Raw genomic sequence first — 128,505 nt, forward strand, 5'->3', positions numbered from 1 at the left:
TTCTGATTTGGTGGCTGCTGTGTTGAAAACAGTGACCAGCTGGAATAACACAGGAGCGGAGGGAAAACACGCAACTGTTAACAATGAACCCCTAAGAGATATATTATGAAAGGCAACTATCTGCAAAACAAAAGCTGAAAGGCCTGGGGAAGGCACCCTCCTGAGCCCCGCCTAGGGAAGGAGTTTTCCCTGCGGCCGCCGGCCAGTAGTCTTTAAAGACTTAAGAAAAATAAGAAAGCCAGGGCTCCGAAGGCCAGTTAGGTTCGCGTACTTCTTCAAGGATCACTTGGTTTCCTTCTTGACCTAAAAATTCTATGGAAATGCACATCAAAATGAAGGCAAAGCTGAGCCTGATCTTGGTCCTTCAGGCCTGGAATCCCAGCACTTGAGAACTGAGATGATCCTCCTGCCTCCATGCAGGGCTATATGAATGTGTTCCAAGTTAAGCAGAACTACAATGTGGGACACCTTCTCAATGAAAAGCAACAACAACAAAAAGCACAAAACAAAAATAAAGTGGGAAGCCAAAACCTTGGTTTATCCTTCCAACCCAAGTCTACCGTGTGGTGTGGTCTAAAAAGAGGTTCACAGTCTACAGCCTGAAACCATTTGCAAAGGGTGGAAGGGAGAGACTAAATAAATCAATCCACAGAAGAGCTCAGGATTTCAGGATAGAGACTTGCTTCTTCTCCTGTGACTCTGTGTCTGTACCACTATTTTCTGTGCTTGAAGATAAGAGGCTATTGTCTGCTCAGTTCTCTTCCTATTCTTCTCAAGTGGGAGCAAACGCTTCCCCAGAGAAGAGAACCGTGCTTTACTTATTGGCACCAACAAGACTCTCTGCAGAGCCTTGGAATGAGTCACGCTGTCCCACTAGTTTGCCCATTGCTACCTCCAACGCAGAATAAAAAAAATAAATAAATAAATAAAAAAAAAAAAAAAAACCTCCTAAGGAGCTCTGAGGGCTCTCCAGCCCAGTCTGTGTCTGAAAGGACGAGCTGTCCTCTTCCTGTGGCTTCGGTTCCAAGCAGTCATGTGGCACTGAGAAGCCCTCCAGAGGGGCTGAACAACACTTGTAGAGGACAAGGATGGTAGTGGGGACAAATCAATCTAGAAGACAGAGGAGACAATAGCACAGGTGCTAGATGGTGCTTTTGTTGTTCTTTCTGGGTGGCTCTGATGACCACTATTTTTTTAAGCGTGTGCTTTTGTGTCCGCACTAAGCACTTCACAGTAGAATTGAACACTCAAACGACGGATTTGGCTTTTATGAATAACCAGATGTAGAAGGACAATGGTTGGTCTAATTGAACATTCAACAAGGGGCTCTGGAAATAGAGCTTTTTGTCATTCAAGGTGTCCTTTGTCTGAAGATGCAATTTCCTCTGTTAGACTGACCGATCCAGTATCACCGTTCCTCTGCCATTTACGTTATGTCGGCATATCCTAATAGACATATTTCCAAAGCTGTCTTACCAAACAAAGTGAAGAATTTTTTGGCATTGCTGAGAGATTATGAAAAGTGCACCTTGCCCTTTGTAATCAAGAAAAAGAGGTTAAAGCTTCAAGCTAACAGACTACAGACTACTTTTTTGTTTTGTTTTGTTTTGTTTTTTTGAGACAGGCTTTCTCTGTAACTTTGGAGCCTGTCCTGGAACTAGGTCTTGTAGACCAGGCTGGCCTCGAACTCACAGACATCCGCCTGCCTAGCAGGCATTAAAGGCGTGCACCACCACCGCCCAGCAAGTTAACAGTCTTTCAGTGCTATAGAAATCTTTTGCTAGCTGGGCGGTGGTGGTACACATCTTTAACTCCAGCACTTGGGAGGCAGAGGCAGGCAGATCTGAGTCCAACCTGGTTTACAGAGGTCCAGGATAGCCAGGTCTACACAGAGAACTTCTATCTTTAAAAACCAAAAAAAGAGGGCTGGAGAGATGGCTCAGAGGTTAAGAGCACTGGCTGCTCTTCCAGAGGTCCTGAGTTCAATTCCTAGCAGCCACATGGTGGCTCATAATCATCATATAATGAGATATGGTCCCCTCTTCTGGCCTGCATGGATAAATGCAGGCAGAACACTGTCTATGTAATGAATAAATCTTTTTTTTTTTTAAAGAGCAAGGTGGCGGTGGCGCATGCCTTTAATCCCAGCAGAGGCAGGTGGATCTCTGTGAGTTCCACAAGACTGCACAGAGAAACCCTGTCTCAGAAAACCAATCCTGGAACTTGCCTTGAACTCACAGAGATCTTCCACAGTACTGAAATTAAAGGTATCTGCCACCACACCCAGCACACCCAGGCCATAGCCTGTTTTGTTTTGTCTTTTTCCTTGTTTGTTTTTTTTTTTTTTTTGAGATGGGATTTCTCTGTGTAACAGTCCTGGTTGTCCTGGAACTCGCTCTGTAGACTAGGCTGGCCTCAAACTCACAGAGATTTGACTCTCTCTACCTCCTGAGTGCTGGAAATAAAGGCGTATGCCACCACTGCCCAACTGAGCCTTCTTCTTATACTGGCAAGATTTTAAAATGTAAAGCTACTTTTAAAAATACACAAAACAGCTGGGCAGTGGTGGCACACAACTTTATTCCCAGCACTCAGGAGGCAGAGGTAGACAGATCTCTGTGAGTTCGAGGCCAGCCTGGTTTACAAGAGCAAGTTCCAGGACTCTGTTACAAAAAGAAGCCCGGGGGGGTGGGGCTCTGTGATTCCAGCATTAAAGGACAGAGAGTCAGGAAGTTAGCTGCAAATCAAGGCCAGCCTAGTCTTCTTGTGAGTTCCAGGCCAGCCAGGGGTATAGTGTAGACACTGTCTCAAAAATATCTTAAACGTATGCCAACAAGCTAGGAAATGTTGCCTCTTCTGCTGTTAAACTGAAATAAATGAGCCCAACACAGAAAGAACAGGAACTACCTACCATCCAGGAAACTTTAGCTAGCTGAGTTCAGAGGGTTGAACCTGCAGCCCAGCCACTCTACAGGTCGAGATAAAGATGGAGATAATTCCGGGCTAGCCTGGGCTATACTGTGAGCTCTTGCCTTGAAAATAATGAGGTCCGTGTGTTCTCATACTCATTTAAGCTTTGCACCCAAGAGGCAAGGACAGGCTCTGTGAGTTCAAGAATAACCTGGTCTACTTCGCAAGTTCCAGGCGGGCCTGGGTTACACAATGAGACCCTGTTTCCAAAAAAGAAGGGGAGGGGTGGGGAGGGAGTGGACTGAAGAGATGGCTCAGAGATTAAGAGCATGTACTGCTTTTCCAGAGGCCCAGAATTCAATTCAATTCAATTCAATTCAATGCCAGCACCCATACCAAGTGGCTCTGTGTAGCGCCTGCTCCAGGGCAGTCAACTCCTCTCTCTCTCTCTCTCTCTCTCTCTCTCTCTCTCTCACACACACACACACACACACACACACACACACACACAGTTTACATAGATTAAAAAGTGAAAAACTAGTTCTCGGTTCTTTTTAAACTAGTAATTTGGGATCTTTTCTTCCTGTGACTCAATCATCAGGAGGACAGTCTCCCCCACCCCCACCCCCAGCAGTTATTTTCAAAAGTGCAGCCTTGCAATTTAGCGCCTTGGGAGGTCTCTCCCAGAAATTGTTCTAGTTCCCCAGCTTTAAAGGCAAATGCTTCCTTTTCAGATGAATAAGTAACTCTGACATCCTCTCCCTCCTTCTCCCTGTCCAATCGCTCCCACCCCCTCACTCCCAAATCCCAACAAAAAAGACTGTGAAGAGGCTGGCTTCCATGAAATGGGATAAAAAAAATAATTACAAAAAAAAGAAAAAGCAGCCCAGCACTCTGAGTTCTGCCTTATTCTCCAACAAGCCTCAGGACGGGAACAGGCAGCTGCTGCAGCTGCACAGCCATTGCTGATTTTCCCAAAAGCTGTTTAGTATTCCTAGCAATTAATTTGGATAGCCCTTAAGTGAAGAGTCTGAACCACACTCAGGTGGTCCTATTTATTGGCAACAAAAGGAATTTTCTACCAGAAGCCTACTTCTCCTTTTATTGTTGTCTGTCTGTTATAATACTTTAATTGTATATCTGACAATACGGCCTCTTTTATGTTATGCTTGGAAATTAGCCCACTTACAAAATTAAGATTGAATAGCCAAATGTGAATTCTAGCTTTAAAAGCGACTGTGGGTTTTAGTTTTCAGATATTTATGATTTCCGCACTTTAGCTAGGAGAAAGAGGTTTGGATTGTATGTCGCTCACAGTCAGTCTCTGGTTATTTAAACAGAAAGGTCCAGTCAATCTTTGGTGTATTTGTAACTTCTAATTTTTAGAACATCTCAGGAATTCTGACGCTTGTTCTTTTGGTTTGTTTGCACAAAAAACAGCCCTCAAGCTTAGGGTCTCTTGGGAAACGACCTTGCCATCTTTCCAAAAAAAAAAAAAAAAGTAAATAATAAAAAAACAGAAAAAATATTATCCTAACCATTTTTGTAAGGTCTAGTTTTATTTTATTTTTGGTTTTTCAAGACAGGGTTTCTCTGTGTAACAAACAGATCTGGCTGTCCTGGAACTAACTCTGTAGACCAGGCTGGCCTCGAACTCACAGAGATGCGAGTGCTGGGATTAAAGGTGTGTGCCGCCACCACCAGATTTAGTTTTATTTTTAATTGTGTGTATCTGTGTGCATGTGACTGTGTCAGCTCCCCTTAGAGCTGGGGTTAGAGGTGCTTATGTGGGGGCTAAGAATCAAACCCAGGTGTAACTACTGATCTCCCAGCGGGGCCTCCAACTGCAACTCCTGATAACTCAGTCCTGTCTCCAACTATAACGCCTGTGCCTGCATTAGCCTCAGTGTGCCACTGTATCATACAGGAGCCGGGCAAGGGACTGGAGATTGAAAGAACACACAAGAGACCTGGGTCATTTGAAAGGAGATAGCCGAATGCTGTTAATTTTAGGTATTTAAAATCTTAAATACCTAGCTACTGCACAATGGAATACCCCCCAGGTAGGTAGGAAATTACCAAGCCCAAAGTGGAGTCAACAATGCCCTATAGCTAATCACCAGGTTGGGCAGAGGGAGCACAGGAACAAACAGGAAACACTGGTTGGCCAGAAACTGTCCTCAAAATGAACCCCGGAAGCAGGGGTAGACCCATGGGCCCTACACCCAGGTCCTCCAAACTCCAGTCATCTCAAGAGCAGTTTGTACTCTTTCGACTGCTGAGGCATCTTTCTGCACCCAAAACAAAACTTTTTTTTTTTTGAGACAGATTCCTGGAACTCACTCTGTAGACTAGGCTGTCCTTGAACTCAGAAACATCCAGCCTGCTTCTGCCTCGTGAGTGCTGGGATTAAAGAGGTGTACCACCAGTCCTGGTTTAACCATTTTTAATACATTGACTCACAAATTACCCCTGCCATTTGCAAGCACCTTGGTACAGATTCCTGTCCCGTCTCTCCATCCCTACCCCCAAACACACACACACACACACACACACACACACACACACACACACACACACACACTGGAGGTCTGGTGGTCTGGGTCCCTTTCCAGGTTGCTGGCCTCTTTATCCAAAGAACTAAAAATAAGGGTTCGCCCAGACTTAGAGAAGAAACAAGATAGCCTCATTCCGAGCAAACCTATAGCGCAGATTATAGAGGGCCACCAGGTTCCGGCCCCCTCTTCTCTATTGCTTAGGGTCTTACCTGGGGTCATCCTTGTGGATTCCTGGGAACTTCTCTATGCCAGGTTTCTTGCCAGCCTCAGAATGGCTCCGTCAATCAAGATATCTCTTTCCTTGCTCTCCGTCTCTGTCCTTCCCCATCTCAGTTAAACTGCATTGCCGCATTTCCCAAATACTCTCAGTCCAGCTATGTGTAACATTTTTGGGAAGTAACTTATCTGATAAACCAAAGGTGGTATGAACACACAGAGTTTAAGCATTATTAAGTTCCTACGTTTTATTAATAAATGGTAACTGGCATTTTAAAAGACAGCAGCAAATCCTCTCCAAGACAGGTGTGGCGCCAACCAATAATCTCAGTAGTCAAGAGGTGGAAACAAGAAGATCTTCAAAATGTTGAGGCCAGCCTATATGGTGACACTCTGTCAAATAATAACTGCATCCCCCTTCATAGACCTTTGTAATGACCCTTCTACTTTCTGGGTTCTTATTATTATTTTGATTTATTAGATACCATGTATGTGGACACGTGCTTGTATGTGTATGTGTGAGAGAGAGAGAGACAGAGAGAGAGAGACAGAGACAAAGAGAGAGCTTCTAGTCCTTCTGCCTCCTGAGTTAATAGGCACATCACTACGTTAGACTTTATGGTTTTATGTGGTGCTGGGATTGAAGAGGACTCCATGCATGTTGAACATACACTCTTTTTATTTTTCAAGACAGGGTTTCTCTGTAGCTTTGGAGCCTGTCCTGGAACTAGCTTTTGTAGACCAGGCTGGCCTCGAACTCACAGACATCTGCCTGCCTCTGCCTCCCAAGTGCTGGGATTAAAGGCATGCACCACCACTGCCCAGCGTAGACATACACTCTTAACAACTGAGCTACCCTCAGCCCCAGTATTTATATCTTTACAGCCTCATCCTATGAATTACCCAAGCTGGGGCTGGGGAGATGGCTGAACAGTTAAGAGTTCTGACTGCTCTTCCAGAGGACCTGGGGTTTGATCCCCAGCACTCACAAATGCAGCACACAACCATCTGTAATTCCACTTCCAGGGAATCAAATACCTTCTTCTGACCTCAGCAGGTACCAGGCGTGAAAGCAGTACACAAGCATACATGCAGGCAAGATACCCCATATCAGATCCCTTGAAACTGAAGTTACAGGTGGTTGTGAGCCTGTAACTCACAGGTGGAATTGAACTTGGGCCTTCTGAAAAATCAGCATGTGTTTTTAAACATTTTGACCATCTCCAGCCCCCACATATGGAACTTTAGGTGATATAGCACTGAAAACGATAAAAAGACAATATTCAGGGCATTGAGTTCTTAACTCAAGAATTTAAAAGAGAAAAACAGAAAGCAAGTTCAGAAAACGCAATTACCTGACACTTGAAGGCCTTTGATTATTTGTAGACTGGCGATATTAGTAATAGAGACCCCATTCCCAAAGATCCTAACAACTACTTCGGGGTGAAGAGCTGGACCATAAAATAGCATCTATGGAAAACAAAAAACAAAAAACAGGCCAGGCCTCATATTGCATGCTGAAAATAGGTGAAAGGGTGTGGAGCCAGAAGAACACATGCAGGGTATCAAAATAGCTCTGGAATCCAGCCTGCGCCTCCACCAGCCTTGCTCCCTGTAGTCTTAACAACTACAGCTGCTCTCTCTCTCTGGGCACTACCTGACTGCTCTTCCACACTTGACCTTAGGCTACCCAAAAGGCAAGCCAGGATGAAGTCAATACCCTGCATAAAAGCCGTCGGTGGTCATATATCATCCAGTTTCCCCGCACAGGGCCCTCCATATGTCAGCGCCGCCTACTAATCCAGCCGCATCTGCTGTCACATCTCCTTGTGTTCACACTTGGCATCGCTCATGCAGATTGCACTTCCCCAAAAAGATCTTGCTACTTCACATATCCAGCCGTGCCTTTTCCCTAGCCTCTCCTCAAGCCAGAATGCCCAGCCCCTCCATCCTAGACTGCTTAACATTTTTTTGGGGGGGGGTGTCTTTCAAGATAGGGGTTTTCTGTAGCTTTGAAGCCTGCCCCCCTCTCTGTTTTCTTTTAAGTTTTATTATTTTGTGTGTATGGGTAATTATTTATCTATTTATTTATTTAGGTTTTTCAAGACAGGGTTTCTCTGTGTAGCCCTGGTTGTCCTGGAACTCACTCTGTAGACCAGGATGGCCTCAAACTCACAGAGATCCGCCTGCCTCTGCCTCCCAAGTGCTGGGATTAAAGGCGTGCACCATCACTGCCCGGCAATTTATTTTTATTTTATGTGTATTGGTGTTTTGTCTGCATGTATGTCGGTGTGAGGGTGCCAAATCTGGGAATTATAGAGAGTTGTGAGCTGCCATGTGGGTGCTAGGAATTAAACCCTGGGTCCAAATAGCAGTCGGTGCTCTTAACCACTGAGCCATCTCTCCAGCCCCGTATATGGGTGCTTTGCTTGCATGTATCCACGTGCATGTATCCCAGAATGCAAGAAAAAGGGCATCAGATCCCGTGAAGCCGGAGTTGCAGACAGTTGTGAGCTACCATGTGGGTGCTGGGAACTGAACCTGGGTTCTCTGCAAGAGAAATACGTGTTCTTTTTTGTTTGGTTGGGTTTTGTATTTTGTTTGTTTGTTTTTTTTTCAAAAGCCCTGGCCATTCTGGAACTCACTCTGTAGATCAAACTAGGCTTGAACTCAGAGATTCACCTGTTTCTGCCTCCTGAGTGCTGGAATTAAAGGTGTGAGCCACCACCGCCTGGCTAACATGCAAACTTTCTGAGTGACAAAGCCCATATGAGAGAGGGCAATCATCTCCATTCTATCAAAAAGACAGTCAGCCTGCTCCCTTAGGAAAAGAGAGAAAATCTTTTCCTACCTGGAGATGGGACTGAAAGGATCCTTGTTCTTTATTGATTTTAAAAAAATACAAACACACCTTTCCAAAGACTTGAGTTTCACGCACACTTTTAGAGCCTGGTGATGTCCCCATGGTGTGGCTGCAGTCCTTCTAGAGTGAACACCCAAGGAAACAGTGCTGAGCCTGTCTGGCATCTAAGAATCTAGTACTCACTACAGTCAGAGAGTTTTACTCTTTTTTTTAATTACCTGTTTTATTTATTTATTTATTTATTTGGGTTTTGTTTTGCTTTGTTTTTTTTTTCGAGACAGGGTTTCTCTGTGGCTCTAAAACTACAGCGAAACCCTGTCTTGAAACACCCCCCCCCAAAAAAAAAGAAATGTTTTTGTGGCCCAATAAACCTATCTGCCGACGCAATAATCCAAATCGAACCAAATAAAACCAAATTAGAGAAAAAAAAAACAGATTTAATGGATGCCAGTGCTGCCGGGTGCCTTCCAGGCTCGCGGAGAAGAGATGGGGAGGAAAGACTGGAAAATCACGTGTTCGGTCTCTGGGGATCCATTTAAATAGCCTGTGGGAGTGGTCTTCAGCATCTCTGGGGAGGGGGTCATCATTTGGCGGGTTTTCTCAGAGGTGGAGTCTGACTGAGGCAACTCCCAGGGGAGGGGCCTGGGATGGAACTTTCTACCCAAACATTCCAGACTCTGGATATAGGGATACCAGGGGCTTGGGTGGAGCTTTAACCCAAACATTTGTGTGGGGCGTGCATGTGGAGGGGGTGAATGTGGCGGGCTGGAGGCCCATGTCAGATGCCTTTTCAATTGCTCTCCCCTTATTTATTTATCCATTCATTTATTTTGCGACAGGGACTCTTACTGAACCTGGGGCCTACTAATTCAGATAGACTGAATGGACAGCAAGCCCTGGTTGCTCACCCCAGGTTGAGATTATAGGAGCTCAAGATGGAGCTGAGTCATGCCCTCGTGCCTAGTAAGCATTTTGTTGACAGCTTCCCAGCACTCTTTTATATTTATGGATTGTTCTAGTTTGCTTTCTATTGCTGTGCTAAGACCCGGAGCTGGTGAAGAAACAGTTTATTTTAGCCTATGATTACAGTCCATCATCAAGGAAAAACAGGGCAAGAACTCAAAGCAGGAAGCTGGGGACAAGAACCAAAGCAGACACCATGGAGGAGTGATGCCAACTGGCTTGTTCTCCATGTTCAGCCTGCTTTCTTACACAACTGAGGACCGCAGTAGGGGACAATTCCTCAATTGAGTGTATCTCTTCCCAGGTATCTCGACTTTGTGTCAAATTGACAAGGGAATGAACCAGATATGTAAGTATGTATTTAGCATATTCCTCTTCATATACGTATGCATATATGTGCATGTGTGTGCGTGGGTGCATGTGCTGATATGTGCATATGTGTATGGAGGCCTGAGATGGACGGCAGGTATCTTCCTCCACTACTCTCCACCTCACGCTTTGAGGCAGGATCTCTCACTTGAATCCAGGGTGCCCCAATTTAGCTCGTCAAGCTAGGCACCTTGCATCCCACACACTGGGATGACAGGTGGCCACCAAGCTCAGCTGGCTTTTACATGGGTTCTGGAGATCTGCACCCAGTGTTCACACTTGCAGAGCAAGCACTTTACCCACCAGGCCATCTCCCCATGCCTCTCACCCTGTTTTTGAGATAAGGTCTCACGTACAGTAGACTGGCCTTGAATTCCTATCCCCCCCCCACCTCCATTTCCCCAGTGCTGGGATTACAGGTGTGCATCCCACACTCCATTTATGTGCTATTGGGGATCAAGCCTAGGCCTTTGTGTATGTTAGGTCATCTAAGTTTTATCACCAGCTCTTTTCTTTTGGGTTTTTTTCGAGACAGGGTTTCTCTGTGTAACAGTCCTAGCTGTCCTGGAACTAGCTCACTACTAGCTCTTGTAGACCAGGCTGGCCTCGAACTCACAGAGATCTGCCTGCCTCCGAGTGCTGGGATTAAAGGCGTGCACCACCACCATCCGGCCACCAGCTCTTTTTATCCTTTCTTTCTTCTTTTTTTAAAAAATATTTATTTATTATGTATACAATATTCTGTGTGTATGCCTGCAGGGCAGAAGAGGGCACCAGACCCCATTACAGATGGTTGTGAGCCACCATGTGGTTGCTGGGAATTGAACTCAGGACCTTTGGAAGAGCAGGCAATGCTCTTAACCTCTGAGCTATCTCTCCAGCCCATTTTCTTTCTCTCTCTCTCTCTCTCTCTCTCTCTCTCTTTCTTTCTTTCTTTCCTCTTTTCTGTTTTGGTTGTTCAAGATAGGGTTTCTCTGTGTAGCCCTGGCTGTCCTGGAACTGGTTCTGTAAGACCAAGCTGGCCTTGAACTCAGAACTAGAGATCCACCTGACTGCCACCCTAGTGCTGGTATTAAAGGTGTGCACCACCACCACCTGGCTCCTTTTGTCCTTTCCACTATTCGGTCTGGGACCTGAGCCCATCGGATGAGTGCTGCCCACATTCACAAAGGCGTCCTTTTTCTCAGTTAAATATCTCTGGAGACAAATTCAAGGCAGGTCAAGAAATGTAGCTCCTAGGTGATTTTATTTTGAAAAGATTTTTTTTCTATATAATTGCACATGTGTGCACGCACATGTGTGTGCGTGTGTCTTTGGGTATGTGCATGTGTGAATGCAGCTGCCCAGGAGTCCAGCAGAGGATGTTGGCTCTCCTGGAGCTGCAGTAACAGGAGGTTGTAAGCTGCCTGATATGGGTACTGGGAACCCAAATCTGCTCTTAGCTGCTAAACTACCTTTCCACCCACTCCTTGAGGGATCTAAATCCAGTCATTGACAATAAAGGTCCTTTACAGCTGTCCCTTTAGATCTGGACAAATCATTCGAAACAGGACTAGAGATGCTGTTCCTATGGTCTATGAAAATAAAACAGTGAGCCAGGCGGTGGTGGTGCACACCTTTAATCCCAGCACTTGAGAGGGAGAGGCAGGCAGATCTCTGTGAGTTCGAGGCCAGTCTGGTCTACAGGAGCTAGTTCCAGGATAGGCTCCAAAGCTACAGAGAAACCCTGTCTCGAAAAAAAAAAGAAAAAGAAAAAGAAAAAAAAGAAAGAAAGAAACAGTCATTGAAAAAATAAAATGTACCTATAGAAAGTGAAAGGAAACATTCTCTAGCTTATGCATGTAGGCAACTAGGTCTTCTTCCAGGGGCACAGAGAATTCCAGGCAAGTTTTCTTCCCAAATGCAGGACTCTCTTTTCTGTCTTCCCATCTCACAAGTTGTGCTAGCCCTGCCCCACCCTACATTCTTGTCTTAACTGCTCTCTGAAATACCTACTAGACATCTGCATTCCTTCTCCAGACACTGGAAAGGGGACACGCTTCAAATGGAACTCTACACACACACACACACACACACACACACACCTATTCTGCGTGGAACTTTTTTCCATCCTCCTCCCCTCCTCCTCTTCCTTCCTCTCTCTCTCTCTCTCTCTCTCTCTCTCTCTCTCTCTCTCTCTCTCTTTTTTTATTTGAGACAGGGTTTCTCTGTAGCTTTGGAGCCTGTCCTGGAACTAGCTCTTGCAGACCAGGCTGGCCTCGAACTCACAGAGTTCACCTGTCTCTGTCTCCCGAGTGCTGGGATTAAAGGCATGCGCCACTACCGCCCGGCTTCCCCTCTCTCATCTTCTTTTCAGACAGGGAATTTCCAATGTTTTCAAGGCTGCCTTCTTGAAGCAACAGAAGCAGTTTCTTTCCTGCTATCCTCTGTGTGGGTGAATGTGTACCATTCATTCTGCCAGTTCTGTGATGCTGGGGGGCAGTCTTCCTGGAAGCTGAGCCTTCAATATGGTTCTCCACATCTCCCTGCATTCTGGGAGCCCACTGAACACTTTTTTTAAAATGTCTTTTCTGCTTAGTCAGCCTTTATTTTTTGCTGCTGTCCGCGAGCAGCTGTGGCGAATGTAGATCTCATCACGAACCAGGAATGTGGACTCATTGTCGCCTGTCCAGAGACAAAAGGAACCAGTCAGTCCTGGTTCCCTGTTACTTTTGTCTTCCAGGCATTTGATTCTTATCCTTCCTTTTTATGCCAGTTAACCATTTCCCTGACATTTTTTTTTCAGTACTAGGGATTCAATGTAGGTCTTTGGACATGCTAAGAAAGATCTCTACCACTAAGCTACATATAGAGATCTTTTGTTATTTTATTTGTACTGTGTGTATGCGTGTGCTTGAATGTGCATATGTGTGAGAGTGCACCTGCTATGGTGTACATGTATAAGCAAAAGGACAACTTGCAAGAGTTGGTTCTCATCAGGCAGTGGTGGCACACCCCCTTGAATCCCAGTACTTGAGAGGCAGAGGCAGATGGATCTCAGTTCAAGGCCAGCTTGGTCTACAGAGCAAGTTCCAGGACAGCCAGAGCTTCTTTTTTGTTATTGTTGTTTTGGTTTGGTTTTTTTCGAGACAGGGTTTCTCTGTAGCTTTGGTGTCTGTCCTGGACTAGCTCTTGTAGACCAGGCTGGCCTCGAACCCAAAGAGATCCACCCACCTCTGCCTCCTGAGTGCTAGGATTAAAGACATGCCACCACCAACTCCAGGCTGAGAAACCCTTTATTGAAAAACAAAACAAAAAAGTCAGAGGCAGAGGCAGGCAGATCTCTGTGAGTTCGAGGCCAGCCTGGTCTACAGAGCGAGTTCCAGCAGAGGCTCCAAAGCCACAGAGAAGCCTTGTCTCGAAAAATGAAAACAAAACAAAAGAGTTGGTTCTCTCCATCTTCCATGTGAGTCATCCCAGGGGATGAACTCATCAGGTAGATCGGTAACACTTCTATTGCTGTGACAAAGCAGCACGACCAAGGCAAATTCCAGAAGGAAGGCTTTATTTAGGATTTCAGAAGGCTAGGAGCCCGTGACTGTCATGGCAGGGAGCACACTGCAGGGAGGCAGGCATGGCCCTGAAGCGGCAGCTGAGAGCTCACCTCCTCATTCACAAACAGGAAGCAGAGAGCACACTGGAAATAACTCATTTCTTTCAAACTTCAAAGCCCCTACTCCCAGAACTGGAATTACAGATGGTTGTGAGCCGGCATGTGGGTGCTAGGAATCAAAACCAGTTCCTCTGGAAAAACAGCCTGCGCTCTTAATCTCTGAGCCATCTCACCTGGCCCCTAGGATAACAGATTCCTTTGCTATGGTCTGTTTCTGGCTTTTACCTGCATTCTTTGGATCCTAGCTCAGGTCATCAGACTCATGTGCCATTTACTCGCTGACTCATCTCCCCAGCCCAGAGACTTACAGTCTTTCTTACAGTCCCCACTCCCCCAGGGACTTCTATACTGCTTTCTCCAGAGGCCACGTCTTCTTACTGATCTCCGTAGTGAAGTATGAGGGCACCCGTTGCTCCACACCCACACCCACACTCTTTATTTTTCTCTCCTCCTGTTTGATTTTTGCGTTGTTTGCTATGTAACCCTGGCCTGATTTGAACTCTTGGCAATTCTACTGTCTCAACCTCCTCTTTCTCCCTTCCTTCTTTCCTTTTCTAAGATTTACTTGTTTATTATGTATACAGGGTTCTGTCTGCATGTGTCCCTGCAGGCTAGAGAGGACATTAAATCTCTTTATAGATTGTTGTGAGCACCCTGTGGGTGCTGGGAAATGAACACAGGACCTCTGGAGGAAAAAATAGCCAGTGCTCTTAACCTCTGAGCCATCTCTCCAGCCCCTGAATGTTTCTTTTTTTAAAATTACATTTAAAATTTACTTTGTGGTTGAACAGTGATGGTGCACGTCTTTAATCCTGGCACTGGGGAGGCAGAGGCAGACGGATCTCTGTGAGCTTGAGGCCAGCCTGGTCTACAAGAATGAGTTCCAGGACAGACAAGGCTACACAGAGAAACCCCGTCTCCAAAACAAAAAACAAATTCTCTCTCTCTCTCTCTCTCTCTGTGTGTGTGTGTGTGCGCGTGCGCGCGCGTGTGCACACACATATGCATATGTAGGTCAGAGGACAGGGTCTGTTCTCTCCTTCATTCTGTGGGTCCTCTGCAAGAATAACAAGGGGTCTTAACTCCTAAACCATATCTCCAGCCCCTCTGGATTTTTGTGAGGTTTTGTTTGTTTTATAGTTTTGGGACCTAAATCTTGATCCTTGTGCTTGCTAGGCATCTGCTCTACTACTGAGCTACACTGCAATCCTTGTTTCTGATTTTTGTTGTTGCTTGTTTATTTTGAGATCAGCATCTGAACTGTGGTACTCAATTTGGCCTCAAACTCCTAGGCTCAAGTGATGATCCTGACGTAGTTGCACTCTCTCTCTCTCTCTCTCTCTCTCTCTTTTGTTTTTGAGATAGGGTTTTTCTGTGTAACAGCCCTAGCTGTCCTGGAACCAGCTATTGTAGATCAGACTGGCCTTGAACTCACAGATTAAAGGCGTGGCCACCACTGCCCGGCTCTGCCTTAGACTCTTGAACAGCTGGACTTCATGCGTGTGCCACACGTCCAGCTCAGTGATGTTAAGCATCTTTTCATGTGCTTATTGATTGTCTGTCTTCTTTGGAGAAATGTCTAATTAGTCCTTTATATATTTTAATACATATATATTTTTAGTACAGCTTTAGATTTACAAAAATAACAAAAGCAGATGTTATATAGACTTCAGTATACTCAAAAATACAGTATGGGGCAAAGGAAGACTTTATAGAAGAGAAACTTTTCTCCATTAAAAAAATAAACATTTATTTATTGAAGCTGGAGCTATGACTTGGAACCCACATGTTGGCTCACAACCATCTGTAACTCCAGTTCCAGGGAATCTGACACCCTCTTCTGGTATCTGTGAGCACTGCATGCACATAGTACATAGACATGTGGACAGAACAACCATACACATAAAAATGAATACATCTTTTTTTAAGTTTTACACACACACACACACACACACACACACACACACACCAGAAGCATGTCATCTATGGTGGCTCACACTCATAACCCCAGCACTTGAGAGGCTTAGACAGGAGAATTGTTTCAAATTCAAGATCTATCTGGGCTAAATAGTGAGTTCCAGGCCAACCTTGGCTATGGAATAAGACCCTAGATCAAAAACAAAACAAAAGAAACAAGACCACTGCTCCTGGGGACAGACATATTGTTGCACTCTTTTAATCCTAACACTCAGAAAGCATAGACAGGTGAATCTCTGTGAGTTTGAGGCCAGTGTAGAGTATATACAGGGTTCCAGGCCAGACAGGCCTACAAAGTGAGAACCTGGCTCAAAACAAAGAAAAAGAGCCTATTGTGGTGCTCTTAAATGCTGAGTCATCTCTCCAGCCCCAATAAATGTGGTATGTTTTTTGGTTTGGTTTGGTTTTGGTTTTGGTTTTTTGAGGCAGGGTTTCTCTGTGTAGCTTCGGAGCCTGTCCTGGAACTCACTCTGTAGACCAGACTGGCCTGAAACTCACAGAGATCCACCTGCCTCTGCCTTCCGAGTCCTGGGATTAAAGGTGTGTGCCACTATTGCCTGACTACAAATGTCTTATTTTGAATGGAGGAAAGTTTCTCCCCCATAAATGTCCCCTTGCAGAGCACTGTTCTAAGGGGAGTCACGGTGCGCAGCCAACACCCAAGGATTAGAGAGTAATGTCCAGCTCTCTGAGGTCAGCGTCCAGTCTCCAGTTACTTGGAATGCCTCAGAGCCAGAGACTGTTTCTCTCATTTGTTTATCTATTTCTTCAATCGCCATTTCTATTAGTTAGGACTCAGGTATATATTTTTTATTCATTGTTTACTCTCATCAAGCAACCAGCAATCCCTGACCCTGGGAAATCCTTCACAGGACCTCCATTGAGTTTCCTCCTTGTCGAGGCTCTGACAGCTCAAGTATCCCTAAGTACTCACTGGAACTGAGAGCAGATAAACTAAGCAGGTGACGCAAAGTGCCTCCGGTGCTTAACAGGAGAATGAAGTCCTGGCTTGGATGGAGCAAAGACTTTGAAAGATGTGTCAGGGGTCATTCAGAGAAACAGAACTAGCAGAAGACACATAACACACACGATCCATCCCAAGAAATAAGTTCACATAGCTGTCGGGGCTACTAGGGCAAGATCACACAGGGCAGGGTGTGAGAAGAGCAAGCTAGAGTTCACAGGAGCAGGGGAATGAGGCCATTTACAGGGAAATCTCTCTCTCTCTCTCTCTCTCGTTAGTAGGAGGAAAGGGTTTATTTAGCTTACATTTCCAGATCATAGTCTGGAAAAATATCTCTTATAAGGGAAACCTCAGCTAGGGATTGTGGCTCAAATTTGTAATCCTAGTATTTAGGAGGCTAAGGCAGGAGGCTTGCTATTAGTTTGAGGCTAACCTGAGCTACAATGTTGATACCCTGTCTCAAGAAAGGAAGGGAAAGAGGGAGGAAGCCTCTACTTTTCAGATTGAATCAGACACACCCATGGTCCCAGATAATCTTCTTTACTTAAAATGAACTAGATTAGGGACTTCAAAAAAAACACCTGAAAGCTACCTTCATGTTTGGAGGTGTAGCTCAGTGACAGAGGGCAGTACTGCAATGTTAGCAACCAGCAACTTCAGTGATGGATAGTGAGACCTTGTATTAAAAACCCCAAACAAGCAAAGGAACTTCATAGCAATGCCTAGATTCAATTGAGTGACCAGCCTCAACAAGCTGAAACCAAAAGTATAATGAAAGGAGAAGGGAGTGGGGGATGTAAAGAAAGTGTGTAGGCAGAAGAGAAAAAGAAAAAAGAAAGGAGGAAGAAAGGGAAGAGAAAGGTACCTAGTAGGAGGTTGGCGAGCAGCAGGGTGAGGAGTAGTAAGTACAAGAACAGCTGAGCCTGAACATTGCACAGCACACAAAAAGCATTCTGTTCAAGGATTTGGATAGCCCACTAGACAAGACGCTGATCACACTGCAGAGAGAGACACGGCGTGTTCTCCAAGTGGAGACACTTGCCTTCTGCTGCCGGGAAGCGCAAGTTAAAAGTGGATGGCTTGTGACAATGTCTAAGAGGTTACTGGAGGGGCTGAAGAGATGGCTCATCCGTTGAGAGCACTTGCTGCTTTTGTAGAGGAAACAGGGCTCGGTTTCTAGCACCCACGTATTCACTCACATCTATCCATAGCTGCAGTTCCAGAAGATCTGATGCCTTCTTTTGACCCCTGCCAGCACCCAGCTCCAACATGCATGATACATAGACATACATACAAGCAGACAAAACTACTCATTCATACAAAATTAAACTTTAAAACTTTTAAGGACCCTGGGCAGTGGTGGCGTATGCCTTTAATCCCAGCAATTGGGAGGGAGAGGCAGGCTGATCTCTGAGTTCGAGGACAGCCTGGGTTACAAAGCGAGTTCCAGGACAGGCTCCAAAGCCACACAGAAAAACCCTGTCTTGGAAAACCAAAGGAAAATAAAATTGAGAGGAGTCCAATGGGCAATGAAAAGTGAATTCATGTCAGTGCTGGGGAAATGGATCCGCAGTTAGGAACTTTTATTTATTTATCTATCTATCTATCTATCTATCTATCTATCTATCTATCTATCTATCTATCTATCTATCTATTTTGCTCTTGCAAAGGACCCAAGTTTAGAGCCCAGCATTCACATTAGGCAATTTTTCACTAGCTGTAACTCTGGCTCCAGGGAATCCAACACCCTCTTCTGGATTCCGCAGGCATACGCATACCACTCCCCAAACGGACACAGTTAAAAGTAATGGTGCTATATTCTTGAATCTAGAAATTCTACATTAAATGGATTTTAGCCGGGAGTGGTGGTGCATGTCTTTAATCCCAGTACTCAGGAGGCAGAGGCAGGCGGTTCTCTGTGGATTTGAGGCTGGCCAGCCTGGTCTACAGAGCAATTTTCAGGACAGTCAAGGCTACACAGACACACCCTGTCTCAAAATAAACAAATAAAAAAGTGAAAAATAAAAATAAAAAAGAAAGAAGGCAGTTTGTTAGCATGACCGCTATTGTAACAACAGTAGGTTCCCCCTAGGGCATATGACCTCCTTAGTCATGGTAAGTCTGGAATTTTAAAAAATGATTTACATGTTTGTGTGTGTCCTCCTGAGTTTATGTACACCATATGCATGTAAGTGCTCTTGGATGACAGGGTATCAGATCTCCTGAGATGGAGTCAGAAGCAATTGTAAGGTACCTGATGTGGGTGTTGAGGATGTGTAAGCCACATCCTCTGTGGGGCGGTATACAAGTGCTCTTAACTGCTGATGAAGGCCCGGGTCTACCCCTGTTCCTGGGGTTCATCTTGAAGACAGTTTCTGGTCAGCCAGCTAAAACATTCTGTTTGTTTTTGTGTTCCCTCTAACCCGCCTGGTGATTAGCTGTAGGGCATTGTTTACTCCATTTTGGGTATGGCAATTTCCCCCTTGTCTGGGGGAATTCCTTGTGCAGCAGCTAGGTATATAAGGATTTCCCCAAGGTTGCATAAACGGTATTCAGCTGATCTCCAAAGACCCAGGTCTCCTGTGTTCTTTCAATCTCCAGGCCCTTGCCCTGCTCACATACAGTACAGTGGCACGCAAACTGTACCGAGAGGGTAACACAGAATTGGGTGTTACATGCTGAGACATCATTCTAGCCCCTAAGCCCCAGATTTGCAACATTTTTCTTCTTTCTTTATTGGAGAGTTTGGAGAGAGGACAGGGAAGGGAAATATACTGTAATTGTATTATAATCTCAAAAATAAAATTTGAAAAATTTTAATATGTTTATTGTGTGTGTACTGGTTTTGAACTTGGTTTATAAGAGTAAAATCTTAGCCAGGAGATGGTGGCACACACCTTTAATCCCAGCACTCAGGAGGCAGAGGCAGGTAGATCTCTGAGTTTGAGGACAGCCTGGTCTACAGATTGAGTTTCAGGACAGTTCAGATTACATTAAAAAAAAAAAAAGCCTCTCTTGAAAAAAACTAAAAAAAATAAGAGTTGTTTATTTAAAATTTTTCGATTTGCTTCATTTTCACGTTGCATGACTGTTTTTCATGTACATATGTGTATGCACCGTGTGGATGGTTGGTGTCCTCGGTGGTCAGAAGAGGGTACTGGATCCTCTGGAACTGAAGTTATGTTTGTGAAACACCATGTGGGTGCTGGGAATGGAACATGGATCATTTGCAAAAGCAACAAGCATTCTTAACCACTGAGCAATCTCTCTAGCACCACCTCAATAACATTAGTCATTAAATGTGTGCAAATCTCCCTCCTGAAATCTCCCAAATCCATCCCATCCTCTTGAACTCCACTGCTGTCACTTCAGTGATGTCCTTGTCAGTTTTCATCTGGACTAACCCTAGGGGCACATTTTCTTTCCTCAAGCCTGATTTCTTTGCTGCATCACCGATTCAATATATACTCTAAAGCCAAAGTTAATCTCTCTAAGCCTAATGGCAGCCGACATCTGTTTACAATTCTGGATAATCCAGCAAGATCAAGACAAATTCCAGTCTTCTCACCATGGCCTCTGGGGACTTGTGTGCCGTGCTTGCTCTGCATTCCTTCCCACCCCTCTTTGCCCTTGCTCATTCAAACATTCAACACTTTAGCTACAGTGGGCCCTTGCACTGTGCACACATTCCATGCTGGGTCCTGGCTCTGAGTTTTGTACATGTATTATCTGTCTGGCTTTATGTGTGCTGAAGTTAAACCAATTGCTTCTGACTTGCTAAACAAGCTTAACCAGTAAAACTACGTGCCCAGCCCTGTATAGTCAACTTGACAGAAGCAAAAACTATGGGGGGGGGGAAGCTATATTCTTGGAAGTCATTACTGTATTATCTAAAATTGGAAGCTCAGCATGATGGCTCATACCTGTAATGCTAAGCACTTTCAAAGGAGGACGAGGTAGGACTCCCATGATTTTGTGGCTAGCTGGAGTTACAGTGAGTTTCATATATATTGGTTTTATTTTTTTTTTTTCGAGACAAGGTTTCTCTGTAGCTTTGGTGCCTGTCCTGGAACTAACTCTTGTAGACCAGGTTGGCTTCGAACTCACAGAGATCTGCTTGCCTCTGCCTCCCAAGTGCTGGGAAGTTTCTTATATTTATTATCATGTATGCATGACGTGAACACGTGGAGGTTAGCGGACAGGTTTACGGCGTTAGTTACAGGGATTGAATTCAGGTCATCAGACTTTCAAGGCAAGTGCCCTTACCCACTGAGCCATCTCACCAGCCTTTAAGTAACTAGTAAAAGTGACCAGGAGAGATGGCTCAGCAGTTAAGAGCACTGGCTTCTTGTGCAGAGGACCAGTGTTCACCTTCCAACACCACCATGGCGGCTCACAAGCATCAGTAACTCCAGTTCCAGAGATCAGAAGCCCTCTTCTGACCTCCATGGGCACTGCACTTATGCAGTACATTCAGTAACAACAGTCATATGTAACTTTTGGGGGGTGATGACTGTATGGCCTTGGTTAGCCTGGAGCTTGCAAAAAAGATCAGGCTGGACTTGAACTCACAGATCACAGAGATCTACCTGCCTCTGCCCCACAAGTGAGTGCTTTGTGTGGAGGTTTTTTTTTTTTTTTTTTTTTTTTTTTTTTTTTTTTTTTTAGAACAGGTATGTGGCACAGGCTATCTTTAAACTCAAAGTAGTCCTCCTGCCTTAGCCTTAAGAGTGTTAGGATTAGCCAGGTGATGGCGGCAGTGCTCATCTTTAATCCCAGCATTCCAGAGACAGAGGTAGACAGATCTCTGTGAGTTCAAGGCCAGCCTGGTCTACAAAGTAAATTCCAGGACAGGCTCCAAAGCTAGAGACCCTTGTCTCGGAAAAAAAAGTGTGTTGAGATTACACATGTGCACTATAACAACACCTGGGTCACTTGGGAAGCTTTTAGTACTAGTTTCTGGGCAGATGAGATATTTCACCAGGTAAAGGTGCATGCTGCCAAAGCCTGATGACCTGAGTCTAATCCCCAGGACTTACTTTGTGGAGGGAGGGAACCGACTCTCCAATTCCTTCCTTTGACCTCCACAAGTGTGCCACTGAATGCACGTATACCCACACACAAGATCAGTAACTGTAAAGTTTCCAAGATCACAAGCCAGACACACTAAATAACCATGGTGGGTTTTTTTTAAGATTTACTTTTATGTGTACTGGTGTTTTACCTGCATGTATGTCTGTGTACCATATGCATACAGTGCCAGCAAAGAGCAGAAGCGGACATTAGATCTCCTGGAACTTGAGTTACAGATGGTTTTGAGCTGCCATGCGGGTGCTAGGAACCAAACCTGCACCTTCTCAGCCACTGGTCTTAACTATTGAGCCATTTCTCCAGTCCTACCATGTTTAACATATGTCTAACACCTTCTTTTAGGAGGTTGACCTTAATTTTGCTTCCTAAATGTGACCTGTACATGCTTCTAAAGAACTGAGTATTCTAGGCTGGAGTTGTAGCTTAGTCAGTGACAGAGCATTAAGCTAGCACATGCAAGGTTCAATCCTCAGTACTGTGTGTGTGTGTGTGTGTGTGTGAAGCAATGAGAAACATACTTCAGCTCTGAGAGTTGCTAAAATGTATAACTCCAGTGTCATAATATGGATAGCATCAGACAAATCTACAAAATACTTGATATGTACTCTTCCAAAATAAACTAGTCATGAAAGACACAATATAAGGCTTGGCAGTGGTGGAGCACACCTTTAATCCCAGCACTCGGTGTAATGGGGTGTAATGGTTTGCTCTGTCCCTTTAAGAGACAAGCCATGCCCACTCCCTCCCCTATCAGCCAAGGCAAGCTGATCTTCAGCTTCCAGACTGAGTCCTTCGTTTTCAGTCTCCCTCTCAAAGAAGCAGTTTCTGTCTTTTCCCTTCTCCCCACTTCTCCTCTTCCTTCCTTCAGTCTCTCTCTCTCTCTGCTCTTCTCCCATTCTTCCCTTTCCCCTTCATAATCCAATAACCCACTAAATAAATATTCAACCTCACTCTGCATGGCATGCCTATCCATGTCTCTGTCTCTTGTCAGCCATGTGGCTCCCTGCCTGGGACCAGCTGCCTTTGGAGACCTATGGTGTGGTCTCATGGCATGCCCAACTGTGTGTCTCTCCTCATGGGACTGGCTGCCCCACTGAAGTCTCTCACCCACCATGTGGCTCCCTGCCTGGGACTTATGACCCGCTGGAGCCACTTGGGAAACTGGGGAAGCTGCGCCATCCCTGTCTGAAACTGGCTACTCTTGGAACCTGCTGCCCACAGCCACTTCAGGGATCTGCAGCATTTTTACATAATCCATTACACTCAGAAGGCAGAAGCAGGTGGATCTTTGTGAATTCAAGGCCAGCCTGGTCTACAAGAGTTAGTTCCAAGATAGGCACTGTAAGACTTTAGACAATTCTGAAGCCATTTCTGACAATTCCAAACCCTCTCAGCCTCTGTGCCTTAGTGCTTCCCCTCCTCCCCTGGGAACCAAGGACCTAACAGCTACACATGCACGTACTCAGTTCCTGAACAATTACCCATACACGTATGTTTTGACTCAGTCCCCTGGGAAACGAGGTCAAAATGACCTCTTACCTCATCTGATCTGACAATAGTTCTCCAGTCAATTATTAGTATTAGCCCTTTTCGAATAAGCCAATCATAATGGTCAAGGAACAACTCCTCTTGTTTCTATGGGGCCTTCTCCTTTAAAAGTAGACTGGACCAGCTAGTCAGGGTCTCTCGGCTTCCCGAATGCTGAAGGACCCTGTCATAACAGAATTAATAAAATCCTCATGCTTTTGTATCGGCTGTGGTATATGAGGTGGTCTCTGGGGGCGACTCCTTCTCAGTTTGGACACTAGAGTCCAACAGCACCAAGGCAACACAGAAAAACCCTGTCTCAAAAAAATGTTTCCCCCACCCAACCCCAGACAAGGATTCACCAAAATGTTGTAGCCCAGGCTGTCCTCCTGCCCCTGTAAGACTTTAAGACAATTCTGAAGCCATTTCTGACAGTTCTGAACCCTCTCAGCCTCCATGCCTTAGTGCTTACCCTCCTCCCCTGGGAACCAAGGACCAAACAGCTACACACGCACATATGTTCTCCAGAAATTGGGGCAAGATAACCTTTAAGATGTTGACTCAGTTCCTGAACAATTACCCATACACGTATGTTTTGATTAAGTCCCTGGGAAACGGGGTCAAAATGACCTCTTACCTCATCTGATCTGGCAACAGCTCTCCAGCCAATTATTGGTAATAGCCCTTTTGAATAAACCAATCATAATAGTCAAAGAACAACCCCCCTTGCTTCTGTGATCTTCTTTAAAAATAGCCTGTACTAGCTATTCAAGGTCTCTCAGCTTCCTGAATACTGAGGGACCCTGTCATGACAGAATTAATAAAATCCTCATGCTTTTACATGAGCTGTGGTGTGAAGGGTGGTCTCTGGGGACTCCTCCTCAGTGTCTGGACTCTAGGGTCCAACACCTCCACCTCCTTCCACAAATTCTGCTGGTGTGCACCACCATAGCCATAAATCTTTACTGTGAACCAAACATTATCCTAAGCACTGCAACAATGCATTTTTTATTTTTTTCTTCCTTTTCTTTCCTTCTTTCTTTCTCTCTCTTTCTTCTTTTTCTTTCCTTCCTCACTCTCTCTCTCTCTCAACCCTTTCCCTCCTTTCTTTTCTTTTGAGACTGGGTCTCCCTTGCTGCCTGAGCTGACCTCAATGCCTAGACTCAATCACTTATGACTCAGCCTTCCAAGAAGCTAGAACTACAGACACTAGTCAAAGTGCCTTGGGTGTTCATGTTTACAATGATCTTATCATCTTACACTTACAGATGATAAACTAAAGCCCAGGGGATTTGCCAGAAGGGCGGAGTGTGAACAGAGGAGCTTCCCTCCAGGGATGTGGCCTCCAGCACAGAAAGCTCCAGGGCTTTTAAAACTTGTTCACTTTTTTTTAAAGACAGGCTCACTACATTTTAGATTAGGCTGTCCTGTAACTCACAGAGATCTGCTAGCCTCTGCCTCCCCCAAAACTCCTACTAAAATAAAGGATGCAAGAGTACTAAGAGAAAAGGTACGCACCATTACACTAGGATGTATTCTCTATGTTTCAGTGTTTTGCTTGCACTGTATTTGTGTGCATTGTATTTGAAAGACTTACAGCAATGCGACTCTGGCAGGAACCCTGGTGGGTGGGGGGCCTGGGCGGGGTGAGGGGGGAGACAAATAGTATGCCATGCAGAGAGAGCTTGGGTATAATGTATTTAGTGGGTATTGGGAAGGATATAAGGGTAAGGGGTTATTGGGGGAGAAAGAGGGGGAAGGGAAAGAAAGAAAGGAAAGAGTAAGGGGAAAGGGAGAGGCAGAGACTGACTCTTCAGAAGAAAGACAGAGGAAAGGAAAGAAGGCCAGAGATCAGCTTCCCTCCGCTGGAATGGGGAGGGATTGGGGATGGGCGAAGCTTGTCTCTTAAAGAGACAGGGTACCCAGGTGACAGGGAAGGTCAGCAGAATTACAACACTATTCATATATGGTGTCTGTGGAGGCAATAGGGTGTCAGATCCCCTGGAACTAGAATTAGACAACTGGGAGCTGCCCTATGAGTGCTGGGAACCAAACTTAAGTCCTCTAACAGGAAACAGGAACAGCAAGTGCTTCCTTCCCTTCATTTTTCTTTCTTTCTTTCTTTCTTTCTTTCTTTCTTTCTTTCTTTCTTTCTTTCTTTCTTTTTGAGACAGGGTTTCTTTGTGTAACAGTCCTAGCTGTCCTAGAACTAGCTCTCTCTCTCTCTCTCTCTCTCTCTCTCTCTCTCTCTCTCTCTCTCTCTTTTGGTTTTTCGAGACAGGGTTTCTCTGAAGCTTTGGAGCCTGTCCTGGAACTAGCTCTGTAGACCATGCTGGCCTTGAACTCACAGAGATCCACCTGCCTGGATTAAAGGTGTGTGCTATGCCTAACCAGTAATTTTTTTTCTGAGACAGGGTATCTCTGTAGCTCTGGAACACGTACTGGAACTAGACCAGGCTGGCCTTGAACTCACAGAGATCTGCCTGCCTCTGCCTCTCAAGTGCTGGGATTAAAGGCGTGTGCCACCACCATGTAATGGTAAAAATAAAATGCCACAGGTCCCTGAGTGGTGGCAATGGGTGGGCACAAGACCACAGTGGGCCATGAAGGCAACCGTCCCAGGCAGGTAGCCCCCAAGTGGTGTGTGGGCCATGAGGGCCAGTGGGTCCTAGGCAGGGAGCCGTGTGGCAGGTGAGAGACCAAGACAGAGGAGCCAGTCCCATGAGGAGCTGGAGTCGCAGCTATGGCGGGTGAGAGACAGATAGTTATGCCAAGCAGAGTGAGGTTAGATATTTATTTAGTGGGTTATGGAAGGGAAAGGGGAGAAGGGGAAAGAGCAGAGAGGCAGAGAGCGAGAGAGCGAGAGCGAGAGCGAGAGCGAGAGAGAGAGAGAGAGAATGGGAGGGAGCCATAGCAGCAGCTACCACTTTGGGAGAGATAACAGAAAGAGACTCACAGGCTGGAAGCACAAGGAAGTCTGCTTGCCTCAAAGGATGGGGGGAGTGGGCGGGGCTTGTCTCTTAAAGGGACAGGACAGACCATTACATTCCCATCTCTCTCTTTTTTTTTTATAATAAAAGGCAGGAGATTAGGCACAACAGGTTAAAGGAATTGGGACAGCATATTCTCAAGACTGCTTCCTGCTTATTTGTGGGTGTCATCTTGGGGGGGGGAAACCTGAGAAAGCTGGGTGCTGGTTACAACCTGGGGTAGCTGGTCTCTTTGCTCCTGTTCAGTGTTTGTGGTATGGAATTGTCTGGTGTCTTTTACACCTGTTTATGGCATTGGCAGAACAGAGTACAAAGTTAAGTTTAGGAAAAAAATTCAGGGAATTGAGAGGGGTGTATCTGACCTGTTTAAGGTGGATCCTTCAATTCGGCTCCCTGGAACTTAAAAGAATTTTTTGGGTTTGTAAAAATGTAAGTTTTAAACAGCAGCAGAGTGATTGTGACAGATATTTTTGCACAATGAAGAGTATTTTTAAGACTATGGAAGGCAGTGTGAGAGAGACTTGATAACTTGTACTTGTTGAAATTTGTTTGGTGAGGTTGTCCTTTTAAACTGATAAAACCTCTCAGCTGTGAAACTGCAACAGAAATTTTTGAGAAGGATAAAATTTTACTTGAGTTATTGATTAAAAAAAGGACAGAGCACTTACTTGGTTGGCACGCAGAGCTACTCCTCAGGGTCCTCCATGGTTGCTGAAGGTTGTATTTGCCTTTTGCTGTTTAGTGCAGGGCCTGCCAGGCTCCAGAAGATCCTGCGGGCTAAGAAATCTGTAGGAAGACAAGCCTACCTTGACCTGAGCATCTAGGCTGTCGATTCCAATGATTCTGTCCACTGTCTGGAGATCTTCAGTTTAGATGGAAGGCAGTTTTTTTCCCCAGTGGTCAGTGTTCAGCAGTTGAAGCAAATTGTGGATGGACACTGTTTTGTGCCCATCTGTCTTCTGTCTTCTTTGGAGAAAATAGAGTGCTGCTGCTAGGAGCCAATCTGTCTCTTTTTGTGATGAAAATTTTTTAATAATTAAGCATTTAAATGCCATATTCTCCAGATCTCTGAGCAGTTGAAGGCTGTTTACCGGTATAGATGAGTTATAACTACATACAGAATCTGCCTAGAGAGCTGGGGACCAGGCAGGGAATACCTCAGCAAAGATGGTGGGACTTGGTCACCTGACCTGGCTCTCAGTTAAGATGGCAGTGAAGTCATCTGACCTCAGTGAAGATGTAGTAAGGTCACCTGACCTCAGTCAAAATAGCAGCAATCATATGTTGTATGGAGAAGCCACTTTTTTATTTTTTTTTGAGCCGTGGGAGATTTAAACACAATAACAAGAGATACCTAGAGGCGTGATAAGCCCTGTTGCTGAGCTGCCATGCCACAAGCTGCCGTGGGGAGCAAAGAATGGAATTAAAAATAGCTGCCTCATGGATCCAACCAATCTGGTTGGCAGCGGTGGCAGGGTCAGTTTGAGGAAAAGTGGAGCTGGCGGGACACCAGTGGAGCATAGTTTGAGGGTTTATAGCATAGCTGAAAATGTGAAAACCCACGAAAAACACCACAGGGCCTATAGAAGAGTTTCTATAGGCGGGGTGTGAAACTATGGTGAACACCACAGAGCCTGTAGAAGAGCATCCTCTCTCTATAGGCAGGGTGTTAAAGCCTGACTGGCTCCGGTTGGGGCAACTCGGAAGCCAGAGAGGCTAGAGGCCATTCCAAGTGGTTTCTCATGGCAGGGACCACTTACGAGTGGTCCAAAAGAAAATAAAAGAAAAAAAGAAAAATCCTAGGGACCCTGGGCCCCCAAATCAAATGCACAGCACAATGTGTGCAGTGCTAGTGTGATAGGACCAACCCTGGGTTGTCTGCTTTTAGCTATAGAAAGCAACCAGAGACAAATGTCAGCGAAGGGCTCAACTATAGCCATGAAGGCTGTGGTTGGGAACTGGAAAGGAAAAACTCACCACTGAAGCTGCTGGTGTGCGTAGAGGTTGGCATCGAGGCAGATAGGATGCAGATAGGATGTTGTAAAGAAACCTAGTTCCAAAGTCCAGGGTTTCACTCCTCAGTCAGCCTGCCCATGGGCAGGAGGGAACATGGAGAGCCTGGATAAGTCACAAGTACCAATGTAATGGTAAAAATAAAATGCTGCAGGTCCCTGAGTGGTGGCAATGAGCAGTGGGCATGAGACCATGGCAGGCCATGAAGGCAACTGTCCCAGGCAGGAAGCCCCCAAGTGGTACGCAGGCCATAAGGGCCAGCAGGTCCTAGGGAGGGAGCCACAAGGCAGGTGAGAGACTGAGACAGAGCAGTCAGTCTCACGAGGAGCTGGAGCCGCAACTGCGGCGGATGAGAGACAGACAGGTATGCCATGCAGAGTGAGCCTGGCATAACTAGTAATTTTTAAAATACTTATTTATGTATTTTATGTATATGAGTGCTATATTTGCATGTACTCATTTGCATGCCAGAAGAAGCATCATATCCCATTTTAGATGGTTGTGAGCCACCATATGGGTGCTGGGAATTGAACTGAGGACTTCTGGAAGAACAGTCATTGCTCTTAATCACTGAGCCACCTCTCTAGCTCTTCCTTTCTTTTTTGCATTTTGCTTTTTGACATAAGGTCTCTACATAGTCCTGGGTGACCTGAAATTCACTATGCAGACCAGGCTGGCCTTAAACTCAGAGTCCTCTGGCCTCGGCCTCCCAAGTGTTGGGTATGCCACAACCCTTGACTTAAAAAGATTTCATGTTAGCTGGGCAGTGGTGGCACACGTCTTTAATTCCAGCACTCGAGAGGCAGAGGTAGGCAGATCTCTCTGAGTTAGAGGCCAACCTGGTCTACAAGAGCTAGTTCCAAGATGGGCTCTAAAGCTACAGAGAAATCCTCTCTCGGAAAAAAAAAAAAAGATTTCATGTTGAGAATAGAATAACTCCAAGTCAGACATTATGGTGTATACACCTGTCATCACAACACTTGGAAAGTAAAAGTAGGAGGAAGGAATTCAAGGCTTCAGCTACATGACCTCCTGTCTCAAAGAAAATAAAATATGGAAAAACAAGAGCAGAGTAACTCCAAGCATAAAAGTGCATGAACTTCTGCTTATTTTGAAGAGCTGTAATAGTTGACATTTACTTGCTATCATGCTAACAAAATATACAAAGCTACATAGTTTTCAAAGAAAACAAGTTTATTTAGTTCATAATTTTGGAAGAAAGCTCAAGCTTGGGTAACTATATCAACTCAGCCTCTGGTAAGGATCTCCTTGGCTGTGTCACATTAGAGAGAATGGCATCATGGTGACAGCTCATGTAAGGGGCAGAGATCACGTCGTAAGGTAGGAAATCTAAGAGTGGGGAGGGGTTAGTCTCACTCTTTTATAATAATTCACCTTCTCAAGAACTGCCTGGGGGCTGGAGAGATGGCTTAGAGGTTAAGAGCACTGACTCTTGGCATAAGAACCGACAGGAGGACCAATGGAACAGAATAGAAGACCCGGATATCAATCCACACATCTTCAAATACCTGATCTTTGATAAAGAAGCAAAAAATATCAAATGGAAAAAGGAAAGCATATTTAACAAGTGGTGCTGGCATAACTGGATATCAACATGTAGAAAAATGAAAATAGACCCATATCTATCACCATGCACAAAACTCAAGTCCAAATGGATCAAAGACCACAACATAAAGCTAGCCACACTGAACCTTACAGAAGAGAAAGTGGGACGTACACTTGAACGCATTGGCACAAGGAACCACTTCCTAAATTTAACCCCAGTAGCACAGACACTGAGAGAAACAATTAATAAATGGGACCTCCTCAAACTGAAAAGCTCCTGTAAAGCAAAGGACACGGTCAACAAGACAAAACGACAGCCTACAGAATGGGAAAAGATCTTCATTAACCCCACATCAGACAGAGGTCTGATCTCCAAAATATACAAAGAGCTCAAGAAATTGGACACCAAATGATCATATAATCCAATAAAAAACAGAGAACTCTCAAGAGAGGAATCTACAATGGCTGAAAGACACTTAAGGAAATGTTCAACATCTTTAGCCAGCAGAAAAATGCAAATCAAAACAACTCTGAGATTCTACCTTACACCTGTAAGAATGGCCAAGATCAAAAACACTAATGACAACTTATGCTGAAGAGGTTGTGGGGAAAAGGGAACACTTCTGCATTGCTGGTGGGAATGAAAGATGGTAGAGCCTCTTTGGATGTCAGTGTGGCAATTTCTCAGAAAATTAGGAAACAAGACCCTCAAGACCCAGTAATACCACTCTTGGGTATATATCCAAAGGATGCTCAATCATGCCACAAGGACATGTGCTCAACTATGTTCATAGCAGCTTTGTTTGTCATAGCCATAACCTGGAAACAACCTAAGTGCCCTTCGATAAAAGAATGGATAAGGAAAATGTGGTCCATTTACAGAATGGAGTACTAAACAGCAGAAAAACATAATGGCAACTTGAATTTTGCAGGAAAATGGATGGAGCTAGAAAACATTATTTTGAGGTAATTCAGGCACAGAAAGACAATTATCACATGTACTCAGTCATAGGTGGTTTTTAAACATAAAGCAAAAAAAAGCCAGCCTACAAACCATAATCCCAGAGAACTTAGACAACACTGTGGACACTAAGAGAGACTTACATAGATCTAATCTACATGGGAAGTAAAAAGTAGAAAAAGGCAAGATCTCCTGAGTAAATTGGGAGCATGGGGACTTTGGTGAAGGGGGGAGGCGAGCGGAGAAAAATGTAGAGCTTAATAAATATCAATAAAAAAAAGAAAAGAGGACTGACTCTTCTTCTAGAGGTCCTGAGTTCAATTCCCAGCAACCAAATGGTGGCTCATAGCCATCTATAATGAAATCTGGTGCCCTCTTCTGGAGTACAGGTACACATGCATGCAGAATATTGTATACGTAATAAATAAATAATCTTAAGAAAAAAGGGCACTGGCTGCTCTTCCAGAGGTTTTGAGTTTAATTCCCATCAACCACATGGTGGCTTACAACCATCTGTAATAAGATAAGATCTGGTTCCCTCTTCTGGTGTGCAGGCAGACATGTAGTCAGAACACTATATATAATAACTAAATCATTAAAAATAAAAAGAGCCGGGTGGTGGTGGTGCGCACGCCTTTAATCCCAGCACTTGGGAGGCAGAGGCAGGCAGATCTCTGTGAGTTTGAGGCCAGCCTAGTCTACAGTGCTAGTTCCAGGGTAGGAGTGCTACACAGAAGAAACCCTGTCTTTAAAAAAAACAAAGAACTGCCTGGAGTTTCAGGGCAGGGCCCCTAATGAACTAGTAAGTCTCGTCACGATACCCATGCCACACTGAGAATCAAGCTTACAAGTGAGCTCTTTGGGAGCACATTCAACCAACATCCAATCCCAGCAGCTGTATACTTTTTTTTTTTTTTTTGGTTTTTCGAGACCGGGTTTCTCTATAGCTTTGGAGCCTGTCCAATCAATCCTGTCCTGGAACTAGTTCTTGAAGACCAGGCTAGCCTTGAATTCAGAGATCCATCTGCTTCTGCCTCCAGAGTGCTGGGGTTAAAGGAGTGCACCACCATTGCCCGGCAACAGCCATATACTTTACTGACAAAGCCACTGATGAAACTCTAACTTGGCCAGAAAACTGAAGAAAGGGAACCTGAGGGAACTTCTCAAGGTCCCCAACAGTGAAAGCTATTCAGTACGACAAGACTGCAACATCCCAAACCCCACATTACAATTCTAAGGCCCTTGAATCTGCAATGTGGATTTTTGCTAAAATGTTTTCTTCCTTCTGGTCCAGAAAGCACTTCAGCCTGAATCTGGAGTCCCAGCTGGCATTTCACTTAGAAGGCTGGAGTAGGTGAAAGAATAGAAAGTTTACTTCAAGCAAGGAAAATGTGTTGGCCTAAATAATTTGTTATAAATTGGCAAGCTCAGCCTGAAAATGGCTTATGATTCTTAATCTCAAACTATAGGCCTATTTAACTGCAGATGTGTGTGTTTCTGTTACCATGACCACCTAATACTCGTTTTATGGTCACGTAGAACATTTATTCTTTTGGCTTGTTTTTGTTTTCTGAGACAGACCGGGTTTCTTTGTGTAGTCCTTGCTGTCCTGTAGTTTTACTCTGTAGACCAGAGTGGCCTAGAACTCAGAGATCCACCTGCCTCTGCTTCCCAAGTGCTGGTGTTAAAGGTGTGCAACACCACTGCTGGGCAGAATGTTTTTTTCTTCTTTACACTTAAACAATATTAAGACTTCTGAAGAAAAAATTAATTTTTTTTTACCTTTTTATTTTATGTGAATATTTCTTCTGCTACATGTGTGTCTGTACACAGTGGGTTGGATTTCCAGGGACTAGAGTTACAGAAAATTGTGAGCTGTTAATTGGGTGCTGGGAGTTGAACCCAGGTCCTCTGAAAAAGCAACCAGTATTTTAATTCTGGAGCTATTTCTTCCTGAAGAAAAAATTTTAATAATACTTTGTTTTTGAGACAAGGTCTCACTGTGTAGCTCTGGCTATCCTGGAACTCATTCTGTAGGCCAGACTGGTCTTGAACTCACAGAGATTCACCTGCCTCTGCCTCCTGAGTGCTGGGATTAAACATGTGCAACACTACTATGTCCAGCAATTTCTCTACTTTTGACCGTATATTTGCTTCTGCTTTTCCAACATAGTCATTTACTTCTCTTAGGTAACCCTTATTTCATAACAAAATAATGTAAACAAGCAATTTTGCCATCATCCATGTAACATCCCTCTATCTACTAAAATGTAAATGAATTCTACTTACTCTGCTATTTGACTACTTCCGGCACATGTTACAGGATTTCTGTAAGTAATTCCATGTGAGTCAAGTTGGGCTATGTTTCATACAGACACACACATAAAAATAACAATCTATGGGGGCTGGAGAGATGGCTCAGAGGTTAAGAGCACTGACTGCTCTTCCAGAGGTCCTGAGTTCAATTCCCAGCAACCACATGGTGGCTCACAACCATCTGTACTGAGATCTGGTGCCTTCTTCTGGTCTGCAACATATATGCAGGGAAAACGCTGTATACATAATTAATAAATAACCTTAAAAAATAACAATCTATTGAAAAAATTTTGACTATTGTTGGGCAGCAATATGGTGGCACACACCTTTACAGGAGGCAGAGGCAGACAGATCTCTTTGAGTTCAAGGCCAGCCTAGTCTAATTTCAGGTCAGCTAGGACTACACAAAGAGACCTTGTCTCAGAAAAAAAACAAACAATAACAAAACTTTGACTATTATGAACAAGAAACAAAGGCTCAATCTGCAATAAAATGTATCTTACAATTTCAAATTAAGATTTTTAATGATCTATTTAATTTTTTAAAAAATATTTATCTATTTATTTATTTATTTATTTATTTATTATGTGTACAATATTCTGTCTGTGTGTATGCCTGCAGGCGAGAAGAGGGCACCAGACCCCATTACAGATGGTTGTGAACCACCATGTGGTTGCTGGGAATTGAACTCAGGACCTTTGGAAGAGCAAGCAATGCTCTTAACCTCTGAGCCATCTCTCCAGCCCCCTGATCTATTTAATTTTATTGTATGTACATCGGCATGAGGATTTCAAATCCCCTGGAACTGGAGTTACAAACAATTGTGAGCTGCCATGTGGGTATTGGGAGTTGAACTCAGGTCCTCTGGAACAGCAGCCAGTGTTTTCAACTGCTGAGCCATCTCTCCAAGCCCTCAAATTATGATTCTACAGTACTAGAGAGATGATTCAGTGGTTAAGTGTACACATTGTTCTTCTGAAGATCTCAGTTCAATTTCTTCCTCCCACATCAGGCAGCTTACAGTTTATACCTGCTAACTTCAGTTCCAGGTACATCTAACACCACACTGTCCACACACAGACACATACATATAATTTAAAAAATAAACTAAAAAGTGGGGCTAGAGAGATGGCTCAGCAGTTAAGAGCACTGGCTGCTCTTCCAGAGGTCGTAAGTTCAATTCCCAGCAACTACACATGGTGGCTCACAATCATCCATAATGAGATCTGGGGCCCTCTTCTGGCATGGAGGTATACAGGCAGGAGGAACATTGTATGCATAAAAATAAGTAAATAAATCCTTAAAAAAATATTAATTTTAAAAGTTTTTACTTGTTTTTGGTTTTTCAAGACAGGGTTTCTCTGTCTAACAGCCCTGGCTGTCCTGGAACTCAATCCAGGCTGAACTCAGAGTCATAGAGATCATTTGCCTCTGCTTCCTGAGTGCTGGGATTAAGGGAGTGCACCACCACTGCCCGGCTTTCACAATACTTTTGGAAACATATTTTGGGGGGTGGGGTCAGCAGGTAAAGGTGCTTGAAGTCAAGTCTGACAACTTGAATTGGACCCCTGGGATCCATGTGATAGAAGGAGGGACTCCTACAAGTTGTCCTTTCAGAACACACACATACACATGTGCGCACACACACACACAAATTGTTCTCTCTCATATACACCAAAGTGTGTGCATACACACACATAAAAATACAAAATTATTTAAACATTTTTTTGAGACAGGGTATTGCTAATATACCCCAGAGTGGCCTCAAAACTGGTATCACAGGGCTGGAGAGATGGTCCAATAAATTAAGAGAATTTATTGCTCTTGCAGAGAACCTTGGTTTGCTTTCCGTCACTCACATGGTGGCTCACAACCTTATCCATATCTTCAGTTATAGGTGATCTGATGCCCTCTTCTGGGCTCTGCAGGCATCAGATACACTTACATGCATGGAGATAAAATACTTACATAAAATAAAAGTGGTGCACTCCTTTAATCTCAGCACTCCTGAGAGGCTGTGAGTTCAAGGCCAGCCTGGATTATATAGTGAGTTCAGGTCTGACAAAGCTACACAGTGAGACCTCATCTCAAAAACAGCAGAACCAAGGATCATACTGTAATCCTTCTGCCTCAAGACAGATTTCTAAGTGCCGGATTAAGGTAAGCACCACCATGGAGGTTTTTCACCAAACTATCTCTTATAACCAGGTCCTCACATTATAGGCTTCTTTTGTGTGTGTGTGTGTTTCTTTTAAAGATTTATTTATGTGTTCTGCCTGCATGTATGTCTGCACACCAGAAGAGGACACCAGATCTCATTATGGATGGTTGTGAGCCATTATGTGGTGGGAATTGAACTTAGAACCTCTTGAACTGCAACTTCCTTTAACCTCTGAGCCACCTCTCCAGCCCTGTTTTATTTATTTATTTTTGACAAAGTCTCACTCTGTAGCCCTGGCTGGCCTTGAACTCAGAACCACCTGCCTCTAACTACTGGGTGCTAGGATCAAAGATGTGCACCATTTAGCCTAACATACAATGTATTTTCCACTTCTACACCTTAACAACTGTGTTGTTAAGAACCTCTGGAGAAAAAAGTGCACAAATAAATTGGTACCATTTAAAATGAACATTGAGTTGACGCTGGTGGCAAACATCTGAAATCCCAGAACTCAAGAAGTTGGGGCAGGGGAGCCAATCAAAGTTTAAGACCAGTTTTGGCTACTTAGTGAGTTTAGAACAGCCTAGGAGTAGCAACAAAGTTCCCATCTCTTCCCAAACCAAAAGACATTAAAATAAAAAGAAATAGGTGGTGCACGCCTCTAACCCCAGCACTCAGGAGGCAGAGGCAGGCAGATCTCTGTGAGTTCGAGGCCAGCCTGGTCTACAAGAGCTAGTTCCAAGACAGGCTCCATAGCTATAGAGAAACCCTTCCTTGAAAAAAAATAGTATTTCTCTTTTATATTAAATGCATATTAACTTTGGGGCCTGTCCTGGAACTCTAGGCAGTTCTGGCTCCCCTTATCATTGATGATCATTAAAAAATAGCAACAACAGTCAGGCAGTGGTGGTGCATGCTTTTAATCCCAGCACTCCGGAGGTAGAGGCAGGAGAATCTCTGTGAGTTCAAGGCCAGCCTGGTCCAGGGCTGTTACACAGAGAAACTCTATCTCGAAAAACAAAAATCAAACAAACAAAAAAGAACTGGGCTGGAGAGATGGCTCTAGCAGTAAAGTATCTACCTCCCAATCATGAGGACCTGAGTTTGGATCCCCATAACCCATGCTTATCTCACTGGTGTTCTCTTTCTTGATCATGTGTGAGCATGCACATGGAGGTCAGAGAACAACTGCGTGGACTAGTTTTTTCCAACCTTGTGGGTATCAGGGATTGGATTTAGTCTTCAGGCTTGGCAGCAATCACTTTTACCCTCTGACCATCTGGCAGACCCCAGAACCCATGTAAAAAGCCAGGCATAGGGGTGCACACCTTTAACTGTGGTAAAGGTAGGGAATAGGGTAAGCACAGGAAGATCACTGAAGTCTTCTGGACAGCTAGTCTAAAGAAATCAATGAGCTTCTAATTCACTGAGACACCTTGTCTCAAAGAAGAATAATGGTTGAATGTGACTAGATAAAGACATCTGACATCAACCTCTGGCCTTCATATGAATTTGTACCTATAAGTACGTATAACATACCATACACTAAATCAAAAAAAAAAAACTTGAACAGAAAGGTTTAGAGTCAAGAGTAAACCTTGCCCATTCCATCTCAGTTCAAGTTATCAGCAGTTCAAAGGGCATATTGCTCAGTAATTTTCATACTTCTCAAATGAAATCAAACCCAGCATACTATTGTTATGAATTATTTTCTCAAGGGTATCCTTCCATACTAGCACATAATAGATTTTCCTTATTAGCAGAAGTGCATTCTTTTCATTGTATAGACATATTATCATTCAATTCCCTTTGCTACTGATGGAAATTCTATTTTTTAAAAAAATTGTTAGACTATTGATAGGTAACCAAATCAGTGCCTTTTTTGAGCCATCATCAAAGAAACTTCCTCCTACAGTGGATGGGAAAAATAAAGATACCCACAGCCAGACAACACACACACACAGCCCTAAATGGGATGCCTCCATCAAATTGGAGCTCAGAGAACCCCAAGGAAGAGTCTAAGAGCCAGACAGGATGGAGGACCCCAGGAGAACAAGGGGTCCTCTAGAACTGAGCAAAGTTCATATTAACTCATGGAGACTAAAGTAGAAATTACAGGGTCTACAATGGGTCAGCACCAGGTCCTCTGTGTACATATGATAGCTTTCAGGGTTTTTTTTTTTGGTTTTTTTGAGACAGGGTTTTTCTGTGGCTTTGGAGCCTGTCCTGGAACTAGTTCTTTTTTAAAAAAAATATTATATTTATTATTTATACAGTGTTCTGTCTCCTTAGACGAGGGAACCAAATCAATTTGCAGATGGTTGTAAGCCACCATATGGTTGCTGGGAATTGAACTCAGGACCTCTGGAAGAACAGCCAGTGCTCTTAACCTCTGAGTCATCTCTCCAGCCCCTGGAACTAGCTCTTGTAGACCAGGCTGGCCTCAAACTCACAGAGATCCACCTGCCTCTGCCTCCCGAGTGCTGGGATTAAAGGCGTGAGCCACCACTGTCTGGCCAGTTTAGTATTTCTTAAAATTATTTTTCAAGACAGTGTTTCACTGTGTAGCTTTGGGGCCTGTCCTGAAACTCACTCACCAGATTAGTCTTGAACTCACAGGAATCCGCCTGCCTCCACCACTGCCTGGCTAGTAACTAAAAAATGAAGTCAGAAACACAAGTTCAATTCTCTTTACTTCCTATTATCCAATCATTAAGTCTCATTTCATCCCTGCTACCAGTGACTCAGTTATGGCTTATGTCGCAATCATCTACCATCTGGCACTCTTCCTGTCTATTCAAATTCATACTGTTACCAAAATAATTGTTCTAAAATAACCATCTGATCCTGAAATTGAAAATCTTATCTACAGCTATGTTCTTTCTCTGTATCCCAACTCAACTGGAACTACCTATAGTTGGAATATGTTGTTTAACGTCCAAGCATTCCCTCTGCCTATAGTGTTTTCCCACTCATGGCCCCTACAGCTAATGGTTAAATTCCTGCCTACTTATCAACTGTTGTTTTCTCCTAAGTTAGAGTCTTGTAGCCCAGGCTGACCCAACTCAGCCTCCAAAGCACTGGGATTATAGGTATAATCACAATGCCTGCCTTCATGATCTAGCTTTTCAGTTTTCTCTGGGGAGCATTCCTATACTTTCTTGGCAAGCAGAGTTCAGTTTTCTCATTCTAAATATACTCTCTTTTTTGGTTTTTCAAGACAGGGTTTCTTTGTGTAACATTTCTGGCTGTCTCGGAACTTGCTTTGTAGACCAGGCTGGCCCTGAACTCACAAAGATCCACCTGCCTGAAGGATCCCTTTTTTAAAAAAATTAACTTTATATTATGTGCACTGGTGTCAAATCCCTTGAAACTGGAGTTACAGAAAATTGTGAGTTGCCATGTGGGTGCTGAGAATTGAACCCAGGTCCTCTGGAAGTGCAGGTACTGCTCTCAAACACTGAACCATCTCACTAGCCCCTGGATCATTTCTTTTTTAAAAGAAAAAGATTTGTTTATTTATTTATTATGTATACCGTGTTCTGTCTGCATGTATGCCTTCACAACAGAAGAGGGCACCAGATCTCCTCTGAGTCATCTCTCTAGCCTGAATATCACTTTTTAATACACTGGTATTTAGAAGTTTCTTACTCTGGATCTTAAGATTCTTGCAATTGGAAACTACATGTTCTCTATTAGTTTTTAATTTTATTTTTCTTTTTCAGGTCAGGGGTTCTCTGTGTAGCCCTGGAATTTGTTCTATAGACCAGGTTGGTCTTGAATTCAGAATTTGCCTGGGATCAAAGGCATGCACCACCATACCTAGCTATATCTCACACTGCTTAAAAGAAATAAACGGGTAGTGGTGGTGCACGCCTTTAATCCCAGCACTCAGGAGGCAGAGGCAAACGGATTGTGAGTTTGAGACTAGTCTGGTCTACAGAGTGAGTTCCAGGACAGGCTCCAAAGCTACACAGAAAAACTGTCTTGAAAAAAAAAAACTAAAAAGATATGGGGCTGGAGAGACGGCTCAGTGGGTTAAGAGCCCTGGCTGCTCTTCCAGAGGACTTGGGTTCAATTCCCAGCATCCACATGGTAGTTCATAGCTGACTATAGCTCCAGTTCCAGGGGATCTAACACCCTTACATAGACAGACATGCAGGCAGACAAAACACCAATGCACACAAAATAAAAATAAATAAATCATTAAAAAAAACCAAAAAGAGAAGAAAAAAAAAGAAAAAAGAAGAAAGAAACGGTATACTAAATATAAAGAGGCCATGAATTTGAAAGAGTGAGTGTAGAGAAGAAATTACGTAACTATAGTTTAATAAAGATAAAAATAAATTTAAGCCTGCTGGTGGTGGCACACTCCTTTAATCCCAGTACTAGAAAAGCAGAAACTGTTGAGTTTGAGGCCAACCTGGTACAAAAAGTGAGTTCTAGGACAGCCAGGGTTGTTCATGGGGAAGTTCTGTCTGGAACGTCCTTCCAATAAACATACAAACAAATTTAAAAATGGGTGATATAAAATGAATACCATGCACCTATCTAATCTCCCAAATCAAAACTCTAGAAACCCTTTCCAGTCTTCCTTTTCTATCCCAAGTGCCAATATGTTATGAAGACCTGTTGATCACACTTTTCTAAAGATATCTCAATGCCACCCCTCTTTTCTCCATTCCAATGCCGCCACCACCCTACTATGGGTCACTCCCCTTAGCCTGAGCTACATTTTCTCTTCCCTCCAAACCATTCTTCACACTACTGCCAGCAAATTTAAAAATTTTTATTACAAAAAATTAAACACACTAAAAAATTCAAATGCTACAAAAATAAAAGTAGAATACTCACTCAGTATACATAAACCAAACAAACCACCTCTTCTCCATTCCCATCTGAAGAGGTTCATTGTTAACAATTTAACATATACTCTTTCACATCTCCTTTGCACATATAAGTATATACAAACATATCATATACATTTAGTTTTTGACTCTTACACAAATGGGATAATAAAAGTCTGTAGTTTGACTCAATTTCTGTCTTCGTTCAATATTCAGAAATTTTCTGAAACAAATCTAATGTACTTCTCTAGACTTCATTTCCTTAAGTAAAAAAATTCACTCACTGGTATCAAATGAAAATCTCTCTCTCTCTCTCCCTCTTTTGGTTTTTCAAGACAGGGTTTCTCTGTGTAGACCAGGCTGGCCTTGAACTCAGAGATCCACCTGCCTCTGCCTCCCAAGTGCTAGGATTAAAGGCAAGCACCACCACTGCCCGGCTCAAATGCAAAGCTCTTGAAGATATGATTCCTGTCCGTCTTTCAGTGTCATGTCTAGTCATTTCAGCTTCCTATCTGAAACAAGGCAGGTACAAACAAATCATATCTAGACTTTGAACTTTTCCTTTCATGTTAACACCCTGCCTGGACTTTCTGAGCTGGTACACTCCTACCAAAGACTTCTTCAACAACCAGCTTTCAGGTAGTCTCTGGAAGACTTCTCTGCTTTTCCACACACGATCTTCTCCATTTTCTTTATATTTTACAGCTAAGCATCTAACTGTATTTGTCTTACAGTTTTAATGATTTATAAATATGGTTTGAATTCCACTCTCCCTTCCCCTACTTGATGACGAGTTCTTATTTTACCTTTGCACTCCAAGGATTTAGTAAAGTACTTATAGCATGGAACAGATATACAGTAACATATCTGTTGGGATTCCATGGTTTTAAGAACATTTACTGATTAGCTACTTTGCATAGAACCATATCGTAAGCATAAAAGAAACAAAAGATAGTCTTTGCCCTAAGAAACTTACCATTTTTCTATATTTTTTCCTGGGGCAGGGGAGAGCACACTCACACAATCACCTACCATTTTGAATACACAGGCTGTTTCAAAGATTTATAGCTATGTCTCTGTAATCTATTTACGAACAAGGCTTTGTATATCCAAGTAATACATGAACAAACAGCTTGTCCATATATTTGTATTTTAAATGTGGCACAGAGCCAGACCATCAGTAACTAATTCTCTATTTCAGCAGAGGGTTTTATTTTAAAACCTATTCCAGTCTGCCAATTAGAAAGTGAAATGGTGCCATATTTATACACCAAGAACAATAAATGGCATAAAAGAGTGTAATGGGGAAGAGTGAGTCTGCTCTCTCTTCTTGGTAGTGGTACGGGGAAAGAACCTGTTACTCCAGAATCTGGAAAGATGATTACTATTTACCTATTACTAAAGCTAAGATAGTAATTTGATCACATCATTGGTCAATATACACATATAAATAAGCTAGGGGAAAGGTAATCGACCTAGGCTGATTTAAAGGCTTAAGGGAAGCCTCATTCATCCGAGTCCAAGTCACTGTCTCCAGCAATGGAGTGGAAATCCTCACTGTCCTCCTCGTCCTCAGACAGGTGGACCTGGCTTAGCACGCTGGGCCCAGAGCGCTGCTCTTCCTCATCTTCTTCCTCCTCTGATACCTCATACCCACCGATGCTGCTGAAGCTTGTATCCTGGGTGTTTGACTTGGGATCAGGTTCTTCATAGCTCCCATAACTGAGAAGAGAAACGACAACTCTCAAGTTTGGGTACCACCCACTAGCTGACCATTCCCATGCTTTGTACTGCCTAGGGATTAGCTCATCTCACCCTCCTCAAGACACTAAAATAATGGGTTCTTGACTGTTCCACATGCCCCTACGAAAAAATGATCCGGTTGAAAAACATGAACTTCTTGACTTTATACACAAGAATCTGAAATAAACTTCCTGACACTGACCAACTAACACACACTACCAGTTACAAGACCACAAATGCTGTCAAGTCCTACTGTTTCACCTGGTACTTAGTTTCACTCATCTATGCATCCAAATTTGGGTAGCAGTCTTGAATAATCTAACATATCTTGCCTCTATTACCTCCTTTCTACTCCTGCTGTCTGCTGTCACTTAGTCCTGCATTAACTTCCCTGGCCTGCACTACTAAAATAAGTCTTCAGGGTCCTAGTATTGAACTCCTTCAAATAATTCTTCACACTTCTGTTAGAATGTTCTATTTTCTGTTTGTTTAATTTTATTTCTGAAAAAAATTACAAAAGCACATCCACTGTTAAAGAAATCAGAATATACAATAGGGAAAAAAGGGAGGGGAATCAGCAATATCTCACCATGCAGAGAATTTTTTGGCAGAGATATTTTTATATACATCCTATTTCGTCCTATTTTTCTATGTATTTAGGATACTTAAGTATTTAAAAATAAAATGTTGGAGGCTGGGTGGTGGCAGCACAAGCCTTTAAACCCAGTACTTGGGAGGATGTCTGAGTTCAAGGCCAGCCTGGTCTACAGAGAAAGTTCCAGGTCAGGCTTGAAAGCTACAGAGAAGCCCTGTCTCAGAGAGACGGAGACAGAGAGGAGGGAAGTATTCTCATAGTAAAATTTCCTAGATGTGGAATTTTAGAACCAAATGGGGTGCAAATTTCTTTTCACTTATAGTGATAAAATTGTGATAGTTCTCTCCTGCCCACCCTAGCTATTTATGTTACCAGCTATTTGAGAGTATCTTTTTCTTCAGACCCTTTCCAAAAAAATCCTCACCAATCTAACAAGTAAGAAGCTACATCACATTGTTTATTATACTTATTTGATTAGTAGAGATGCTTTAAAATATAGCTACTGGCCATTTGAATTTGTGAATTTCTTAGCTCACTTCTTTTATCCTTTGTTCTTTAGGGCATAGAGCAATTGCTCTAAAACACAAAGCAGATCATACTCTGTTTTCACTCAATGCCTGCCCACATTTGAGTCCTTCACAATTTGGTTCTTATCTACCTCTTGAAGAAAAAAAGAATAATTTTTATTTATTTTTAACAACCTCTTTGAATCATTTCTATTACATGAATCAATTAAAGCTCTGGCCTACTAGTATTCTTTAAAAAGCGCCTCACGACTGGGTTTTCACAATGCCATTCCAAGTCTCTGGGAGATCTTATGCTTCTTACCCTATAAAACTACTACTCCTATTTGGCTTAGTTTCCTTCTCTAATCAGCTGCCCTCCCCATTCCTCTACATGTCCCAGAAAAAACCTGTAGTTGCCTTTTATGTTACACTGCTACTGCCTATTATCCTGTTTCAAAATTCTTGATGGGCAGAAATCACAAAGCTTATTTGTGTTTTTACTTATGGTAGATAAAATTTTATCTATTTGCTAGCAAGATGGATCACATGTGCAATAAATCCAACATGTTTAAAGCCAAAATCATTTTCCTATCATTTCTGTTTCTTTCCTCAATGAAATTTTCATTATTCATCAAACAACTCCCAAATTCAACTGAATACTGCTATTTTCTGTCCCATACTGCCCTTAAGTCAATTAACATATAAATTTCATGTTACTTTCTCTTCTTTTTTTGAAACAGTGTCTCATGTAACCCTGGCCTAGCTTTGAACTCACCCTGTAGTAGCAGATTATCTTTAATCCCTGACCTTCCTACCTCCACCTTGAAAATGTGCACAGGTTAGCATCACTACACCCAGTAGTTTTTTGTTTTTGTCACAGGGTTTTACTGGTCTGGACCTCCCTTTGCATACCAGCCTGGCCTTGAATTCAAAGATCCACCTGCCTCTTTTTAGGCCTGCACCATCACAGCTGGCTAACCTTGAATTTAGGATCTTCCTGTCTCTTGCTCTCACTACTGAGATAACAGAAGTGTGCCAACATAGTCTACAACTTCCTTTTACTGAAAGTATGGACCCCTAACAGAACAAAATCCAAATGCCTTGGCATGCCACTTATGGTTCTCTACAATAGAGGCTCTTGTTATTTCAAAAGTCTTAATTTCCCAACCAACACCATTTACTCTTGAACACACTTCATGTTGTATTTCTATGCTTCTGATATATTATTTCGTCTGTCAGAGTTCTAGCCCCCTTGCTGTCACTATATATACTTAGCAGACTCTTATCCATCCTTTAATGCATAGTTCAAATTCTTCTATGTGAAATTGACCCTGATTACTTAAAAGCTTTTAAGGGATACCTCAGCATTCTGTTCTTATGAACTTTTTTCCCCCTGAGACAGGGTTTCTCCATGTAGCTTTAGAGCCTGTCCTAGAACTAGCTCTTGTAGAGCAGGCCGGTCTCAAACTCACAAAGATCTGCCTGCGTCTGCCTCCCGAATGCTGGGATTAAAAGCGTGTGCCACTACCACCCAGTCTGTTCTTAGGAATTTATGACACTGTATCTGTAATGATTTGTTAAATCATTACAGATGATTCCATTAGAAGAGCTCTTCAAGGGCAGACTATATCTTATTCATATATGTATTCCCAGGGTCTAAGTAGAGGTGTTCAGGGAATGTTTGACAGATGACAGCTATCTGATGTTAGGCCCTTTGTCACCATAGCTGGGAAATGATGCCAAAGCCCCGTAGCATATTGCTGTCCATTACCTGATGTTGCTATCCTCCAAACCACGGGACGCTTCTCCACCATCTCCCTCATAGGACATCATGCTTTCTTCATTTTCCATGCCCATCCTTGTAGTCTCTTGAAGCACATGGGGCTGTTTGGGTCTTATACTGCCAGATTCCACATCAGAGTCACTTCCACTTTCACTTAGCTGAATAGCTGTAAAAAGACAGATTGTGGTTCATTGACAAGCTTGATGAACTAGAGATATGGCTCAGTACCAATGTTTACCTCAAATGTATTAGATAGTATGCATTGAGCCACAGCACCAGAATAACAAAACAAAACAAGAGCAAGATCAAGAGAAAGAAAAATTCTTGTCAGAATTAGCATCTTTAGACTAGTATTCCAAAACTAGTCTATACAGACTTTGTGCCTATAGTCCTCACCTCTCAGGCCTTTTCTTTTTTTTTTGGGACAGGGTTTCTCTGTAGCTTTGGAACCTGTCCTGGAACTCGCTCTGTAGACCAGGCTGGCCTTGAACTCTGCCTCCTGAGTGCTGGGATTAAAGGCTAGCTTCTCGCGCCTTTCTTTAACTACCAAATGTCAATAGTAGCAAGATATATAGTTTAGAAACTGAGTCCAAGTGATTAATGTCTTCTATCTCAGTCTAATCTACCTGTTTTCTATACCCTTCAATACCTTTACCTTACCATTGCAATTCCAAGTATTACTATTTTTGGTGGTGGTTTTCAAGACATGATTTCTTTGTGTAGCTTTGGAGCCTGTCTTTGAATTTGCTCTGCAGAGCAGGCTGGCCTCAAACTCACATAGATCTGCTTGCCTCTGCCTCCTGAGTGCTGGGATTAAAGCCATGTGCCATTACTGCCTGGCAAAAATTATTTTTCTTAATTTTCCTTTCCAGCTCCCAAACACAACCCTTCAAAGCTGCTACTTGGGCACTGTCTTTTCTACTGTTACTTTATGCCCCTGTGTCTATTCATCTTCATTTCCCCTTAAGCTAATGGACATGATCATCCTGAGTGTATGTTCAGTACTTTCTTGTCTACTAATGTAACTCCAATAAAAGAGACAGATTTTTTTAAACTAGCACACAATAAGTAGCAAGTAGGTTCCTGTTCAGTCCTGAGGGCAAAACAGCGAGCTATATAGAAACAGAAGCAAAGGAGCAAAAACTCACCAGAAAAAGGGTTATCTCCTTCTTCATCACTCCCAGCATCTTCCTCATCATCTTCTCCTTCAGACATAAGCAAATCCTCATACAGAACACTGGCCTGAGGCTGTTGTACAGTTCCTTCCTCTTCATCTGCAAGATCACCATCTCCTTCTTCACCTTCCTAAACAAGTCCAAGTGGCAGCCATTATTGACTAAGAGACCAGAATACCTTCTTTCCCCTGCATATCATTTGCTGCCTCACAAGAAGTTAAATAATTATAGTAGATGGATTTGTCTAGCTCATTCTACAGTTTAAAGTCAGATTGAGATTCACTATGGAGAAACTCTATGATATCACCTTAGGATTTGGCCTGCCCTGTACTACTGGGGCTCCTGTCATATAAATGTATAAGGTAACCATAGGCTTTCTGCAAGCATACTCACTCGGGCTGGAGTCTTAAGTTTCCTAACCTCCTCCTCCTCATACCCTTCAATATCTACACCAGATTCTTCCTTGCCGAGCCTACCTCAGCCCTGGCGAATCTGAGTAAATAACACAAATAATACATCATTGAGGGATGTGCTTATAGGAGTTAACCAAGGGTTCTTTACCTAGGACAGATGCTCTGTCCTGATATCACAGCCAACTCTACTGCTAGTGGAGGCTGTTTATATAGCTCAAGGCATGTGCATTTTCCCCAATCATTTTTTGGAAATAAGGGACAGGGCAGGAAAACCAAAGAATAGCAAAGTTTTTGGTTCACTCTTAACTGTCAATAGAGGTAATGTTTCCTTTCTAACTCAAGCTTTTGAGATAGAAAATTCTAGGTTTTGCACTCTTTCATGGAACCTTGAGAACCAGCTTCAGACTGAAAGTATGTTTTCATACTTAAAGAAAAAGTCAATTAAAAATTATACATAATTTTAATTTGATTTATAACTTATAAGATGCACAAAATAGGAAGCCAATTGTGAACGCTGTCTCTGAATGCAGCTGGTCTTTTTAGTCAGTTACCTATTAGGCTGCTCTGATGCCTCACCTACTTTCCCTAAAGTTCTATTGTGCATAATTCTGCCAACCATGCCCCAGAAATCAAATTTCAAAGCCTTGTTTTCAGGGCCAAAGGGTCTAGTCATCCTTCATGTGTGCATGGTATCAGTTCATCCCTCCACATCCACCCACCAGGCAGACCACCAATTTCACAAAGAGAAATAATATCCTACCTGTGTTAGCTGCTTTTCTGAAGTAGCACTGGGAATATCCAAGACAGACATATTGCTCTCATCTTGATATACAGAGGTATCTCGAGAAACACTGAGTGATGTGCTGTTATCATACAAATCAGGAGGCTGTGGCATAAAACATACAACTTAGCTTCTACCAAGGGAACAACTAGAAGAAACACAAAGAATTCTCCTTTATAACATTCACTGAAGAAAAAGGACATGCAAGACAGCCCAGTTAAAGAGGAAACACAGCCTGGTACAGCTTTGTAGACAAAGTTTTAGAATCCTAGGAATAACATCAACTCTAGCAGACTAGTATCTAGTGTATGTGTTCAGAAACTAAAGCAGAAATGCATAAAGCCTAGGGACAAGTGTATATATTAACAGCTTCTCTGGTCAGTAACCTACTTTCTTCTTCTAAGTCTTGCCTTGCTGTTTTTAAGCTCAGGGATTCATATTAGTGACAGTTTTACTGACACAGAGGCATATAAGAATAAACTGGATGAAGGAATTTAAATTTCAACAAGAGCATGGATGGTTTGACAGTTCATGAGCTTTTAGACATTGCTTCAAAACTAAATAGTATGTTAAAAACAAAACAAAACATGGGCTTTGAAGTAAACAGCCTTGGGATTGAGTCTTGGTTCTACCACTGTTAATCATCCTATAAAATATGGATAATAATATCTACCTTACAGGGATGTCATGAGAATTAAGAGCTATGTACCAATACCTGGTATTCAATAATATCCCTCCCTTTTAACGTCCCCAAAAAGAACAGGGATTTAGCAAATAGATTCTAGTCAACGATAGGAGGGACTAGATAAAATACTCATGAAGTGAATAGAATAAGAAAAATAATAATCATCAATTTCACTTGTAAAGTATATTTATAGACATAAACACACATACACAGATATGAAGAAACTCAAAATATTCAGTGGTTGAAGTTGTAACAGATGGAATTGATAAATGACACCTCTTTGCATATTCCAGTTTTCTTTAAAAGACTTTATTCATTTTTAAAAATTATGTGTATGTGTATATGTTTGAGTGTGGATTTTTGCATGTGAATGCAGTGTTTATGGAGGCCAGAAGGAGGTGTCAGAACTTCTGGAGGTGGAATTAAAACAGCAAGCCACACAACGTGGGTGCTAGGAACCAAACTCAGGTCCTCTGAAAGAGCAGTAAGCACTCTTAACTGCCAAGCCATCTTTCCAGCCTTATCTTCTAATTTCCCCAATCATCATGTTACTTTGGTCAATACAAAACCTGCTTATGAGCAAGGAATAGGGGTACAAGCCTATAGAGCACTAGGAAAGTTAGGTCAGGAAGATCACAAACTTGATGCCAGTCTGGATCATACAGCTAGACCCTGTCTCAAAGAAACAAATTTACGCCCACATGTGCTGTTCTGGAAACAAGTAAGCAAACAACATTTGACTGAGAAGATTTGAATTTCCAAAATAGAGGCAAAATAAATTTCAAAACATTAGTGCACAGATAAACCGAAGGGAAAATCAGGAAATTTTTTGCAAAATTTTAAAGTGTAGTATGTAAATAAAGAGGACTGCCTGGCAGTGGTGGCACGCGCCTTTAATCCCTTGGGAGGCAGAGGCAGGGGAATCTCTGTAAATTCAAGGACAGCCTGGTCTGTAGTTCTCGGACAGGCTCCAAAGCTACACTGCCTCAAGATACCAATAAACAAATAAGCAAACAAATAAAAATTAAAAAAGAGGATTTTGAGAAACTGCAAAATGAATAATTCTAAAGTATTGAGCTCAATGCAAGCTCGGTAGAAATATCCAGATTCAAATACATTATTGACTGCCACCATCTAGAAATTAAAAATACCATGATTACTTCCATGCTTCCATACTATCACAACTGTATTATAACAGATTACTCTTACACAGACACTTTTTTTCCCTTTGGTTTTTCGAGACAAGGTTTGTCTACGTAGCTTTGAAACCTGTCTTGGAACTCGCTCTGTAGACTAGGCTGGCTTCGAACTCACAGAGATCCGCCTGCCTCTTCCTCCCAAGTGCTGGGATTAAAGGCGTATGTTATCACAGCCTGGCCATAGACACTTTCTAATAATCTTTTGATTTTATATAGTAATGAGTAAGGGTGGTCACACGTGAGGCTTTTCTTTAAGTTAATAGGCAATGACTGGGCTACCTTAAAACATATACACATAAATGAAGGGAATGATGAGAGCATGAACTGAAAAAAAAAAAAACGGAGCAGTACTATCCATATCATACTCTCCCTCCATAGCAAACTCACTAAGTATACCAAAACAGCTATTGCTCTGGAAGGACAAGGCTTTGATTCACCAATGGTCTAAGTTTATATGACTCTCCGGGACCTGAGAAAAGCACATGCTACTTAGTGGTTATTCTTCTGGAAAATGATGGCTAATACCCAAGCTTTAACTTACCAGAAAGTACCTTGTGGAAACTGTGAGTCTATTAGCAAACAAGGCCTTCCTGGGCAACATCACTCACCCAAGCCCCCTTGACCCAATCTGCCCATACAACTCCAAGAGCCTTTCCTTGTTCTGGACCTTGAAGAAGTATCTGAGGGTTCTTTATACCTGGCCCCTCAGTAACCTAGGTTTTGGAATGAAAGAGAGAGTAAAAGATAGATAGAGAAAGTGTACGAATGAGACACAGAGACAGCAAAAGTCCAACAGAGATCATGTAAGCTGCATTTAAATTTAGAGTGAAAGCTGGTAGAATGAAAAATAATCCTATGGGAATTGGAAGAAATTCTGCATTAGAGTATTCAGTTAAATTTGAAAGAGCCTCTGGGAACTTTACAAAACAACAACAACAACAACAACAAATAAAAACCCTTTCATACAAAGAAGAAAACAAATATTTACTGAATGCCTATCATGTGCCACGCAAACTAATCATTTAACGTTGGAAAGCACATCTTAGAGAAATGGGAATAGAAATGTTAATTTCCCAATACCACAAAACTAGACAGTAGCAGAGCTAAGACTCATACCCAGGCCTGTTTTACATCAAACCTCATGTCCTTTTCCACTCTAACAGTGTCTCCAATAAAGAAACCAAGAATCTGTTAATATTCCATTTAAAGTCTGTTCTTCAAATACGCCAACTTTCTCAGACCGTAATATAGAGGAAATACTCAAAAGGTTTATTCAGACCAAAAAAAAAAAAACCTGAAACATTTATTTATCCTGCTTTCTAGTCTTCTAATATATAAACTTAAAATATAAATATAAAAGTCTTCATTCAGTAGGAAAAGGAATTAACCCCAGAAATTGAGAGACGGGAGTTACACTGATATACCTCTAAGGTAACAGGTAATCAGATATCTAGAAGGTATAAGAATGTGACTCTCATCTGTAACTAAGCAATCTATAAGGGATGTCCTAGAACTCCAAAATTTATTCACAAGAGAACTGGAGACCTAGAGTAGTCAGGAATCTGGCATTCTCATACACTGTCTATAAACAACCACCCCACTCATTCATCCCATAGTTGCCTCTTCTGGATTTAACAAGGCCATGAAGATACATGGCCCTCACTCACCTTAGCCTTTGAGAAGACAAGAAAGCACACGAAAGGCATATGAAGAGGAAGGACAGAGAAGAACGGTATCTCAGTAAACACATCTGTTAACACGCTCCCAATTTCCCAAACCATAAGAAAACTCTAACAAATTTCTAATCCTTTGGCTCACCTGAGGTGTGTAAGGTCCTGGAGTCATTGGGTCCAGGCTTTCTAATTCTGCTTCCTCCAGGGCTGCTTCTTTAGCTGTACAAATATCTTTCTCAAGTTGAGTCAAATGTTCATCATACTGAGAAACAAATAAAATTAATGAATTTATCCAACATTTAGGTACTGGGCAGGCAAAAATAAACAAAACACATACACAATCCCTGTCTTCACAGTGTTTCTATTCTAACAGCAGAACACAGCTGATAACCTAAACAAAGCAGAGAAAGAAATGATGGAATGAGACTAGAAGACAGAATATTATATTTGAAAGAAAACAGGGTAGTTAGGAAAGCTTCAAACTCAAGGATACAATAGAAAGGTTTCAGGGAGTAGGTCTTCTTAACCACCTACCTCCGTTAATGTCTGGTAACAAACATTCACAATCTCCTGGGCAGTCTTAGTATACTGACTCTCAGACCCTATGAAAGAAGTAAAATGTAACTTAAAAAATTTTATATTTCTTCAACACATTGATTTAATACATATTGCTGTTTATTCATTCATTTAAATAACCACTAAAATTGGTTTATGTTTTTCAAGGCAGGGTTTCTTTGTGTAACCTTGGCTGTCCAGGAAGGAGCTCTGTATACCAAGCTGGCCTTTAACTCACTGAAATCTGCCTGCCTCTGCTTTCTGAGTGCTGGGATTAAAGGTGTGCACTACCACCACCCAGCTAAAATTTATGTTGTTATTTTACGTATGTGGGAGCTTTGCTTATGTGTATTTCTGTACATTATATGCATGCCTGGTACCCAAAGAGACTGTCAGACTGGAGTCACATATAACCATATGTGACTGCTATGTATGTGCTGGGAAGTTAAACTAGGGCGCCTGGAAGAGCAGCCAGTGCTGTTAATCACTGAACAATCTCTCCAGCCTCATACATTGAAATTTAAAAACAAGAATTTTACACTTTGCTATCCAATAGTATATAATTATTTAAGATCCAGAAAAACCTATGTTTAATCTTTAATTTGGACCTTTCTTCTACTTTCTTTTTTCTTTTTCTTTTTTTCTTTCGGCTTTTAGAGGTATGGTTTCTCTTTGTAACAGTTTAGGCTGTCCTGGAACTCACTTTGTAGACCAGGCTGGCCTCGAACTCACAGAGATCTGTCTGCCTCTTCCTCCCAAGTGCTGGGATTAAAGGCATACACCACCACTGCCCGGTGAACATTTGGTCTTATAGAGGATCCCTGTATATTTTCCAACACTCACATGGATTCACAACCATCTATAACTCCAATTCCAGAAGATTCAACACTCTCTTCTAACTTCCTTGGGTACCAGGCATGCATATGGTACAGAGAAATAAATTTGATCAAAACATTCATATACGCTGGGCAATGGTGACACACACCTTTAATCCCAGCACTCAGGAGGCAGAGGTAGGAGGATCTCTGTGAGTTTGAAGCCAGCCTGGTCTACATAGTGAGTTGCAGGACAGCCATACTGTAATATAGAGAAACCCTGTCTCGAAAAAACCAAAACAAACAAAACAAGCAAACAAATAAAAAACCAAACAAAAACAAAAAACACTTAATCCCAGCACTTGTCAGGGCAGAGGTAGGTGGATCTCTGTGAGTTTGAGGCCAGCCTGGTCTACAAAAGCTAGTTCCAAGACAGGCTCCAAAGCAACACAGAGAATCCCCGTCTCGAAAAACCAAACCAACCAATCAAAAGACCACAACAAAAGATTTAGACACATAAAATAAACCTAAAAAATAAGCCCTTTTCAAATAAAACATATCCCAAGTATATACTATCTACTCTTTCAATATGTGAAATGGAGCCAGGCATTATAGTGCATGCATGCCTGTATCCCAGTGCTAGAGAGGTTAAGGCAGCAGATCATGAACTCAAGGCTCAATCAGTGATGAAACACTAACTGCCAAACCCAACTCCCAGTCTTTATCTTAGAAGCCCTCTTACACTTGAAATTGATAGTTCTGTCACTCTACACTCCACCCCACTTTCTAGGCAGTGTGCCTCCATCTTTGGCCCTTTGGTCTTCCTAATATTTATTTTATGATGCCAGAGATGGCTCAGCAGTCAAGAACACTGGCTGTTCTTGCAGAGGACCAGCAACCACATGGCAGCTCATAACTTTCTTTCCAGTTCCAAAGAATCTGATGTCCTCTTCTGGCCTTTGTACATACTACATGCATGGTGAATAGACAAGCAGGCATAAATTTTTTATTTTAAAAAGAACATTTTGCGGGGTGGTGGCAACGCACGCCTTTAATCCTAGAACTCGGGAGGCAGAGGCAGGTGAATGTGAGTTTGAGGCCAGGGTGATCTACAAGAGCTAGATCCAGGACAGGCTCCAAAGCTACAGAGAGACCCTGTCTTGAAAAACCAAAAAAAAAATTTTTTTTAGCATGTGAATGAAGACACAGATCTTGCTCTAGAACAGAGAGTCATCAAGAAAGAGATGGTAGGGGCTGGAGAGATGGCTCAGCAGTTAAGAGCACTGACTGCTCTTCCAGAGGTCCTGAGTTCAATTCCCAGCAACCACATGATGGCTCACAATCACCTGTAATAAGATCTGGTGCCCTCTTCTGACCTGTAAGCATACAGGCAGACAGGATACTGTATATACATAATAAATAAATCTTAAGAAAAGATTTTTCTTAAAAAAAAAAGAGATGGTAGTTAAAGTTTATGAGTAAGAATATTCAGCAAAGAAGAATGAAAAGGAGGACAGTTGTCATCACAATACAGTTTCAAGAAGTGACTAACTCTTAGATAGCTCAGTGGTTAAGAGCACTGACTGCTCTTCCAGAGGTCCTGAGTTCAATTCCCAGTAACCACATGGTGGCTCACAACCATCTGTAATAAGATCTGGTGGTCTCTTCTGGCCTGCAGGCATGCATATAGGCAGAATACTGTATACACAATAAACAAACAAACAAACAAAAAAGAAGCACTGGCTGCTTTCCCAGAGGTCCCAAGTTCAATTTCCAGTATCTACATGGTGGCTTACAACCATCTATAACGAGATCTGATGCCCTCTTCTGGCATAAATGCATACATGCACATAAAGAGTTCTCAGACACATAATAAACCTTTTAAATAAATTATTTATTTAAAGATTAATAAATAAATCTTTAAAAAAAGCCATATTGGTGAGCTGGAGAGATGGCTCAGAGGTTAAGAGCACTGACTGCTGGCTGCTCTTCCAGAGGTCCTGAGTTCAATCCCTAGGAACTCACAACCACCTATAATGAGATCTGCCCTCTTCTGGTGAATAGGCACACATACAGACATAAAACTGTATACATAATAAATAAATCTAAAAAAAAGAGGTCATAATGGGAGTAAAAAGGTGGGTGCAGTAGCATACAGCTGTATAATCCCAGCACTGGGAAAGTTGAGGAAGAGAGCCAAGTTTGAGGCTAACCTGAGCAAAACCATCTCAAAAACAAAACAAAACAAAAAGCTCTAAGTGAAATATTAATGGAAAAGATGGAGACATATTATATATTTAAATAAATCTGGTTATCATTAAAAAGAATGAAAAATTAAAATTCTATGGAAATAGTCTTATACATATAATGTGTATAATGTGGTATTGTATATGAAGGACTTTCTTCTCCTTCCTTTCTTCCTTCCTTCCTTCCTTCCTTCCTTCCTTCCTTCCTTCCTTCCTTCTTCCTTCCTTCCTCTTTGAGACAGGGCTTCTCTGTAGCTTTGGAGCCTGTCCTGGAACTAGCTCTTGTAGATCAGGCTGGCCTTGAACTCACAGAGATCCACCTGCCTCTGTCTCCTGAGTACTGGGATTAAAGGAGTACACTACCACCGCCTGGCTGACTTTTTCTTAAATTTTATTTATTTATATTTTATATATGAGTGCTCTGCAAGTCAGAAGGGGGCATCAGATCCCACTATCAATGGTTGTAAACCACCATGTGAGTGCTGAGAATTGAACTCAGGACCTCTGGAAAGCAGTCAGTGCTCTTAACCACTGAGTCACCTCTCCAGCCCCATGAAGAACTTAAAATTAAATGAAAAATTAAAATAAGAGTGAACCTGTGGACTCAGTTGCTGGGAAACACAAGCAGAAGGACCACTCAAGAGTTGCAGGCTAGTCTAGACAACACAGTAGTAAGAGCCTCCTCTCATCTAAAAAAAATAGTTTTAAAATGTAAGTCCTAAAATAAAAATCACTGCAAACTTCATGTCAGATAGCCAAACATACCCCAGTTTATAATCCATAATATTGTCTTTTTGCTTTTGAGAGAGAGTCACTATAAATCTTGGCTGGCCTGGAACTCTCTATGTAGAACTCAAAGAGACCTGTGATCTGACTGCCTCTGCTCCGAGTGCTAGAAATAAAGGTGTGAGTCACAATTGGTCCACAAGTTTCCTTAATGAGGCAGTTCAACTCTAATGTCTCATTTAAAACACACACACACGCACACCCCTCTACCTATCTGGTTCATAAGTATGAATTATGAAAAATTCTACTTTCTTACTTTGTGTATAATCTGCCTAACTTTTTCACTCTTATTGCTTCTTTTTGTTCTGTTTTGCTTTTTGGAGACAAGGTCTTTATTCAGAGTTCTGGCTATCCTTCAACTCACAGAGATCTGCTTGCCACTGCCCCATTTGCTAGGATTAAAGGTATGTGCAACCATGTCAGGCCTTCTTGCTGCTTTTTAACTGCTCAGGCTGTTAGGTTTTTAGTTTTTATTTATTTATTTTTTAAAGATTTATTTATTATACAGTGTTCTGCCTGCACATGCCTTCGGGCCAGAAGAAGGCACCAGATCTCATTACAGATGGTTTTCAACCACCATGTAGTTGCTGGGAATTGAACTCACAACATCTGGAAGAGCAGCCAGTGCTCTTAACCATTGAGTGATCTCTCCAGCTCCCAGGTGGTTAGGTTCTGTTTGTTTTTCAACATGGCTATTGTTAGTTTCTTTACTGGTCTCCTAATAATGATTAGAGGAGGTGAATAACTTCTTCCTAAATGGTATTTACTAAAATTATATCCCTCTCCCCTCCTACTGGTTTAGTATAACTTACTGGGCCTTTCACAATTTGGGGCTTACCTCTCATATCTCATTTTATATTTTTAAAGGTTTATTTATTTTAATTTATTTATACAGTGTTCTGTCTGCATGTATCCCTGCAGGCCAGAAAAGGGCAACAGATCTCATTACAGAAACTTGTGAGCCACACCATGTGGTTGCTGGGAATTGAACTCAGGACTTATGGAAGAACGACCAGTGCTCTTAACATTTGAGCCCTGTCTCATTTTATAATCAAACCTAGCCACTACCCTATATTCATTTTTTTTTTTTTTTTGGTTTTTCGAGACAGGGTTTCTCTGTAGCTTTAGAGGCTGTCCTGGAACTAGCTCTTGTAGACCAGGCTGGCCTCGAACTCACAGAGATCTGTCTGCCTCTGCCTCCCAGGTGCTGGGATTAAAGGAGTACGTCACCACCTGCCCGGTTACTACCCTATATTCAAAACAAGCTTGTTTGTACTTCCCCATCCAAAGTACTTCCATGTATTTTTGCATTTGGTCCTCTATCTCATCCTTCTCTTCTTGATTATCTGTTCAGCATAGTAGTGCTTGGTAATTAACTACAATAGTCAACATGTCTTTTTCTTTTCATTTTTCTGAGACAGGGTTTCCCTGTAGCTTTGGAGCCTGTCCTGGAACTCATCAACATTTCTTAAGACTCAGTTCAAGCTAGGAGGTGGTGATGCACACCTGTAATCCCACCTAGCACTTGTGAGTTCCAGGATAGTCAGCGCTAAACAATGAAACCCTGTCTCGAAAAATCACCCCCCCAAAAAAAGACTCAGTTCAAAAATAAGTTCCCATTGCTGAATGATGACTCAAGTGGTTCTGAGCATTTGCTGCTCTTGCAGACTGGAGTTCAGTTCCCAGCAACCATGCTGGGCAATTACAACCAATTATAACTCCAGCTCCACGAGATCTCACACTCTCCCCTGGCCTCCACATGCGTAAACCCACACATACATATAATTAAAAATAAATCTTTAAAAAGGTTTATTTAAAATTTTTTGACTGGGGGCTGGAGAGATGGCTCAGAGGTTAAGAGCACTGACTGCTCTTCCAGAGGACCTGAGTTCAATTCCCAGCAACCACATGGTGGCTCACAACCGTCTGTAATGAGATCTGGTGCCCTCTTCTGGCCTGCAGGCATACGTGGAGGCTGAACAATGTATACATAATAAATAAATAAATCTAAAAAAAACAAAAAAAAAGAAACGGTCCTTGGAATTGGCCAGTTTAAAAAAAAAATTTTTTTTGACTGAGTATAGTGGAATGTGTCTTTAATACTAGCAGAGGCAGAACAGTCTCTGTGAGTTCTACATAGTGAGATCCAGGCTAGCCAGGGCTACGTAGTTGAGACCCTGTCTCAAAAGAAAATTACTGAACCATACGTGGTTCTACACAAACTTGGGGGGTGGGAGCAGAAAGATGAATCCAAGATCATCTTTAGGTATACACCAAGTTCAAGACCAGCCTGGGATATAAGAGACTATAAAAACAACAAAAACAAAACTCTAACTTTTACTAGTTCATGAAGCCTTTCCTAACCCTCAGAATAAAGTATTTTTTCTCTCTAATGTACTTTGTATATCCTTTCATTATAGCTTTGTCAAGCTGCAATTTGTTTGTTTATATCAACTGGAGAATGAAGTGCTAGAGCAGAGACGGTCCTTCCTATCCAGATTAAACAGATAGCCAAGACTCTATCACACATTATTCCATCAATTCAGGTGCTAAACTCCACACACCAAAGTTTGCTGTGGCCTATAGCCAGCTATACATTTCAGTCTCAGCTCCATGTAGTGTTGGAATGTAACTTTTCAAATCTTATAGAAAAATAGTGATGACTCAAAGGACAAGGAATATCCATTTGATTTTTATTCATACCTTATTTTTCCATGCTTTACACAATTTCTAAAGTAAGGACAAATGACTTTCCGTGATCAGAAGTTTAATAGTGATTCTTACAAAACACACACTAAAATATATACCTACTCAAAAAAAATGAACTGGGCAGTGGGTGGCTCATGCCAGCACTCAGGAGGCAGAGGCAGGGAGATCTCTGAGTTCAAGGCCAGCCTGGTCTACAGAGCAAGTTCTAGGACAGCTAAGAAAACACAGAGAAACCCTGACTTGAACCATCCCTCAAACTCCCAAACCAACCAACCAACCAACCAACCAACCAAACAAACAAACAAATAAACAAACAAACAACTGAGCAGAGTAAATGGTTCAGTGTCAAGCCTGACAACCTAGGTTCAGTCCCTGGAACCTATATGGCAGAAGCAGAGAACTAAATCTTCAAGTTGTCCTCTAACCTCTAAAAGCATAATAGAACACTACCCCTCCCCCTCTTATGACATACACATAACTGTAAAAACAAAATTTTAAAAAGTAAACTGAGTTACTTGATTTAGCTATCACTGCTCAAAGCTGCTTAAGCAGCTCCCCCCTCCCCCAAGACAGGGTTTCTCTGTGTAGCCTTGGCTGTTCTGGAACTTGTTCTGTAGAGCAGGCTGGCCTCAAACTCACAGAGATCCACCTGCCTCTGCCTCCCAAGTGCTGGGATTAAAGGTGTGCATCACCACTGCCCAGAGCCCTTAAAATCTTAATAACACAAATTAATGCTAGATAGATAAGACTGTTGAAAGAGGAAAAAAATAAATACTCACCATTGTACTTAACACTGTTGGCCAGAATAAGGTTTACATCATCTAGAAAACTCTCTCGACTCTGGTATTTGTGCTTGGAGATATTCTATGACAAAAACAATCAGGCATTTAGCTATATATACAAAAACATTGACTATAAAAAGTCACTGATTATAAAAATCATTCACCTTACGTATAGTCTCCAAATCCATTGGACTGACAATCACTTTATAATAATCTGGAACAAACTTCTTATTAACTGGGTGATGAAATGGCCAAGACTAGTAAAAAGAAGGCATGGGCAGTCAAATGAAAACCATTATTTATACCAGAGAGCCCCAATTTCCACTGAGTTACAAATATTTCTGATGAAAACTAGAGACTCTTTCTATAGAAATACACAAGCTCACGGAAAATTCTCTGTAATTGAAGGGTCTTATTAAGGATTTTTACACACTGATTTCTATCTATCTATCTATCTATCTATCTATCTATCTATCTATCTATCTATCTATCTATCTATCTATTTTTTCAAGACAGGGTTTCTCTGTAGCTTTGGAGCCTATCCTGGAACTAGCTCATGTAGACCAAGCTGACCTCGAACTCAGAGATCTGCCTGCCTCTGCCTCCCAAGTGCTGGGATTAAAGGCATGCGCCACCACCACCACCCAGCCACCCTGATTTTTAAAGAAGACTCCCTCTTCTAAACCTACAACTAAATTCTTATTTTAGCATTAAAGACTAAGCTCTGCAAAAATAAAATAAAATTACTTATTCCATAGTTCCATCTCAAAATTGTATAACAAGGCATTCATAGAACATTATGATTATATGCAACAGAAAATTTAATTCAGAATTTAGGGGGCACCAATATAATAAAATGGTCTTTAGAACTAATATGATAGATGATAGCTTTGGCACAAAAAATTGGAACAAAAAGGGAAAAAGAAAGAAAACAAACATTGAGTAATTATTGATGTGTTTTTTATGGACAGCAAAATGGCTCGGTGGATAGAGGTTTTTACCAATAAGCCCAATGATCTGAGTTTAAATCCCAGGATCCACAGGATAGAAAGAAGTTTCAATTCTCTGAGTATTTTATTTCTTTTTTTTTCTTTCTTTCTTTCTCTCTTTCTTTCTTTTTTCTTTCTATCTTTCTTTCTTTCTTTTTTCTTTCTATCTTTCTTTCTTTTTTGGTTTTTCAAGATAGGGTTTCTCTGGCTGGTAGAACTCATTCTGTAGCATTCTGTAGACCAGGCTGGCCTCAACTAATAGAAATCTGCCTGCCTAAGTGCTTTGCTTTGTTTTTTGTTTTTTTTTTTTTAAAGATAGGATCCTACTGTGTAGACTTGGCTGTCCTTGAATTCACAAAGACCCACTTGCTTTCTGCCTCCCAAGTGCTAGGATGAAAGGCTGTGCCACCACACCTAGCCAAGTTGTTTTGGCCACACACAAACCATGGCTTATACTTCCTTCCCTGACACGCACAAATAAATAAATTTAATTCAAAATGTTGTGTTATTTGTATAGAAGCATTTCTAAATCAAGAACCTACTATTAGTTGACAGCCCTTCTCTCTCAGACTATTTGAGAGCTTACAAATACTAAGTGCTAACAATCGAAAGTAAGAACCTCTTAATATTCAAAGATAATCGGCATCTTTGCTTTCAATAATGAATGCATACAGAAAACGGTTAGTATTTAAAATTACATCCCAGTTCCTATGGGCATACATTACTACACAGAATTTCTTTTGTTTTGTTATATTTTTCGAGACAGGGATTCGCTATAGCTTTGGAGCCTGTCCTGGAACACACTTTGTAGACCAGGCTTCTGCCTCCTGTGTGCTAGGATTAAAGGCGTGTACCACCACTGCCTGGCTAGAATTTCTTAATACACACATGCTTACCTCTATACACTTCTTTCCATCCCCTAGTACTATCCTCACAATATTTGGCATGAAAAGTACTTACATCTGGAACTGCCATCATTTTCTGAGTGACAATGTTATCCAGAATAAAAGAAAATGCTACTTGGTCATCATCGTCAAGTAAGGGGTTGATAGCTTTCTCTAAACGTGCCAACTTATCTTCTTTCTGAAATAGAGCAAAGCAAAATGAAGGCAGTTTTCCTGAAGTATGATCACCACAGAAAAGCTAAAGACAATTGAAAGTTCAGTTAGCTGCTTATGACTTTAGTTCTCCAAAATTTACCTCGGAATTATCTACTATTCAGTTTCAGGACAATCTAGTAAATGATACTTTAGCTAAAGGAACAATACAAAGGGACGTGTCAGAAAATCCCTTAAGTATTCTTTTTGTTTGTTTGTTTGAAACAGAGTTTCTCTGTATAATATAGCTCTGGCTGTCCTGGAACTCACTCTATAGACCAGGCTGGCCTTGAACCCACCTGCTTCTGCCTCCAGAGTACTGGGAATAAAGGCGTGTATCGCCACAGTTGGCTCCCTTAAGCATTCTAATCTCATTCTTTTTCCCCTATACTCCATTATTTATTTATTCATTTATTTTTACTCATTTTACATACCAGCCACAATTCCCCGCTCTCACCCCTCTTCCTGCACCCTGCAGCTCCCTAATCTCCCCCTATTCCACTCCTCCGAAAGGGTAAGGCCTCCCATGGGGAGTCAACAAAGTCTGGCACATTAAATTTAGGCATAATATCATATTCTTTTATAGCACCAAGAATAGAAAGCTCAAGACATCATTAATTTAGTTACAACAACAAAAACATGTTTGGCAAATTAGGCTTTAATAACGTTATCTTTTCTATAAAATGAATGTTGAGATTACAGAACATCATTACCATTAGTTAATTACTCTTTTTTTTTCCTAATAATATCCCAGGTGGGCTTCACATCCCATATACAACCCAGTTTGATTAGCAACTTGTACAAAGGAAACTGCTTTTTTTTCCCCCAGAAACAGGGTTTCTCTGTGTAACAGCCTTTAGCTGTCCTGAAACGACATGTAGCCCAGGCTGGCCTCGAACTCACAGAGATCCGCCTGCCTCTGCCTCCCAAGTGCTGGGATTAAAGGTGTGCACCACCACCTGGCTGTACAAAGGAAACTTAATCCAACAAATTCATTTCAGTCTATGTACTATAAAAATCTCTGTGTTCTCACCGCCTGTATCCTCAATCCTTAGTCTTGTTAGCCCCCTTTTTTGAGACAGGGTCTCTTAAGTCACAGGCTAACCTTGAACTTGATCTGTTGCCACAAATTATCTTGAATTTCTGATTCTCTTACCTCTACCTCCCTTGTGTACCAATACTGAATCTCTACATTGGTTATAGGACTTTAGCCTTCTAAATAGATATAAAGAGGAATGTAATTGGCAGGTGTTTTTGTTTTAATTTTGAAACAGAGTCTCAACATATATCCCAGGCTGGCCTGTAACTTTTGGTCATCTTGCCTCTGACACCCAAGTGCTGCCATTACAGGTATGTATTACTAGGCTCAGTTAATTGTGGCTTAAACATGTAATTTATGTTAATCAAGTTGAGAAAATTCTCCATGTTTATTAGTCATGTTCTCTTGTGAAATATCTATGTCAGTATCAACTTCATTATTATCTGTGCTTTTATAAATTTATAAGGTACCATAATCTTCTTTGATAAAAATAGCGGCTTATGGGGCTGGAGAGATGGTTCAGTGGTTAAGAACACTGACTGGTCTTCCAGAGGACCCAAATTCAATTCCTAGCAACCATATTGCAGCTCATAAATGTCTGTAACTCTGGTTCTAGGGGACCCAATATCCTCACACAGATATACACATAGGTAATACACCAATGAACATTAAAAAAGGAAAGAGTAGGGGTTTACAAAAGGACTGAGGCAGTAACTTAGTGGTTGAGAGCTTACTTAATAAGGCAAGACCCTGAGTTCAGTTTCTAGCACACAAAGAAAAGGGGGGAGCCCAAAATATTGAAAATACAGATTATCCTTTAATTTTTAATTACTTTTTAAAAATTAAACTGTCCCAGGGATGGAGAGATAGCTCAGCAGTTAAGAGCACTGACAATTCTTCCAAAGGACCTGGAAGAATTAGCACCCACATGGCAGCTAACAGCTGTCTGTAACTCCAAGACCTGACAAACATGCAGGCAAAACACCAATGCACATAAAATAAAAATAAATTATTGAAAAAAATTAAACTGTCTCTAGGCCTAGTGGCTCAGACAGACCTATAATCCTAGAACTCAGGAGGCTGAGGTTGAAGGAGCACCATGAATTTAAGGCCAACCTATTAGACACAGTGAGTTCCAAGCCAGTCTGAGCTAGATAAGGCACTAGCTCAAAAAGATTTTCTTCAATATGCCTCCCTGGTACAGCAATGAGTTGTAATGTGAGCTACAGGAGATCTCCTGGAAAGCCATTTTTGGCCATCCTTTCTAAAGTTACATAGGTTTGGGATCTTAATCCCAGCATGATTCCAGAGTAAACAATTTTTCTCTTTGAACTTGGCTTTCCCATCTTACAGGAGATAGTGTCTATATAATTTCTAAATCCCCATTTGTCAAATGTATCAATGATTTGTCATTCCCTCAGATATGGTTCTTTCTGTTAAATATATAGTTCCTAAACTCCACTACTCTCCACCTTCATATACTACAGCATTTTTTAAATCTACTTTGATTTTTAAGTCAAATTCTCATGTAGCTCAAGTTGCACTAGAACTCAGTATGTAGCTGTGGATGACTTTCGTTAAGCTCCTAACTTTCCTCTCAAGTGCTGGGATTACAGGTGTATGTCACTATGCCCACCACTTTCTCTTATCGTTAGTTCTTACCTCTTTGAGTTTTTCATCACAGAGATCCAGCATGGACTGAGAAATCTGAGTCAGTGAGTGTTTTGGCCCTATAGAGAATAAGAAATAGCCATTATAAGTGGGAAGCCCAAAGTTGCCACTTTAACACATTTACTCAAGAACCTAAAAGGTCCCAGGTGCCAGCCTAGTAACTGAGTTAGGTAGATATACCAGTTATTTCCTTTTTACTTTTTAAAGACAGAGTCCCTTGTATCCCAGACTGGTCTAGAACTCACTTCAGATCCTCCTGTCTTCACCTCCTTGGGATTACAGGTGTGTGCTACCACACCAGGTACAGACACCACCAGTCCTTACTTTATTTTTCAGTGCCCAATATATAATGGATAAACTATGAATGAATTTTAACTGCTTTTTAAAATTTATTTTTATTTTATGTGCATTGGTATTTTACCTGAACTGCCATGTGGGTGTTGGGAATTCAACCCAGGTCCTCTGAAAGAACAGCCAGTGCTCTTAGCCACTGAGCCATCTCTCCAGGCCCAAATTTAATTGTTTTTTTGTGTCCTCACATGCTTGTATTATAACTGTTTTTTTGTTTATTTTTTGAGATAGGGTCTCACTATGTAGCTCTGGCTGGCTCAGAAAGGAACTCTATATGCAGACAAGGGTAGCCTCAAACTCAGAGATCCACCTGCCTCTGTCTCTCTAGGGCTGGGAGTAAAGGCATGAGCCAGCTTTGTTGGGTCTTTTAAAACCTTGAAAATTACTCTATGGATGGAGAATGTGTTTGAGAATGGTAATATTCATTGGAACATTTAAAAAGAGATCATCTCAAACCCAAAAAGGACCTCCCCCCCTGCCAAAATCCCAAAATATTTCCATATAACTAATATTTCTTTTTTTGTTTGTTTTTCAGGACAGGATTTCTCTGTGTAGTCCTGGCTGTCCTAGAACTCACAATCGACCAGAGATCCTCCTGTCTCTGCCTTCCAAGTGCTGAGATTAAAGGCATGTATCATCACCACCCACCTTAACTAGTATTTCTTTTTTTTTCTTCGAAGATTTCTGCCTGCATGTTTGCCTGCATGCCAGAGAATATCAGATCTCATTATAGATGGTTGTGGGCCACCATGTGGTTGCTAGAAATTGAACTCAGGATCTACAGAAGAGCAGTCAGTGCTCTTAACATAAATGTTCACAGACGTACTGTTTATTAGTTTAAAAGTGGGTAAATTGAAAATTTTTATTAACTTAGTAAAAAAAAATTGCTATTATCCATACATTAGGATACAATAAGAAAATAAGCCAGGTATAGCAGTATATATCTGTAATTCCAGAAATTGGGAGATTGAAGCACTTGGATACCAAGTTTGAGGCTAGTCTGAGCTACATAGCAAGCTCAAGATTAGCCTGGGTATTTAGAGATCTTGTCTCAAAAAGGGAGGAATGGTGGTATCAAGGAATAAACTATAGCTAAAGTATTGAGGAGATGGGAGGAAAAAGAGGAAGGCCTTCTTATTTGGATTACTTAATCCAAATAAAGAATTTAATGCCAATGTTACTACCACACTATCATCAGCACTGACACGTAAGGAAGTCAGAAGAATGAATCACAGAGGTGACTGGAGAGATGGTTCAGCAGTTAAGAACAATGGTTGCTCTTCTAGAGGACTCGGGTTCAATTCCCTAGCATCCACATGGCAGCTCACAAATGTCTTTAACTCCTGTTCAGGGGATCTGACAGTCTCACACAGAAACACATGCAGGCAAAACACCAATGGACATAATAAATTAATTTTAAAGTGTGAAACATAGAAAGGAAGGATTATAGGGCTGCGAGAAACTTTCTTTTCTTGCCACTACTGGGGACTGAACCAAGGACCGCATGCATGCTGGTTAAGTTGCTTTACTGCTGAGCTGTATCCCCCAGTGGGGCTTTGCTTTAATTCTCTTTGTATTTCCTTCTGTTTTTCCATTTAGTACATTTTGTGTGTGTGTGTGCGTGTGTGTCTGTCTGCCTGTGTGTGTCTTGTGTGTAAATAAGCCATGACAAGTGAGTTGTCCTGACAATTTTTAAGAGTCAGTTCTTGATGGGCAGCAGCAGTGCACACTTTTAATCCGAGCACTCCGGAGGCAGATACGGGTGGATCTCTGTGAGTTCAAGGCTAGCCTGTTCTACAGGGCAAGTTCCAGGACAGCCAGGGCTACACAGAGAAATCCTGTCTCTAAAAACTGAAAAAGAAAATATTCTTGCTCCTTCAATATGCAGAAAGTTGAATTTACATATCCATCACAAAAAGAAAATTAGACTGAAATGAAAAAAATGAATTTATGCAAACTGATTTCTTCCTCCTATTTTTTGCTTTTTTTTAAATGTCAAAATGGGTATCTAGACCCTGTAACAAAAATGCAGACTGAGTTAAAACACACGAAACAAATATGGCTATAAGACTATCCTTTGTAGAGTGCACTAACACCACTACCTCTCCAACTTACATAGGTTTACTTTTCTGTACTCATCCCAATTGCTTCAACACAGACTTCAAATTCACCAGAGGATATATTAAAAATTAATAGTGGGAAGCTGAGTGTGGTAGAACATGGCTTTAATACTGGCACTCATTTGGGAGGCAGAGGCCAAAGTATTTCTGTGATTGAGGCCAGTCTGGTCTACATAGTGAGACCATGTCTTAAAAAAAAAAGGATTATATAATGCAACTAAAAAGAAGTAATACTTATTATATGACTGAAATGACTGCCTGATGTTCACACCCAAAAATGCACATTAGTCTTTTCATTCATTCTAATCTAATGAATTTAGAATCAGCAAGGGATAAGAATGTGAAAGGTAACCTTTTCAATCAAAGAACAAGGGACTGTTACCATTATAGGTTGCACTGTTTTTCACAATTAGTTCCAAATGCTCTCTGAATTCTTCCCGAGATGGATAGAGGCGTTTGCGCACATTTTCACGGAGTGTTTGTAGATCCATTGGCCGAGTGATGATTTTATAGTAGTCCTTTACAACCTTTGCATTAACTGGCGTATGGAAAGGGTATGTCTGTGGAAACAAGAGCCAGCACCATTTGTGAACAAAGAACACTGAAAGAGCCAATTACAACTTACTTGTTTACTAACTCTCAAATGAATTTTTTCAGATGTAGTAAATCTGCTTCTTGCATTAAGCTCTCTCTTTCTTCTTTCTTTCTTTCTTTCTCTCTCTCTCTTTCTTTCTTTCTTTCCACTTTTTGAGACAGAGTTTCTTTGTGTAGCCTTGGCTATTCTAACACTGTAGACCAGGCAGGCCTCAAACTCACACATAGTCCTCCACAAGAGCAATATGTATTCTTAACCACTGAGCTGTCTTTCTAGCTCCATATATGCTAGACACTTATGGAATGTAAAATTCTTATAAGACATACAAGTAAGTGGTGGCACACGCCTTTAATCCCAGCACTCGGGAGGCAGAGGCAGGCGGATCTCTGTGAGTTGGAGGCCAGCCTGGTCTACAAGAGCTAGTTCCAGGACAGTCTCCTACAGAGAAACACTGTCTTGAAAAAAACGAAATGAAACCAAACCAAAACAAAACAAAAAAAGACATACAAGTTTGAAGCTGGATAGATGGTTCAGTGGCTATAATAGTATATTAAGCTCTTCCAGAGGATCTGAGTTTGGTTCTCAAGTCCTATGTCTGGGGACTCACAACCTCTGTAACTTTGGTTCCAGGTTACTCAATGGCTCGGACCTCTAAGGGAACTTGCATATGCATAATAGACATACATGTATACACATAATTTTAAAAAATTATTCTTGCTACTTTAATACTCTGAAAGTTGAATACACATACCCATCACAAAAAGAAACACTGCATTGAAACCAGAAAAAACTAGCTTTATATCCTCTTATAACTCATGTATCCTTTTGCCTACATTCTGTCCTTCATTCCCTAATATTGCATTAAACAATTTAAAAATAGACAAAACCCCAAAGAATTAGGGGTTTCAGATACACAGGTATATGCACTAGGGCCATCTACCTGAAGTAACAGAAAAAACAAAGGGTCTTGGTTTTTCTATTCTATACAGATCTAATGTAATGAACTCACATTTGGAAGATCTCTCATGTCATTGATGATAGACTCCAAGATAGATGACAGTGTTACCATAGGGTCTGTCCGGCGCCGATGGATGGATTTATGAGGTCTCTAAAACAAAACAAAAACAAGAAACCAGAATGCTTTAGATAAACTCCCCCCCAAAAACCCAGTATTTTTCAAATATACTGATACATTTTAGAAAACTTCAATAAAGCAAGACTTGGAGGGCTTAAGCCTTAATCCCAACAATTAGGAAGCTAAGGTAGGAGGACTGCTAAAAATTGAAAACCAGCCTAGAGTACATAGTAAGTTCTAGACCATCCTGGACTAGAGGGAGATTCAATCTTAAAAGCAAAGTTTGGAGGGGGGACAAGCTGAAGAGATGGCTCAGTGGTTAAGGACCCTTGCTACTTTTGCAAAGGACCTAGGTTCAGATCCTAGCACCCACATAGTGACTTACAACTAAAACCATAGTGCGTTCTCTTCTGGGCTCTACTGGCATCAGGTATATACATAGTGCACTTATATACATGTAGAAAAAAAAAATTCATGCACATCAAAGAGGGGCAGGGCAATGAGGTGGCTCAGTGGGTAACGGCACTTGCCATACAAGATAGAGACCATAACTTGATCTCCAGGCTCCATGTAAAGAGAGAACTAACATCACAAGTTCTCTGACTTCCATGTTTGCATCATAGTACATATACAGATGAATACATACATAATAAACAAACAAAAAAATAAATTTTAGCCAGGCAGTGGTGGCGCATGCATTTAATCCCAGCACTCGGGAGGCAGAGGTAGGTGGATCTCTGTGAGTTCGAGGCCAGCCTGGTCTACAAGAGCTAGGTCTAGGACAGCCTCTAAAGCTACAGAGAAACCCTGCCTCGAAAAACCAAAATAAATAAATAAATAAATAAATAAATAAATAAATAAATTTATTTAAAGCTGGGTAAAGGCGCATGCCTCTTTATCCCAGTAGTTGGAAGGCAGAGGCAGGCAGATTGCTGGGTTCAAGATCAACCTGATCTACAGAATGAGTTCAAAGAAAACCCCGGGGTTACACAGAGAAATCCTGTCTCAAAAACCCAAAATAATAAATAAATTTTAATAAGTCATTTAATGAACAATGCACATAATTCTCAAGGAACAGACATAAGAAATATCTGACACAGTCATGTCACAGAAAGCTAGGGGAATCCATCTGATATGAAGACAATGCAGATACTCACATTCAAATAGTCACAGTGAACAGTGGTTCCAACTCGACGTTTTTTCTTGGGAGGAAGTTGTTGTTTAGGAAACTTCAGGACCAGAGATTTTCTGCGAACCTCATCAGCACTGCAATCAGTAACATTGCCACAGCATGTTATTTATAGTTCCCCGAAATAGAATAGAGAGATGAGATGGCTTAATAAAAGGAGCCTGGACACCTCAGAGAAATGGTCAATTTTAAGTCTGAGACAAGAAAAGTTTTCAACATCTTGTACCAGAAAGCAAATGTTTTCTCAAAGATTTACAGGATCATTTCAAAACCACAGATCTGAAGGACCTGAGAGATGGCTCAGCAGTTAAAAGTGTTAACGGCTCTTTCAAAGAACCTGAGTTTAATTCCTAGCACCTATATGACAGCTCTCATAACGATCTGTTAATTCTAATTACAGGGGATCCAACTCTCTCTTCTGGTCTCTGTGAACACCAGGTATTTGTCTGCATGTATGCACACACATACATGCAGGCAAAATATTCATAAAATGAAAATAAATATTTTAAAAACTACCATAAGATCTGGCTTAAATGAGTCAAATTTGGGGGAAAATGCATTAAATTTATATAGGAAGAATTTCAGAATTCACAGTAATATATTAAAATAGATAGGATGAAGTTTTCTTTATCAAAAATACCAGTTAAAATAGAGGAATTCTAGAATTAGAAAAACCACCACTTTATAAGAACCAATTAAATAATTTGGCAATGATCATAAATAGCTCTAAAACCAGTGAAACTGCTGTGCTCAATGATGTGGTAAATACATAATATCAACTAGGTAGTTTATTAACTGTCTAGTTAAAAATATTTACTGTGAGTCTAATCAGTAGAAAACAAAGTGGGTTGTTCCTCCCTCGGAGTCCCTCATAATGTTGAGCATTTTCATTTTTTAAAATAAATATTTGTTTTACTTAAAACAAAATCTAAAAAGTGGGGTATTTTGTGAGACAATTATTCTTTATGCTGCTAAAAAAATCAATGTCATAAAAAGTACAAAAATAAGTAGTGAGGACAATTTTAGATTTTGACAGATTTGAAACACACTTATGTCTAAACTGGGATTGTATCCATAATTAGGAAATGAGCCAAAGGACAATGAGATGACTTGGGTAATTTGAATAAAAATGCCTGAGCATTGCAAACTACTAAATTAGTGCTATTTCTTAGGTTATGATAATAGTACCATGCCTTACAATCCAATTCTTAGAAGATGTGTGTGTTTGCAGTGAACTGTCATGATATCTGAAATTTACTTCTCAGTGGTTCAGATTACAAACATTTGAGGTATACAAAGAAAGATTAAGCAAATGTGGAAAAGGTGAACAGGTGAGTTTAGAATACTTCAATTGTGAACTTTCAACTATTCAATAGGTTTATAACTTGTTTAGCTGCTTTTCTTTTTTGTTTTTTTGAGACAGGGTTTTTCTGTGTAGCCCTGGCTATCCTGGAACTCACTTTGTAGAGCCAGTCTGGACTGGAACGTAGAGATTCACCTGTTTCTCTGCCTCCAAAGTGCTGGGATTAAAGGTGTGCACCACCTGGATCAGTTTATAATTTTTAAAATGGGAATCTTTTTTCCAAGACAGGGTTACTCTGTGTTAACAGTCCTGGCTGTCCTGGAACTCTGCAGTCACTCTATAGACTAGTCTGGACTCGAACTCACTGAGCTCCACCTGCCTTCACCTCCCAAATGCTGGGATTAAAGGCGTGCACCACCACCGTCCGGCTTAAAAATGGGAAAATTTTTAACATCTCCATTTTTATCTATTAAATTCTCTAAGGGCAAGATTGGGCATAAGCACAGTCTGCTCTTTATAGTCTCTCATTTTATCTTAACTACCCACATGCCAGGTGTGGCACTCCAAACCTGTAATCGTAGCTACATGGGAGGCTGAGAAAGAAAATTTTAAGCTTGAGGCCAACCTGTGTAATTTAACAAAACTTTCAAAAATTTGTGCAAGGGTTTGAGGACATATGGCTCAGAGACAGAACACTTGCCCACTGTGCCTACCAGTACCACAAAAAAAAAAAAAACCAAGCAAAACAAAACAGAAGAGAAACACTACTGTGGTAAGGATATTTATGTAAATACTAAGACTTAGCCAGGCTTGGCAGCGCATGCCTGTAATCCCAGCATTTAGGAGGCAGAGATGGGCGAATCTCAGAAATTGAGGCCAGCCTGGTGTATAGAGTTAGTTCCAGAACAGCTGGGGCTATGTAGAGACTCTATAAAAATTAACTCCCTTGCCCCTTTACAAATACTTAAGACTCAAAACACAGAATGTAAAAAGGAAAGTAGTAAGCCCTAATGATCACTGCAGTTTTGATTACTGGCATAAATTACTAATTATAATCCAAAATTTCTGCAACACTTAGTTCCACTTCAGAGAACAATCACATCACATTTTTACTCCTGCCAACCATCATCATCAACCTTCAACCGATCTCTGCTATAGCACTCCCTGCTTGCTATCCCTTACCTCTCAATTAGCTGTTTCCCCAAAACGATCTTGGTCCCTTCAACCTTGATAAGTTCTTCATTATCATTATGAATGACTGTCTTTTCTAGCTCTTCCTCCTGTTCCTCTGTCATGGCAACAGGGTTAGAAGGTGGAGCATTTGTTTGATAATAAAGAGGGCAGAATTTGTTTGTCCTCATGTGCCCGATGGCACCACATGCTCCACATTTCAGCTGCAACAGAAAAAAATAAAAACAAAAAAACTCACAACATGTTAGAGGTAAACAGGCTCAACCATGTCAAAAGTAGAAAGAAATGTATATGGAACTGGGGAGAAACAAGGGTAGACATCATTTTATAGAAAACTGGTTTGGAAAGCTTAAGGTACAGAGCTATTAAGTAGCAAAACCAAACTCAGATATGCTGTATCCAAGTTCACAGTTGCTTCCATTGAAGCAGTTACCTTATCTTATGGTGTACATTACATAGTAGTACATGGAATCTTTAACCTAAGTGATGCAAAACAACCTGGATGCTATGTATTGTTTTTTTCCTTTCCATTTTTTTGTTTTTCAAGACAGGGTTTCTCTGTAGCTTTGGAGCTTGTCCTGGAACTTGTAGACCAGGTTGGCCTCGAACTCACAGAGATCCACCTGCCTCTGCCTCCTGAGTGCTGGGATTAAAGGCGTGTGCCACCACCGCCTGACTAGTCTTTTTCTAATTTCTTTTGTTTTTAAAGACTTTTTGGGTTATGTGTATCGGTGTGTATAGGTATATGAGCAACTGCGAGCAATTACAATGAAGAGATTGTTTCGAGTCTCAGAAGCGACTCTGGACTTTTAAAGCGCTGTGAGGCTGAAAAACCACGGGGACTTTCAAAGTTGAAGTACATGTATTTTGCACTATGATACAGCTCCTAGCCTATGAGTGCCAGGGGCTGGAATGCGGCGGTTGTATGAGAACGTTCCCCATAGGCTCATGTGCTTGAATACTTGGTCTCCACTTGGTAGAACTCTTTGGGGAGGATTAGGAAGGCAGCCGTGTTGGAGGAGGTATGCACTAGCAGTGGGCCTTGAGCTCTCAAAAGACCTGTGCTAGTCCCTCTGCATTTCTATGCCTTCTATTGCGGATCAAGATGCGAGCTCTCAGCTGTTCCTCACACCACACCCTTGCTCTGCTACCATGGACTCTAATCTTCTGCAACTGTAAGGTCAGTTAGACACTTTCTCTTATAAACTGTCTTGATTATGGTGTCTTGGCATGGCAATAGAAGAGTAACTAAAACATGCTCCCTTGCATGTGGCCTCATGGGGTGCTAATGGATGTAAGGAGTGGAACATTAACCGAAGTAGGACTCCCTCTATGCACCTATGAGGAAGTCACCATCTATGCTGGGGGATAATTTAGTGATATGGCTATTTTACACACCCACAGTCTTGTTACTAACCCTTCATCCATGCTCCCATAAGTAAGCCCAGTAAATCCACTGACTGCCCCAGCCAGACTTGGATGGAATGGTAACTCTGGACTATGACTTGTGTACATCTTTCAAGGAACAGTTCGCGCAGCCCAAATCATCATCTCTGTATCTTCGAGGGGAAGGTATTACAGAACACCAAGTTCTACCAGATTAATTAATAAGTGAATACATGACTAAAAGCAAAAGGTCTGGATATAAGATCATGTGATCTGTTGGTAGAATGTGCTGGATGCCAGTTTGAGCAGCTTTCCACTGAATCTGTTCCACTAGAAAGCTGTTTTCTCAGGAGAAATTCCTGCCTGCAAACCCCTGTCTATAAGAGCACAGCTATCACAGCTTCTTTCCAGAGAGGCGAACTGCTGCTTGGAGATTATAGCGCAGAGGTTTGTCTCCTAGGAGCGCTTGTGCACTTCTATTCTTCCAGCAATGGTCAGCAAAGAAAACCCAACCTTTCGAAAGTTTCTTCTTTCATATATACCTTGTCTAATATGTAGTAGATATCAAATAAATATTTGTGGAGTAAATTACTAGATAATAAAAGATAGGGAGTAAATAGATAAATACATAGAAGCTTTTAATGAAAAAAGAGACCTTTTATGTATGTGTATTGGTGTGTATATGTGCAACTGTGTGCACAAGCACCTACTGAGGCCAGAAGGGAGGTGTTAGATCCTTTGAAGCTGGAGCTACAAGTGCTTTTGAACCATCCAATATAAAGTGTTAAGATCTAAACCCCAGGCCTCTGATGCAGTAAGTACTCTTAACCACTGAGCCACTTGTCCAGCTCTTCCCTTAAAAAGCTACCATTTTAAAAAAGCATTATAAGGTTAGGGAAGTAGCTCAGCAGTAAACCTAGCAGGTCCTGGGTCTGATGCCCAATAACAAAGGTAAATGAATATAAATAAAATGTACCAAACCTAACCAACTCCTAGAGGAAAGTGAGATAGAGAGAGAGAGAGAGAGAGAGAGAGAGAGAGAGAGAGAGAGAGAGAGAGAGAGAGAGAATGAATATGTGAGTGAGTAAGTGAGTGAGTTTTCTTTCTGAGGGCCTCATGTAGCCCAGGGGAGCCTGAATTCACTAAGTAGATTTGTTCCTGATTCTCCTGCTTCAGTTTCCCTGGTACTGGAACTGCAGGTGTTGTTACATATAATATAACCCAGTGTTCCACAATATTGCTTCCATTTCCAATAACTAAAGATGGCAAAAACTGAGGGAAAAGTTATGCTACCTTCCTTTGCTTTGTTAGTGGTGATCATATCATTAAACATTTTTTCTTTTCCTTTTCAAGACAGGGTCTCTATGTGTTTCAAGCTCACAATCCTGTGGCAGCCTATCAAGTACTAGAATTACATTGTGTCCGACAACACCTGGCTATAGTATACTTACTTTTAGGTCAGGGCGCTCCTTCATTTTTTTGGGCTTTTTCTCAGGAGGGCCCTTTAGCTTCTCCTTTTCTTGGTTTCGTTTAAGTCTCCTCAATTGCTCTTGAATCCTCCGCCGTTCTTTTCGCATCTCTTCTCTATGTTGCTCATCAAAAAGGGCAAATTTTCGACTGAATAAGAAGAGAAAAAAATACAACAGGACCATAAGCAACCTAAATCAAGATGATAACCCTGAAAGCTATCATCTCAGAATATAAGTAATTCATCCAGGCTGAAATGAAATAAACTGCCTGCCATCTTCATGTTCCTTGACAGTCAGTCTTCCACATGTATAAAATAACATCTCTCAGTCTAAGTCCTAAATGATCATTAAGACTTTGCTTTTGATTTTTGAGACAATGTTTTACAGCTCAGACTGTCTAGAACCCACGTTCCTTCTGCTGAATCCTCCCAAGTCCTGGTTTTACAGGAATGATTTTTGCAAAGGCAAATCACCATAATCCAAACATAGCAAGCTAGTTATTTTCCCAGTGATTTAGTTCTGTTCAAATCCAAAGATCTAAAGGCAAGAAGGTTCTAAACAACAGCAGATTTCCAGGGATAACAATATATATTCCTATCACTACAACTCATACATATATGTTGTTTCCATTATTTTTCCTGCCACACTCAAAAGAGGCACATCAAACTCACATGAATTCCTCATCTTTTGTAGTACGTATGCGCACATAAGCATCAATAACAGCTGGTTTTCGGACTGTCTCACAACGAACATACTCCTTCCCCTCTTCATCTCGAAATGTTCGATAAATCTTGAGACAGCGGCCAGTGGCAGAAGAGTTAAGGCTAGTCACTGAAGCTGTGTCATCATCTCTGTGATTATTTCCTGTGGCTGCTGAGCCTGCTGCTGCAAGATAGAAAACAATTTCCAAACATTTCCTCTAAAATTCAAATGGCTACTTTTTTGGAGTTGGAGACAGTCAACATACCACAAAACCCTGGTTCTATTAAAAGCAGAGAGTTGTTAATAGCTAAAAAAACACCATGATTTGCCCTTTCCTGACTTCTTTTAACTACTGCCAATTTCCATTTTTATAAATACAAACATTCTAGATATACCTCAAAGTATTATGTTTGCTATTGGAGACAGAGAAGCAATAGTTATACTTTTATTCCTCTGAATAGCAGTGACAGAAAATTCTTAGCAGCAAACAGTTGAGGAAAACATCTAAGCAAGGACTCAGGAGGAATAAATAAGCCCAGCGCATGTTTCTCAAATTTTAATATGAATAGAAAACATCTGGGGATCTTGTAAAAATGTAGACTGTGGCGCACGCCTTTAATCCCAGCACTCGCCTTTAATCCCAGCACTCGGGAGGCAGAAGCAGGCGGATCTCTGTGAGTTTGAGGCCAGCCTGGTCTACAAGAGCTAGTTCCAGGACAGGCTCGAAAGCTACAGAGAAACCGTGTCTCGAAAAACCAAAAAAAAAAAAAACGTAGAATAAACTCAGTAGGTATGGAGAGATGATTCAAGATGATTTTGCCTTTGGCGCATGCCTTTAATCCCAGTACACAGGAGGCAGAGGCAGGCGGATCTCTGTGAATTCAAGGCCAGCCTAGTCTACAGAGCAAGTTCCAGGATAGCTAGAGCTACAGAGAGAGACATAGTCTCAAAAACAAACAAACAAAACAAACACAAAAAGCCATGTATCTTTACAAAGCCAGGAAAACAAAATTATACAAAACTTTATAGAGATGGACAAACAAAAGTAAGACTAGTATAAATGAAAATGGTCACATTAATCTTCATCCTCAGACTTCATCCTCTCAGTAACAACATCCACTGCCTGCTTGATATCTATTACCAGAGGAATCACGGGGACTTTGCTATCCATTATCCTCAGTCTGCAATTATTGGATGATTTTTAGCACTTTTTGGATCTAAGCTTCCTTTAAGAATCTTCTGAAAGCCATGAATCTTCTCAGAAAATTGCCTATCTGCATAGGATTTTAAATATAAATTCAGAGACTTCAAAGACAACCTGACAAATTCATCTAGAAACTCTCCATTTTATTTATTTATTTATTTATTTACTTACTTGCATACGTATGTATGCATGGTTTGTTTTGAAGACAGGGTCTCACTATGTAGCCCAGGTAGGCCTTCAAATCAAGAGTCTCTGCCTCACTCTCCAAGTGTTAAGATTACAGGTATGTGCCACCACACCAAGCCAGATCCTTCCTGTATTTTTTAAAACTGTTACGCTGGAGGATGAATTCCCAGAAAGCTGATAGCAATGGTAGCCCTGGCATGGCCAGGTACCTGGACTCAGAAAGAGGAAGCAGTCGACTGGCAGCATCTCTTCAAATTTTTTTCCTCACAGAGTGGAGTCCAGTTTGAAGAAATCTCTCTACCTCATCTACAGGTTTCTCTATACTCATTTCTTACTTTTTCTCCAGCTTGGACTCAAGTCTGCACTTATCCAAGCTCCATTTTTGATCCCTTTCTTTACTTGTCTGAGAAGCCCCCTCACCCAGTAGCATCCGTTGTAGTTCCTTCCGCTCCTGCTCCTCCCGTTCACGAGATAGCTGAGAGCTCGTTTTCTTGTTTTGCAGCATGTTCTCAATGTTCTTTCCCATTTCCTCAAAGTCACTGTCTTCAGCTGAGCTGCTGTCTGTGTCAGTTGATAAGACTTCAGTTGATGACAAAACCCTAGCAAGAGAGGAAAAAAGTTAAAGAGCAGTGTAGAAAGAAGTAGGATTGGAGAAATAGAAAATTGAGAAATCAACCTTAAAAAGATAAATTCAGAATCCATAAAGCCATGAAACCTGTAACAGAAAAACTACATCTTCCTAGACAATTCACAGATTTGCAATATTGCAGTAATTCTTTCAGAATAACTGGGGGGAAAAAAGCTAAGAAAGTAGCACACACAGGCTTTTTTTTTTTTCGAAATAGCGTTTCTCTGCAGCTTTGGGGCAGGATTTTGTCTGTCTGTCTGTCTGTCTATCTATCTATTGACTTTTTGAGATAGGGCATCTCTGTGTAACAGTCCTAGCTGTCCTGGAACTAGCTCTTGTAGACCAGGTTGGCCTTGAACTCACAGAGATCCACCTGCCTCTGCTTCCCAAGTGCTGGGATTAAAGGCATGTGCCACCACACAGGCCAGTTTTTAAAAATTTTCTTAAAAGAGACTGTTTGCTCTCTCCACTCCCTACTCCAGATATGCGTTGAATTGTTTATCCTTCTTGCCTCAGCCTTCCAAGTCCTGCTCAGCTCTCCAGTACACTACAACATTTAGATTCATGGATCTTTTCCTATCACATTGCTATTATTTCATAATAAGTCACTAGAGGAAAAAAAATAAAACCATTATCACACTTAAAACTTACAGGCCCAGGCAAAGTAGGCTACAAGAACTGCCACTGAACCGAGATCAAGCTTAGCATTTAATGACATTCAAAGTTTTTGCTAAATTACTTTGAAAACAGTAGGTTCAATAGGCATGATGGCACATGCTTATAATCCCAGCACCCAGGAGGCAAAGACTAGAGGACTGCCAAAGGCTTGAAACCAACATGGGCTACATGGCAAGATCCTGTCTCAAAAAAGTAGCTTTAAAAAAGTTGTGTGTGGTGGTACATCCCCTTAATCCCAGCACTCAGGAGGCAAAAATGCAGGTTCAGGCCAACTGGGTCTCCATAGTGAATTCCAGGTCAGCTAGAATTACATAGTGAAACCTTGTTTTTAAAAAAAACAGGAACAGATACTCTGGCAGTATTATTACAGACAGTGCCTGGTATTTCAAATACCCAACCACTTAAATTTTTTTCAGGTGACATCATCTTCATTATACAATATCTCGTAGAGCATCAAAAGTGCAAGGCCAACCTACCCTACATAGCAAGTACCAGATAACAGGGCTACATAATAAGACCTCATCCCAAAATAGAAAAATAGTATCTGGGAACTGGAGAGTTTAGTAATAAAGTATGTGTCTTGCATATACAAGGCCATTAGTTCAAAACAAAACATGTCCAGGACACTGCCCCTTTCCAGCTTAAACTTTCCACAGTACTGAACATACTTGTTCTGTAGGTCAAAAATACGCTGACATTCCTCTTTGTAACGCTCTTGATGCTCAGCTACAGAAAACCTTGATCCACGGGCAAATTTACTCATGGGCCCCTCTCCAGAGCGAGCCTGTTCTGTTGACATTGTACGGACCACATCAATAACTTCCCAGCGGGACAACTTTTTAATCTATGAGAGAAACGCAGAACTATATATATGCATATATAACTAATTTAGCAATGTATAAGGACAAACTAGGGCCATTATTAGAAACACAGATAAGAAAAATAAAACTAAAAGAAGTTTAGAAAAGTTTGGGTAAAGTATTTAGGCCCTATCATGATCTACATCATATTAAAAACCCAGGTAGTTCTTTACACCTTCCTACTTTTCTATCTGTATACAAAGCCTCTTACTCAGAGTTTTCTTCTTCTACACCCACCTCTTCCTCAGGCACACCAAATTTACGAAGAAGTTGCTTGGCATTTTTCAGAGACAGGCGACGAAGGTCTGCATCTGTTCCTGTGACTGTCTTTTTCACTGGCTGAGGCTCCTTATCATCCTGTCTCAAACAAAAACAAGTGAGAATCTGAGCTGAATTCCTAACAGTAAGCATCTATGCCATTCTGGCAAATGAACCATTTCCATGTCCTCTACTCTATTTGTATCTACTGTAAACCTCATTCCTTTCTCTTTTGATTTCTAGAAATCATCTAAAGACTCTCACCTTCTGCTGAGTTGGTTTGTTTGGAATCTTCACATAGGAGAATCCTTCACCGCAGCCTGTGGGATCTGCTACTCCGGTCACCTCCAGGAGACATTTACCCTTCATGGCAGCAATGAAAGCTCTCGTAGTATTCCAAGGAGCAGTACGAACCTAAGATAAAGAAAAGGATTCTCAGGGTTGTATGAAACACTGTTCCACATCTAACCACTACCTAAAAGGGTAGAATAATTTCTCTGAACATTTTCATGGTTTCTTTTTTTTTTTGAAAGTAATTTTATTAAATTATAAAAGTTTCCATTTCCGCCCCTCCTCCCACCACCCTCCCACTCCCTCTCCTCCTCCCTCTCCATCCCTAAGAGCAGTCAGGGTTTCCTGCCCTGTGGGAAGTTCAAGTTCCTCCCCTCCTCCCCATGGTTTCTTAAATTATCCAAATATTAAGTTAAATATAGCGACAATCCAATGTTCAGTTTTCTTCTATGATACCTAAATCACAATGTTTAGAGATTCAGAGTACAATCAGGATAAGGGATATATTTATCAGTGGTGTTCTTCAGTCCATTATCCCTGGGATTTCAGTAGGTAGGGTTGGACCCTCATTCATGATGATCATGGTTAGAAGGACAACTCATTTTGTTGTCCAATTTTTTGAATGGCTTTCTTATTCTGATTTTTTACAGTAGGGTCTCTAGTCCAGGTTGGCTTGGAACTTGCTATGTATCAGAGCATAATCTTGAACATCTGATCCTCCTGTTACCAAAGTGATGGGATTACAGATGTGTGCTATCTCACTACACAAAACCTTCTTTTTAAAAGAAATAATGAGAAGCACTGATTTTTTTTTAAAAAAAAATGAGTGTTATGAGCCATAAAGAAGACTCAGTGATTAAAGGCATTTGCCATACAATCTTAAGGACTGGAATTTGGATCCAAGCATTTGCATAACAAGCCCTAGCCACAAATGCTTATAACCCCAAAGGTGGGGGAGAACTGTCTGTATTCTGTCAATCATGTTTTAAATAAACGCTGATTGGCCAGGCAGGAGGTGTAGGTGGGAAAAACAGACAGGAAGTGGAAATGATGCAAAGAGAGCAGGAGAATTCTGGGGAGGAGAAAGTTGATTCCTCCCACTCCTGCCCAGATCACCAAAGCAGCAGGATGTGAGCTGCCCCACTGAAAAAGGTACTGAGCCACATGGCTAACATAGATCAGAAAAATGGGTTAATCAAGATGTGAGAGTTAGCCAGTAAGAAGCCTGACCTAATGGGCCAATCAGCTTTAGAACTTACGGAGTCCTCTATGTGGGTGATTTTCTCTGGGACTAAACAGCTGGAGGGCGGGTAGGAAAGAAGCCCCAACAAACAGGCCCCCTCATGTTACACCCCAACTCTGAGGGATGTGATTCCCCTCTTCTAGACTCTGTAGACAGGCACATACACACATACACAAATAAATAAATCTTCAAAATTTTTCTTTAAGAAAAACTACAGAGCTGGGAGGAGTTTTATTATTACTAAAAAAAAAAGGTGGCCAGGCAGGGGTGGCACACACCTTTAATCTCAGCACTCCCAGGAGGCAGAGGCAGCTGGATTTCTGTGAGTTCAAGGCCAACCTGGTCTATATAGTGAGTTCCAGGACAGCTAGGACAACACAGAGAGAAAAAAAAGAGAGAAATGACTTGCTGCTCTTTCAGAGGACCTGGGTTCAGGTCCCAATGGCAATATCAGGTAGCTTACAAACAAGTACCTGTAACTCCACCTACAGAGAGATTCAATGCCTCTGGTCCTCCACAGGCACCCACCTACCCTCACTTACTTATGTGCACATGAACAGACACACATACAACACATACATACAATTATAGATAAAAAATACAAGTGTTGCCAGGCATGGTGGTATGTGTCTGTACTCTCAATAGTTGAGAGAAAGGTAGGAATATTTAAACTTTCCAGGCCAGACTGGGTTACAGAGCAAGATTCTGTCACTAAAAAAGTTTGTAAAACCTACTTCATCATCAATCTTCATCTGGAAATCTTCTTCATTTTCTTCTTCAGGAGCAAAAAAGGACTTCTCTCCATAGCCAGCATCCTGAAAGAGGACAATTCTATGTATAAATAAAGTCAACTGAAAAAACAGGTTTATTTTTTCTGAAAACAGTTTTACTGAATATCAAATACAAAATATCAAACCATATCAGCATAGAAAATGGATTCTGTAGTTTTAAATGCATGTATTACTGCTGTGCATTCTTGAGCTACTAGAAGATATGCCAAATTCCAAGAAATTTGCTGCCCTAGGGATATAGTTCATTGGCAGAATGCTTGCCTAGCATGTGCAAAGGCCCTGCGTTCACATAAAATGCTTTTTCTAGAACTATTTTTTAAAAAAATAATTCATTTTTATTTTATGTGCATTGGTGTTTTGCCTGTATGTATGTCTGTGTGAGGGGGTGTCAGATCCCCTGGAACTGGAGTGACAGTTGTGAACTGCCATGTGGGTACTGGTAATTGAACCCAGGTCCTCTGGAAGAGCAGTCAGTGCTCATAACCATTCAGGTATCTCTCCATCCCTCACACAAAAACTTTTCAAGGAACTCATGTGGATGTGTGAATAGCTAGGGCCCACTTATAAAGCAAACTAAACTAAAGAGAGATACTAACTATAGAATTTCTCAGTTGGACTTTTTCTATTCTAGCCTTTGTAGTATTTTAAATGAAAGTGGGTAATAAAGGCTCACAGGGAGTGGCACTATTGGGAGATATGGCCTTGTTGGAAGAAGTCTGTCACTGGAGGTGAGCTTTGAGGTTTCAAATGGTTAAGCCAGCCATAGTGTCACCCTTTCTTCCTACAGCCTGTATGTAAAACTTTTGGCTACCTCTTCAGCACCATGTCTGCCTGCATCCTGCCATGTTTCCTGCCAGGATGACAATGGATTAAAACTCTGAACTATAAACCAGCTCCAATTAAAGTTTTCCTTTATAAAGTTGCTGTTGTCATGCTGTCTCTAAAGACAATAGAAACCCTAACTAATAGGGCTGTAAAGATGGCTCAGTGGTTAAAAGACCTTGCTGCTCTTCCAGAGGATCCTGGTTCAATTTCCAGTATCCACATGGCAGTTCACAGCTGTCTGTAACTCACAGCTCCAAGAGATCTAACACCCTCAACACAGGTATACATGCAGTCAAAACACCAATGCATATAAAAAAATTTAAAAAAGAAACCTTTACTAAGACAGTCTTATATACTATACATTTCTAAACCATACTTCCAGTTACCACCTCTGCCTATATGGGAATCTGAAAAGACCCTTTCCTGTTTGTTTTACAGAGGAGTCACCACCCAAATTAGTGATCTATCATTTTTAAAGAAGGGCAATAGGACTTAAGTCCCTCACTGAGCCTTACATTGACATTAGCTTTCCCTAGAATCCATACACACAGAAAGTACCTCATGCAGTTTAAATTGCTGAATAACTGCTAATAATCTAGTAATTATCATCTCTAAAGTATTCACTTCTATCTCTCTGAAAAGAAATGTAGACATAAGCAGTACCTAACAAGAAGAGGCTCACCTTTAGTCTCTGCTCTGCAGCTATCATGCTATAATAAGCACAGCACTGTTCTGGTGATACCATAGCTCTGATCTCCTCTTCTGTTGGTAAACGAAAATCAGACTTCAACACCCACCAGTTTGAATCCATTCCTGGAAAAGATACAGAAAAACTGTTCTGATTTAACTGAAAGTCATATTTCTTTAGGATTATGAGAGTATCACAGAGAAGACAAGTAGTCACAACTAATGACCTGTACGTTTGAAGTCGGCACAGAGCTTTAGCCTCTTCCGGATGCTGCTTTCTGAATGTGAAGGAAAGGCTTTCTTTATATCTTCCATCCTGATCCGCCGTGGCCTATCTTTACTCTTCCAAAAGAGGCGGTAAATAAAAACCTGTCCAGTAAGTCAAATACATTCTTATTACATAAAGAAAGGATAAAAGTCCTCACCAGGTTCCCTTCCCCAACTAAGCCCAGATAATGTTTTCTTCTTTCTATTAGCACATGCATCTTAACCCAACTCCTGCCTTACCTGCAGAAAGTCTCGGATGTGTGTATTGGCCCTTTTGGAGTTAGGACCAGGCACTTCAAACAAGGGACACTGCTGGCCCACCACAAAAATGTCCACTAATTCTCGAATATAGTAACCCTGCCTTGTTCGAATGATCAAGAAGTCAGTCTCTGGCATCTTATGAAGATAAATTGGAGCACGAAAAAGATTGTTCTCAAATGCCTAATGAAAGAAAACCACAAAAGTTATTTACAAAGAAACCCTAGAAAATTCAGCCAACTACCGAAAAAACTAAAACTTACTATTTAAATTCATTAGATCTAAAGTCTATACAACAAAATAAGCAAATGATATGGAATATCAAACAAGATTATTATTATTTTGGTTTTTTGAGACAGGGTTTCTCTGTGTAGCTTTAGTTGTCCTGGAACTCTCTCTGTAGACCAGACTGGTCCACAACTCAAAGATCTGCCAGTATCTGCCTCCTGAGTGCTGGGATTTAAAAGCCTTTGCCACCTGGCTGAGATTATTTTTTCTACCCACTGTCCTTTAGAACTTAACAGACAAAAAAGAAAGAAAAACTTTAAAAATAGAGCCAGGAATGGCAGTGAATGCTTGTAAATGCATCATTCAGGAGGATGAAGCAGGAGGATCAGGACAAGTTCAAGGCCAGCCTGAGCAATGGCATGAGACTGACATTCAAAATGAATTGAGTCAGAGCAAGGCATAGTACCATATTCCTTTAATGCCAGCCTTAATTAGAAAAAGTAGAAAGATTACAAATTTAAGGCCAGCCTTGATTACATAGTGAATTTGAAGCTAGTTTGGTTGCATGAGAAACTCCTCCCCACAAAAAGAAATAAAGTGGGGCTGGGAGATGGTTCAGCAGGTAAAGTGCTTGTTGTATAAGCATGAGAACCTGAGTTTGGATCCCCAGTACTCACATAAAAATTGGAGCATAGAGTTATAGACCTATAATCCCAGTGGTGACAGGGTGAAAATAGTGGAGACAAGATCCTAGAAGCCTGCTAGCCAACCAGTCTAGGCAAAACTATGAATTCCAGTATCTATGAGAGATGTTATCTCAAAAAATAAGGCAGTGAGTAATAGAGAAAGAACCAATATTGACCTCTGGCTCTGACTTCCACACATGCATATAATCACACACATATTGGAGGAGGAAAAGGTGTTATAACACATACCTAAAATCCTAGTACTTGGAAAGTAGAGGCAAGAGGATCAGGAGTTCAAGGCCATCCTTGGCCACTTAGCAAGTTTGAAGGCAACACAGGCTGAGAGACTTGACACACACACCCACACACACACAAAAAAACTCAAAGAAATGAAAGTATATGGTTTAGATACAGAAGAAACAACCTTTTCCAGTCACTGTGTGAAGACACACAAGTCAAAGTTTCTGAGCTTAAGTTTCCTCAGCTACAAAATGTAGGATACCTAAAATACCTATACTTCATAGGACTGTTATGAAGAGCTTTATAAATTAATATAGTATGTACTTCTACCCTACAGTCTCATACACAAGAGGTGAAGACAAAACAATTTTGGGGGGGGCGAGGTCTCACAGAAGACCAGGGATGTCTCAAAATCAAGGCAATTCTCCTATATCACTTAGATTGTTGAGGATTACAGGCATGCTACCATCAGGCCTGGCTTCAGAATATTTCTGAATATGTTAGCTAGTTAATTAAAAATAAAACAAAAATGATGAAGCAAAGTATTCAAAGAAACAGAATGAACAAAAAACATAAGAGTAGTTGGACAGAAATATTTGAAGTGGAAGTAGAAGCCAGAAAGAGATCAATTATTATAAGATTTGAAGCTAAAGTAAAGTATTCCCTACCACCAACAAGAGAGCTGGTGAGATGGCTAAGCAGTTAAAGGTACTTGCTGTTCTATTATGAGGCCTGAAGTTCTAATTATTTCCTTTTTTTTTTTCCGAGACATAGTTTCTCTGTAGCTTTGGAGCCTGTCACGGAACTAGCTCTTGTAGACCAGGCTGGTCTCAAACTTACAGAGATCCACCTGTCTCTGCCTCCCTAGTGCTGGGATTAAAGGCGTATGCTACTACCACCTGGCCTGAAGTTCTAATTTTAGCACCCACATCTGACAGCTAAGATAAACCTATAACTTTATATAGAAGAAATCAGACACACCCTCTTTTGCCTCCACAGGTGAATTCACATGTGTGCACACACAAATAATAAAAATAAATTGTCTAAATATCCTAATAATGGGGCTGGACATGGTTTAGTGGTTAACAGTGCTTGCTGCTCTTCTAGGGGACCCAAGTTCAATTCCCAGCACCAACACGGTAGCTCACAACTGTCTGTAACTCCAGTTCCAGGGGATCTGACACCCTCACACAGACACAACGACAATGCACAGAAAAAATAAAAATAATTTTTTTTTAAAATCCTGATAACGATAATGTCAGACAGTGGTGGCACCATGCTTGTATTCCCAGCACTCAGGAGGATTTCTGAGTTCCAGGCCAGCCTGGTCTAGAGTGAGTTACAAGACAGCCAGAGCTATACAGTAAAACCCTGTCTTGAAAAAAAAAACCAAAGAAACAAAAATTCTACTAATGAAAAAGGAAGACTTTCATCACATTGATGGAGAAATTAAATTCTTTTGAGGGGGAGGAGTAGAGACAGGGTTTCTCTGTGCAACGGCCCTCCTTGTCCTGGAACTCACTCTGTAGACCAAGCTGGTCTTGAACTCGGAGATCCTCCTGCCTGTGTCCTGTGTGCTAGGATTAAAGACTCGTGCCACCACCACCCAGCTGAAAAATTAAATCTTTTTTTTATTGAGACAAGGTTTCTCTATGCAACAGTCTAGCTGTCCTAGAACTTGCTTTGTAGACCATGGCCTTAAACGCACAGAGATCCACCTTCCTCTGCCTCCCAAGTGCTGGAATTAAAAGCTTGTGCCATCACTGCCTGGCTGAGTAATTAAGTTCTTAATGTTCACTATAGAAAAAATTACAGAAGGCAGTAAATAATTTTTTTAAAATTTAGTTACATTTTAACGTAGTGTATGTGTAAATAGGTGGACACATATGTGTTATGAAGTAAATATGAAGTAAAAGACAACTTGCATGTAAATTCTGGTGTGTCATGGTCCTTTATCACAGCAATAGAAATCCTCAGACAGAAAAATTGGTACCAGGATCATGAATATTGCTGTGATATATCTGACTGTGTTTTTGGAGGATCTTAAAAGGAGTCTGGAATGTTGGAATGAAAAAGCCACTGAGTGCTCAGAGTTTAATCATCTGTTCTATGAAGACTTCTAAGATAATGCTGAGAACAGTACAGTTGATGGAAATATGGCTTATGAAGTTTTAGATGAAAGTCTGAGAGTCCCTCAAAGACTACTAGGACCACAAAAGTGAAATTTCCTACTCTGACTTCTGCATGCACATTTATCCACACTCATGTGAATGTGATCTCTCTCTCTCTCTCTCTCTCTCTCTCTCTCTCTCTCTCTCACACACACACACACACAGAGGCACACAAACACGCACTACAAAAAGTTGGGCATGGTGGTACACAACTATAATTCCAAAGTGGTGGAACAGGAATTCAAGACCAGTTTGTACTACATACGAATCCTGTATCAAAGAAAAAAAACCAAAACCTAGAGCCATCGAGATGTCTTGGCAGGTAAGAATGTTAGCCATCAAACTTAAACCTGACTCCTGTAATTGCCCTTCAACCTCCCTAACACACACACAGTGTAAAAAAAAAAAAACTATAAAAGTAGTCACGAAAGATGAAAGAAGATGGAATGGCTAAAAACCACCAACAAGAAACCTCAAAGAAAATCACAAGAATAAGAAAGCCAACAATAATGAGAATCTGGTGAGGAGGGCTAAGGGTGTGGCTCAGTTTACCAGACTGGACTCAGACTTGCATACACAAGGCCCTGGCTTTAATCCTCCAGCACTACCTACTCCACAAACCTAGAAGGAAATGATTTTTTAAAAAAACTTTGCAGATGTAGAAAAGTTAGCAAGAGTGACAATGGAATAAATAAAGATACAAGAATAAAGGAATGCTTAAGATTGCTATGGACGCTGTGTCACACACCTGCAATCCTAGCACTTAAAATCCTAGCACTCTGGGAAGACAGAACCATGAGGGTTGCTACAATTCAAGGCCAAACTTGTCTATATACCAAATTCCAGGTCACTTCTAGACTACAGATTAAGTCCCTATCTAAAAAAGAAAGAGAGAAAAAGGGAAAAGATCAGCTCGAGAAATGAAATGAGAGGGAAAAAAAAGGTAGACATTTCTGGAGACTGGTCCCAAACCATTTGTGGACCTCCATAATTCTTTTTAAAAAGCTACTGCCAGCTGGGCTGTGGTGCACGTGCCTTTTAATCCCAGCAATCAGGAGGCAAAGGCAGGCGGATCTCTGTGAGTTCAAGGTCAGCCTGGTCTACAAGAGCTAGTTCCAGGACAGGCACCAAAGCTACAGAGAAAACCTGTCTTGAAAAAAAAAAGGGAAAAAAAAAGAAAAGAAAAGAATCTAAAAGCTACTGCCAGAGGGAACTAAAACCTTCAGAAGAAAGCGCGCGCACGCACACACACACACACACACACACACACACACCAAAACCCAGCACTTCCTTCTGGCGAGACTGTAACATTCAAGTACGGTTCAGTATTCACAATAGCCACAATTAATTATCATCAAAATGCACCATTATTTTGCAGCACTAGACACAAGGTTAGGGCCTTGAACATATTAGGTAAGTGCTCTACCACTGAGCTTATATTTCTAGTCCCTCAAATATACTAATTTTACATAAAAATTTAAAACACTCATAACCTACATTAATTCTAGATATACTTCCCAGTGTTTTGGGTTTGCTTTATAGTCCTTAAACTTGTGAGCCTCCGGCTTGTGCTTTCCTAGTAGAAGGATTGCAAACTGTCACCACCCACACCCAGCTACCAGCGAGTATTTATATATTTTTTCTTTATTTCAATTTTTTAATATTTTTAAATGATTTATTTAACTTTATTTTATGTGCACTGGTGTGAAGGTGTCAGATCCCGTGGAACTGCATTTTCAGATGGTTGTAAGCTGCCACGTGGGTGCTGGAAATTGAACCCAGGTCCTCTGGAAGAGCAGTCAGTGCTCTTAACCGCTGAGCCATCTCTCCAGCCCTATTTCAATTTTTTTTTTTGAGATCAGGTATCACTGTGTATCTCTGGCTGTCCTAGAACTCACTATGTAGACCAAGCTGACCACAAACTCACAGAGATCCATCTCCCTTCTGTTGAAATTATATGTGTGCATCACCACCACCGCCAATGGCCAGTGTGTATTTTCAAAAAGCTGTGTTATATTAGTTCATATTTGCAATCTCAGCACTCATAAGGCTAAGGATTGCCCCAAAGTTTGAGTCCAGTCTAGGCTATACAGTAAGTTTCAGGTCAGTCTCTGCTATAGATTAAGATCCTAGCTCAAAATACACACACACACACACACACACACACACACACACACACACACACAACTCAAAAAACAAAAGCATAAATCAAACAATAAAAAACACTCACTGTTCCATGTTCAGTCTAAAAAATATCTAAAAGAATAAGAGAATTATTAAGAAAGTTTGTCTCAAATTTTAAATTATATTAATCTTTTTGTTTTGCTGGTTTATCAGACTCAAATTTACAACATAGTCAAGGATGTCTTTGAACTCCTGATCTTCCAGCCCTCCATGTCCAGTATATTATACTAATCTTTTATGTTTAATTATTTAATCTTTATTTATAAAAAATGTGCGTGAGTGTTTTGCCCTCATCTATGTCTGTGCACCAGATGCATGAAGTGCACAAGGAGGTTAAAAGAGGGTTCAGATCCCCGGGAAGTAGAGTTACAGACGTTTTTGAGCTGCCATGTAGGTGTCAGGGAATCAAACTAAGTCCTGTGGAAGAGCAGTCAGTGTTCTAGATGCTGAACCATCTTTCCAGACTTTGCCTTTTTTGAGATAGGGTCTTACTACATAGCCCTGGTTGACCTGAAACTCAATATGTAGACACAGGTTGGTCTCAAATTCTGCTTCCCAAGTGCTGAGAATAATGGTGTGCATCACTACACCCACCAAACCCAGTGGATTATTCTACCTTATACCGATACACGAACAGTACCTCAATCAACCAAAATTGTCTCTTTCTGGGCAAACTTGCTCCTCATCTGTCAATTTCCTTAGGAGAGAATAAAGACAGGAAATAATTCTTCACCTGCAGTAATTGTCCAGGATGAAGAGAGCCCAGAAAAGGAGATGTATGGCAATAAACAGTCTCTCCATATTTGCAATCTGGGGCACCAGGATCTTTTCCAGGTTTCTAGGAGAAACAAAGCAAACTCAGTTAGACTCACAGAATAATACCAAAAACACACATGTAATCTTCCATAAGCATAGCATTTGCCGTTAGCAAGAGACACCACTCTTTTTTTTCCCCAAGAAATGTATATGATATAATAGATGTTCACAGATTATCACTACATACCAAATTATGGTTGTATTGATAACAAACATTTCAGGGACTGGAGAGATGGATTCATGGTTAAGAGCACTTGCTGCTTAACCCAGGTGGTGGGGGCACTGGGAGGCAGAGGAAAGCAGATCTCTTGTGAGTTCTAGGACAGGTTCCAAAGCTACACAGAGAAACCTTGTCTTGAAAAACCAAAAAAAAAAGCACTTGTTGCTCTTACAGAGGACACAAGTTTGGTTTTTAGCACTCATGGTGGCTTACAACCATCCAAATTTCCAATTCCAAAGGATCTGACATGCTCTTCTGGCACCCTCAGCCACTAGGTACTCATGTGGTACACATACATACATGCAGTGAAACACTCATACACATAAAATAAATATAAATAAATTTTTTAACACACACATACACACTTCTTTGAGCACAGACTCACCCGTTTATAGTAGTTTTTTATCTTGGTTGCCATGCCAACTTGCATCATTAACGGTCCATTTTCTTCACTGTATTCTGCAAGAATAAGGTCTCCATCTTTGCCAGTGAGGTCCTGAGGGGTGCGCATAAAAAACATCTCTCCACCACCAGAGGCTTGCCTCTCCTGCTCTCTCATCTGTTCAGAATAAAGACAATATAGCCTATTTGCAACAAGAAGATAAACTACACACATTGATATCATCCAATCTGAGACAATACCAAAACATTCTTTATCATGTCATTTTTTTCTATTTTATTGTGAAAACTTTCAAACATATCACTAAAATTGGAAGAATAGTACTCTGAACATTCTTAATCTCACTACTTAAACATTTTCACTATTTATCTGCAAATTTTCTACAGATTTTAGTAAACCAATTTTGAAAGCTACAATATTTTAGCCTTAAGTATATTCACATTTATTTTCTAAGAATAAAGATATCTTCCTGAATAACCAAAATAAAATTGTTTCACACCTGAGAAAATAAACAATTCTCTAATATTATCTAATATCCAATATAGCCTCCCAATCTGTACTCCAATTAACTTACAAAACATTTTCTTTTTCTAATCAGGAGTCAATTATACCTTTGCCTTCTTTTTGATGTGCTTCAGCAAGGGCTGGACTGAGTGTGGACCTGGCTGCGATAGTGCCCCAAAGGAGTACTTTTTTAGAGGTGGTCGATGGAACTGCCGGAGTTTGATGGGTCCCATATGGGTGGGAAAGAAGGGTTGCCGTAATTCTACTGCTGGAATTGAATGCTAAACAGGAAACAGAAGAGTTAAACACTAACTCCTTCCTAGGCAAGATTTACCCACACCCTCCATCAAAACAAAGCAGCTATTTGTACCTGGATAATATTTCCTCCGAAAGTACCTCGAAGACCCTGTTGTTTGGGATAGTAATATTCATCATTGGAGAGATTCCATGGATCTTTCACTTCTGGCTGAGACATGTTCTAATGATAGATCAAATAAGCTTCAGTCAGACAACCCTTTCCTATTATCTTTCTTAGTACTTCTAAATACCAAGTTCTTTTCATTCCACAAACCTGCTGTGGTTCTTCCTTGATGACACCTGTCTTTCCTAAGAGAATTCGACTCTTCTTCAGAGATGATTCTTTCTTATTCTCCTTGGAAGGAGAATTAGAAGTAGCTTCTTCCTTCTCATCGGGGATCTCTGAGAATGTAACCAAAAAACTTTGGAATTGCTATTCCTAAATGCTCATTTTCTTTCTTTCCTCCTCTTCCCTTTCTCCTTCTTTTTTTACAACCCTCCCACCTCTTCCCCACCTCTCTATGCAGAACTAAGGATTGAAACTAAGGTTTAACACAAGTTAGGCAAAGATTACCACTGAACTACATCTCCTGCCCTCTTGATCTCCTTTTGCATTATTTTTAAATAGGATCTCACTAAGTTGACAAAGCTGCTCTGGAACATATTTTGTTGCCTATACAATCCTTGAACTTAAAGTCTTCCTTCCTTGGCCTCCCAAGTAGTTGAAACACATGCCACCAGGTCCAACAAAAATTCCTATTTCCCATGGATATCTTGAGTTTCTAAGTAGATCTCTCACTCCATTACCAGATTATTTTTAGTTGGTAATTCACTCAACTATATGCATGGTTTTTTTTTTGAGACAGGGTTTCTCTGTGTAGCCCTAGCTCTTTTGGAACTCGCTTTGTATACCAGGCTGGCCTCAAACTCATAGATCTGCCTGCCTCCCATGCTGGGATTAACAGCATGTACCACCAAGCCCAGTTTACATATCTGATCTTAAAGATAAAATTTTCAACATTCCTGTGAGTGTTTTCTAAATACTCAAATACTAGAAACTGGCAGCTACAACTTTTTTATTTAAAAAAGATTTATTTATTATTTATGTATCCAGTGTTCTGTCTGCACGCTTGCCTGCATACCAAAAGAGGGCATCAGATATCATTATAGATGGTTGTGAGCCAACATGTGGTTTCTGGGAAATGAACTCAGGACCTCTGGAAGAGCAGTCAATACTCTTAACTTCTGAGCTATCTCCAGACCACTATAACTTTTTTAAAAAAATCATTACCTAAAAGGTTTTAGTTTTGGGGGGAGAGAAAGAGAGGAAAAGAAGGAGGAGAAACTGCAGTCATGATAAAAATATATGAATTTATGAATACATTTAATTAATAAAAAAGTTTCTAGTTTTTGGCCTCTCTAACCTTTTTGGTCTCCTTTTGCCCTTTGACATTAACAACAAGATGTCAAAGATAAACAACATTGGCTTCTGTCATCAACATACCCAAAATCAAGTTCTCATCATTGGGATCAAGTGTCAAAACAGGAGGTTCCAAAATCCGGGGCATGGCTTGGGCATCCCAAATGATATTGTCCTCCCAACGTCCATATACCAGATCTTCATTATCAATGGGGAAAATGGAATACCAAGGTTTATCATCATCTAGTGTGGCTGTAAAACCTGGCCAAAACAAGAGGAGAAAACAGTAACAAACAAAACATTAATACTTCTTTCAGTCACAATTCTAGCAAACAGAAAAGGAACAAGTGTAGTGTAGATACTCACACAGCTATTCAAAAGGAAGCTACTTGATTTCATGTACATCTCACTTTGACAGAAACTACTGCTGACAAAATGTTCACTGCAATACTGTTCATAATACTTAAAACTTAAACAGCCTACTTACTAAGGGACTAACTAAATAATTATGGTGAAGGGCTAGAGATGGCTCAGCAGTCAAGAGCAGTGGTTTACTACTGTACCTCCAGTTCCAGGAGATCTGATACCCACACACAGACATAACTACAGTAAATGCACATAAAATAAAAATAAACAAATTAAATAAAAAATTAAGGTGAGCTTGGAGGTGGCAGCACACATCTTTAATCCCAGCACTCTAGAGGCAGAGGTAGGCAGATTTCTGTGAGTTCTGGGTCAGTCTGGTCTACAGAGTGAATTCCAGGAAAGCCACAGCTACATAGTGAAACCCCATCTCAATAAACTATATATACACATTGGCATATAGGTATATATACATATTGGTATTTAACTATGTTAACAAAGCAATTATTGGTAAGTAAGAAAAATGGACTTCTAAGAATATTATGTATAAAATGAGAATATTATAAGCTTGGGAAGATGAGAGAAAGATCATGAGCTTGAGGCCTGATTGGCTACACATCAAGATCTTGCATCAAAAATACTATGTAACTGAGTTGGGTACGGTGGTACTCTCCTTTAATCTCAGCACTTGGGAGGCAGGGATAAGTGGAGGCTAGCCAAGTCTACATAGTAAGACTCTGTCCCCCCAAGAAAAAACTTCAAAAGAAAAACTATGCAACTAATAACATATTTACCTAGAATTGAAGAGAAAAATCTTTTCATAAGATTTTAAAAATTAAGGCATTTTTATCCATGTGGTGGTGGATCATGCCTTTAATCCCAGAATTTATGGGGCAGAGGCAGATGGATCTCTAAGTTCAAGTCCAGCCTGGTCTACAGAGCTAGTTGCCAGTTCCAAGATAGCAAATGCTACACAGAGAAACCCTGTCTTTAGAAGGCCAAAAAAAAAAGACATTTTTGAGTTGGATGTGGTGGTACATATGTATAATCTAGCACTCAAGAGGTAGGGTCTGAGAATACTGAGTTCTAGGACAGCATGAGCTATATATTGTAAGACTTTAAAAAAAATCTATGGTGATATGGCCTGAATTGTGAAATGAATCCAAGATAACTAAGAAAATGTGGACAATACAGAATGGTTTAAAGAGAAATAAAAAACTAGAAATAACCACTGCAAAATCTTTAGTATATTTTTTAGTCAGATTTTTGTTTATACAGTTTTTTATATTTACAAATGGAATACCAAATATGCTGTTTCGTATCTTTTTTTCTTTCCATTTTAAATGCTTCCTGGCATTTACTTCTAAACACAGTACTCAAGGTGCTAAGGCAAAAGGATTAATTCAAGTTCAAGGCAGAATTTCATGCCTTGTCGGGCAATGACACGTTTTTAATCCCAGCACTTGGGAGGCAGGGGCATGCGGATCTCTCAGTTCGAGGCCAGCCTGGTCTACAAGAGCTAGTTCCAGGACAGCCAGGACTGTTATGCAGGGAAACCCTGTCTCGAAAAACCAATAAATAAATAAACGAATGAATGAATGAATAAATAAATAAATAAATGAAATGAAACCCTGCCTCAAAGAGTCAACTAATCAAGGCGAATTTTTAATATGTCCCCATCCTCAATGTTGGTTAAAGGGTTATCAAGATCACCAAGAACAATTTTTGAAATCGCCAAGAACTTTTTTAAAGGTTCTTTGAAGTCTAATTGATGGCTCTGACATAAATAGATAAGATGGAAATGTTTAAAACCATTTTTCACTTAAAGATTCAATAAATAATGAATAGTTTCTGTGAGTTTAAACATTTATATGAACAACTTTGAAAACTTACACATAAAATTATGCTACGAAATCAACAAGGCATGGTGGCACACACCTTTAATCCCAACACTTGGGAGGCAATGGCAGGTATATCTCTATAAATGTAGGCCGGTCTGTTCTACACATAAAAAGTTCCAGGCCAACCAGGACTACACAGTGAGAACCTGTCTCAATAAACAAAAAAGCAAGAGAAAAACCACAGAATAGCATGGGTGTAGTTAGTGATTTACACATGTAATCCCAGCACTTGTGAGACTGCCAGATGGTTGTGGTGCACACCTATAATTCCAGCACTCGGGAGGCAGAGGCAGGCGGACCTCTGTGAGTTTGAGGCCAGCCTCGTCTACAAGAGCTAGTTCCAGGATAGGCTCCATAGCTACAGAGAAACCCTGTCTCAAAACAATAAACAAATAAACAAACAAACAAATAAATAAATAAATAATTAAAAAACCCAAAAACAAAAACACAAAAAAAAACCCTGAGGCCAGCCTGAAATATAAGATATTCTCCAACAAGAACACTACCACCATAGTACTTAGAAGACAAGAGTGCAGCAGATCTCTTTGAGTTTGAGGCCAGCCTGATCTACAGAGCGAGTTCCAGGACAGGCTCCAAAGCTACAGAAAAACCCTGTCTCGAAAAACAAAGCAAAACCAAAAATAGCAACAAAAACAGTATGTATGACATTGAACTCAAATCAGGCATGGCATCAAGCACCTATAAGAGTACTACTTAGGAAGCTTCAATTAGGAAGATAGTGAGTTTAAGGACAGCCTGGACTATAATAGTGAGTTCCAGATTAACCTCTGGTACAGAGCAAGACCTTGTCTCAACATTAACTAATTAAACTCAACCAGATACATGCAGCAAACAAAAGAAAACACATCAAGAAGTTAATAATGATAATCTCTATAATATCAGAATTTCTTTTTGATAGTTTTCATGGTTGAGAAAAATTATAAAATGATAAAGTGCCTTTATAAACAAAAATGAGAAAAAAAACAATCAAGGATTAGATTTAAAGCATTTCACTATCCCTCAACAGCCTATAAGATCATGACTAGGATTAGTTAAAACGACTGAGATGAAGAACTGTGTGCTAGACACTGCTGGCATAGAAGCGCACCTTGCTGAACATTGTAGGCCATGGCATTTCTAGTCATACTGGAAGGAAGCCAGCCTGCCAAACTTGCACGCTGAGGTTTTGTTCCTTTGTGTTTGACATCTTCACCATCCCAGATGATATCATCTTCCCAATGCAGTTGTGTCACCATTAGAAAGTTTTCATCTGCCAGAAGATCAATGTTATTGCTTTCCTCAAGTTTCCTTAATTTCTGTACAAGTAGAAAAAACAATAAATCAGTCACTGGTCAAAGTTCCCAATCCAAATCTTAAATGAGTCATGAGATATCACAAGAGGTGCTTTGCCAGACTTAGTGTCAAATACCTGCAATCCTAGCACTTGGGAGACAGAAAGAAGAATTCAAAGTTTGAGGTCAGTCTGGGATACATAATGAGACCCTGTCTCAAAAAGCCAAGGGTTGAGAATGTAGCTCAGTGGCATGTGCAAGACCCTGGGATCAATCACTAGCACAGAAAAAAAGTGATGCTCTACTTATGCAAATTACCTGGTAAGAAAAAAAAACCATCTGCCTCTTCTCCAACTTCTACTTTGGAACTGCATCCATTTCAAAACAGAATCCTTAGAATAAAGTTTACTTACATGATGATATACCCTATTATGCAAATCACCTAAAGATTTTACCCAAGAACTTCTAAGTTGAGAAGTTAATAAAAATTATAGAACTCGCTGGGCGATGGTGGCGCATGCCTTTAATCCCAGCACTTGGGAGGCAGAGGCAAGCGGATCTCTGTAAATTCGAGGCCAGACTGGGCTACAAGAGCTAGTTCCAGGACAGGCTCTATAACTACAGCAAAACCTTGTCTCGAAAAAAAAATTATAGAACTCTAAGCACACCGATTCTTCTCTTATATACCAGACTTGCTTACCGTCATCATTTTGCCTTTTACTGTGGGTTCATGTTCAGTCTTCCTCATTTTGAAGCCATAGTCAAACCCACTGCCATCTTCAGAGACACCTAGCATATCGTACCACAGCCGAGCAGGTCCATAACGCCATTCTGCTACTCTTGGTTTGGTATCCATCACTTTATCTGTGTCTCCAGCTGACTGGGAAAACTTGGATTCCACAGGAGCCATCATTGTGATCTGCAACACAGTCAAAGATGTAGAGGTGGGGCTTTCCTATTCCAGATGACCCACGACTACAGAAAATTAACAATCATAAAGTGACTTAGAGGAGCCACAAGGATGACTCCTGAATAGGAATTTTTACCTGGAATAATATAAAAAAATAGAGGTATTTCATGGCATGCTCTGTCTACGAGTCATAACTTTATATTTAGCAAAGTATCATCATCTACCCTGCCTTGCCCCACCAAATATTTTTCTGTTACAACACAAAAGGTGAGATCACTACATTTAACTCATAATTATTTTTTTTTATTTTTCAAGACAGGGTTTCTCAGTGTAGTCCTGGCTCTCCTGGAACTTACTCTGTAGACCAGGTTGGCCTCAAACTCAGAGATCCGCCTGCCTCTGCCTCCCAAGTGCAACTCATAATTATTACTGATAATTAGCAAAGAACTCCTTTTTGGTTTTTCGAGAGAAGGTTTCTCTTTGTATTCCTGGCTGGCCTGAAACTTGCTTTGTTTACCAGGTTGTCCCTGAACTCAGAGATCCACCTGCCTCTGCCTCTCAAGTGCTGGTATTAAAAGGTATATGCCACCAAGCTTTGCTAGTAATGCTTAATCAATCCATCAATTAATGCTAAAGTGTTAGTTCAAACTTGTGACACAAGCTAGAGAGCTTTCTGTATGCCCCCATGTCTACTTTGCCTACTTCATCATCAGAGAGACACTGCTCTGGAGGTGGAGGTGGAGCATAGTCATAGCTCCACAGAGATTTCTGGTTGACTTCTAGTTCTACTGAGCACTCCTCCTCCTGGATCTGCTCTTCCTGTATAAGTTCACGGTGCTTCTTTTTCCTCTTTCTCCGAGCACTTCTCCAAACAGATGGGACATTCTTCCCTGGTCCAAAAAGACGTAAAAAGCGTAACACCTAGAACACAAAATATACTATTATGTCAGAGATTTGGTGTCTGAAAAATTCAAGTGATCTATTCAACTGCAGGGGAGAAAAGGAGGAGTCCTAAGTTCAGACCATAAAAGTATTGTCCCTCAGTAAGAGAATTACTTTTTTTCCCTTTTTCTTTTTCATGCAATACTGGGCTTTGAGCCTAAGGACTAGCACTCTTATCAATGAGCTACATTCCCAGTTCTTAGCTTTGCTATATTTTTGTTTTCTGAGACACAGTCTCACTATGTAGCCTTGACCTGGAACTCTCTATGCAGAACAGGCTGGCCTCAAACTTGAAATCCACTTGCCCCTGTCTAGGCTTAAAGGCATGCACCACCACGTCTGGCTAATCTTTAGCTCTTTTTTTTCCGAGACAGGGTTTCTCTGTAGCTTTGGAGCCTGTCCTGGAGCTAGCTCTTGTAGACCAGACTGGCCTTGAACTCACAGAGATCCCCCCCCTCCGCCTCTGCCGCCCCAGTGCTGGGATTAAAGGCATACGCAACCACTGCCCAGTCAATCCTTAGCTTTTAAGACAGAGTCTCACTAATATGCCCAGGTTGCTCTTGAACTCACTCTGAAGCCCAGGAAGCCTTGAACTTTTGTTGTATTGGTCATGGTGTCTCTTCATAGCAATAGAACAATAACTAAGAACTTGATTTACTTTTTATTCTAATGGGAAGTTTTTTATTTAGCCATGTATTTTTTTTGTTTTGTTTTGTTTTGTTTTGAGACAGGGTTTCTCAGTGTAGCCTTGGCTGTCCTGGAACTTGCTCTGTAGACAAGGCTGGACCAGGCTGGCCTCAAACTCACAGAGATCCACCTGCCTCTGACTCCCAAGTGCTGGGATTAAAGGCATGCGCCACCACCACCCAGCTTAGTAGTGTATTTATGTATGTGCATGTGTACATGTGCAGGTAAAAGGACAAGTCTCAGGAGTTGGTTCTCTTCAGTCAATTTATAGGATTCAGAGAGTAAACTCAGATCCCCAGACATGCATGCAAAAGCCTCTATCCAATGAGCTACCTCACTAGCCATTAATAGAATTATTTGCTGTTTTTTGAGATATTCCAAGCCACATTTCCTATGAATACATACAATTTCAAACTATGCTTTAATACAGTATAAAAAGTTCCTATACAAATAATTATCTATCATTGAATAAGTATGTCATTAAATCTCATGCACTATAAATTCAGTAATATAACAAAAGAACTTGGAATATGGAAGAAGTCAGTTTTCATAATGGATAGTCTCCATACAAAGTACCTTTCCAGGCCTAAATTCTGGAAAAAGTTCTGTGACACTTGGCAACAGCTTGGTGGCATCATGCTGCATAATCCCAGCCAATGGTAGTGTCAGGTTTCCATCCTTAGATTCTGCCTGTGCGGCTTCCTGAGGTCCCATCTCAGATTCTGAGTCAGAGGAACTACTGAAGTCCACTTTCTCTGAGGCCAAAGAGGAAGGGGCAATGATGGAGGGCAAGATGATGCCTTCTCCATCTTCAGACACTGCAACAAGGAAGAGAGACCCCTTTGGCATGTAACTGTGAACACATTTCCTCAAATTCAGCCAACAACCCCTTCTAAGCTAATATGCATGGCTCTGTGGCAGGGGATATAGTCCCAAGCACCCAGATTACTAGTATGCAGCCCCAAAAAACTCATCCAATTTATTATTTCCCACCATCCCCAACTCACCTTGGACCTGGTACCCTAGGGTTGTGATGAGAGAAAACAAACACTATTACTACATTTACTACTTTCCATACATGACCAAATTGTGCCCAATATTGTGATAAGTAGAAAAATTATATTAATACTTCACATGAATCAGGCCCTGTTATGTTTATTTCAGGGATCTATAAGATGGAGAATTGTTAAGCTCACAGAGTAACAAAAAATAAATTCGATACACAAAGTTAGATAACATTTACCTTGCAAACTAAAAGAAATTGTCAGAGCACCAACTGGAGGAATTTATATTAACATAGCCTCAAAATATAGAAGATTCAGGCCAGGCATGGTGGCATACACCTTAGATCCCAGCACTCAGGAAGCAGAGGCAAGCAAATCTCTGTGAATTCAAGGCCGACCTGGTTTACATGAAGTTACAGGCCAGTCAGGGATAAACAGTAAGTCCCTGTTCCAAAAATCAAGGTGCTGTTTATCTCTTGTTGTCTGACCTAAGACATCATTATTACTGTTATAAGGGATAAGAATAGTGAGCTGACAACTCAAGAACTTATCAGTCTTTGGAATCTAAGTAATGCTACATCCAGAAGGCTGTGTGGTTTGAGATAGGGTTCTGTTATATTGCCCTAGCTAGCCTCAAACTAGCAGTCATCCAACTCCCTTCAGAGTACTGGGAATATAGGTGTACACTACCACGCCCAGATTAAAAGTTTTTAAAAACATAATTTCCAAATACAAGCATATAAATTAGTTGCATCAGAAAGTCGTGGAAAGCTGGGAGGTTGTTGCACACGCCTTTAATCTCAGCACTCAGGTGGCAGAGGAAGGCAGATCTTTGTGAGTTCAAGGCCAACCTGGTCTACAGAGTGAACTCCAGGACAGCCAGGGCTGTTACATAGAAAACTCTGTTTTGAAAAACAAAAACAAAACAAAACAAACAAAAAAGTCTTGGGGGACAAAAACTGTGATAGCTCACACATATCATCCCAGCAATAAGAAAGCAGAAACAGAAGGATTGCTATAGGTCCAAAGGTGACCTGTACAGAGTTCCAGGGAGAGTCTTTATAGTAAGACTCTGTTTAAAAAAAAAAAAAAAAATTCTTCGGAAACTCTTAACAAAAATTCCTGGGCTCTATCCCAGATCTTCTGAATCAAACACTCCAGCATAATCAGGTAGGTAAATGTGATGGGCAGCCTAATCTGAGAAGCACTGCATTAAATTATTATTTCTTGACTGTGTGTTGTTGAACATTTAAAAGGAAAATTTCTACTCAATATCAGTATTTGACACTATATGACTTTTTTTTCTAATAGTGCCATCCTTTCCTAAAATAATTTTTTGTTTTTTTTTCTTTTCTAAAATATTTTTTAAAAATACCCCTAAGTATGTCAAAAGCCTGGTTTGATGAATAGAAACTCAGTCCTAAAAAGAAAATAAACAGCTTTTACTTACCACCAGTAATACCATCTTGGTCCTTCTCTTTCTTCAGTGGTCCTGGCGGTGGAGGTGGGGGAGGCATCAACTTACAATCAATATCTTCACAATCAGCATCATAGTCATCTTCATCATAATCTGCTGAAATAAAAGTAATCTCAATATGAAAAGCTCTATACAATACCTTTGAGAACCCTTCAAATCTCAAAAAATGTAAAGCACCACAGAAATACTATGCATCATTTAAGAACACACAGAAAATCTTGTGGGTTGTGTGTGTGTGTGTGTGTGTGTGTGTAAGACCCCTTTCATCTCAGCACTTGGAAGGCAGAAATATGTAGCTGAGTTTGAGGCCAGTCAGGGCTACATAGTAAGACTCTATCTCAAAAAGTCAACAAAATATAAAAATAATACACAGAATATGTAGCTTTCTGCCTTCAAAAAGATATGGTATAGTCAAATGGAGTATGAGCACATCCAGGAACTGTATGAATCCTTTTGATCCACTGCTCCTTTTCCTGATCATACTGGGTTTTATTTCCACCTTCTTTAATCTCCTAATTGAATATTCTTTCCCAGTTTCTAAAATTAAAAAACAAAACAAAAAAATGGGTCTCCTTTACAGTTCCCAAGCCTCTGATAAACTTTTCCTGTCTATATTTAGGCAGTAGATTATTCTTTTCAGTGCTTGTAAACTATTGGTAGTACTTAATAGTTGGTCCCGAACATACTTTGTTTTGTTTTTTTCCAGACAGGGTTTCTCTGTGTAGTCCTGGAATTTATTCCACAGACGATGGTAGCCTTGACCTCAGAGATTTGTCTGCCTCTGCTTCCCAAATGCTGGGATTAGAGGTGTGCCACCACACCTGGCTAAAAATTTGTTACGTACTTTATGCATATGGGTGATTTGTCTGCATGTACATCTGCACACCAGAAGAAAGCATGGGATCCCATTATAGATGGTTGTAAACTGCCATGTGGTTGCTGGGAACTGAACTCAAGACCTCTGGAAGAACTAGTCCTCTTAACCTCTGAGTCACCTCCAGCCCCATATTTTGCTTTCAATGTTTTGATACAAGGTCTCATGCAACCTAAGTATTGGGATTATAGGCATATACTACCTTACTGGCTCAAATATTCTTTGGTTCTACATATTTTCCTTTTCAACAATCATCCTTACTAGCCAGTATGGGAGAACATGACTCTAACGCCAACACTTGGGAATGAGAGGCTGTATGATTAGGTGTTCACAGCTTACATGACATTCTGCCTCAAAATAGCAACAACAACAAAAACCCAAGGGAGCTGGCAAGATATCTCAGTGGGTAAAGGCACCTACCACATATCCTAACAACCTGAGTTTGATCCCCAGAACCCACATGGTAGGAGAGAATTGATTCCTTCAAGCTGTCCTCCGACCTGTGTATTGGGACATATGCTTCCACACATAAAATAAATAAATGTAATTTTAAAAATAAAATTGTTTAAAAATAAAAAGTAGAGGCTGGAACAATGGCTCAACAGAAAAAAAGGAATTAATGTTCTTTTTTTTTTAAAAAAGATCTATTTATTATGTCTACAGTGTTCTGCCAGAAGTGGGATTCACTTCTTGTGAATGGCTGTGAGCCACTATGTGGTTGCTCGGAATTGAACTCAGAACCTCTGAAAGGGTAGTTGTGCTCTCAACCTCTGAGCCATCTCTCCAGGCCCTGCAATTACTGTTCTTGCAGAAGACCAAGGCAGCTCACAATCTTCCATAACTCTAGTTCCAGGGGATCTGACATGTTCTGACCTCCAAGGGAATAAGGCACACATGTGGTGTCATATACACATGCAGGTATAACACCCACACCCACAAAAATAAAAACACCTTTAAAAATATAATAAAGACATGACTCTTTTAAGGGGGAACTCTTTTAAAGCAGGGGGGATTGGAGAGATGACTCAGTGGTTAAGAGCACTGGTTAATCTTACAGACAGCCTGAATTTGATTTCTAGCACCAACATGGAGGCTCACACCATCTGTAACTTCAGTTTCAGCACATCCAATTGGCATCTGTGGACAATGCATAGACATACATGCGGACAAAACACTACTATACATAAAATTAAATAAATCTAAACAAAAAGCCTCCTAGTCAACAAGACAACCCATTAGATAAAGAAGCTTGGCCACCTGAGTGAATTCAATTCCTAGGACCCATGTAGAAATGGAAGGAAGGGGGCTGGAGAGATGGCTCAGCGGTTAAGAACACTGACTGCTCTTCCAGAGGACCAGGGTTCAATTCCCAGCATCCACATGGCAGCTAACAACTGTCTATAACTCCAAGATCTCACACCCTCACACATACATGCAGACAAAACACCAATGCAAATAAAAGGAAAATAATTTTAAAAAAAGAAATGGAAGGAAAAATAACCAATTACATAAAGTTGTTCTCTGACCTCTACACATGTGCTGTGATGCACACGCAAAATAATAATCACCCTTATTACTTCTTGTGAGATTCTTTTTGAGATCAGATCTCTCTATGTATCTCTGGCTGTGCTGAAACTTCCTATGTAGACAAGGCTAGCCTCAAATTCAGAAATTCACCTACCTCCTCTGCCTCCCACCCTACTAATTTAAATCCAAATATACATTTTTTGCCCTGATTTACCTTATTTCTACAATTCTACCACATCTTGGATGCCTAAAGGAAACTTTCCAGTCAAATTATCAACTCTTTTTGTGTGTGTTTAGTATATGATCTCCCATAATGTGAACACAAATGTAAATCCCCAAAAAGCAATAACCATTTTATTGACTACAGAAGAAAACTGGGGAATTACTAAAAATGACAAATTCAAGTGTCAGATAATAAATGGAATATGGAGTTGGGATTTCAACCTTTAATATTCTGACCCGAAAATCTATTCTTTCCATTCTATCACACTATTTAACAATCGTGTGGCTAGAAACACACACATACACTCTCTCTTTTGGTTTTTTGAGACAGGGTTTCTCTATATAGATTTGGTGCCTGTCCTGGAACTTGCTCTGTAGTCCAGGCTCACCTCAAACTCACAGAGATCCACCTGTCTCTGCCTCCCAAGTGCTGGGATTAAAGGTGTGCGTCACCACCGCCCAGCGGCTAGCAACTCTTTATGGCATCAAATCTCAAACAATGTATAAAAAAGCTACAAAATTTGTTTTATCCTTGGTTTTTGCTACTTAGCAGTGTGTTTCCCATGTCTTAAAAAAACTGTAGAGGCCTTAATCCTTCAATCCCAGCACATGGAAGGCAGAGGCAAGTAGATCTCTATGAGTTGCAGGTCAGACAGTTACACAGTGAGCACAGTGAAATCCTGTCTCAAAACAACAAATACCACTGGCTAATTAATTTCCCCATTCCTTTCTTACTTTCTTTTTCTTTTTTCTTTTTTCTTTTTTTTTTTGAGATAAGGCTTCACTATGTAGTTCTAACTATCCTGGAACTCACTATGTAGATCAGGCTGGTGTTGAACTTAGAGATCCGCCTGCCTCTGCCTCTTGGGTACAGGTCAGAGTGACTACAACTAGCTTCACCATTACTTTCTTATTTCTCATTTTCCCAAATCTCTAGACAAGTCATGCCACTATACCCACTGTTTGAGCCACTATACCTTTAATTCCAGCACGAAGGATACAAAAGCAAGACCAACACTTTATTATGTAGTCAACTATCATAAGAGTTGCCTTGGTCATGGTGTCTCTTCGCAGCAATAGAACAGTGACTAAGTCTCAAATATTGTCCTAACTGACCTGGGACTTACAAGTCACCCACAGCAATAAAGGAAGCTTGAAGCCAGCTTGTACTACATGAGACCTTATTGTCAAAACAAAACTAAAAACATTGCTGTGAGATCTCCACTAAACCTGTTCTTTCTTTCAAAAATTTACTCAACTAGCAGGGTGTAGTGGCACATGGCACATGTCTTTGACCCTAGCACTCTGGGAGGGAGAGGCAGGTGGATCTCTATGAGTTAGAGGCCAACCTGGTCTACAGAGAGTTCCAAGACAGCCAGGGCTACACAGTGCCACCTTGTCTTAATCCCAGCACCTTTCCAGTAGATGAAGGACAATCAGTTCAAGGTCATCCTTGGATCTAGAATTTAACCAGGCTAGGATACATGACATCCTATTTTTTAAAAGAAACAAAACACTGGGCATAGTAGCGTACACATTTAATCCCAGCACTCAGGAGGCAGAGAAAGGCATAGCTATTTGAGATCGAGGACATCCTGATCTATGTAGTTAGTCTCTGGCCAGTCAGGACTGTATTATGGAGACTATTTTAGTCCCTGTTCTATTGCTGTGAAAATATCATGACAAAAGCAACTTCTATAAAAGAAAGCATTGCTGGGCATGATAACACACACCTTTAATCTCAACAACAGAGAGGGAGAGGTAGGTGGAATCTCTGAGTTTGAGGACAGTATGTTCTACAGAGCTAGTTCCAGGACAGACAAGGCTACATATAGAAACCCTGTCTCAAAAAACCACATACAAAAGAGGGAGAAATAAGTAAAATCTCTTCCAAGTCAAGCAACATAAAACATGCCTATCTATAATCCCAGAACTTGGGAGACAGATGCAGGAATAACAGCAGTTCAAAACTAATCTCAGCTACTTATTAATTTTGAGGCCTACATGGGACCCTGGCCAAAAATAAAAAAATAAAAGCAGAATATGATGGTACAAGACTAATTCTAACAGATTCAACACAATGCCCACCAAAATCCCAGCAAAATTCTTCAAAGACCTCGAAAGAACGGCACTCAACTTCATATGGAAAAGCAAAAAACCCAGGATAGACAAAACAATCCTGTACAATAAAAGAACTTCTGGAGGCATCACAATCCCTGACTTCAAACTCTACTACAGAGCTACAGTACTGAAAACAGCCTGGTATTGGCATAAGAACAGACAGGAGGACCAATGGAAACAAATAGAAGACCCGGATATCAATCCACACATATTTGAACACCTGATCTTTGATAAAGAAGCAAAAAAAATCAAATGGAAAAAAAGAAAGCATATTTAACAAGTGGTGCAGGCATAACTAGATATCAACATGTAGAAGAATGGAAATAGACCCGTATCTGTCACCATGCACAAAACTCAAGTCCAAACGAATCAAAGACCTCAACATAAAGCCAGCCACACTGAACCTTATAGAAGAGAAAGTGGGAAGTACACTTGAACGCATTGGCACAGGAGACCACTTCCTAAATACAACCCCTGCAGCACAGACACTGAGAGAAACAATTAATAAATGGGACCTCCTGAAACTGAAAAGCTTCTGTAAAGCAAAGGACACGGTCAACAAGACAAAACGACAGCCTACAGAATGGGAAAAGATCTTCACTAACCCCACATCAGACAGAGGTTCTATACAAAGTTCTATACAAAGAACTCAAGAAATTGAACACCAAACGATCACATAATCCAATAAAAATAAATGGAGTACAGACCTAAACAGAGAACTCTCAACAGAGGAATCTAAAATGGCTGAAAGACACTTAAGGAAATGTTCAACATTTCCTTAGTCATCAGAGAAATGCAAATCAAAACAACTCTGAGATTCCATATTACACCTGTAAGAATGACCAAGATCAAAAACACTGATGACAACTTATGCTGGAGAGGTTGTGGGATAAAGGGAACACTTCTGCATTGCTGGTGGGAGTGCAAGATGGTACAGCCCCTTTGGATGTCAGTGTGGCGATTTCTCAGAAAATTAGGAAACAACCTTCCTCAAGACCCAGTAATACCACTTTTGGGTATATATTCAAAGGATGCTCAATCATGCCACAGGACATGTGCTCACCTATGTTCATAGCAGCTTTGTTTGTCATAGCCAGAACCTGGAAATAACCTAAATGCCCCTCAACTGAAGAATGGATAAGGAAAATGTGGTACATTTACACAATGGAGTACTACACAGCAGAAAAACATAACGGCAGCTTGAATTTTGCAGGAAAATGGATGGAGCTAGAAAACATTATTTTGAGTGAGGTAACCCAGACCCTGAAAGACAATTATCACATGTACTCACTCATAGGTGGTTTTTAAACATAAAGCAAAGAAAACCAGCCTACAAACCACAATCCCAGAGAACTTAGACAACACTGTGGACACTAAGAGAGACTTACATAGATCTAATCTACATGGGAAGTAGAAAGTAGAAAAAGATAAGATCTCCTGAGTAAATTGGGAACATGGGGACCTTGGGGGAGGAATGAAGGGGGAAGGGAGAGGCAGGGAGGGGAGCAGAGAAAAATGTAGAGTTCAATAAATATCAATAAAAAATTTATTTAAAGGGGCTGGAGAGATGGCTCAGCGGTTAAGAGCATTGTCTGCTCTTCCAAAGGTCCTGAGTTCAATTCCCAGCAACCACATGGTGGCTCACAACCATCTGTAATGAGGTCTGGTGCCCTCTTCTGGCCTGCAGGCATACACACAGATAGAATACTGTATACATAAATAAATAAATAAATAATGTATTTAAAAAAGACTAATTCTAGCACTCTGAAGGCAGAGGCAAAACAAACCTATTCCAATTCTGGGATTTTAATCTAAAAATATAGCTGAGAAAACCTTTAAATTATGAGAAAGAAGAAATATATTAGGGAAATGAGTTGCTCATTGACATGAGACTGTAAACTCTTTAAGGGCAAAGACCGGGTTTGTTTTGATCACTAACTTTGAAGACCATCTAATAGTATCTCAAACCTACAGGCACTTAAAAAGATCAAATGATGCCGGGCAGTGGTGGCACACACCTTTAATCCCAGCACTTGGGAGGCAGAGGCAGGCAGATCTCTTTGAGTTCGAGACCAGCCTGGTCTATAGAGCAAGTTCCAGAACTGGCTTCACAGCTAAGAAACCCTGTCTCAAAAAAAAGTAAAACAGCAACAAAAAAGATCAAATATCACCCTTGTCATCAGCCAACAATTTGAGACTGAAGAGTATGAGAATAAAGGCCTGAGTTTGCTGAAAGAGAATACCTACTACTTGAACTGAATTGACAATGGGAATAGCAGACAGAACAAATGCATGGACAGTAAAGAACAATGACATATTGTATACATAATAAATAAATAAATATTTTTAAAAAATGGGCTGGAGAGATGGCTCAGAGGTTAAGAGCATTGCCTGCTTTTCCAAAGGTCCTGAGTTCAATTCCCAGCAACCACATGGTGGCTCACAGCCATCTGTAATGAGGTCTGGTGCCCTCTTCTGGCATGCGGGCATATACACAGACAGAATATTGTATACATAATAAATAATTTTTTTTAAAAAAAAAGAACAATGAAAAAGGTCAAGCACAGACGTCTGAGGCCCAAACAGATTTATCCAGGAAGAAAACGCACTACACTACCAATTCTACAACATTTAAGAATGCTGGGCATAGTGGGGCATACCTTTAATCCCAGCAGAAAAGAAGCAGAAGCAGGTGGGTCTCTATGAGTTCTAGACCATCCTGGTATACCTAGCGAGTTCCAGAGCTGGCAGGGCTATGCAGAGAGACCCTGTCAGACACACACACACACACAAAGAGACTCACCCGAATGACAAAGAGGTTGCAAGCTCCCCATCGTCTGCTGATATCTTCGGCTTTCATCTTCTGCCACCTCATTGATGTCCGAGTAGTCCACAGCATCTTCTCGACTCCGAATCCAGCCTAAGGACAGAAAAGAGACAGCTCAAGAAAAAGCAAGGAATTCTCACTTCCGTAGATAATTCCCACATAGATGTACATGGACAAAAGCTAGCCTCCTCCCCTGCCCCCCCACGGCCCTCCCCACGGCCCACACTTCACCTTCATCGGTTACCAGGGTACCCTCAGCCGCAGTCAGTTCTTCATTTGCCGTGAGTTCAGTGATGAGGCTGCCGAGACCCAAAGCCCCCAGGCCCGCAAGGTGCTTCTTACACTCCTGAAAAAGGGAGAGCATGAGGTCGAAAGACACAACTAAACCTCAAATCCAGCACAAAGGTGAATTTGCCTTGCTCATGACAGAGTCACAAATCCATCTGAAACATGACTTCACAATGAGCTCAAAGGGACATCACAAGCAAGAACTGTCCAGGAAACCTAAACTGCACGGAGATCCGATCCAAACTCCACAGGTTCCATCCATAGCCTTGGCTCTGAAGTCACTCCCCAGATCAACAGAGGAAGCCAGGAAAACAGAGTTCCAAGACTTCTTCAAGATCTCACACAGGAACGGTTCGGATAACTGTACTAGGTTCAACTATTATTTTCCTCACCAGGCAAGTAGAACGCTACCTTCAAACCAAACACCTCTGCTTCCGTGACAGGCACTTAGCCGTTTCTCCCTTCTCCTCCTCTCTCCTCGGAGCTGAGCGCGCGCTCTCGGGAGCGCTTTCGCTCTCTCCTCTCTTTCCGCTACTCCTCAAACCCAAGAGAAGGGGATCCTCTGCGCCCCGAGAACGGGCTAAAATATCCTCTCTCACCGATTCCTAAACAGTCTCCCGCCACGCCTCCGGTTCTCCCCAGCCGCACCCCCCTCCGCCTCACGCCCCCGCCTCACATCGTCCAAGACGCTTTCGCCCTCCAGCTGCCCGGCTCCATTGATGTTGCCGAAGAGGAACCCGGTTAAAGAAAATGGGCCTCCTCCGGAGGAATCTTCATCGCTGTCTGTGTCTGACATGACGGCAGCAGGCTGGCCGGCACCGGTTGTGGGCAGCAGCGAAGCCCAGCCTGGCCCCATGGGCCGGAAACAAGTACGTCAGTCGCACGGTAGTGACTAGGCCGGCACTCTGACCCTACCAGATTCTAGCGGATGTTGCGCAGAAAAAACCGGAAGGGCGGGACAGTCGCACGAGAACAGAAGTTCGGGAAGACTACTGCACTAGCTGTTTTTGATTGGTCCACCCAAGAACAGAGACTGGGAAAGTGGAAAGCGATTGGTCAAAGGGAACGTTAGGTCCCGCCCATTGTCAGCGCGCGTTCTTGTTTCTAGGGTAAGAGAGGCAGATTTTCCTCCAATAAGAAAGAAGTTCTGAGGCGGCCCGCCATATGCCGCCTCGGAACTGTGCGTCACGGGCTTCCTTAGGTTTGTGCCGTTTCCCCAAAAGAACGTTGTTACACGGAGAAATCCCGTCCCGAAAAATAAAATAAAATAAGGTGTTGGCGCACGCCATTAATCCCAGCGCTCGGGAGGCAGAGGCTGAACTTCAAGGCCAGCTTGGTCTACGAAGCGCAGCAAAATAAAAAAATTTAAAAAAAAGGAAAAAGAAAAACAAAAAAATGAACCTTAGTAAAACAAGCAACCGAAACTTCGAGATTCACATCGTTAACATTTTCATAGTTTTTTAAAAAATATTCTTGCCGGGCGATGGTGACTCACGCCTTTAATTCCAGCACTGGGGGTGGGAGGGGGGCAGAGGCTGGTGGATCTCTGTGAGTTCTAGACCATCCTGGTCTACAAGAGCTAGTTTAGGACAGGCTCCAAAGCTTCAGAGAAACCCTGTCTCAAAAAAAGAAATTATTCTTATTTTATGTGCATTGGTGTTTTGCCTGCATATATGTCTGTATAAAAGTGTTGGATCCTGGAGTTCCAGACAGGTGTAAGCTGCCATGTGGATGCTGGGAATTGAACCTGGGTCCTCTGGAAGAGCAGTCAATGCTCTTAACTGCTGAACCCATTATATTTTTTAGAGCACTTTTGGACAAAACCCTAGGTTTAATATCCAGCATCAAAATAAGTATTTGATAAAAGCCGTGAGAGAGAAGAGAAGCAAAGATGGAAAGAAAGAGAAAGTAAGTATACAGGACTGGGGATACAGCTTAAGGCCGAGTACTTGCCCCATGTCCTGAGTTCTAGGACCTAGGTTCAATTCCAAGTACTTAAAAAACAAACAGTTTTTCAGGGTATAGGATACTCAAGTAGGTGTGTCTCTGAAGTGAAAACCAGCCTAGTATACATAATAAGTTCCAGGCTACCAGTCGTCCCTGTCTAAGAAAAATAAATGGGGAGGGCTGGAGAGAGAGCTCAGCAGTTAAGAGCACTGGCTATTCATCCGGAGGACCCAGGTTCAATTCCCAGCATCTACATGGCAGCTCACAATTGTCTGTAACTCCAAGATCTGACACCTTAACACAGGCATACATGTAGACATACATGCCTACATATAGGCAAAACACCAATGCAAATAAAATAAAAATAAATAATTTAAAAATTAAGCACTTTATATATTTGTTCTTTATTTCCAAAAGTAGACATCTTGACCCAGTGAGATGCCTCAGTGGTAAAAGAAACCTGCACCGACCCAACCTGAGTTCTGTCCCCAGGACCCACCATTACTACAGCACCTGCTGGACACACAAAAGTAGACTTTTTTTGTTTCAACTCACCATGGTGACAAATATCTGTAACATTAGCCTCCAAAAATAACTCTGTCTTGTGTGCATGTGTGTGTTTGTGTTAATTATACCACTCTCGTGACTTTAAAAATTTATTTAACAACCAGTTAACATTTCAATTTCTAGAGTTGTTGGACTTGAAGCCTCCATGTTTCCGAACCTAGGATGCATTCAGGGTCCCTATCTTGCATTTTCCAAACCTAGGATGTACTCAAGGTTCCTACTTTGCATTTTTGTGCATGTTTCCTTGTTTTGTTTGTTATTCTGTTTTGTTTTGTTTTGTTTTGTTTTTGCGGGAGAGGGGGTTCTAGACAGGGTTTCTCTGTAGCTTTGGAGCCTGTCCTAGAACTTGCTATTGTAGACCAGGCTGGCCTTGAACTCACAGAGATCCATCTTCCTGCTTCTGCCTTCCGAATGCTGGTATTAAAGGTGTGTGCCATCACTACCTGTCTTATTTCAATTCTTAATGACCTGTATTAATTACTTTTCCATTGCTGGATAAAACACCTTGTCCAAAAGCAGTTTATGGAAAGATCTTTCTGGTTTATGGCTCTAGAGGGAGCATCTATAATGGCTGGGAGACATGGCAGCAGGCAGACCAAGCAGGAATCTCAGAGATCGAATCTTCAACAGCAAAAATGAACCAGAGAGTAAACTGGGAGTGGAGTGAGCCTATGAACTCTCAAGGCTTGCCATTACTGGGGCTGGAGAGATGGCTCAATGGTTAAGCGTGCTGGCTACTCTTGCAGAGGACTTGGGTTCAATTCTCAACATCAACCTGACAGCTCAGAATCATCTATAACTACAGTTCTAGGAAAGCCAATGCCCTCTGGCGGCCTCCATCAAGGCACATGTGGTTCAAAGGTACATACACAGAAAAAAAAATCTTTAAAGCCTGCCTCCAGGAGGCTCCTTTTTTTTGTTTTGTTTTGTTTTTCGAGACAGGGTTTCTCTGTAGCTTTGGAGTCTGTCCTAAAACTAGCTCTTGTAGACCAGGCTGGCCTCAAACTCACAGAAATCCACCTGCCTCTGCCTCCTGAGTGCTGGGATTAAAGGAGTGTGTCACCACCGTCCAGCTAAGGCTCCACCTCCTAATAGCTCCAAATTTCCCACAAATAGCACCACCAGCTGGGAACCAGGTGTTCAAATATGTGAAGCCATGGGGGCATTTTTCACTATTCCAAGAGTTGCTGTATATGGAATTGCTGTATGTGATTCTAGATGCAGGCTGTCTTCCTTGTGATTACTCAGAACTCTAAGCCATGTTTCTTCTTTTTTTTTTAAAGATTTTATTTATTTATTATGTATACAGTGTTCTGCCTGCATGACAGAAGAGGGCTCCAGATCTCATAATAGATGGTTGTGAGCCATCATATGGTTACTGGGAATTGAACTCAGGACCTTTGGAAGAACAACCATTGTTCTTAACCTCTGAGCCATCTCTCCAGACCTAAGCCATGTTTCTTAACCTGTGGGTTACAACTCCTGTGGGGGTTGCATAACAGAAATATTGCATATAGAATAGTTACAATTCATAATACTAGCAAAATTAGTTCTGGAGTAGCAATGAAAATAATTTTATGGTTGGAGGGTCACCACAACATGGTATTAAAGAGTCACAAAGAGAACCACTGCTCTAGGCTTTGCTAGAATTGCTCAGCTTGCCACCTCCTGTTGGGGTCTGTGGACCTCAGACCCTGAATTTCCTGTAAACAACGTGTTATTCTTACAGCTGCTCTGAGCAAAACTTGTTTTCCTCTGCTCTGAGCAGCCTGTAGCTGCTCTGAGCACAAGACCCTGATGGTAGGCAAGTGGTTTCTGATGGGGCTTGCAGCTGAAAGATCCTGAGAGTTGGGGCGTGTCCAGAGCACTATATAAGTTGCCCCTGAGCACAATAAAGTAGGCGTTCTTGGGGAATTCAAGGATGACCCATGTCTCTGTCTGTGTATGTGTGTTTCAATCTCCAGGCCCTTGCCAGGCTCGCAAACCGCCCTGTAGTGCAGGTGGTATGTTACAGGCATAGAACCATAGTACAGGCACTACAGAACCGTGGTACATGCAGTAGCATGGACTGTACAACCGCCCAATGGGTCCTTATTCTCATGTTTTGCCTTCCTCATCTGAACACACATTCCACCCTTCCAGATAGCACTGAATGTGTTGAGAACTAGAAAAATGAAAGTAAGGGATTCCATATCTCCTCTGGTGGGTGCATTTGTTGGACCCTAGAGTCCAATCACCGAGGAGGAGTCTCCCCAAGAGACCATCACTCACACCACAGCTGATGTAAAAGCATGAGGATTTTATTAATTCTGTCATGACAGGGTCTTTCAGCATTAGAGAGGCCAGAAAGATCCCGAATAGCTGGGACAGGCTACTTTTAAAGGAAAAAGCCACAAAATGAAGGGGGTGTCTGGGGGTTGTTCTTTAACTATTATGATTGGCTTATTCAAAAGGGCTATTACCAATAATTGACTGGAGAGTGGTTGCCAGATCAGATGAAGTAAGGGAAAACATCTGAGGGTCACTTTGCCCCTTTCCCAGGGCCTAAGTCAAAAACATCAGTAACTGAGTCAACACCTGAGGATTATCTTGCTCCTATTCAGGGAGATGGAAAGTTCCCAACATCTCAGTACGTGCATGTGTAGCTGTTAGGTCCTTGGTTCCCAGGGGAGAGGGAAGCACTACTGCTGAGACTGAGAGGTCTCAGAATTGTTCTCAGACTTGCCTTAAAGTTTTATAGATTATGTGCAGTGCAAGTGCACCATTAATTGTACTAAAAAGGAATATAGTAAAACCATGATTTCCTTTTTTTTTCAAATTTTAAAGCTTTGGGATTGGGGGTGTAGCCCATGGGTAGAACACATGCTTAGTGTGCATTGGGTCCTGGGTTCAATTCTCAACATCTCAAAACCAAAACCCTAGTTCTACTGCTATAATTTATATACTCCAAAAATTGACTCATTTTGGAGGCTGGGGAGATGTCTCAGCAGGTAAGAGCACTGACTGGTCTTTCAAAAGTCCTGGGTTCAATTCCCTGCACTCACACACATGGCAGCTCACAAATGCCTATAACTCCAGTTTCAGATGTTCCAACACCATCTTCTGGCCTTTGTGGGCATCAGGAACGTGGTGCACAGACACACAGGCAAGGGACACTTCTACACACGATTTTTAAAAATTTACTCATTTCCAGTGTACTTTTATTCTGTTGTGAAAAATCAAAATGCAGTCCTGGTGCATTTATTTTTTGAGACAGGGTGTCATGTAACTTAGGCTGTCCTCAAATTCACTAAGTAGCCAAAATGACCTTGAACTTCTGACCCTCCTGCCTCTGCTAGGGATTACAGACTTGTACCACTACATCAGGGTACTTTCCGTCTTTATTATAGATTTTTCTCTCCTATGTAACACATGTTGACCTTGAACATAAGATCCTCTTGATTCAGGCTCCCAAGTGCTGGGATTAAAGTGTACCATGCCTAGTGTCTTTCCTGTGTATTTCATATGAATAGAACCATGAATTATGTGGTCTTTATTGTTTTGAGACAGGATCTTTTCTTTTAAAAATAGTGTATGTGTGAACCATATACTATGTGATCCTTATTATTTTTTGAGACAGGATAATTTCTTTAAAAAAAAAAAGTGTGTGCGTGTGTGTGTGTGTGTGTGTGTGTGTGTGTGTGTGTGCCTGAATAAGCTAGAGGACGATTTCTGGTCCCCTACAGCTGAAGTTACAGGCAGTTGTGAGTCACAGCTGTTGGGAAATAAACTCAGGTCTTCTGTGAGAGCAGCATGCTCTCTTAACTGGTGAGACATTAAGACAGGGTCTTATACAGCTGAGGCTTACTCTGAACTCCCTATGTAATCTAGGGCAGCCTTGAACTCCTGACCCTCTTGCTTCCACTTCCCAGGCACTAGGATTACATGTTCCAGCACACATCCTGTTTTACATGGGGTTTGCATGGTGCTGGGAATCCAACCCAGGATCTTGGGCATGCAAGGTAGACAATCTACCAAACGAGCTATATTCCTAACCTAATATTTGGTTGCTTTTGTTTCATTCATCCGACATGTTTTAAAAACTGATCCTTTATACTTTTTTTGAGACAGGGTTTCTCAGTAGCTATGGAGCCTGTCCTGGAACTCGCTCTGCAGACCAGGCTGGGTTCGAACTCACAGAGATCTACCTGCCTCTGCCTCCCAAGTGCTGGGATTAAAAGCTCGCACCACCGCCGCCTGACAAAACTGATTCATTTTATATCATACATTAGGGTTTCATTTCTTTTTTCCTCTTTTTCCTGTCTGAGATGTGGTCTCACTGTCCTCCTGCCTCTGTCTCCACAGTGCTAGGATTAAAGACTGTGCCACCACACCTGGCTCATTTCTTCTCATCACTGAATACTGCACTGTAAAGATCTCTCATTTTTGCTTATTGATTTCTCAAATAATAGACATTCAAGTTTTCACTATTTTTTTGGAGACAGGGTCTCATTCTGCAGTTCAAGTTGGATGAAAAACTCTTGGCAGTCTTCCAGCTTCACTTTCTCGAATTCTGGGATTACATGTGTGAGCCACCATGCCCATCTTGGGTTTTCAGCTTTATTACAAACACCAATATAAGCATTTCTGCACAAGGTTCTCTGCGTTTTTGATTATTTCGAGAGGGGGTATAACACTGGAGGTTTGTCACTGTGTGTGGTGGCGCATGCCTTTGATCCCAGCATCAACAGAGGCAGAATTCTAGGAAGCCAGAATTATATAATAGAGACCTTATCTCAAAAAAAAAAAACCCAACATACTGGGTATGGTGGCATACACCTTTAACCCCAGCACTGGGAAGGCAGAGACAGGCAGATCTCTGTGAGTTCAAGGCCAGTCTAGTCAGAAGAGTTCGAGAACAGCCAGGGCTATACAAAGAAACCTTGTCTTGAAAAACCAACCACCCAAACAAATAAGCAAAAATAGACCCTGTATTGAAAAACCAAATAAATAAATAAACAAACAAAAACAAATAGGCATTTTGTAACACTTAATAACACCCAAAGTCCTTTTCCATATATTACAAGCCTCCGTCTACCTCTCAATGAATCTGCTTTTCCTCCAGCACAACCACCCAAGAGGCAATATAGTATAGTGAATAACTACTAGAAGGTATGTTAAAAAGATCATCCCAGGGGCTCAGCAGTTAAGAGCACTTGCTCTTTTTTCAGAGAACCTGAGTTTGGTTACTAGCACCCATACTAAGTGGCTCACAACCATCTATAACTCCAGTTCCAGGGGAGCCAGTCTAGAATACATACACCATGAGTTCAAGATTTGCCTGGGAAACCTAGGAAGATGCTATCCTTTTATTTTTTATTTTTTAAACTTTATTTTATGTGAATTGATGTGTGAAGGTATCAGACCCCCTGGAACTGGGGTTACAGACAGTTGTCAACTGCCATGTGGGTGCTGGGAATCGAACCCAGGTCCTCTGAAGAAACAGGCAGTGTCCTTAACCTCTGAGACATCTCCCCAGACCCAGAAGATCTTATCTTAAAAATTAAAAATAGTCGGGCGGTGGTGGCCCATGTCTTTAATCTCAGCACTTGGGAGACAGAGGCAGGTGGATCTTTGTGAGTTCGAGGCCAGTCTGGCCTACAAAGTGAATTCCAGGATGGTTAAGATTGTCCCACGGAGAAACTCTGTCTCGAAACAAACAAACAAACAAACAAGCAAGCAAAATTTAAAATGCCAGAGCAGTGGTGTTGCACACCTTTAATCCCAGCACTCTGAAAGCAGAAGCGTGCAGATCTCTGAGTTCGAGGCCAACCAGAGGACAGCCAAGGCTGTTACACAGAGAATCAGAAGTTCAAGCATCCTCGGCTACAGAGTTTGTGACTAGCCTGAGTTATATGAGACCCTATCTCAAAAATCAAAACCAAACCAAAATAGGGAGCCAGCTACCTGGGAAGCTGAGATAGGATCCTGAGTCCCATACCAGCCTGGGCAACTTACAGAAACCCTGCCTCAAACATAAATTTTAAAAAAGGGTTGCAGCCCAGTGGCAGAGAACTTCCCTAAATATGTATAGGCTCTGTGTTCTTTTCATAGCACTGCAAAAAATAAATAAAGGGCTAGAGAGATGGCTCAGTGGTTACGAAGACTGGCTACTCTTCTAGGAAAACCAGGTTACATTCGCAGCATTCATATGGTGATTCACAATCATCTGTTAACTTCAATTCCAGAGATCTTCTGGCCTCTAAGAGCCCCAGACATGCACATGGCACACGGATGTACACGCAGGCAAAATACTCATATGTGTATATATAGTTTAAAAAATAATAAACTGGAGCCGGGAGGTGGTGGCACACACCTTTAATCCCAGCACTTGGGAGGCAGAGGCAGGCTGATTTCTGTGAATTCGAGGCCAATCTGGGCTACAAGAGCTAGTTCCAGGACAGGCTCTAAAGCTACAGAGAAACCTTGTCTCAAAAAACCAAATAATAATAATAATAATAATAATAGTAATAATAATAATAATAATAATCCGGGCAGTGGTGGTGCATGCCTTTAATCCCAGCACTTGAGAGGCAGAGGCTGGTGGACCTCTGTGAGTTTGAGGCCAGCCTGGTTCACAGAGTGAGTTCCAGGACATGCTCCAAAGCTGCACAGAGAAATCCTGTCTTGAAAAACCAAAATAATAATAATAATAATAAATAAATAAAAATAGGGAGTGGAGCCAGGTGGCAGTGGCAAACAACTTTAATCCTAGTACTCAGGAGTCAGAGGCAGGAGCATCACTATGAGTTTGAGGACAGCCTGGTCTATAGAGCAAATTCCAGGACAGCCAAGAGAAACCCTATCTTGGAAAACTAAACCAAAACAAAAATAAAACAAAAGTAAAACAAACAAACAAAAATAAAAAAGGGGGGCTGGAGAGATCATTCAGTGGTTAAAAGCACTTGCTGCTCTTGCAGAGGACCCAAGTGCAGTTTCTAGCACACACATGACAACTCATAACTGTCTGTAACTCCATTGCAGGGGATCCAATGCCCTCTGGCTTCTGAAGTCACCACACACATGCACGCATGCACACAGTGCATACACATACATGCAGATGAAACACTCATATACATAAAAGAAGCAAATCTTTAAAAAAATAAGAGAGTTATGAAGAGGCACAGTATGAGTTTCAATCTATCATCATCATGTTTTAAATTTAGCTATATAATTTTCTCTGCTCCCCTTCCTATCATTTTTTTTAGATAGGGTCTCACCATGTAGCCCTGGCTGTCCTGGAACTTGCTATGTAGATCAGGCTGGCCTCAAGCTCACAAATATCTGCCTGCTTCTTCCTTCTGAGTTCTAGGATTAAAGGCTTGTGTCAACATGCACTGTTTTCTTTCTTTCTTTTTTTTTGTCAATCTATTTAGTGGGGGGGAAAAAGCAAAGTGGTTTCCAAACACCATTACTCACTAAGAAAAAAACAGGAACAGGAATCCTTGGAGAAATGGCTATTAGATCCAGGACAGGAGAGAAAGTCTGGGGCATCCCACTCAGAAGAACAACAGAATGGAGTAAAGTGATTTCCGATGGATAAACTTGTGATAACTGGAGCATTAAAATTAACAATATTGCTGTGCTAGGCTATAAAATATTAAATACAAATACAAGGAAAGTAGTAATGAGTGGAAACATGCTCTACCAATAAATCCAGTTAGTAAATACAGAAAACACTTAAGAATCAGAAATTGAATGTGGCGTGTGTGTGTGTGTGTGTGTGTGTGTGTGTGTGGTGTTTTTAATCTCAGCACTAGGGAGGCAGAGGCAGGCACATTTCTATGAGTTCCAAGTCAGCCAGGGCTACATAGTGAGACTGTCTCCAAAGTAAGTCAGAAAAATTGGTTTTGCATGGAGGTACACAAATATAATCCTAGCACTTGAGAGGCTGAGACAAAAGGATTGCTATTAATTCCGGGTTTACATAGCAAAGACCCTGTGTCTACAACAAGAGGAAAAACTACCCTTTTATTTCACTCTTCCTATCAAATACCAAAACAATGAAGGTGTGATGATATATATAATAGCTCCATAACATAAAAGGATTACAATAAGTGATTTATTAAGTTACAAAGATGGAGATGTATCACTGCAACAAGGCACCTGGCAATCACCCTACATAATCGATGAAATTGGTATTATCAATACTGGGACAATCCAATACTGTGCCTTCTTAATGACCAATAAAATATGAAACCCAGACTCATTTGAAGAAGCACCAGGCATATTCAGAATATCGAACATTTTCAGTAAAACTTTCCCAGGGCTGGAGAGTTGGTTCAGGGGTTAAGAACGAGTGGTTGCTGCTCCCCCAGAGGATCTGAATGCAGTTCCCAGTACTCTCATCAGGCAGCTCACAACGACCTGTAACTCCAACTCCAGGGGCAACCAACACCTCTGGCCTCCATGGACAACTGCACTCCAGTCCATGCACCCATACATAGACACATATACATCATTTAAAAGGAAAAATCTCCAAAGATACACAGAGAAACCCTGTCTCAAAAAACCGGAAAAAAAGTAAAAATCTTGTGGGGTGGTGGCTCACACTTTTAATCTCAGCACTCGGGAGTCAGAGGCAGGCAGATCTCTGTGAGTAAGGTCAGCCTGGTCTACAGAACAAGTTCCAGGACAGTTAGGGCTGTTACACAGAGAAACCCTGTCTCAAAAATCCAAACCAAACAAACCGCTCGGCAATAAATTCTTTAAAAAAAGAAAAGAAAAGAAAAGAAAAGAAAATTTCCCCGTGTCTAGGGTAAAAGGAGGTGATAAAAGCTAATTGCAGGGCTGAACTTGGTGGCAATAGACGGGTAAACTCAGTTACTTGGGAAGCTGAAGCAAGAGAATGGAAAATTCAAGGCCAGGCCTAGGAAAGTTAAGTGTGACTCTTGTCTCACAACAAACAGAATAACAGCCTGGCAGTGGTGGCATATGCCTTTAATCCCAGTACTCGGGAGACAGAGGCAGGCGGATCTCTGTGAGTTCGAGGCCAACCTGGTCTACAAGAGCTAGTTCCAGGACAGGCTCCAAAGCTACAGAGAAACCCTGTCTTGAAAAACCAAAAAAAAAAAAAAAAGCACAGGTTTCTTCTGTAGCTCAGGATTGAGGAGTGTTCACATGGTTTTCTTCACCCCAGTGTCTGGCTTACAGCTTCCTGTGACACTTCTGACAGCCAAGCCATTTGTCTTCAATGGTCTTCAATGTGTAAAACTTCTCCAGTTTAGTATAGAAGTCAACTGTAGAAAGCAGTAAATAAAGTGGGTTCTGGGGGACCAGATTCAAGTCATCAGGTTTGTGCAACACTTGTGCTTTTACACATTGAGCCATCCAAGTCCTGGAACTAGTTCTTGTAGACCAGGCTGGCCCCGAACTCACAGAGATCCGCCTGCCTCTGTCTCCTGAGTGCTGGGATTAAAGTCTTGGGACACTACCGCCTGGCAAAACCTGTGCTTGATAACTTAGAAGTAGCAAGGGGTGATGAACCATCAAGTATAATGGTGTATTATTAGTATTTTAATAAATAAAACTTGCCAGAAGGTCAGTGCAAAGCAGCCACACTAGCCATACAGGCCAGGCAGGGGTGGCTCACACCTTTAATCCCAGCACTCAGTATTATGAACATTTAATTAGAAGTTTATTAATAAGCTTGTGGTGAAGTCTGAACCCCAAGTGCAGTGCATACTAGGTAAATGCTCTACCACTGACCTGTACCTTCAGTACTCAGATGTTTAACTGAGTTTAACCCTGTAAAAATTATCCTTGGGTCTGGGGGGAATGGCTCCATGATTAACAGCACTTGCTGCTGCCGGGTGGCGGTGGCGCACACCTTTAATCCCAGCACTCGGGAGGCAGAGGCAGGCGGATCTCTGTGAGTTCGAGGCCAGCCTGGGCTACAAGAGCTAGTTCCAGGACAGGCACCAAAACTACAGAGAAACCTTGTCTTGAAACAAAATAAAACAAAACAAAAAACGAGCACTTGTTGCTCTTGCAGAAGGCCCGTGTTCTGTTCCCAGCACCCATATGGCAGCTCACAACTATCTGTAACTTCAGTTGCAAGGGATTGATTGATACCTTCTTCTGGTCTTTATGGGTGGTACTATATATATATATATATATATATATATATATATATATATATATATATATGTGGTTCACATACAGACATGTAGACAAATTTACAAAAATAATTTTTAATGGGAAAAGCACCCCCAGCTAGTGCTTTCACAGAACCCCATAAATTACAATATGCTTTGGTTTTCATTTTCCTTCAGTTTTAAATATTTTCCACATTATTCTTTTATTTCTTCTTTGGCTTGTTATTTATAAAGACATGGATTTCTGCCAGGCAGTGATGAAAAAAGAAGAAGAAAAAGAAGTATTGGGTTCTTGGGTCAGGTATGGTGGCAGGTAGGTCTCTGTGATTTTGAAGACAGCGTGGTCTACATAGCAAGTTCCAGAGCTACACAGTGAAACCCTGTCTCAGAAAAAAAAAAAAAAGCAGATTCAGGTTTGTAAAGTTAAAGTGGCTGCCTGTATCCGAGCACAGTGGGATTGAAAGGAAGACTGAGGAGGTCGCGGAGCTGGAGTTAGAGCTCAAGGCCCACCATGGCCTCCCACGAAGCTACAGAAACAAGGCAGTGTGACAGCACTGTCACTGTGTGGAGAAGAGCTCTAGGTCCAATCTGGAGATGGCTCCATTCGCTATCGGAGACAGAAGGTCCGGAAGTAACTGGTGCTTTCACAGAGCCCCGTGAATTTCAATATGCTCTGGGTTCATTATCCTTCGGTTTTAAACATTTTCTGCATTATCCTGTCATTTCTTCTTTGACTGATTGTTTTTGAAGAAATGGATTCATGCCAGGTGGTGATGGCGCTCACCTTTGACTCCAGAACTTGGGAGGCAGAGGTGGTTGGATCTCTGTGAGTTTGAGGCTAGCCTGGTCTATGGAGTTCCAGGACAGCCAGGGCTACACAGAGAAACTCTGTCTTGACAATAAATAAATAAATAAATAAATAAATCAATCAATCAATCAATCAATCAATCAATCAAGACTTGCATTGTGGCATAGAATATGTTTAATTCTGATAAGCAGTCCTTGACTACATGAAAAGAATGCATTTGCCTAGTTACTGGTATTGTGGGATATTCACCAGAGAAGGGCGCTTGAACATTTTTCCTCTTTTTTTAAAATTTATTTATTTATTATGTATACAGTGTTTTGTTTCGTGGTGTGGGAGGATGTATGCCTGCAGGCCAGAAGAGGGCGCCATCTCATTATAGATGTTTGTGAGGCCCCATGTAGGTACTTGGAATTAAATTCAGGACCTCTGGAAAAACAGACGGTGCTCTTAACCTCTGTGCCATCTCTCCAGTCCCTTGGACACGGGTTTAAGACATTACAAAGTCTTTATTAGCCAGCAGGTAACTGTACTTTATATTTGGGATCCCAGCATAGTACTGAGCCTTTCTCAGGGTGAGGGTTTTTTTTTTTTTTTTTTTTTTTTGGTTTTTCGAGACATGGTTTCTCTGTAGCTTTGGTGCCTGTCCTGGAACTAGCTCTTGTAGACCAGACTGGCCTCGAACTCACAAAGATCCGCCCACCTCTGCCTCCCGAGTGCTGGGATTAAAGGCGTGCGCCACCACTGCCCGGCTCCAGGGTGAGTTTTTAAGTATAAAAACAATGTCCTGGGTTGACACACTTCAGTTAACTAGAAAAGTTAACCAGAAGCAGAACCACAGAAGCCTAAAAGCAAGGTTAGACATTTAGAGACTTTCCCAGAACTATGGACTTTGGTGGATTAGGTCTTTGTTTAGTTTTGGCAGATGGTACTGGCCACATGCTGGCATTTCTAGCCTGATTGGTACGTCTTTCACCATGGAATCAGTCGTGCTATGGTCTCGGTGCCATTAAGACTGGGGTCCTGTTAAATACCCCACTGGTCTTAGTGGATGAGTCAAATCTTGGATTCATCCTGCTCGAAAGAGATGTGGTTGGTCCTAAGGACCTTTAATATTACTGAACTGGCATATAATTGGCCATGTAGTTTAAGATGCAGCAACCCACTGTTAATCCTATCAGAATGAGAATTAAAGGCCCAGTCAGTGCTTATATACTCTGAGCCATCTCTCCAGCCCAACCTTTCTAATTTCTGTAGGACCATTTCTGCAAGGGAATCTGTTGTTTTAATACCTCCAGGGTCTGGTCAATCTGTCTACTTAGTTGGGAAAGCATCAGAAGAGGCAATTTAGACAAACCATTGGTACACACCCACCAAGTATTCCCAGGGCCTTGGTAATATTGCTGTTATCCAGATGAATTAGCCCATAAGGCAGAACAGCGGGCATGAGAATAAGGGGAAGTGCCTAGGCTAAAGGTTTTGGATATCAGATAAGTTTCAGCCTTTTGTAAGTTCTCTAATGTTAATGTGGGCTGCCCCCGTCACAGTGAGTTTTGTCAGCCAATGGGCTGACAGGGGCCAGGTGTCTAAGCAATCCTGGCTGATTTCTGGCTGGGAATGATTAGCTCTATCCCCAGGGTCCCTTCCTGTGGCATAGAGTCTGATTCCCCAGGTTTTCCCTGTTTCCCAATGGCCAGAAGTTTTCCTAAGGAACTTCCAGATTTTTAATTTTATGGTCATTGGATTACATTTTCCTATTGCATCTTTCTTAGGAGGGGCTTTCTTTCTATATATTCATCCCTGTGTGTTTAGAAAGCCTATGTTTTACAAAACCCAATTTTTGCAGTGAAAACTCCTTTGTTTCTGGCAACTGGGGATCTCAGTTGCAGGGCATGCATAGAATTGTAAACTCTGCTTTTCTGTCTCAAAAGAAAAACCCGTATATCTTTGCTTTCTTCTCCATACAACCAGACATTTAAAGTAGACATAAGTAAGCAAAGGTCAGGATGAACATGGGCTGCTGGGCTATGGTCCCTCTAGCTGATACGTTCCCTGTATCTTGTCCTCCTCAGTTTCCAGTCCAGGCCTGAGGACAGTGGGGGTTGGAACATGAGCCTGCATTTAGTCATAGTGCAAAACCCAAGACTCAGGAGGAGGTAGAGGGGCAGAGAGTGGAAGGGTCAGGTACCCAAGGAAACTTTAATATCAATGGTCCATAGTCTGGAGACAGTCTATTTGGCAGCAGCGTCTGTGGCTTCCCTTTTTTTTCAACCTGGGTGTGGTGGATCCATGGTGTAATGCCAGCTACCTTCACCACTGTAGGAGATTCACCCTTGTAGGATCCTTCCAGGTTGGTTTCAGGGCCCCTCTGGCTACTCGCTTGACCCAGACTGTATCCTGGACTGGAACAATGGGAACATGGTGGTGGACTCAGGAGTCGGTTGTGTCTCTCGGATAGTCCAATGAATAACTTTTCTGGAGAACTGGAGGGCCTGTGGTGACTTGAGGAACAAATGGTTTGAGAGTTCTGCCAACTGCTGAACTCTGCGCCTGGGAAGCAGTGGGGAGGTCTTCCTCTCATAATCTCATAGGGGATAAACCCCTTCCTATATGAGGTGCAGCAAGCCAAGGCAAAGGAAGGCGCCCTATCCATTCTTCGCTGGATTCTGCTGAGAGTTTTGTTCTAGTTTCTTTCCGTGCCCTGTTTATCCCCTTTGCCTGGTCAGAGCTCTGTCGTCTGTATGCATAGGAAAGTTTTAAATCTATGTCTAAAGCTTTAACTATTAACTGAGAGGCTTTGGCTATGAAAGCCAGGCCAGTGCGGGGCCTCGGATGAGACCAAATCAGGATGAGTTCCTGGAGGAGCTTTTTAGCTACTGTTTGAGCAGTTTCAGTCCAGGAAGGAACGCTTCTACCACCCAGAAAAGAGATCTATTAAAACTAGCAGGTTCTTTTATCTTAATCCCACAGGCCAGATATTGATGACGTCAATTTTCCCAGAGTTTGTGGGGCTGTTGGTCTCTCAATGGGTCCCTGCCTGGGTAAGGGCTCTCTGTTTTGTATTTACTTGAACACAAACCTGGCATCTGGCTGAGACATCCCGCACTAGGCTGTCCAGTCTAGGTATAACATACCTTGGTCTGAGCAACTCAGAAAGTTTTGTGGACCTGAGCTGAGCAGCCTGGTGAAGGTCAGTTACCAGAGTCCTGCCAGTCATTTCTGGGAGAATGATCTTTCCCTCTGGTGTCCTCCATCAGCCTGTGGCTTTGAGCTGTCCATGCCTTCTTTACCGTGGAGTCTCAGGCAGCACCGGGCCATGCTATGTCATTAGGCTATCAATAGGCCCCACTGTCTTGGGGCTGTTTGTCACGCAGCCAGGTCAGCAGCCTGGCAGTGGAGGACAACAATTTGTAGGGGATGCCAAATAGCCTCTAGGAGGACTAAGATTTTTTTTTTTTCCGAGACAGGGTTTCTCTGTGTAACAGCCCTGGCTGTCCTGAAACTCACTTTGTAGATCAGGGTGACCTCAAACTCACGGAGTAGCATGTGCTTCCACATCTGGCTCAGGGCAAAGATTTTTGATGTCCTTTTTCCCAGTGATGGGAAACCCCCTTTCTCTATAGATCATACTGTGGGCATGGCCGGTAGTAAAAGCACACTGACCGACAGGCCGTGTGTATGTTGGTGGACTTTCCTTTTCCCGAGAGCCTGACTCAGATCAATCAGTTCTGCTCTCCAGGCTGAAGTACCTGGCTTGGGCCCAGATCATTTCAGTTAAAGTAACTATTGCAGCTCCCATGAACCTATCTTTTTTTTAAAAAAATATTTATTTATTTATTATGTATACAATATTCTCTCTGTATGCCTGCAGGCCAGAAGAGGGCACCAGACCCCATTACAGATGGTTGTGAGCCACCATGTGGTTGCTGGAAATTGAACTCAGGACCTTTAGAACAGCAGGCAATGTTCTTAACCTCTGAGCCATCCCTCCAGCCTCCCATGAACCTATCTTTAATCCTTTAAGAAGGACCTAAGGAAAATTGTTTAAAGTCTCCTTGATCAGTGTTGGGCAGAAGGGAAAATTTGTTCTGTCCAGGCTGTGTTGTTGGCAGTGATCCCCCTGCCAAGAGTGACCCAGGGGCAGTTTTTCTACTTTTTCATAGAATGATGGGTTTTCCAGATTGCTGGTTGAAAAAGTGACGTGTACTGTGGAAGGAACAGAGTACAGCTTTCTCTTTTCCTTCAGGCTCAGCCCTGGGGAACTTTTTTCCTTCCCCGGGGCTGCTTAGAGCAGGCACAAAGTGGAGCAGAGTGAGTGTTCACCTGGGGGAACTATTTCCCCTTTGTGTGCATTCCACTTAGATGGGAGGGGACCTTAGACGAGGGACTCAGCTCCTCCCCACAAGGACCAACCCTGATCATGAGCGCGAGCCTAGCAATGAAGCAAGTAGGTGCTCCTGCTCCTAGAGTGGGACGTGGGATGCATAGGTTTATGGTTTTTTGGTTGTTTCCTTGTTTGTTTGTTTTTCTGTTTCTCTCGTTGACCCGGAAGAGCCAAAAGGATTTGAATCCCCAGCAGAAGGTGTCACAGGTCTTAAGCTAGGTGTGGGGAGAGTCTCACACCAGAGAAAGCCAAAAACTGTCAGAAACACATAGAAACACACACACACACACACACACACACACACACAAGCCGGGCGGTGGTGGCACACGCCTTTAATCCCAGCACTTGAGAGGCAGAGGCAGGTGGATCTCTGTGAGTTGAGGCCATTCTGGTCTACAAGAGCTAGTTCCAGGGCAGGATCCAAAGCTACAGAGAAACGCTGTCTCGAGAAACACATATACACACAGAGTGGGTGGGAAGAGAGGGAGAGAGGGGGCGGAGGGAGACAACCGGGGCAGCCACCACACATTCACACACCTGAACAGACAGGTTCCAATGATGTCACACAGGGATCCAGACCCTGCCTCAGTCGCCATGCCCGACCTCTCCTATGTATGCAAGCAGAAGGAGCCTTAACCAGACTCACCAGAAGGTGACAGACCAGAGGTGACACACCAGGGGACTTTCTAATTTGTTTCCTTTTGGAGTGGAGGTGTCAGCTCCCTCTAAACAACCTATAAAACCTTTTATAGGCAACAACCTATAAAAGAGAGCCCTGGAGGCCTGGATCATCTCAGGAGATCCTTACCCACCACACTCTCCCTCATTCTAGGGGCTCTGAGACCCCCAGTGTATCGAGGTCTGATCTCTGGGATTTGTGTGGAACCTCCAGAAATGTTGTGGGGTGCTCACCAGAGAAGATTGCTTGGGCATGGGTTTAAGCCACTGGGAAGTCTTTACTAGTGGCGGTTGTACTTGGTGTTCAGGATCCCAGTGTATTCCAAGCCTTTCTCAGGGTGAGTTTTTAACCACAAAACCATGTTCTGGGTTGGCATACTTCAGTTAGCAAAAGCAGTTAGACAGAAGCAGAAGTAAAGAAGCCAAAAAGCCAGGTTAGACATTAAGAGACTTCCCCAGAACTATAGACATTGATGGATTAGGTCTTTTTTTTATTTTGGCAGGTGGTGCTGTCTACGTGCTGAGTTCTATAGCGTGAATGGCACTTCTATTCATGAGGGTAGTTGGGAGAAGGTCTGGGGAACTACATCTGGGGTTCTGTTACACTGGGGAGAACCTTCTATAAAAGTCATCCAGATCACTGTGATCCATCATGTTTCTCATTTCTACAATAGCCTTGCTAAATTTATGCCTGTCTGTTCCATCCATTATTGAAAGGGAACACTGAAATCTATAGCTTGCTCTCAGGAAACTGAGGCAGAAGTATTGCCATGAATTTCAGGTCAGCCTCTGATGCAGAGAAAGACCCCATCTCAAAGAAATCTATGGCTCAAATTGTAGATCTATTTTGTTGTTGATGATTTATGTCTTTTTGAGACAGGGTCTCATTATGTAGCTCTGGCTGGTTGTCATGGAATTCTGTACCAGAACTCATACAGAGTTCTATGTCCTTGTCTCCTGAGTGCTAGTATTAAAGGCATACCCCACCACATCTGGCCCTGGAATACTTTGTGTTTGTTGGGGTTACTGGAAATGAAACCCAGGGTCTCACCCGTGCTAGGTGAGCACTCTGCCACTGAGCCCCACTCTTCTCTCAAGCTTCTATTCTTCGTTATTTTCCCGACTCTTTAAACCTTCTGAGGGTACTATTCTACTTTCAAGGATGATTGGACAATTGGACATGGTGGTGACAACTTTTGTAACAGCACTTGAGAGGGAGAGGCAAGTAGATCAAGGTCTGCCTGGTTTACACAGTGAATTCCAGGCCAGCCCAGGCTACACAGTAAGACCCTGTCTGACCCCGTCTCCACCACCTCCCTGCCCCCCAAAACAAATAATAAATAAACTTGTTAGGTAAGATATATATACATGTGCAAGTGTGTGTGTGTGTGTGTGTGTGTGTGTGTGTAAAACAATACTAAAAAAGAGAGCATGAATTTGCAGGGGGGATTGGGGTGGGCAGAGGGGGGAGCCCAAGTGATATAGATAGATGGCTCTATGAAATTTTCAAGAAAAAATAAAAAATAAAGTTTGTCTGGATGTGCTAGAGCATGCCTTTAACCTCAGTACTTGAGAGGCAGAAGCAGGTGGATCTCTGCAAGTTTGAGGCCAGTCTGGATTCTAGAACAAGCTCCAGGCCAGCCA

General features: G+C 41.6%; 1 protein-coding gene across 5 annotated transcripts; it reads right to left on the reverse strand.

Moving 5' to 3' along the window:
* Positions 1–39,865: 39,865 nt before the first annotated feature.
* Taf1 (TATA-box binding protein associated factor 1) lies at positions 39,866–109,258 on the reverse strand. Of its 5 annotated transcripts, none has more exons than XM_048417742.3 (38): positions 109,021–109,258; positions 108,288–108,402; positions 108,033–108,149; positions 100,459–100,578; positions 98,581–98,759; positions 97,078–97,296; positions 96,166–96,384; positions 95,282–95,489; positions 91,994–92,170; positions 90,764–90,891; positions 90,563–90,670; positions 90,300–90,473; positions 89,674–89,847; positions 88,986–89,090; positions 82,726–82,926; positions 82,446–82,587; positions 82,214–82,344; positions 80,650–80,730; positions 78,646–78,795; positions 78,361–78,480; positions 77,932–78,107; positions 76,378–76,556; positions 74,537–74,750; positions 73,848–74,013; positions 71,002–71,213; positions 68,485–68,593; positions 67,262–67,360; positions 66,040–66,217; positions 63,178–63,245; positions 60,340–60,462; positions 58,555–58,647; positions 58,388–58,472; positions 51,032–51,099; positions 50,643–50,759; positions 46,920–47,045; positions 45,720–45,876; positions 44,560–44,737; positions 39,866–41,666 (listed from the first exon to the last, which is right to left on the reverse strand). In XM_048417742.3, exons 1-38 carry the CDS (start codon positions 109,198–109,200, stop codon positions 41,450–41,452), a joined length of 5,613 nt encoding a protein of 1,870 aa, XP_048273699.1. In that variant the 5' UTR covers positions 109,201–109,258; the 3' UTR covers positions 39,866–41,449. The 5 variants fall into 5 exon arrangements, with proteins under 5 accessions (XP_048273699.1, XP_048273695.1, XP_048273698.1 ...); XM_048417738.3 differs by having other exon boundaries at positions 98,581–98,822; XM_048417741.3 differs by having other exon boundaries at positions 100,459–100,581.
* Between the last annotated feature and the right edge of the window lie 19,247 nt (positions 109,259–128,505).

This window comes from Myodes glareolus, chromosome X (assembly GCF_982192425.1).
Source record: "Myodes glareolus chromosome X, mMyoGla1.1, whole genome shotgun sequence".
In the NCBI taxonomy this organism is placed as follows: domain Eukaryota; kingdom Metazoa; phylum Chordata; class Mammalia; order Rodentia; family Cricetidae; genus Myodes; species Myodes glareolus.

Excerpts from the sequence above, each read along its gene's own strand:
- Taf1 (XM_048417737.3), bottom strand. The coding sequence starts at position 109,200 with ATGGGGCCAGGCTGGGCTTCGCTGCTGCCCACAACCGGTGCCGGCCAG. Across the intron at positions 80,731-82,213 it reads CTGCAGAGCAGAGACTAAAG|GATGCTGGCTATGGAGAGAA; the intron begins GTGAGCCTCTTC and ends GTCCTCTTTCAG. Across the intron at positions 41,667-44,559 it reads TTGGAGGATAGCAACATCAG|TTATGGGAGCTATGAAGAAC; the intron begins GTAATGGACAGC and ends TTCTCTTCTCAG.